Genomic DNA, 144,179 nt, shown 5'->3' on the forward strand with positions numbered 1-144,179 from the left:
TGAGCAGGTTTTTGTCATGATAATTTTTAGTAGATGTTGGATGTTGCTCCTTGTTAGTCTTTACTCTTTTTTAGTCTGCTGAGATAATGAGTTTCTCTGTATGAGGCAGGATTCCTGAAGTTAATGATGTGAAACAGAGATATTCCAATGATAGTTTTTCTTCTTTCTGAAGTTGATGGTACTCACTGGTCTGCTTTCCAGCATAGTTCTGGCCAGGTATAACCGGGCATGCTAATGCACCTTAGATATGTGGAGATGGGCAACGCTGGAAATAATGACTGCTTTCTTGGTTATAACTTTATGGACGGAAGAAGTTATTTTTGTTATTTCAGTATGGGTCAGCCTTTACAAGTTTCCGCACAGTAAGTATTGATATACTTACTCACCAGCCAAACTTTGCAGATAAGTGGTTTGTTATTTTATTTTAATAATCCATGCAAGCAGAATTTTATTTCTTTTTGTAAAATAGAGTCACGCATATTGCAACTTATCTATTAAACTACCAGGAAATTACCACATTTATTATGTATCAAGGTCATTGTTTATTATCAAATATTTTAAGACTGAATTATTCTGCATAGGCAATTTTAAATGGCATGAACCTCATCCTGTCTTGGTTATTTTTCAGTGTTTGCTTTCTGTAGGGTAGAAACCAAGAACATGATCCTTCCTGAGGGCCACCAGTCCTTTAGTTGGTTCTGGGGCTCCAGCCCCACCAGTGCAGTGGTGTCTGCAACAGAGACTGTGACTTTCTCTCAGAAATCCTGGAGAGATTTTGCTTCAGTTTCATCAGGAGTTGTCTGCCAGGTTGTATGGTTTATTTTATGATTCGAAGTTCATCTGAGAAATGAAAAGTAATGCAGATTTGTGTTCACCTAATTTTTCTTTCTTATCCTTTCTTCTCAGCTAAGCATGAACCTCAGCCCCTCTTTGTCTCTCATGAAAGGGTTGGAGATGGTTTCCAGCAATTATCCTGAAACAAAGCAGATCAGCATAGCAAAGTTAAAGCAATAAAAATAACAGTACAGACAGGAAAAAAAATATTGCATGATGGATTCTGATCTCCTGTTCTTCAGCATTAATCACAATATTGATTTTAACAGGAACGGCTTCTCAGCATACTGACCATAGCTGCTTTCTGTTCTTTATATTTTACTGCTGCTGATTAGTATCTGTCCTGTGCCCAGAGCAGAACCGTCCTCTGGAGACTGCGCTTTCACAAATATTTTTTTCCCAGTAAAACAATTACTTGAAGAGATAAGATGACTCAGCTGGAGTTATTAGGACTAGTGTTCTGTTTGGATTATTGGATTATTACGGAAAATAAATTTTAAAAAAACTGATTTTGCAAAGAGGCCTGTTGCATTGCATGCCCATAAACAGCAGATTATTTCCGTTCAAACCATTTTAAACAAAAAGGTGCTGTAAAATACCAGGTTGTGGTACATGTCCTCCAAAACAGTGAGAAAGTTGCTTAAGAAATATCAGATTCCCAATTATTACAAAATTCAATTTAGTTTCTGGGCAGTACCGCAGTTCAAAACCTTTACACTTGATATATTCTTCCATAATCAAGTACTACTATCAAGATGTTTAGTTGGATTTCTACATCCCTGCTATTTCTCCGTTCCCTGCATCTTCCTGCTTTGTGACAATACAGTTATTCACTGAACCAGTTCAGCAGACCTTTTGGGGATGGGTTGGATGCCAGCATCTGGAGATGCAGGACAAATTCAGTGGCAGCATGGACTGAATGCATATGTGTGGTGTTCCAGCCATGAGATGTTTCTGTGAAATCATGACCTACTAATGTACATCAGAGTAAGTTTTTATAGGAAGGTTTTTAAATCTAAAAGAAGAACCTAAAAAAGACTGCTGAGTGCATGCAAAGACTTTCTCTCAGTGCAAATTGGAAGGGCAAGTGCTGCCAGCCTATAGCTACCAGCCCACTTCTCTCACCATTACCTCTTCTTTTAATATTTACATCTTTAGCACTGAAGATGACTGAAAGTGAAATTTTAGCAGATGATATATGAAGAACTTTCATGTTTCTTTGCTATAAGAACGATGGCAATACAATGTATTTTCTCGTTATTAAGGTTGCCTGTCTTTGTTATTTCTTCTACCACCTAATCACCATTTTAAGTATTCCAGCAAATGTATCTTGGCTTCCGTAGACTGGTACTTTAACCTCTGAAAAACTATTTTTCTTGAACTAATGTGCAATTTTTATTCAATCAAGGGTGGCTGGGCTTGACTTTGTAACCTCTTGAATGCAATAAAATCAGTAGAGTAATGCTTAATGACACACAAGGCTGAAAATATATTTTAAGACTTTAAGGGCTGTTACTTTCTCAATACCAAATTTATCAGACAATTAAAAAAAATGTTAAATATTCACTCTCTGTTCAACTTAACAGAGATGTTGGGTCTATTTAACAGAATTTATTAAGCTCATAGGTCAAAATTAATTTGTTAAAACTATTTAATGCAAGAGATACTGCCCTGTATCACATCTATCTAGTTCTAGCTTACAAAGAAGCTCCATACCAGATTTTTAATTCATTGCTCACCAGTTTTCAGAACATTGTTTCAATCCATTTCACAGAGTAAATTTGACTGTGGTAAAATCAAATAACAAAGACAAATTAGTTGCATCTTCTGTTAATCATTGATTATAAATTAGACATGCTAGCTCAAGTGAAATGTCTCAGAGGATGTGAATATTAGAGTTAATCGTTTAATTTAGAAAAGAACTAGAAACTTTGTTTCCATTTGTGCTGGTTGTAATCCTTTGAGATTAACATATTTGGATTCTCTCTTTACTTGGTAAGTGACAGTCTTTCAAACACTGAGTCTTTTAGATGGATCACTGTTTAGAGAGCAAACGATACCTGCACAGCAAAAGTATTTGTTTCATCGTAGTGTTGACTCTCATTTGTTGGTGTTTTTCCATGATCACACTCCTTGCACAGAAAGATTAAACAGTTTATCAAAATTTGTAGAGCTATTTAGTAGGACCTGATGCAAATAATTAAATACAAGCTTAAATCCAATCAAGTCAAATATATTAAAATTAAGCTTTAGTATAAGAAGTTTTCTAGGAAAGCAGAATAATTAACAAATCGTTAGTCAACAAAAAAAATTCTTAAGCTTAATTACTATTTAAAAACATTCCAATCATTTATTTCAGCCATCTTAAAAGCTGTGCACAGGAAAATTACCCTTTAATTTTGTGTCAGCCTAGCACAATGGAAATTAAGTTTTTGGCTCGTATTCCTGGGTGTTACTTGGTTGCAAACAATTTCAGCCATCCCTGATATGGCACTTTATCCTGTAGTTCCTTCTTTGAAGAATTAGTCAGACCTGCTCCAATCTGCTCATTACTAATGGAAAGCAATAAGTATCTTAGAAACATGGCTTGAAAGCATTCTGAGCATCCTAAACATTCTAATGACAGGAGCAATAGCCAACTACGGAAAAAAGTTGCAAAGAGACTTTAGTGCTAAGATACATGATGATGTGCAAAGAGATGTTGTTGCTGACTGAACCTCAGCCAGGGAGAGCAGAGAGAGATGTGCATTCCTTTGTCATTTCATATGAGAAAATTCTCTGAGGGATTTTATCAAGAACAGTTAGTGTGGAGAAAAAAAAAAAAAAGAAAATTACTTAAATGAGACTTACCCTTTGGTAAATAGCAGTTTCCCCCTTCCCTTCTGCTATTTATGGCACCATTTATCTGAGTTTGCATTGTAGGTTGGCTTCTGAGTATACTGGCCTGTCAAGAGGCATCATTTCTAAATTTTGACAAGTTGCATCTCTATAAATGCCATGTACTCTTTAAACAGCTGTATAATTAGAACAAGAAACATTTGGAGCATCATTTATTTCTAATGTATGGCTTATATAACATCCACTAAACCTGGGAGAGGGGCTTGTGCCTTTTTGGAAAATGCAGCAAACCAGTGGATTTCACAAAAGCAACCAATTCTGTTCATTAACTTGACTCACATAACATCTAGAATTTTTCAGATTATTTTTCTGTTTGGCAAAATACAGCTTCTCTTTTAGCGCTGTCTGTTGGACTTGGCCCACAGTGTAAAGACAGTCACTGAAGTTCAGTGAAATATATTGTTTGATCAGTTCTGCATGTCTTCTCCAGGCAAAGGGAAAGGTGGCCTTGGTGAGGGAGAATCGTGACTGGGAACAGGGACCAGGCTACTGTGGGAGCCAGGAGCTATGGGTGGCAGCAAGGCCAGCTGCAATCAATACTTGCTATAAAAAATGCTGATATCGAGATTCCTATGCAAAAGGCAGTTAAGTGCATTATTTAAATGCCTTCATGCTTTCAGAAGATGTTTAAACTTAAAGTACATATTAAACTTTATGCCTAGATGCTTTCCTGAGCTGGTGCTTAAACCTGAGGGGAAAAAAAATTAAACCGTGCTTCTAATGGAAGAAAATACTGTCTTAATGAAATCAATACAAGCATTTATCTTGCCATTTTGAATTAGTATAATGATCAGAACGAACAAGCAAGTTTAGAAAGTGTAACCTACCAGTGCAATGATGAATTGGACAGGTTTCAGAATATCTGGACTGCCTTCCTGGTGATTTATGAATGTCAGGAGCTTAATAATGGAAAAAAATGGGTTGAGTCTTTCTATCTTGCTGTTCGTGATTGCTGTGCTCTCTGTTTTAAAATAACCTGTGTAAGTAATTATATTAATATTATATAACTTTGGATGAAATACAGAGATAAATCTATGATTATGTAATTTACCTCAATTTCTGGCTATTTTCCACATAAGTTACTCCAGTTCAAAAACCTACGGAGCTTTCCTACTAGGCAAATCATAGAATCACAGAATGGCTTGGGCTGGAAGAGGCCTTCAAGATCATCTAATTCCAACCCCCTGCCATGGGCTGGTTGCCATCCACCAGCTCAGGCTGCCCAGGGCCCATCCAACCTGGCCTTGAGCACCTCCAGGGATGGGGCAGCACACGGCTCTGGGCAGCAGTGCCAGAGCCTCACCGCCCTCTGAGTAAAGAATTTCTGCCTTACATCTATCCCAAATCTCCCCTTTTTATGGATATATGTATCTATATTTATCTATCTACATCAGTAAAATATATATTCATAATGTATTTTTACTTAATTTCCCCAGAACACCTGAGACCCTCCCCAGGTTTAATGGATGGTATATGCCTTTAGCTGTATGTTTTAAATTTATATATATTTATTTTTCCAATATTTTTTTTTATATGCATACGTCTTGAAATATTTATTTCATTTTGGTACTTTAAACATCTCTAACAAAAATAGAAGTATAAATGATATAAAAATAAAGAATAAAGGAGAAATGGCACCACATTTAGCTGCATTACCTCCAATATTTTTGCTATCAGCCCCAAAGAAGAAACTTGTTAAACTGGATGTGGGCAGTACAAATAAAAGGAGAGGCATTTCTACATTTCCTTCTGTGAATATCCTCCTTTTCGAACATTATTCAGGATTTAGTCAAGGACCACAAAGGTTTGACACTGCCATTTCTTCACATTTCTTCTCTCTTTTCTTCTGAAAGAATTATTCAGTGGTAGTTGTGTAGTCCATCCTAGGTTTTATTAATGCATATAGATATTAATGTGATGTTAAGCAACATGTAAATTATATTCAACATACAATAGAAAACAATTAGACTATAACATAAAACTGGAATAACTTTTTGCAAACCATGAAAATGTCGGAAACTTTATTTTACCTTTTATTTTTTAACTTTTCATCAGAAAAGAATTTGTGGGGTTCAATTTCACATAATGTAAATCTACTAGCTCATAGTTCTCTGTATAGATTGGAAAGCATCAGTAGAATAATGCTGACCATTAGAATGAGGAACTGTATAATTATAACTGTAAGACATTTTAGCCTTTGCAATGTAGTGTTGCCAAATCAACACCAAAATGGGAATTAAACCTGGTGACAATATATTTCCTTCCCTCCTTTTTTAATTTTGAGAATTTTACATGAAGTTTATATTCCTTTTTGAGTATTCTTAGTAACCTGATACACTCTGCCACACTGGTGCTTATTATGAAGTGAGATGACTTCTGTGGTATCCCAAAGACTGGCTACGTATAATCATGCCACACCCCAACAGGTCTTCATGAAAGATATCGTTTTCATTTTTCTGTAGAAAGTTTAATCTGATCCTCTCCTTTGGTAAATTAGATACTAAAGCCTTCAGGAAATCAAACTGAATAATCAAACATTTAATAAAAAATGCATCGTGGTACGTCAGACTATGTTATCAGCTTGGAAAGAAAGCAGCGTGAAATGCTCAGGCAATAATGATTTTCATGAATATAAACATCAATGATGACTTCAACCTTATTGTACTTCTGAAATGTTTAAACTCTTTTGCTAGATTAACTTTTCTTCAAACCTTTCTGACAAACAGTACTTCATAAAAAAATTCGAGTTGATAAATGATTATGAATGAACTGATTATGAATATGAAGTGAAATTAGGTCATGTCAAAGCTAACTGTAGCATGCACATTTGTAAATATTTATCACAGTCCCGTCATTGTCACTGATAGGTTCTACTGAGCAAGGCAACTCTAAATCTTCCTGCCCCACTTGCAGTCCTTCATTTTAAACCAGAAAAAGAGAATGCCATAATCTTGCAGAAGGCTTTTTAACTCACTTTTGGATAGAAGAATCTTATTTCTTCCAGAAATGAAGAAGAGGAGAAAGTATTTACTTTTAGATAATAGTTTAAAGCAAGCAAACAATGTTTTGACAATGAGAAATGGAACTGAATGGTATAGTTAAAATATCACTTCCCTGTAATTTGATAGAAATTTCATATATATGAGTAATACATTGTTTTATATATATATATATAAGCTTATATATATATATATATATAAAAGCTTTTCCAACTACCCTTCATTAAGATTTTGACTTCTGTTCTTGTTATTTTGGACTACAAAAGAGTTGCAACCTTATTGAAAAAAAGAAGCCGTGATGATGCTTCGGGAGAATGTGCGAAATTGCTGTAGAATTAGCCAGTTTGATATCCTGTATGAGACATTTGCACCCAGCCCATCCCATGGTGACTCATAGCATCTGCTGAGCTGTGGAAAACAACAGTAAACAATTAGCATGGCGTTTTAATTTGACTTTTCGTTTTTGATATATAATGATGATTGTCAGCCTCAAAAAATGAAAAGGTTTATATATGACTCATGAGCTGGAAGATCATTTTCCCCTTTAATGTAAGGTTTAATTTCCCCATGTTTGCTGAAGGCAAATTCCCAAAGGTGTTTCTGGAAGTTTCCTCCTAGTGAGGATCTAGTATTATGGTGAATATACCCATTTGTAATGCTCAATCTTGTGTTAACTTGAAGGCAGTACTTTATAGAAAACTTTTTTTTGAAACAGGACATCATTTGTTTGGTGTGATAAAAGACTAAGTTAATACTGCGCTCTTCAAATTTTATTTTACTGCTTCTTTCTTTAAAAAAAAATGTCACTTTGCAGTGACTTGCAGAAAGTGAGGCACCTGATTTACCAAATACAGTTAAGACGCCCAAATATCAGTTGCTATCAAATGACTGGTGGTAAATGTTCCTCTAAAAAAGCTTATTTTACAAGGAAAGAGAAGAGTACAGGTGTAAATGTTGTGCTGCAATGCACTGTTTGTTGTACCTAACAGAGCTTTCAGACATCTGTGAAGCAACCCATTATAGCAATAGCACCAATGACAATCTCAAGCAAACGGGTACACGATAAAAGTACTAATAAAATTCCCCTATATTCATTAATGTACCTTGTAATAGACCAGTTAGAAGACAATTTGTTCTTTCTTTCATGCAAATAGTTCTATTAATGGAGCAAAGAGAATAATGAAAATGTAAAAGGTACACTAAAACACTCTGATGAATATATGGGCTGAAGTTGGTGTTTCCAGGGCTGAAATATTGAAAGGAAATAGAACACTAATGTTCTCAATATTACCATTGTGATGAATCAGTTCAGGACTTGGTCTGGACCATTTCAGAGATTTAGAAAAAATATATATTCTTTTACCAATTAATGCCACTTTTACCATGGAAAGTGCGACACAAAACTACAAACACTGTTCCACTGATAGCTATGCAAATGATTTGAGAATTAATAAAGGACCGAAGTGTAGTGCAAATGAATCTTAGCTCATTTCAGTTACATACATTTGTACCAACTTGGAGGAGGATAAGGTTTGGGAACGTCTTTTGTAGTTGACTGAGAATACGTTCACCACATATTTCAGATTTTCTGGGAATTTAGCTCAAATATTTTAGCTATCCAAAACTAGGAGCCTGAGTAGGCTACACGAGAAAGACAGGTGCCTGCGTATAGGAATTTAAAATACCTCTATGAGATATCCGAAGTTAAACCATACAAAGAAGAGACTACGGTTACAGGTTTCAGAGGTGCTAAAGTTGACAGGGAATATTCCAGTCTCTAACCCAGCATATCATTGAAGTTTTCACTTATCTTTGAATATAATTTTAAAGTACGAAATCTGAGTCTTTCCATTGTGAATTTATTAGTTGTGCAAAGGAAGCCTGTTGGAGAAGTTACATCTGTGTTTAATATAATTAACATATAACCTGATATGGAAATGGATTTGTATACATAATGTTAAGCTCATCATATTTAGTAGAAACATTCATGTACTTAAAATTCAGCACTGGCTTTATTATCTAGCTAAATCAGGATTAAATAAACAAATCGAAGTCTAGGTTCTTACTGACTCTAGGTAAGTTTTATTGAAAGCTATACTATTATCTGCATTCAAACTACTTGAAACGTTTTGAGAGTTTCACTAACCATGGAAATTAAAAATAAGGCTGTGGAGCTCCTGGTTTTGTTACTGTCGTACATTGTGTAAGTAATCAATTCTCATTGGGATATGCTCTTATGGAAAGGGACCTTGCACAGCTGAAGCTATCAAAATGTGACAGAATTATGCAGTCCAATATCAAACACACACACACACACACACACACACACAAATGTTGTGCAGAAGGATAAATAGAAAAACAGTGGTGGTTCTTTAAAGGAGATGTATCATCTGCTTATTCTCCTAAGGGGCTCGATGCTGCATTGCATCTCAGAGATTATACATTAGAAATCGACCACCCAGTGATCTCAAACCACCTAGAGAAGGCATTCAAGTTTCTCCTTAATAAATAAATAAATAAATACATTCCCCTCCTGCAGCTCTGTGGGAGTGTTCTCTTCTGAGTCCTTCAGGAACTCCCCGTTTTGAGTGCTGATCCTCCCTGCCATGCGCAGTTGGGAGCCTTTGCATCTACATTTTCACTTTGAGGATACATTCAGAAGTTTTCTCCTTGGTCCTTATAGACAATTTGCTAGGAAAAAGGAAACAAGATTTTTACTTCTTTTTTTTTTTTTAATAATTCGTTAACCTAGAAAGAAAAGCCCTATGGAGATATTATCACTTTCTATTATAGCTGATGGTTCCTAGAGTGATTTCTGTAGACAGTTTCCTATTACAGTTTCATAGTGTCCTATTGATTTTGTTTCTCTTAAGGGCTTTCACACCCAAAGATTGTATATAATAAAAGGACAATAAAAGAAATTGCTAAGAACTAAGGATTATTATTCTGTGTTTACTGTTGTTCTAAATATATGATAAAAAAGGGCTGAAGCAGTGTACTTATGACTACTGGGATTTGTAGGTAGCCCAGTGTAAATGTATGCTGACCTCCAACTGACTGAAATGGCAGAATCAATAATAAGAAATCCACCCACCATTTATTATACTGAAATTGTTATGCAGGATATATATTAAGAGGGAACGTTTCATCTACAGAGTTTACTGTATCATGTTACATATCTTTACTTTCTTGAAAGCACCTATCATATCAGTGCAGATATTATATTGCTCCAGCATAATAGCATTGCACTGGCAATCCAAATTCAGTAATTTTTTTCTTATAGGCTATATTTATGACCAAAATAGCCACAATTTTCTTCACATGAAATACTAAGCGTAATCTAATCTTTTTCTTCCTGACAGGAGAATATCGTAATTCTATTCAGTCTTCAGCCATTCTTTAAAAAGACTAATGATGGAATTTTGTTAAAAAAAAAAAAATGTAATCAATTCTTGTAAAAGTAAAACTGATCAATGATTTCCTGTTCATGTAAGCAACTGCACAATTGTAACAAATATTACAGCCACTCCTTCACGCTTTTGTAGTCACATGAGTAATTGTTACTCAAGTAAAAAATCTCATTGAATTTAGATTAGCATCTTCTTTTGATGCAATCAAGATAATTCTGTGTTTCTTTTGCAATAAAATCTGGTTAGATAAAAACACCTTGAAAGTTCTTTGGTTTTGTATTGTATTGATGATTGATGGTATTGAGGAAACTTTAACTTCCCCAATGTCACACAAAGTTGCAGACTTAAAAGTGCATTCTCTCATCTGCAAACGTCAGGTTGACATCGATGACACCAAGAAAAAAGCCTGATACAAGAATGTGGATTCTAAAAATTGGTGAATATCTACAGTTTAAAGACTCATGAATGTCCTCCACATATCCAGCACTTCTAATAATAATGCAGCATCCAACTAATTCAAAATGTGTAGATACTTTTGAAAATATTTTTTGTATGTAGCTAAAGTTTTGGAAAATATTCCTTTGTTTTTTGAGAAATGCGTTAGATTTTACTTGATTCATACAATATTTACATAGCCAAGAAAAGGAATGCGCAATTCACATAAATAATACACTGAAATACTAACAAAAGTATAAAATATTCTTTTAGTTAAAAGGAAGTCCTAAATTTACCTACAAACTACAAAGTTTAAACCCCTGTGGTTATTAAAAGCATGATAATATACACAAAGGATGCCTCCTCAGTTCTTCAGAATATGAAGTGCCGATAATTTGGTTTTAGACTTCAGTATCCAGGGAAAGAAAAACAAAAAGTAGAGTTATAACAAAATGACCTCATTTACTGAGTTAGAAGTGCACTGTTTACTCTTTGATGTAACGAATCTCCTCCTTCCTTCAAATGAGAACACATTTGTATTTACATTTATGGAGACAGAATTATGGGGTGAGCAGAAAATTCTGATGCTATATAATGGACAAAAGTGATGCTTTCATAAAAAGAGCTTCTGATTTTAAAAGTTTGATTTAGATGAGATGTTTTTCACAAAAACATCTTATTGTCCTTGGATTATTAGTTTCTAAGGGCCTATTGTGGCCTGTAAGTAAGGCATAACTCAGTTCAAGAATCAGAGGCACTGAGACGATAGTGCTATGGATTACACTTGCTGTCTTCCTCTTACTCTATTTTTTTAATTGGGTAATTGAATCCATGTTATAACCAAACTGGTATAAAAGGTCAGAGCATGAATTAGTCTTCTCTTGGGACACTTTACCATGTGTCCTTGCAGTTCTTAAGGACATTTCCGCTATGTTTAAAGAAATGGACTGCAAACCTGGGCATCAACCATTTATTTTTGGTTGAATCTGCCTCCTTGGTTTGTCCTCTACAGCACAACAGGAAACACTGGCAGCCATTAGGCTACAAAGGAGCTCTGATAAAGAATGTGTGCTGGATTTGTTTTTTTGTAAGCGAGCAGTGTGTAATGAATAAACTGTACAGAAAGGGAAGCCTTTAGAAATGAAGATTAACATATGGCCTAAGGTTAATGATATACTATCCAAAGTTTCTTTTCTTCCATGAAGGCATATCTTGGCTTACATGCACTGTAGCTATTGAAATTATAATAGAAGAAAACATTTTGGAAGAGGAATTATTGCCAATATTTAAATATAGGGAGAATATGAAGTATAATGTGCAATTTAAAGCTCATTAAAGTTATCTTCCTAGTTATTTCTTTAACAAAAGGATTTGTACTGGATTAATTATATCATGACCAAATTTAGAGAAGCTGATGCAGTGTTTTGCTGAAATTGTGCTTTACAGTTACATTGCATCTCTTGGCTTCTGCTGCTCTGTATTCTTCCTCTCTTCGAGTTTTTACTTTGAATCTTTGCCTTTGTGTGTGTGCGTGTAAAAATGTCTGTAAGAACAGACTCAGAACTACTACTCTACTTTATAGGAAAGTGGTCTGAGAAAAGCAATGCATTTTTATTTATTCATGCAATATTCATGACAAGAATGCTTCTTCATATAGAAAGACCAACATGACCCAAAGGAAATGTCCATGTGTTGTGAGACACAAACTTACTGGATGCCAGATTCTGTCTGTTTGAGTGCTCATGAACTAACTTCCTGCTTTCCAAATGGTCTAATAGAGGCAGAGGAAACTTCAGGAGCCCCAGCTCATAAGAAGGCTCTGCTACAGACAGACGGACAGGAGTAACTTAAAGTTACTTGGTCCTCTCTACAACCAAGTCAATCCATTATTTGTTTTCATGTAGCTGAACTCATCAACACAGCGGTAAGTGAGAAAAAAGAAGAAAAAGAGAGGAGGCTGAGGGAGCTGAGTTTGTCCAGCCTAGAGAAGAGAAGGCTGTGAGGAGACCTCATTGCAGCCTTCCAGTATTTAAATGGGATTATAAACAGGAGGGGAATCAACTTATTATAAGGATAGATAGTGAGAGGACAAGGGGGAATGGTTTTAAGCTCAAGGAGGGAAGCTTTAGATTGGATGTCAGGGGTAAGTTCTTCACAGAGAGACTGGTGGGATGCTGGAAAAGGCCCCACCTGGAGGTGTTCAAGGCCAGGCTGGATGGGTCCCTTGGCAATCTGGTCTAATACCAGATCTGGAGGTTGGTGGCCTGCCTGTGGCAGGGGGGTTGGAACTTGATCCTTGGGCTCCCTTCCCACCCTAGCCATTCTATGATTTTATGATTCTATGATTAAGCCCTTGATCTTCTAGTCTTGCCTTGAATGACTGAAAAAATCCAGTGCCAGATGCAGACAGAGCCCCATCCTCAGTCGCTGCTTTGCTATACTGACAGCATGGGAACTGCCTAGCTTTATGAGCATAATTCAGCTTTTCAGAGACTAAGAAAACAGGGATGGGAGTGTGACACTGAGAAGTTTAAAAGCATTTAAAAAAGCAGCAAAGTGTTTACTGCTGGCTTTAACAGTCAGATACATGTGATTGAACAAAAAAATGTACAGAAGCTCAAAAATATCTTGATTTGTAAATTTGTGTAGGCATTTTGGAAAAGCAATGTGTGTTGTTCTCTACTGTTAAGAACACTGATGATTACAAGGTAACTTATACACGGTGCAAAAATCGGTGTAAAAACTCAGTTCAATTATTATTCAGCACATTGACCAAGCAGTACAAAAAAAAAAAAATTGCTAAGCAAATTGTATTGAACATCTGTCTCAAAAATGTTTAAATCAATAGTAAAAGCAAACTTTATTTGACTTGCAGCCCCAGTCTAATTCCATTCCCAAATTTTCCACAGGCTAAGTAATTACAATTAACCAGTGATTAATGCTTTATCTAATAAGAATTTTGTTGAGGAACTGAATATACAATACTTCCCCAAAATCATGGGGAAAAGCAAGTTAAAGGAGTATGTCACAGACATAGCTATAGACAGATATATAGCAGAAAATGCATTATTACTTGATCACTTCTGAAATTCTTCCTACATTTGATTTATGGTTTTAGGGTGTACATTTTCATGTTAATACTTTTTTAAAGGCTCTCGCTCCAAGACAAAATTATTTTCTTCTTTTTTGGGAGTACAATCAAAGGTAATTCTATCTTGAGCAGACTTTAGAAGAAATTTTCTTCTTTAGAAGTATTTCCTCTATTAACTTATGCCTTCTATTTTTTGATTATGGAACTATATTTCACTTCACACAATACTTGTTCTATGCAGCTATATTTTCTTGGTAATTTTTTTCGTAACCTCCTGCAACATTCTCAACACCCTTAGAGCACAATAATTTCTCTTCAAATAAGGACAAGAGTCTTTCATTTGATTTGATAAAAACAAAACACAGAAATGTTAGAATTTTTTACATCCTAGTCATCCAATTTGTAATTATAGATTAGAAAGAAAAAGTAATTCTAGATAAAATAGAGGTATTCAAGTGCATATGACTTTATGAAAAACATTGGGCTTTAACTCCTTTTTATTTGCACGGTTTCATCAGAATGAAGGAAGTATTAAATTTCAGAAGTCAATATTTTTTCAAAACTATTTACTTCCTTTGCTGCATCTCCAGATAAACAAAGCCTTCTTTGATGTTAAATAAATACTCAATCTTGTATCTTACCTGATCTGCCAATTACCTTTGATTCTTGTGGTACTTGCCAAAAATTTTTATTTGTCCAAGAATGATACACGTAGGACTGAAACTTGTTATAATGACTACTCAGCATCTCTGCCATTTTGAAATGAAAATCAGGGGATTAACCATATATCCATTATCTCTATTTCTGGCTTCGCATTTTAACATCTAATTATTTGAAGAATCAAGGAAATGGCAAAGGTGAATTTCCAGAAGGTGAATGAGGGACTTACTCTGTCATCTGTAACCTGCAGCATTTTATATCTACGCCCATGCACTGCTGGGATATGATTAACCGTAATATATATTACAGCTACCTCCAATTTCCATGTTGGAGGACTCTGTCTACTCCCTGTCTGGTTTCTCTGATCAGGCCTGGGCTCATGGGGGAATGGGGAGCTCTGCACAGACTTGGGAGGCAGGAATACAAAGCAGTGGAGGTGAGATACCTGACACTGCCAACTGAACTTGCAATAAATCCTTCAAAAATGTTCCAAAGAACCTCAAGGACTTAACACGACTTTGCCCAGACCATCATCTCTGGGAGTCCTCAGGGTAACGTGGCTTTTTGTCAGCTGAGCTCCTCAGGCACATGCAAATGTGCTAAAAGAAAGAATACACGGATTAAGCTCTGTGACCTTTGTTACGCAGAAGATTAGACAAAATTAGATCTTATATATATGTGAACTGTGTGTATAGATACAGCATCTAGTAAGAAAATAACAGCAATTTCCAGTAGTGTAGAAGGACTTCATTTTCAAAATATGCTTGGTTTTGTTTGCTTGCTGATTTGTTTTTATATTAGCTGGTTTGTTTGGTTTTATTATTATTTTGAAGCCTGCTGCTACTTCTGAAACAGTTAATAGATTTTTACTTTTTAAGTTCAGCAGTTGCTTAATATTAACAATCCTCTTTTTTTTCTTTTTTTTTTTTTCCTTTTTTTTAAAATTCTGGGCATACTTTGAAAGTTAAATCAGCATTCGAACAAGTTTCCAGTTTGCTGATTCTTCTGTTGCAGAATAACTTGCACTGGAGAACTTAAAAGGCATCTCTAATTTCTGTTACTGTCAAAGACTGGATGGGTCCAACATTTCACTTTGAAATTATGTTCTTCTTATGAACTGCTTATTAGGCAATTATATGTGCTGTTTAAGCTAGAACTAGCTAGAAATTGAAATAAAATTATTTTTAAAAGACTCAGTGGTGGTTCTTGTTGAAAGGCAGTTATGGCTGTGCGGCTGTCAGATAGGGTTTGGAATAATGAGACACACAGGTAATCAGCACGAACTGGCAGGAACATTTTTCCAGTGATTTCATTCCAAGGGGACCCGATTAGAAAAATATTGTGCTTATTACTTTTGAACGAGCATTTTAAGTAGGTCTGGCTAAAAAGAGTTGTGTATGGCATTACTATTGCAGGCAGCTATAAACTGTAAAATCTAAGTAACTAGAGAGAGGAAAATTGCTGTATTGAGGATTATCATTTTAGTAAGTCAGTCCAACAAATGTTTTTGCTACCTACAACTTAAATGTTCTGCTCCCAACTTTTGAAAAATATTCTAGGTGTGATTGGCTCCAATGCTGGTGAAACAGACAGGGAATAGAGATCTGGTTGTGATTCCCATCTTGCTTGTACAGGCTGGTGCTTTCTTGTATATTGTAAAGCGTTCAGTTGGTTCTTTGGTTATCAGTTCTCATTTACAAGGCTCCCTTCTTCCAAGCGGACCTCAAACCCACTCATTTTGAATTCTACTTTTCTTCTTGATTAAGAAGTTCTTGTTAACACTGAGAACACGTAAAACTGATTAACATAAAACTGAACAGAATAGCAACAATAACAAAGGTATCTGAGTTTCCAGTACTGTGAATGTGAATACATACCATGAAGTAGGGAAGTAAGATGGAGTAATATATCTCTGCAACCTCTTGCTACTGGTACCGCTCATATTGGAGTGTAGTTCATAAGTCCAAAAAGAAACCTACAGTATAAGCAGAGAGGGAGAGAGGAATTTTCACAAAAATAGCAATGATTTAAAGAAGAAAAACAGAAAAACATTAGCAGAAATGGAGGAATAGCTGGGATCTCTTAATTCAGCATCCATTGCCTAGAGTATTGCACCAGGCTGTCCTGGCTCACAGATGCTGTTATTCAGATGTGATTCAACTTATGCTGCTGCAGGAAAGAAGAGCCATTGCTCTTTTGATACTAAATGCTTTTCACTGCTTTTTTTGTGTTTGTGAAAATGAAGTAAAAGGTTATATATATATTATGGATAACTCTAAGCCAATGATTAAGATTGTATTAAAAGATGACATTTTTACAACTGCATAAGATCCAGTTTAGTCTCTTTGTCATCCATTTTGCATTACTGAAGCCTGATGAAGTTTTCCCAGGTAGCCACCAGCTACGTCTTTATTGCCACAGCAGATATTGCTTATAGGCAAATATAGCTCACACTGATAAAAGTAAGAATAAAATCTGATCATTCTCTTTTGATGCTGAAAAGAAATAAAAGCACAATGGGTGGCATCACAGAGCTCCCACTGATTCTCTTGAAGGGGCAAAGAATTCAGTAACAACTTTGGAACCACATTAGCTAAGCTACAAAGCAATATCCTTTCTGAAATCTCTGGATGTAACTTAACAATTCTTTTAAAACGGAATTTGCAATTATAAACTAAAACAGCTCACAGAGGAAAAAAAAAAAAAAGCTATTCAATACTAGCTACCTGGAATTGTGCCATTCTAAGACATAATGATAGGCCAAAATGGAAGAATATTTATTTGGTAGTCATCTCTTATATGTTTCCCTATTAGTTTAAGCCGAATAAACCCAACAAACCAGCATTAGTAACAAGCCAACAGAGCGCCGGTTGCCTGGAGCATCATGTGGTTAATTGGTTATAAAATGACTCTCAATAGGTAAATCTGCTGTTATTCTACATTTTATCTGAATAAGTTAGTATAGCCCTTGGTAAGCTTCAGCTGCTCTAAATACAAAAATGCAGTTTAAAATGCTAGACCAGACAGTGTAAACTTGACACAAGCCAGCAGCGTACACTTGCAGCCCAGAAGGCCAACAGTACGCTGGGCTGGATCAACAGATGGGGGCACAGGGCAGGGAGGGGACTGTCCCCCTCTGTTCTGCCTTCATAAGGCTCCACCTGGAGCCCTGTATTCAGGCCTGGTGCTCTGAACACGAGAAAGACGTGGAGCTCTTGAAGCGAGTTTAGAGAAGGGCCACAAAGATGCTCAAAGGGCTGGAGCACCTCTCCTACGATGAAAGGTTGAGGGAGCTGGGGTTGTTCAGTTTGGAGAAGAGAAAGTTCTGGAGAGACCTCATTGCAACCTTCCAGTGTTTGAAGGGAGCTTATAAGCAGGAGGGTGAGCGACCTTTTACATGGGCAGACAGTGATAGGACAAGGGGGAACAATCTTAAACTAAAAGAGGGGAGATTTAGATTGGATATTAGGAGGAATTTTTTCACTCAGAGAATGATAGGGCACTGACACTGCTGTCCAGAGCTGTGGGTGTGCTCCATCCCTGGAGGAGCTGAAGGGCCTGGGCAGCCTAAGCTGCTGGGTGGCAACCAGCCCATGGCAAGGGGTTAGAACTGGATGATCCTCAAGGTCCCTTCCAACCCAAATCATTCTATGAGTCTACGTAGGAAGGTAGGAAGATATAGCTGATCTCACCTCAATTTACCCAGAGGCAATTTACCGAATGGGCTCTATGTAAAAGTATTATCAGATCCCCAGCTTCCCACTGCACCAGCTGCATGCGTTGTCCTCTGCTTGTCCAAATGAGAAAGACTAAAACAAAAAATTTAAAAGAAGAATATATATATAATATAATGTAATATATATATAATTACATATATATACATGATATATATTTTTGAAGGAAACAACCAGATTAAAACACCTTACAGTAGCCAGATGCAGGAAGGACAATGTGAAAATGAAAAACAAAAAAATAAAATTAAAAAAAAAAAAAACACAAAAAAAACCACCAGAAAATGGTAAGTGGATTCCTGCTCTGAATGAACTGGATTCGTTTAAAATGAGTGCTGTGTTCTTGAGCAAGAACACACTTCAAGGCGTGAGGAGGACTGCTGACATCTAGTGAGAAAACAAATCCTTCGCTGATGTACTCTTAAAAAGCAGAAGGGTCTGGATTTGGTTGGAGCACACGCAGAGGGTGGATCCAAGACTTGCATTTAGTAAGGGAGTTGCAGAGAGTGCAGGCTTGAAGTTTCTCCTCTCTATTGCCTGTTTGTATTAATTATATTTTTAAAATGCCTATCCTTTTGCAGACTGAGGTAAAGGGGACTGCAGAGGGAGCTGCGTTTGAACATTTACTTTCTCCTTCCCTGCTTTTTTTATTTTCTTGAACCAAGAAACAGTTTTTAAAATCAAGATCATCAATCAACGCAAGCAAAAGCCTGCAAAAGACCCCAGGAAATTCTTGCCTGTCTGCCTCGCTTCCCTGAAACCAACAACCACATTTGACTCTATTTGCTTTACATGCATAACAAGAAAAAGCTGGAAAGGAGTGCTTTCACCGATATTGCAGATGCAATAAGAGTGCATAAATATTGAATGTCCTCACTGTGATTGTCAGAGTGCTGCCTTTTAACCAAACATAATTCTTCTGTAATAGTTTCATTGGAGAATATGTTTTGCCTCCCCACGCAAGTTCATTCTCTTTGCTCTGTCTATTTACAGTTTGAGCATGCTGTCTGGTTATGTTAGGACTGTCATTCTTATGCTGTCATTATTATGTGGATTGTTTTGTTAGCTCTGTTGCTGTTAGACTCATTATTTTCAGCCTGCTAAATGTCCTGACCTAGATTTGATTGCCTACCAGGTGACTCATTATTTAAATTAACTTGTAGATCTACATCAGGCACTACAATCTAATTCCTTGAATTAGATTGCCTGCTGATTCTTCCTCTCCAAATGACTGGTGGTTTGAATGACTGTCACTTATGAAAAAAAAGCCCTTTATATATGAATCAGTATTTAGATATTAATTTTCTTCTGTAACTTCAGTCTGAAATTTGTTTTTCTAAGCCTGAAATACATGTAGGGAAGTGAACTATAGAAAATACTGAAAACACTCAGTAGAAAGCCGTGAGAATTTAATATTTTGCCTGCAATAACCTTTACTTAAATCTCCTAGAAAGATAATGTTTGGCTAGCGTTGAGGCTGTCTTTACATTGCAGATGCTTTGACACAGCAGCTGCAGGGAAAGCTGTGTGCTAAACGCAGGAGGAGATCGTAACTTCCCTGAGCATCTCATGCAATCTAAAGGTTACAATGAGAATGTCTTCTTGCAGTGACGGATGGCTGCCTGCATGAGCTGCCTCGTTATTTGGTGTGGGACAACGAGGGCTGGTACTGCTCATCAATGAGAATAACTGGTTCGCGATCTGTCTCTCAAAGATAAGACGTGAAAAAGACACAGACCTCAGGGATGACTCCCAATCTGTTCCCTTAACCACAGGACTATTCTGACCAGGATATCAGCTTTCCTCATGTATTTGTCTGCAGGAGGCACTTTGCATAAAGTTTCTTAAACAGTTCATTTCTTCATAATCATTACCCTCTACAAAACGATTTTAAAATGCATCATTCTCGTGCCACTCTAATTAATATTGTTTCCAGCTGATTAGTGGTTTTGACTCCACAAGGTCAGCTGTTAAATTGCCACAGTCACACTCAGCTCTAAGCCTGTTAGTGTTTCATGGGGCTGAAGTTTCTCCCTTGGACATTCTGCTTTTACAGCGGTAGGGATGGTCTCCTTGTATGTCTGCTAATGTTTCCTCTGCCTCCTCTGAACACGGTTGCAAGGCATGGGGAAAACAAAGTAATAGCACTTTAGGTTTTGAAGCTGAACCTGCAGAAAGAGCAGAATTCAACCCTCCAGCACAGCGAGGGAAGGGAAAGCCCTGGGTGCTGCAGGCTGGTGCTTCCTGCTGCACAAGCAGAGGAGCTCACTGCTCAGTGAGCATGCAATCACAGGCCTAATTGTAATCAAATGAGTAATCCAGGACCAATCCATAAAACACATCAGTGTATAATTAACATTAAGCGAGTGCCTGATCCTATTGGACTTAATAGAAGATAAGCACAGCCTAATGCTAAGCGTATAGTTGGTTGGATCGGACCTCTCCAATCTCCAAATATTTCAGAGAAGAAAACTTAGTAATCTCCAAGAGCATAAAGGATTTTTTTCTTGGGAGTGACCTATAGCAGAACCTGGGGTAAATGAAGAATTTGTGAGAAATATATACGTGTATATGAAAAACAAAGAAAAGCAAAGTGTATTTCATCTAAATTAAATCCCCTGGGGAGTTCAAACCAGTGCATAAAGCACCCTGCATTAATTTCTGTTGCACAGGAAGGATGAGGAAACATAGGATATTGCTTGTGCTTGTTAAGACCAGAACATTTATTGTATTTGTATAGCTCTGTAGGAAAGGAACTGCTTGTAACACTGAAGACACAAAGCCCTTGGTGGCCAGAGGATGATCCAGAGCAGAAAATGGTAGCCATATCCACAGGAGCTTACACAGTCTGATTCACAACCACCTCATCGACTCCAAAGCTTCCAAAGAGCGGTCCAGAGAGCCTTTGTACTTCAGCATTTCCATTGCTGGCTTCCAAAATTATTGTTATTGAAAAATTATAAGGGTATTAAACAATTACAGGGAAAAAAATAGGGAAAACAGCTGGAGAAGAATGGGAACTCGCTATGAGCATTGTTGGGAATACAGAAATACGTGCTAGCGACCGATGGCAGAGGCACATAAACTATCAAACTGTTCTGCACAGCTAGGGTAAAGTCTGCAGAATTAAACATTAATGCTAAGCTGCTTAAGATGAACACTGTGACTCCAGACTGTGTACATTAGAAAGGTTGACAGAAGACTAATTTCTAAAGGGGGAAATGTTTTAAAAATTAAGCACAGCCATCAATAAATCAGCCGAGCTTAAAATAAAAATAGAGGTTTGGATTTATTCTGACATTTGAATATAATATAGCTATAAGAATAAAGGTTTTACAGAACTCTGTTCTACAGTAGTCAACTATTTCTAACACTTAATGTCTTTATGCTGGAGATTGTGCTTAAAGAATTGTAACCAATGGTATAGTTCATGGATTTGTATCAAAGTTTGCATGGTACAAACGCTACAATAATCATTTCTCTTAGAATATATATACCAGTGTAGATCTTCAGAGTGCTTTACCAGCATTATTTAATGACATGCACAATAGCCCTTTGAGGTAAGCATTGTGGAGATGGAAAAGCTGAGACGTGCCAAGATGTTTCTTAAAGCTATTTGGTGAATAAGCAGAAGGGTAAGAATTAGAATTTAAGAGGACTTAGCTCCCCAAAATGACTTGAGGATCGTTTCTCTACAAAGGTTTCCAAATGTGATTAAACTATTAAAACGCTTTCATTCAAAATGCAAATAGCACGTGGGCTCCAGCCCACTCCCATGCCTTTGGCCTAAACTGTCTCTTTTCGCTGCTGAGGGCTAGATCCTCAAAGAGGCTTTGTAATCTGCCCCTTTAGCAAAGTGCTTACACCAATAAGACCGCACACACACGGAGTTTAAGCACACGCATTAACGCCTCTGCGGATTAAAGCCATGCGGTTCAGCACCTTAAAAGACTGAGCTTTAAATTTACATTTTAGTGTCACACACCGCTTAAGAGAATTAATTTTTAATAGGCAAGGTATTGTTTCCGATGAGCTTAGCCCAGCAAAAACCTGAAAATCTCCCTGCTCAGATCTTTCCGCTCATCCAGCAGCACCAAGTCTGCTCTGTTAGCCTGCATTTAGGTGATGCTCAGGTGCTCCATCATCCCCTACCTAAACAAGCACGGGGGCTCTAGCAGACAATGAGAGCTGCCTGCAACGCAACTTGCTCTGTGCCTTTGCTTTCAGTTGCAGTGAGCACGTGTTATTTGCGATGTTTTGGTTGAATTGTGTTTTAATCGTAAACTGCTGCGCTTGATTTTGATTTTTGGCGTTCTTCTTCTCTCTAGAGGTGAAATGGTGAAGAAGTGTGCCTTTCCATCTGACCTAAGGAACCGGTTCTCTTATTTCCTCTCTTGGTAAGAATTTTTCGGAGCGTGCAGCTTGCTTTTGAGAAAGTTTTACTTTCAAGTTGTAATACTACCCAGCTCCCAATGCAAGGTATCCCAAATGTGACAAACCTGGCATCCGGGCTGACGGTGGCTGTCTTTGGCTCTCCGTGGAGATAAAACTAAGACAACACGGAGTCGTTCTGCTTTTCGATCAGAAATGAAAAATGCGATTCAACACTGCCCTTCAGGGGAGATTTCATTCACTGGCTTATCTAGAGGATGATCGGCTGTGTCGGAATTTGCAAGTTTCTTGTTTAGTATTCTGCAGCCCTAGCATTCAGTAAACTGTGGTCTAATTTATGGTTATTACTACGGCTGCTTTTGTGAACAGATTCTGAGTTAAATGGGCTCCCTGGGTGCTTGTGTGGTATTTACAATGATGCTTACAGTGATCACTAATATTTGATATTGAGAAAAAATGATGTTTCCCTTTTGATCGGCATTTCATGCTTTTAAAAGGAGCTGTGTTTCCATGTTAAATGGAAAGTGTTTCCTTTGCACTGATGAAGAGGGTTTTTTTTTTCCTGTTTTGTGGTGGAATCTTTTTACATGAAATAAGAAAGTGGGGAAAAATGCAAAAGTTCAAGAGAAACAAAACAAGGATAGTCAGAGAGCATTACAGCTGCATTTGAAAATACATTTATAGTATTATATCGATGTTTTCTATCTCAGGATTGTACTAAATTTTCTTTATACAGAATAATCTGGTTCTTTTCTTGACTTCTCGGTGAGCCTGATGGGGTCCTGTTTATCCTGACTTTCACAATCCGGAGGAGAGTGATTAGCAGTGATATATGGAGGTGGAAACTGTTCTCCTGGGACAATCACCTGGCATGTACGACCTGCCATATGGTTGTGTGTCCAGATGATCACTATGGTGTTCTCGGACACTGACAGGATTTCAGGACATCAGCTTCCCAACAGAAAAAGCCCTTTTGTATCTCTTCCAGTGCAGGAATGTCAGAAGACAAAGTGACCAGCATCTCTTACAGCAAGATTCCCATCTTTCTGCACATTGCACACATTTATAGTAAGTTATGGATCTTGAGTGCTCACAGACCTGAGGCTCCACGAGTGATTCTCTGGGATGTTCCCAGGTGCAGGCCCTCATTATGTTAACCTTTAGTCACACAGAAATCAGTGGAAAAAATCCCAGGTTTCCATACCCCAGATGAGCAAATGGCAGGACAAAGTTTATACTCAACATTTTTAACCCTGACCTAGTTTCCGTGAAGGGAAACTCTCTTGCAGGGAATAAAAGGGTGTCCCACTCTGTAGTTTAAAGATAAGGAAAGCTGTATCTTTGTGTATGATGGAGTACAGCTTGGTAGTGCCCTTTTGCTGTCTCTGGCTTCCCACACAGCAGTACTAAAGCAATTGGTGCCCTATGAAAATAGATGACATTTTCGGGGACCATCCTCTGAAAGCAGCACAGTGGGCTACATACCATATCAGACCCAAAATTTCTACTGACCTGACAGTGTTGAGGTTTATGCTACAACAACATAATCTCAATAGAACAAAACCTAAGGGTTGACCCTTATATTCTTTCAATTATCTAAAAAGTCACAGCCCTAAAGAAGCAGAAGCAGTCTTACAACATATGTAGAATCCATGCGGATTTAGGAAGCAAGCAGGTAGGAATATTTCAAAGAATATACAACATTTTCTTATGTATTTCTTGTGGGTCTAAATCATCTGTTAGATCTGTAGCTGGTAATGTAATTAGCCAAAGTCTGCAGCAATAGCCACTTAAGCTACCTGGTGTCAGGGATGACTGAATATCTCTCAGCCTCTTCAATCCATTTTTACAAATGTGCAAAAAATGGGATTACTGGGAGGCTTTGTATGAGTTTCTTCTGCTGTAATTCCAGAGGAGTTCTTAGAGCTGTTTATCTAAGAGCTTGTCTCTGGGGGCTGATGGCTCTCAAATCTATCTTACAAATTTAAATGCCTCATCCTTAACTATCCAGGGTCGAGGGGTAGAAATGCCACTTACCCTTTCCATCCCCTTTTTGCTCACAGAGAAGGATGATAAAGCTACCGGGAGAGATAGATGAAGATGAGTGGAAGGTTTAGGAAGGAGGAGAAAGGCATTTTTCCTCACTCAGCCCAGCTTGTGCTCTAACAGGTATTTACAGTCTCTGGCTCGTGGTGCTTGTACTCAACTGTGTCAATCTGCTTCTATCCACAGGCTGACTGTAGCTAGGAGCAAGATAATTTATCTTTCTTGCTCTTACCCTTGTCTGTGTCCCCGCACATTAAGGATGTTTCTCAGGCAGCACAAATATGTGTGAAATCTCTTGATTGCCTTTGCCCCGTGTGAAAAGGCATTGTGCGCTCTGTCCTTGACCAGCTATTGTTACGCTTTATAGCTGGCTGATGAATTCTCAGTGCACAAGCACAAATTCTGATGGGTTGAAAGAAAATATTTATATATGTGTGCTCTGTACAGGAAGGGCACAGCTCTTGGTGACATTGCTGCCAGAGAGCTGCATGGCACTCTGCGCTGGGTTTTCATATTCATGGGCTACCTTCTTAGTCAGTATATAGCTAGAATGCTTACAGACTGCATTGTTTCTGTGTTCTCATCTATTAATGCTTTTGGGTGGGGAAGGTGCTGTGTGTTCCTGCTCTTCATAAAGATCACTGCTCCCTAAAGATTGGGTAGCATTGTTGGAGCCAGTACACTTGCACTGGCTTTTTCCAATTGTCCAAAACATAATGGTTGGCAGAAACTTCCTCCTTGTCAGCTGCAAGGAGCAAAATCAGTGATTTTTTTTCTAAAATGTGTCGAATTAGGTGTTGAGAAAAAAAGCTCACAGAAAAGACTTCTTAGGAAAAGACAAAGACTAAGCAGAAGTTAGGGAGACATATAAAACACCTTCAAGTGGTCATGTTCCTCACTGACTATTTAATTGAGTCTTCCATAAATATTTATCGAGCTAAAAAGTGTTTGTAGTGTTGTTAGACTCCTCAAAGAGCAAAATCGTACAGCTTACAGACTTAATGGTCAGCTTCTCTCCAGAGACTTGGTCTCATTTTTGGGTGGCCCTGTGTGGAATTGTACTCAATGATCTGTATGAGTCCCTTCCAACTCGGGATATGATCTGATTCTACGATAAAATATAACACCTTCAATTTCAGAGAACAATGTCAGTAAAAGAATGATATCTAGAGATTTTAGAGGAATCTTCTGTAAACAAAAGTATGATCATATGTATGTCTCACCTTTGGGACGGCAATAAATCACCTCAAAGTATTTAGTTGTAAGATTATAGGGATAGTTGCACAAACAAGCCTAGTTCTAGACTCCCTTCTTTGTTTGTCTGTTTTTTGTTTGTTTCTTTGTCTGGTTTCTGGTGTGTTTGTTTGTTTTAGCTCTGTAAGGCAGTTATTTAAACCAAAATGGCTGAAGCACAACCAAAGATCAGAGGTAGCCTTTTGCTTTTTCATTGTACCTAAGTACTCACTGGATTCACTACATCGATGTCAATAAAACAATCTCATTTTGTGTCAGGGACATATCCACCTATCAGTGATTAAAGATTCAAAATCCAAGGTTTGACTAAATTAATCATTTCTAATTTGGAGAAAATGCTTGTGAAGTATCATGCAGTACAGACATTGGTACATGTGGTGTCTCTGAAGTTCTTGCTTTTAACTCTTTCAGATTATAGATTTAGTCCCAACACTGTCTTTGGGAGAATAGTGAACCAGTTTGTGTTTTACAGCTGTAATCAACAGAGGCCTACAAAGATGGATGGAAACACTAGAGAAATGTTGGGAAATATCAAGAAATACCCTTGTAGATTGACAAAATTAACAGGAAAGCAATATTCTGCAGCTGCATAAATTAACCTTATATTTCAAATGCTTAATACAAATAATAAATATTTAATTAGGAGAAAGTCTTGTAAGTTCTGTACAGCTCCTCTGCAATTTGTGATTTTTCACATGCGTATTAGGAAAATTGAGATGTACATCTTGAAGAAAGTCCAGGAAGCCTTGTTTTTGAATTTATGTGCTGCTCCCATCTTACAGGCACAAATGCATGCCCACCAAATAGAACGTTTTCCTATAAACCAATGAAGAGCTGCTAACAGCTCTGTGTTGATTGTGTTGCTTCACTGTACAGGTTCATTACTGCTTGATGGATAATTATTGCCTCAAGATGCCATTGAGACTTTATCTGGGTTTTGCTTACAAGCAGTAAGAGTTGCTCTCAAGGCAGCAGAAGTCGACCTATAGCACTGATGGGGTTTGAATATCACTGCAAGGAAATATTTACTTCTATCTGCCAGTGTTTGCCTGAGGTCTGTGTTCCAGTAACCACTTGGGTCAGGTTTAGAATAAGTCTTTCTGTGTGAATTCTTTCATTTCCCGACGGGAGAATGTTAAGCTGTCTAAAATCCTTGACATGCTTCACTTGTTGGTCTAGAGGATGTCAAAATTCTTGAACAATTGGGAATGTTGTGATGTAGGAACAGCTTGCTTTCTCCTCATATGGGAGTGAAGTGAGGTGATCCAAAGGAGACTGGATTTGAACCCAGTCTCTTTAATGATGTATATATATTATCCAAGAGAAGTGTTAGATGATGAAGGAAAAATTACATCAGACCCACTTACCTGCCCCAATGAGACATCTGGTGAAAAACGCAGTGATTTGCTTTTTCCCAGCTCAGACCCGAGGGAACAGCTTTTACCTATTTATGAAGCAGCACCAACAGGGTGAGTCACATATTTCCATGCAAACTTTTCGTTACTTTGGGAAAAGTTTGTCCACGTCGAAAATCTTTGAGCCTCGCTTTGTCATTTCAATTTTGATTGTAAGGTAATGTTGCTTCTGTTGCTTGGAATGGTGCTGTACCCCCACCGCTTTATCTGTTGTCTGTCAAAACCATATGTTGGCTTCAGATGTATGCGCATCTCCCATTGAATTCAGTGGCACTTCTTAACCACAAGGATTCAATTATCTGCTGCTAATTGCCCATCCATTCTGCAAATGCCTATTGCTTTCTCCATGTACTCTCTTAGCTCATCCTAGTATTGACTAGGTTTATCTGAGAGAGATCTGCTGAGCATGCTGTCAGGATACCACTTACCTGTGTATTTCCATTTGATGTTCTTCTCTCAGTTCTTATTTTAGTAGAATTCTTATCTTTTCTAGAAGAGCTCACGTACCACTGTGCTTCTGTCTATGCACACACCTTAAAAAAAACTATGCAAAACTTTGACTTCAGTGACTTCTCATAGAAAATATTATCAAAATTTGAAGCAGGATCTCTGGGAGAAGCCAGGAAGACTGTGGTGAACTCCAGGTTGTAACGAAAATGTCATTGGCTCTTTAATGTCCTAATGGAGCAGACAAGGCCCCACGTTTTAACATTTTCCCCAAAAGGACACCAGCAGCTATTGGTTACAGAACTGAAGACATCTCGAGTGCAGAAAGATGAAAAGCTGAGTTAATGCTGTGGGCTTGCTGAGTTTTTAGTTCAGGCAGAGAGATCCTACCAGGATAGGTGCCTGGATCACACAGCATGCCCTGCAGGTGGAGAAGCCATTGAAGTGTGAAACAACAGTGACTGTTCCTTCCACAGAACACACGAAGCCATTACTTTTTCTCACATCTTGTCATAGCAGCAGCCCCTTCCATTGGTACCCCAAGGCTGCATCCTCATGGCAGGCAGAAAAAGTTTATGTATGTTTTATATTCAAATACCAGTGGGTGTTGCTGAGAGCTTACTGAGTCCCCAGTGGCAGCAGCACAGTATGGACAGAATATCATTTTCCTCCTCTAACTGGTCTACAGAAAACTTAAGTCTTTCACATGTTCACCTTGACAGAGCTGGGCTAACAGGATCCCTGACAGCCCAGCTGCCTTGTGTCCTGATGTTTCCATTTGGATGCAGGCAGCATGTTTTAGGACGGACAGAAAGATGAAAAGAGCAGCTAATTCACCCTCATGGAAGAGCTGTGGTTTTGTGAAATCCTGCCAGCCGTGGTGTAACATGTGGTGTCACTGCCTGGTCACGGTCACAGGGGCTCACATCTCAATCCAGAGTGTGACCGACCACCTGAAATGCAGAAACAGGACATATCCCTTTCCCTCTGTTTATGTGTTTCCTGCACTTGCTGATTACTTCAGAGGAAAAGTAAATTTTAGTTTCTGAACCATATTATGCAATGTGTTTTTGTCTGCCTTCCTGGCAAATGTAGTGGGTTGTTCCTTTTGGCACATAACATTGACAGTAGTCTCAGTGCTACCTAGTATGACTTATTTATCAGTTCACTGACTCCACTATGCTAAGGCAAATAAAAGGTACTATCTTCTGCCACAGAGGATAACATCGTATTTGAATGCCTGTATTTACTGATTGATCATGATTAACATAAATTTCTAGGATTTCATCAGGCCATCGCCCCAGTCATTAAAATTGCATGGTACAAACAAAGAATTCCATATGGCACTTCACATCAGAGTCCTTCCACGTAGAGGGCAGGTAGACATTTTCAAGGTGTGTTTGTTTACTGCCCAAGTACTGAGCTGCCTCTGGTCATGGTTCTATACAACCACTTGCAGGTTCCTTCTGAGCGCACGCACGAAGACTATTTCAGTCGTTTATATCAGTTCAAACGAAGAAAGTAGGATATTGTTCGTTCCATTTCAGCGTTATGCACAGGCATGCTCTGTAAGTAATGAGCAACGTTAATAAAATCAAATTTTGGCCTGCACAAAATTTTCATACCCAGATTAGCTAAGGATGTGAATTTCTCCCTCTTTGGCACTGCTGGCACCATCCCAATGTGTTATGCTTACGCAGATAGAAAAGTTCTTTATCACACTGCAGCACTTCCCACACAGGAATAAGCTCTTCCAAAACAAGTCTGTGGCAGACCCTGTTTGTTTGCACTATCTTTGTGGCTGTTTTGCATTCCTTGCAAAAGGCGTGACTGAGCCTAGCAAGCTGCTGGAGGGGGGGGAGCCTTGTGTCTGCAGGGATGGGGAGGCACTGGGGTTCAGCACAGCAGTAGGCCCTCTGGGAAGAGAAAAGCGTTGGGGTTAAGATTTGGGGTTAAAAATTGGATACTAAGGATGGACCCTTAGCCTAGGCCTCCATGGAAATAGTGCAGTCACCCTCCCCCCCCCAAACTGCAGTAATATATGGAACTAAGTCTCCTTTGTTATTCTGGCATGAAGTTATTTTTCACATTAATTATTGTGCCCCTGCAGCCCACCAAAGTCCCTATGCTAATTTGAATTAATCACTCTATTCTGGGCAGATATCTCTTGGTGTAATCTTTCATTATTCCTATAATCTGCTTTGTTTTACTTTTTCATGTTGCTGACATGCATGGGGACGGCTAAGCAAAAGCTGGGGATGAATAGACAGCCATAGATTGGCATGTACTGGTTTGTTAGGTATTTTTTTCAAGCTGCCAAATAATGAGGAAGATGCAGTGGTTGGAACGTGAGAGCAGCAAGCATCGTGCTAGTAGGATGGTGTGCAGCTGTTCAGACTCAAACAAGTGGATAAATTTCTCTCTACTGTTCTAGGGGGATGCTCAGTCTCCGAAGCCATTGGAGCAGGTGGAACAGCAATGGGTGAAATCAAATGTTATTTGTATTCTTGACAGTGCTAATTTGAAGTAACTTACTGGGTGAGGCAAAATGGCTGAGCTCACAGGCTCATTGACTGGTGAGAAGGAATGATGAGTCAGACTGCTCACTGGTGGTTAAAATTAGGTCTAAGAAGGTCTGATTTCTTAAAGACCTTTGCTGAGCTCATCTGCGTATCATAGCGGCAGAACACTAACCTAAGTCTTCACCTCAGAATAAAGAAGTGAGTTGCTCTTGTCATCTGAATATGAGTTCTGGACAGTTGTCAGTCTCTGGAAATGACTGTTCACTTAGATTTTTTGTACTTAAAACTGATAAATTATAGATTTCATGGTTGCATAAGATTTCTCTTTGAATGCCTATGCTTCTAAAAAAAATATTATAAAAGCAAAGTAGAAACTTATGTTGAATTAGCTCCTGCTAATTACTGCATTGGAAGAAACAGTTTGTCAGAGAAGTATCCAGTTCAATGGATTCTAGTGTGTTTGCTCACCTCTCCTCATAGAAGTGGGGCTTAACTGGAACTAGAATCACCTTTCACTTGCACCAGTGAAACTCAGCATGAATTGCTGAAATTATGGCTGAATGAATCTAGATCTGAGGACTTGAAACTTCACTTGTGGAAAATTACTGGTGAAGTCAGCCATGGGATTACTGCATCCAGAGTGACTGCAGAATTCTTCATCCTTTGCATTGACACCACACTGTATAAAACAAGTAAAATGTGTGTGGTGAACTGGATTCAGACTGTATTTTGGCGAAGAACATGTCTATACCAGTATGTTCAAAATCTTGCTCAGAAAGGTCTGGTAACTGTGATTAGACAGAGCAATCTTTGAAGACTTTCAAGTGACTAACTCCATGCTTTCCACCACGATCTTTTAAAAAGGTTTGTTAAATAGGGCATTGAGCTAGCAAAGCCTTGTTTGTTCTGACATTTCTGAGTAATTCAGATTGAGTTTCAGTCTACTGGACTTACTTATTTGCATTTCAAAGACCCTGAGAGTGAGCTGCAGTGCCACACACTTATTGGGTCCCTGATTTAAAAAAAAAAAAAAAAAAAAAAAAGTAACAAAAAAACCTCAAAACTTTGGCAATTGTTAACCGAAGTGCTGACTCATCAGTGATGTCACACTTTTGAAACCTTGATGTCTAATTAAGGATTTCTGAAATGAAGCACGGTGCAAAACCGAGAAGAGCAAGGAGAATCCAGCTGACAGGAGATTAGCAAAGGGACGGGTTGGATCTAAAGGAAGCATTATCCACGGTGCATCCCCAAAATGCCTTACTGCGGATCAGCGAGCTGCAGGAGTGTACCTGCTTGTTGGAAGGTTTATAATACAATGCACAGGATTTATAAGAAACTGCTAAAGTCTAGTATATCCTTCATTAGCTGACTAGATATGTTTTTGGTCTCAAGTGAAGGCAACTCATTGCTAATACCCTGCTAACCCATATCCTGCCTTGCAGCTGGTGATAAACTGCCAACGTTTGATGAAGGTCTGCACACAACAGTTAAACCAATGTTCCAGTAACAACAAAGGAAACTTAGGGCAAAAGACTAGAAAAAATGCTATTTTTTTTCTTTTTTTATCATTTGCAAAGAAAAATAATAACTCATCACTGAGCACAGCTCCCTTTAGATCTCTATAGGAATGTTGAGGTGAAATATGATGTCACCTTTATCTATCATTGGTAATGACCAGTAATAATGGAAAAGTAGACACAGGTCTTATTTGAAATAATGTAAATAATTGCCCTCACTGACAAATGAAATAAACCATATTCTGAACTTCAGTTTTCCAGTTTAAAAATCTACCTCTTTGATCTTGGTGTAGTGTTGAAGAGCACTCAGGAATTTGTTCAGGGTAATGTTTTCTATGGACTGATGGGGCGTTGTATTAGGTAAACCCTTAATTTTGGTGCCATGAGATAAGCAGTTTGATCCTGGAGCCAAAGCCTAAGGAATGTAATTACACAGGTGTTCTTGTACACTCTGTTAACATATTGACAAGATGTTTTGTCCAGATATCTTCTGGTCATTTGGAATATGCCTGGATTATTCTAATAAGATAGTATTAATATAACATATATGAATATAGATACCTCTTATAACAATGAATTAGTCAACATTAACACGTTTCCAAGAAAAGCTTTTTCTTTAATATTTTTTTTTGTACTGCAAAAAAACAATTAAAATATTTTAAAATTCCAATGAGATGTGAAGATCAACTCAGCACATTTTGGGATGGTTGTTTTTTTTTTTCTCCTTTGCCTTGTATGTAGCATCTGCTAATGAGTATGCAGCCTCAGCAGTCTGCAGTATGCTGATCAGGAATTGACAGAACAATTCCAGATGAAGAGACAAGCCCAAAACTGCTGGGACTCTTAACGTCTAATGAAGGAATGAAAGTGAAACCAACATGTTTTTAAGCAGTTTAAAACCACCTTGTAAAGTTAGCTAATATAGTAAACTAAACTTATACTCTTCTGGCTGGATTTGGCAGAAAGCAAAAGAAATCAGTGATTGGTTACAAGATCTCTCTCTTGGAAAACTAAGCTAATCATGTGCATAATTAAACCTTCACTATTCAAGTGTAAAGATACAGAGATGTATAAATCTATTCCCCTATGGTTCTGCACATCATAAGTCAGATTACAATTTGTTGTTATTGAATAGTGTCAAGCCCTAAGCCTGGGAAAGAGAAAACTGAGTAGCAATTAAAGATTGATGCTTATGATAGTTGCTCTGATGCTGTTCAAGTTTATTTCCAGTTCCACTAATGTCTTCTAATGTCAGAATATGTTTGATTTTACAAGGCAACTTCTATCTCGTCATTTCATTTTTAGAATATCTCAGAAAACCTTTTTTCAAGTACAAATGTATTATTAATACTGCAGGAAAAAACCATCATTATTATATTGACATATGAAAGATTAGTATTATGAGTAAAGTATTCATGAATTTGCTCAACAGTCTTGCTGCTTTTGGGTTTGGTTGTTCTCATAGCGGGATTAAGAGATATACATTGAAATAAAGAGCAGGAGTATCTGATGAATATTAACAAAACACAGACAACTCCAAGAAGAAGAAACTCTGCCTGCTTTGCCTGTGTCAGAGCCCTAAAAAGCCAGGCTTACTGTTTCTGCCACACAAGGTGTCAAGGTTTATGCAGTATAAATTACTGCTGAAGTCATAGCTAGACTGCATAAAACACAATAAGATAAGAAACAGAGTATAAGAGCTCCTACAGTGATATGTGCAAGATGACTGAAATGTTTTATTTATGTGTCTCAGTTGCTAATTAGATTAAACTTTTTCATATAGGTTTTTTTTTTTTTTTCTGAAAAAATTCAGCAAATAGAAACATTGGTTAATCTACAGGTCAGGTTCTTTGCTGGGAACTTTCACCATGGTCAAGCTTATCTTCACTCATCCATTTATCTTATGTAACTCATTTGTGAGAAAACAGGTTGGCTTTTATTTCCTAATAAAATGTGTTTCTTTGTGATCCATAAGCATAAGTCTTCTGCATGGGCTGTCTTCTTTGTTCTGTGCACTGGGTTATAAATTCAGCACAAAATTTTTTTCTACACATATGACGGTTCTCTGAGAGAAAATAGTATTTTTACTTATCTTCTTCTCAACAAAGCAAAGACCTGAAGAAGGACTGTTTTATGGAGTTATCTGAAAATACCCCAGTGTCACTTGTAATCTGGCTTTGACCTTTTGAGAGATGAAGAGTGAAGTCATGAACTTCAGGAGTTCAAGATTTGAGCCATTCTCCTCATCCCCAGTGCAAAATGATGTGTACTAATGACAAACCCAAAGCCTAGTCCTCACGGTGACATGGGGAAAGGGTGGGAAGCTGAATGTAAGGAGCCTGCACTGTTTGTCCCTTCCTGGGGTGTGGGACTGAGAAGTGGTAGACCCAATTCAGGTCAGCAACCTCCCCAGCTGTGTCTTGAGCACTACGTGCTTGACCTTTGCTTTGTGTTTGCAGTGACTTCCTCCAGTTTTGTTAATGCACAGCGATCAGAGAGGGCATTTCTATCCTGAGCCTCTCATGAGCCTCCTTGTTTGTAACCATGGGAAAGCAGCCATTGTGCCTGTGCAGAGAGGAAGGTGAAGTTGCAGTTGCACTTTAAATTCAAAACAGCGCTTGTTCTGCGCTGACCTCCCTATGCAGACAAGCCCTTTGTGAGATCATCTGCAGTTTTGATGATAATGGTGGCTTTATTTTCTTATATTAGGCCGTGGGGTGCAAGAGCTATTGTAAATCCTCCTGCACTTGTGCATGTTATTTCTCTTTATTCCTATCCTAATTCACATTTCCTATCCCCTAGACCAAAATACTGATGTAAATAAGCTTTTTATTTTCATTTTTCAAAGTTATAGCTCTGCACAGCATGACACAAAAAATCCACATGCTTTCTCTTTCTTTTTTTTAAGCAAAGTGTGGTGTTCCATTTTGCTTTTTTTTTTTTTCAGGGTGGGGTGGGTGTTATATAAGAAAGGTCAAATGCTCTCTCTCACATTTAATAGCAGAATGATCTTTCTGGCCATCTGCTTATTGTTGAATTAATTGTCAATTAATTGTCTCTTAATTGAAGCATTTGTTTTCAATTTTCAAAGATTAGCAGGGTATTAAATGAGAGAGGTCAATACAATTTGGGAGAATATTTTAAATTTTGCTTATAGAAGCTGGGAATTGTAGCTTTCATTAAACATCACTCCGGCATAATTTGTGTCATTAAAAATGGCAATTTTAGCCAATTACTGCAGCTGTTTTGAGTTTACTTGCTTGAATGATTCCTGATCCCAGGACTTGAAAAGATCTGAAATCTCCCTATTGCTTTCTGCTGCTATATCTAGTCAAAAAAAGAATTAATCATACAAAGAAACGTATTAAAATTATTACTTTTTACTGGAAAATATAACTCTTTAATAGGCAAAACAAACAAGCACTAATATATATTCATTAAGCCAGATGCTAGACTCTAATTAAGTAGCTTTTAGACCAAGGCAGGCTTACAAAGGGAAAAGGCTGATGGAGGTGGAAGCGTGAGCCAAGCCTTGGCTCTGCATGAGGTAGGGCAAAAAGATCCCAAATGCTTACAGGTGAGAATTCAGCACAGGGAGCACACTGATGGAGCTATGGTGGGTGTAATTACACTGGGCAGATTATAAATGCACTTAACTATTTAGGGACTAAGCTCTTAAACCTGTGAGAGTTGTTGTGTGAGCTGGTGTGTATCTCAGCCCAGCACCAGCTATTTATGTTCCCATCAGCTCTTCAGTTGTGGAGCCCTGGGAGCTGTGCCTAGCTGATGAGAATTGGCCATGAAATCCCTGATAAGTCCATGCCTGCCCAGCACTGCTGGTAGCTATCAGTTTAACTTTTTGCTTCTGTTTTATATTCCTTTAAGTAATTTAGATATTTAGATTGAATAAGACCTTGATCCATTGACATATCTGCTTTGTTAAAAGGAAACTAGTTTTGGAAGATACATTTTTGGAAGAAACAAACAAACAAACAAAAAAAACTATTGTTTTATTTCCCAGCGAGCTCCATAGTAGGGGAAAAAGCTACCTGAGTTTAATCCAATTTATAGCCTTATTAATCAGTGATTCAGCAGATTCCAAGGAAAGTATTTAACGTTCAGGGTTTGTTATTGCATGTCTTTTTGTACTGAGTAATTTTACTGAAGATAAAGGTGGTAAAGTCAATCCTGTTCTCTCTATCTTGATGTTACTTCATTTAAGAAACTGCTGTTCTCTCCTCAGATGTTAGGATGCAGACCGGAAGGGATCTGATTTTCCCAGTACCAATGCCTAGACATCAGCAATTGGGTACATAAACAGACACAAGCATTCGTTTGATCACATTACATCTGCTATCTAATCACAGAGAAAAGTCTTCCAAAGACCAAGCTAACAGAGTTTAGGAGATCAGAAATATCAGTGCCCGAGTAATAATACTGATTTCTTGAGGAATACATTATGCTCTGTCTTATTTGATAGAGAAGAAATTAAATTTGATTTTGATGTTTCCATGCACTTTGTCTTTATGAGGATGAATGTATATTCATCCATCACTGTATGAGGAAACTCTATAAATTCTACTCTTACCCAGCCCAGACAGACTTATATGTCTGAGAAGAGACAAATGAACTTGTGTATTTAGAGTAGCCACAAGGTAAATCAGGTCATAATAGAGGGCCTGAGATTATCATATTTTACAAATAGATAAATAAGACATCAAGAAATGGCATGGTGTCCTGTGGTTTTTCTCCTGTCAGTTCACGGCACAGTCTGCAAAGGCAGCTCTGAGACAAGAGGCAGGAAAAATGAGCTGGGTATTTGAAGTTGCTTGGGGTTCTGGAATTTTAGCTTAATCACTGGAGATGTGAATCCAGAAGTATGGTAAGTTGGGGGAATACATTATTTCTCTGTCTAGCTCTGCAGTTTGACAGTAAATTGCCTCAACTGTGTGTGGTAAGTGTTGAGAAGAGGATGATAAGGCTGCCAGTGAATATCAGGGTCTGAATCGGAGAGTCTGGATGGGATCATGACTCCTTCTACTTAGAGCAATTAACGTAGTGTATATATTTGGGGGAGAATAAAATGATAATGTGTGTCACAAAAGCCCACATCCCAAGCATGTTATGTAAACCAGGAGCAAAGATAAATCTGCTCTTTACTTGCTTTTAGTGTTAAACCACAGAATCCAACAAATCTTTCCTGACTAAGCCCATGCTTAGCAGCTGGGAACCTGTTTTCACTGGGTCACACCTGCTGGCTTCACAGGATTTATTTTTGGTTTACATAAGCGTGAGTGGAAAATATGGCCTGATTGCTTTTACTCAACAGACATAAAGATGGATTAGAACACAGTAAAGATCATTTGGAGGTTGTACAGTAAGGTCTTTCCAAATAAAGTCATCATTTTGTTAATGGTATCTGGACAAATTAGTCAGAACAAAGCACCAAAATAGAGCATATTACTTATTTTTAAATAATATGGTTTGCTGAGGTCTCCACCGGATGCTGTGTCGAAACACCTTGCAGAGAAACGGAAAGATTTAAAATTAACTTTGAAGAGTAGGCTCTACATCTGAAAATTAAGGATTATGTATGGTGGAAAAGCATATATTTTCCATTCTGTTGAACATTCATAAAAAGTCTGTCCCCCACGTGATATCTATTTATTTATTTAACATTAAACATTATACTAGGTTGTATGCATCAAAGTTCTGGATAGGGATTCCATTGCTGAAACTGGGGAAAACAATTCTCTGATAACCTAATTGTCGGTGTTGTATATTTGCATTGACTTGTTTCCTCCCATAGACTGGAATGATCTTTAACAAAGGCATCCCAAGTAATGTTTTGGTACATTGAAAATCAGAGTAAAATTAATCTTCAACTGCAAAACCTGACCTTCTCCCAGAAATGTTGTGTTCTCTATCAAGACTGGCTGAGAGAGGCTTAATGCATTTCATTGACTAATCATGGAAATTAGCAGGTGTGTAATGCAAAAACTAAAGAACTGGTCTGCACCTCATTTACCAAAACCCAAGTAGTTGTTTCTGTCAAGTCACTGAACACAGTACGCAAGGTGAACATCAGCTCGTTATGCTTTTTTTTTTTTAATTTTACAACTTTTTAATGTTGTCTGATATGTTGAGATGCTGTTAGGTCAACAGACTATAATTGACTATATATAACTATATATAGTCATATATATATAGTTATATATATATAACTACTCTCAGGTGCTTTCATTAACTATGCCTTCTTGCAAGCACATCTTTGCCCAAATTACCATTTTGTATTTTTTCATACTGATTTCAGCAATTTTCATCTTATTAGTGGAGTTGAAGTATGAACATAGTTCCTAACAAAGGCAATTCCTGCAGGTATTCTAAATGTTCAAAATGTTGCAAAATATCATTGTTTGTCTTTATAACTAGCAGGTAAGGTCATTAATAAAGTTCTTATATAATTTAATTAATGAACCTCCTTCACCACCATTTAATTCCCTTATGTCAAGTAAATTTTGGAAGCCCAAATATTTTTTCCTGCAAAATTTAATCTTTCATGAAATCATTGCAGCTGTTAATTTTATTTATTTATTATTTACTGACATTCCTTTGAATTGGCAAAATGTTACACAAGATACAGTGCATCATGGGGTGTCTTTATTTTAAATGTTAGAATCTTGTTGCATTTCTTTGTAAATCAAACACAACGGTTCATGAGTTCTACCCTGGATGATATTAAATAGGTGTTTTGTTCCTACTGTGAGAGAAACTCTTGCAGATGAGGAAAAATGTGGGATGTGTGATGTGTCATTGCAGTGTAAAAATTGTCTGACTTGTGTTACAAATGGCTTTATCTGCTTCAAAGCCATTGAAGAGAAAAATTGCCTTAAATGATTGTGGATTAATGTTCTGCCATATGAAATAAGAGGAGTGTCAGCTACAGACCACTGACTGTAAGAGGTGACTTGCTCTGGAGACATCTGTCAGTAACATTGGGGGAAAATGCTGTGTTGTCAGAGAGGACCTCAATTTGAGTGACATAATACTATTGGCCTCATGCTGCCAATTCAAAAATGTCCTTGGAATTTATAAATATTATCAGTGGCAAATTCCTGTATTATCTGTTACACATGGAGGTCTTCTATAAGAATTTTCACCTTGAAAGATAAATAGATACTCATCATAGAAATAAAAAGTTGTTCTTGAGTTGCTGGAAGTAATCCTAATTTGATAGCCTTAGATATGTGCTAAAAGCTTCATACCCTTATTTATGTTAATGCTCTCAAAAGCATAGACTCAATACATCATGTCTCAGGCATTTTACATGGAGTGGTTTCACATTCTGAGAACAGCTGTGAGCCTGGTCAAAGCAGGACAAAGCAATAGAAAATAACCAAGTGAAACACTGAAGTGAGATAAATAGACATACACACAGAGATTAGCACTTGCTTGTCCATGCAATTTTATCTCTGTGCTTTTCTTAGAATCATAGAATCACCAAGGTTAGAAAAGACCTCCAGTATCATCCAGTCCAACACTCCACGTACCACCAGTATTTCCCCACTAACCCATGTCCCTTAATACAGCATCTGAATGTTTCTTGAAACATTTCTTTTGCACGTCTGTGCTGCATATGTCAGATCTCACCTGGTTGTGAGGGCAATGGACGTGGACAGACGTGGCTCCTGACAGTCATCTCCCAGTACCAAGCACAGCCACGTGCCACTGCTGATTCTGTTCATCTGTTTGGTCTCCCAACAGTCCTTCTTATTGTCCTTCACAGAAATGAATTTTAAACATACGTGAATATTCTTTGAAGCAAAGCCACATTTTATTTTCTGATTTGAAAAACTGTTAATGTTTCAGAACTTATTATTTTTTTTTAATTCTGACATCTCAAACAATGATGATAATATTTCCTTGGAAGTGCTCTTATTCTTGAATTTTCAGCTGTCTGCTTTTGTTTCCCTTCTGTTCAGCCTTGGGAGGAAGGAAGCTTGCTTTGGCCAGCAGTGATGGCTCAGCTCGGGGAAAAAAATTACAAAGCTTTACTGGGACTTTTTATCACTATTTTTTTAAGAGTTGTACACTCAACAAAACTGTTGTGTGTGAGGGTTTTTTGCCCCAGGCTTGTGACTGCTGCCTTTCCCCCACCCCAACACAAGCCAAGTCCACCATTCTTCTTGCTTGGTTGCTTTGTAATTCCTCACATTGCCTTATCTTGGAAACAGATGATTGTTAATGCTGGTTTATGAAAGAAAGCAGAAGCACATAAGATGTCAGCTTACAGCACTTTAAATTACTGTGACACTGATTGAGCAGTGCTGCTGCTGGGGCTTGTAGATACAAACCTGCTGTAGGATCTGTTGTATGCAGTGGCTAGGTAGAAGAAAGCTGTGATCTACCTAATGTGTTGTATAGAAGTGTCCAAACTACAAATGACAATTTATGAAAAAAAATTGATGAAATTATGACTGGTCTTTCCACAAAAACTTCAGAAAGACATATTTATGATAGTTTATTTAGTTTTTTGGCAATGCTATCATAATTGCCACACCAGTAAGTTATTTTACACTACACTGTAAAATAACTCACCATCAGGAAATGCCAACTACCATTTTAAGGCTGCGTTAACGGTACAGCTACTCCCCTATGTCCAACAGATATGTCAGAGTACATACAAGGCTCTGATTAAATTATGAGTTTCTTCAGTCTCAATCTTAAGAAGAAGATGCCCCAAAGATGATCTCTGGAGTTCTTGGAAGAGCTGAATCTAAGCGTGCATTTAAGTGTGTACAGACCAGGAAAGTTTGTTCTGGGTATGGGTTGGATTTTGATGACAACACACTCATTTCGCCATAAAAGATGAGAGAAAATGACTAAACTTACAAAATAACAGAGCTTGTTGTTGGGAGAACTGGCATTCTCCAGGCTGATGGTAATGTTGTTTCAGCAGGAATCTTGTTAACAAGGGCTGGAGCCAAATAAGGGCAAATCTGAGAAATGGACTACTTCTTTAGCTATTGAGATTGATCTTCAGCATTGCCAAAGGAAGCTCCTGGAGTTCCTTCCATCGGAAGTAAAGACCACACTTCTATCACAGCTTCACACCTGCGCTACAGCATTTACTTTGCTTTTTAAGTCCAGAGAAAGAGAGGGCAACAGGAAAGAGGAGGCGTGAGACATAGATTCTTAGTTGAATCCTTTTCATCTCTATTGGGAGAAAGGCAAAGCAATTTGTCAGAAGGATTCAAAGGCACTGAGAGGAGTGTGGCTATGAGATGTGTTCAATAGATGCTTTGAAACTCGGTGAAAATTTTCCATTAAGGAGAGCAGTCTGGCAGGTTCACCACCCGAATGGGCAAGGAGCGGACGTGGGAGGAGAGGGGCATGAAAGCCATGGTGTAGATGTTAGCACTTCCTTTTCCAGTTTTCCGTGGCTGCATCATAACACATGCATCTCTTTGGGTATGAATTAAAGCACTTTAAGGGAGTGATCCAGCAGTGTCTTTTGAGAATTACTGTGCTGACGACGTTCTGACATTCAGAGGAAAAGCAAGTTTCCACTGTTTTCAGGCTCTGGAGAATCCAATTAACAAACACAAATTCTTTTAAAGTCAAATTAAAATCTCCTTCTGTGGGATGATCATAATATGTCTGTATGAAGATACAAAATACAAAACATACATGTATGCTTCTGAACCTTGAGGCAAAATATACATCGTGTCTGCAAAAGGGGATTGTTTGAATAAAGGATAGTGAAGATTTACAGCCTAGGAGCTTTATTTAATAATTATTTAAGAATGACACTTAAGACACTTGAATATATTTAGGGCCTATTAGAATATTTTTTGCTGTATAAATAAGGAGGTCTTTTTTTCCTGAGATGGCCTGACAGCTGTTACCAGTGGTTCCTTTGCTTAATGCCAAGCCAGTAAGCTCTCTTGTGCCAGTAAGTTAGAGGGCAGGGAAACGTGTCTAGTGACCACATCCAACAAGCTGTCATCCTTTGCCTGGCTGTCTGGCACTTTTGAGCCCTTTCTGCCTGTTTTGAGTGATTACATGCATATTTTTCAGTGCAGATTTTTTTTTAAATATTTTGGATATTTAAACTTTGAGACCTGCCAGTCTGGCACGTTGCTCTTCTCGATGTGGCTTGGGTGAAACTCACCCAGGGGCCTGTTAATTTAGATAGCTTAGGGATTTGTTCTGAGTGAGTGTGAGCCATGTGAATCCCAGCAGGGAGCTGCTGCCATGGGTTTGTGATTGTGGTTTTGCATCTATTCCTTCTGCCCACAGCTGGTGATATTTCTTGGAGGCTGAACTCACCCTGGGCTTTGCATCTCCTTTTTTTCTTTTAATGTCAAGAAGGATATCCTGAGCCTCCTTACTGGGGGCCATTTACCAGCAAATAACTTCTTTGTGTTTCTCTGAGAGCCCTCGGTGTCCTCTGAAGTTGTGCTGTCAGAGCCTTCTCCTCTCAAAGCCTTTGGTAATTTTGCTTTGTGTCTTTGGGCACCCAGCATCACACGGGTGAACCATGGTTAACCATGGTGAATGTATGTTGATGTAGCCAGACTGACCTGGTCCTGGAATTTTGTGGAAAAATGCATTAATAGCATAGTGGCCATGCAAAAGGCAGAAATAGAAGTGATTGGTGTCATCATTTCATAGGGAAAGGATGTGGTTACTGTGATCTCGTATTTCGTTATCATTTGCAAGACTCACTTTTGGAAACACATCTTTTTATTTCACTGAAAGAGCACATCAGATGGTAGCAAATGCCATGATGCATTTTGTAAATCATTTACTGTTTGTATTTTTCCCTGTATTACTTTCTGTCCCTACACACTACAATTTTGTTGATGGTTTTGGGGTCAGGGAAAGCATAACAGCATTTCTGTAGATTCTAAAACTTCTGCACAGGTAGGGATTATGCTATAAAGCAAAATGTGACATAAGTGGCCCATATGCACTCAGTGAAACTCCCAGAGAGCACTGCATGTCACTTTTCTCCTACCTATTTTGATCGTTCCTGTTGTGCACCGGTAATGTCAGAATACACATGTACAGCCACCACTTTATGCCTTTGTAATCAAGGTCTTTTATCTAATAAAAACACTTCAGGAGAATATGTTACTTCTGAGAAAAATTAAATAGTTTTGATGCACCTCTAAGAAATATCAGCGTGTATCCCAGTTAGATGTATTTCATACATCTCTTCCATAGCAAAAGAACCATGTGAGTAAGCCGTGTTGTGGATATATTGCCATTATTCCTGCAGGGCAAGGGATTGTAATCTTTTATAGTAAATTTAAAAAAAATGAACTGCACCGATAAATTTCATGTTTTACAATGAACACACTCAACATGTTAATCTTTTATATGGTCATTGTCCAGAAGAAATATACATGGCGGATAGTTAAGACATCCCTGTAAGGCACCAGGGCAATATGCCTTCTATTTTAAATTAGGATAGCCAAGCAGTTTTATTCTTTAAGGCTGCTGTAAAAGCTTATCTAAATGAAAGATATTAAAAGGTGAAGTTACATACAAGAGTGTTTCATTAAAGTCTTCCTGGAAGGTGATTCTGTTTTTTAACTCTTGGTGTATCTTTAAGGGTATAGAATAAAGCTAAGGAATTTGTACTGGCCAAGCAAGCCTTGCACATTTATTGCTTAATTGAAGGTAATTGGCCTGGCCATAGAAGCGTAGACCTTGCCATTCCAAGATCATGACATATAAAGGTTAAGTATCACTTCCAGTAAAACCTTCTCAGGGAATTTAAAAGTTGCAATACAAAGTTTGGTAAGACATCTAATTTTCTTGCTGACTGTGATTTTGCTATTTTTAATTTAAGGTTATTCTGGCATCTGATTTTATTTATAACAAGCATAACCTGATCAAAAATGATTATTAAAACACCTAATGTTACTTTAATAACAGCCTAAATTTTTTTGTGTTCTCTTTTTCTTCTCTAAATGGCTACTAACTTGTTAAAACTTATCTTGGTATAGCATAATTGTGGTGAAATTGAATAGGAGAATAAAGATATATGAAAAAAAAAGGGGAGGAAATTTAGTATTTCCACCTGCAAATAGGACAAATCTTCTCGGACAAAACGAGCTGTGAAATTGCCACTAATCAACATCCGTACCCTGAAAAGTTAGTAAATATTTTACATTGCTACCTAAGAACTATCTACCATAATTTGGAGGCAATACTTGTGTAACACAATTTATTTTGTGGTTTGCCATAATAAACTGAGTTAGTGACTGAGCTAATCCACAGCTAAGGCTCATTTGAACTTGGGTCCTGCAGAAAAACTGCACTGAAAAAATTAGCATTGCAACTTCCAGCCATAAGCTTGCCATAGTGAGGACACATAGGATTTTCTAGTGCTGCGTGTGCCAGCCATAAGTGCTATATTTTAACTTATATGGCATTTCTATTAGAAAACGAGACTTTTACGTATTTGTGGCTAAGCTGTAAGACTTGTTTGTGAGTTAAATCCAAAGACTCTCATCTTATCTAACTAGTTTGCCTCTCCCATTTTCAGAGAGAACCAATTTGTTTTATTATATTGTGTGATGTTTGCGCTGCAGTTAATAGTTAGAAACACAACATGAAGGATTGCAGAAGTCATAATTGCACTGCACATACGTCCTTGTAATTTGGAGATATATGCTACCTCAGATGCAGATGGATCAGGCTGCAATTTTGCAGCTAGTTTGAACAGGTCTAAGTCTATATTAGCGTAGAATATATCTTCCCTTCATCCCCAGTTCTGTCTGCGTCTAACCTCTACCCTTCTCCCACATTAAAAAAATGAGAGAGAAGGGGAAAAAAAATCATCCATGTGAATATCAGTGCTGGCATAGGAGATGGGCTGGATGCGTGCAGCCAAGATGAGAGAGAATCTTAAACCAGTTACAAAACTGTGTGCTCAATTTAATTTCTCTTTAATAACAAAGCAAAAAATTTTATATCATGGGAAATGGGGAAGGATTTGCATTATTTTCCCAGTGGCATATACTGTTCATCTTCAGTTTTCACCATGCTATGAGCTGCCAGAGGTCATTTATGGCCACGTGAATAATTAGAAAATGTTCTTATGCAGGTGGATATGTTCTCTGCTAATCACATTTGTCCTTCTAAAGACAGAGGAAAAAGTAGATGTGATTTTTCACAACACACTGTTAATTAGTCTACCATTTGAACATCCCTTCTTACTGAGACTTGGTGCTAAAGCACTGATTTGGAAAGAAAGCCCTCAATTTTCTGAACACACATGGCTGTTCTTATCATGATCATTCTCCTTAATTATCAATCACTCCTTAATTAGCACTAGCATTTTTATTCAAGACTCATATGTGGACCCTATGTTGCAATTACCTTGTGCATGGAACCACTGCAGGTTCCTGATGGATGCTTTCATGAGTAGTACTTGCCATGGCACTGAGGATATTTAGCTATGCATCTTTTTTTTTTTTTTTAATTTTTATTGCCATAAAGATAACATTCTGGGGCAGGAAGGTTATAACTCCAGTAGTGAAATGCCTAAGACTTTTCCCCCATAGTGGGAAGACCTTTGAGAGGTTTTATCAGTGGCATTTATTATCCTTTTGCACTACAGGAACTGCAGCCTGCAGTGAAGCTAAGATCTTGGCTGGGAGGGCTGCCCCTTAGCTACAGACACTGCATCTCTGCACTGCCCCGAGAGACCTGAAAATAGTAACATTTTATGTGGGATACAGGGCAAAATTAGCTACTGCCTAATAAAAATTTGCGATGACCGGTGGTGATGTGCTTTTCCAATCTACCTCAGAAACATCAAAATGATGGTGTTGTCTTTTGTAAAGCCATGATCAAGCATTTCTGTGATAAGCCCTGGTTTCAGGCATTTGAAACAGAGTGCAGAAGGAGAACGGGAGACATTTTCATTTAAACTTAATGTAGTGCAGAAATACCTCACCATGTGTCCAACAACTTTTCAAATAGCTAGACTAGGATTTTTTTTTTCAAAACGGGAAAGAGTTGAGAATTTCTTCGGGTGAATATTTTAATTTTAAAGGTGGGTTGATATTATCTAACAGACTGGGGGCAACTGGAAATGCTGGCCAGAGCTCCAGCACCTGTGTTAATGCAATTATTTATGATGATTATTATCATCAGGAAAGTATTGGGATCCTTTTATATCAGATGCTAAACATCCATAACAAAAAAAATGGACCCTACTACAAAAGGTTTACCTCTAATTTCACTGATTGAATTCATGGCCTCATTTTTTTTCCACTTTCTGGGAGAAGGAAGGCGAAGAGCTATCTGCCATGTAAAGCACGTGGAAACGCATATGGGGATGAGCCCTTAAATTAAAAGTTATTGGGAAGTTTTTCCTCCAAAGTGAAGTGAAACTTGCTTTCTGTCAGAAAAGTGCTGCTGGTGCCACTGTCAGGTAGCGTAATTTTTATGGGCTCTGTCATTCATCTCTCAAAGTCCCAGCCTGGTGCAAATTTATTCAGCTTATGGTGGTAGAAAGCACATTATGCCTTCGCTTCATTAAAATAAAATTAGAAAATCACCTTTCTGAGGTAAAAAACAAGATAGGGAAGCAGGTCTGTATAGTCCCTCTTGTGTGTGTGTGTGCAGGGGACCCTCCAAGCCCTGTTCATCTCCCCTTGTGCAAAAGACAATTTAACTGCATGCAGAGCTGTGTCTTTGTCTTAAACTGAGTAGAACCATGGCACCTGAGACAATAATTCTGTTTGACAGTGTTTATTCCTTGGATTCCCTTTTACAGACAAGGTCAATCCCAGGTAATCCTGCCCTTTAGATGTGTAGGTTGAGAAGCCACAAGCACCTGAGCCAGCGGGGAGACACGAGTTGATGTCAGGAGCCCAAACATCTGCAGATTCCTATCTCTGCTCTGTGTTGGACACGTTTTTGGCACTGAGGGATCATGTGTGATAAACCAGGATTAACAAAGGGGAAAGAAGCTCTCTTGGAGGCCTCACGGCGGTCTACAGCTACTCATGGTGGCCTACAGCTCTTCACAGGGAGCGGATGGGCAGCGCTGAGCTCTGCTCTCTGGTAACATTGACAGGGCCCAAGGGAATGGCATGGAGCTGTGTCAGGGAGGGTCAGGTGGGGGTTAGGGGAAGGTTCTGCGTCAGAGGGTGGTGGGCATGGGGCAGCTGCCCAGGGCAGTGGGCATGGCCCTGAGCTGCAGGAGCTCAGGGGGTGTTTGGACAGCACCCTCAGCACCATGGTCTGATTTTTAGTGGTGCTGTGTGGGGTTAGGGATTGGACTCAATGATCATTATTGGATCACTTTCAACTTGGGTTATTCAATGGCCCTATGATTGAAGTGATTGAACAGGCTTGGAGCTACCCCTGATACACAGCAGCACAGACACAGTGCTCCCATTTATACTTGAATTGTTTCTTAGAGTAATTTTGTTTGACACGTTGCATTCCTACAAATGCTTTTGCTTTCTGCAGAAAAAAATCTGCATTTCTATACAGATAATATGAATTTAGAACTAATAAAAAGGAGCTTGAAGAAACAATATATATACATTTGTATTTCCTAAGAAGGAATATATTTATTAAAAAAATTATCTTCTGCATTTAATTTTTGCAAAACATTTTAAAAACCTATTTTATCCTTTTGTATCATAAAAACTCATTTCCTTCCTTTAATGACTCCTCACAAAAGTCTTCAGTGCTATAAACTCTAGTTTTATCACAGTAGATTTATGTAAAATATTGCTAGTATTTTCTTCAAATCAATAAGCAATTTTCATGCCAATAGATGGTAGAGTTGGTGTACTTTTTTGTAATTTAAAAGTAAATCGTATACTTTCTTAAAACCTGAGACAAATCATTTTTCCACACAGGTAAAATAGCAGAAATCTTGCAAGTAAATCTCCCAGTTCCTGCTCATCCTCTGGCTGAAGTCAATGGGCAGCTCTATGGGGTGGCTCTTCTGCCACAAATGATAAGTCTGCATCAGGGAACTGAGTGATACCTACTATCAAACTCTCATTCAGATTTCAGAGAGACCAAAGTGTAATCCAGTTCAAACCAATGTTTGTTTTCATCTGTAAGCATTTAGTTGATACAGTATTATTGAGATCTTCCTACATTATATGTGAGATTTTATTTGTGTTTTGGTTGCTGAAGACCTAAAATCCCCGGTAAGCTCAGAAAGAAACCGCATAGATCTTGCCACTAAAAAACACCAAGGATGGTGGGTGTCTTAAATGTGTCTCATCGCTTGTGGCTCCTTTCACTCATCTGTGACCCATGAAGCATCCTGGGCTTTCGCTTTTCTACTTTACAAACATATGAATTTATTACTTGAAAAAAATGAAGTTGCTGGTTTAACTGCTTTCAAATATGTAGACATCTTACCATGATTAACGTGCTCTTTGCTGGTCCAGTTATTTATGTATGCCTTAGTGGCACGTTATTAAACTGCACCTTCAGGAAATGGAGATGCATAACATGGTAACCACCTCCCCAGGTGGTGTAGTGGTTGATTTAGGCTACAATGCCACTGAGAACCGAAGTCTGGACGACCCTACTTTGGAACAGCTATTTATTCTTACTATTTTCCCCACATGAGTTCTAGCACCTGTGCAGATATATGGCTGAAAATTAATCCAGCTATTCAATATGTATGGCTCCAGCTCATGGTTTGGTTATAGAAGTGCTAGTGTTAGCAAAAAAAGTAGGGAACATTAACGCACTCTTTATATAGCGATCAGACCTCTCAGCAGCAGCCAAGCCTTGCACCAACTTAAAATGAGTGGGGAACGGCAACCTTTTAGCCCCTTTCTTCAACCTGAGAGATGCATCTTACCTATAAAGCACTATGGAACGGCGAGTGAAGTGCAGGGCACCGTGGTGTGTGTGACTTGTGCTGCAAGGAGGCATAAATAATTAACGAACGGAGCAGAGTTTGGCATGGTTGGTTGAGTGACACTGACCTTGAGCATCCAGATATCTGCTTTCACCAAGGCAATTAGTGACTGATTCAAAGGGCAGATGAGGCAGCCAGGAATCAATAAGATGTGAGATATGCCATGGTCACTGTCCTCCTTCCTCAGACCTGGTTATGGTTTTGAATGTTCATGTAGGTTTGCATGATATTGCCCCAGACATCTCTTCTGATTATGGTCTCTGGTAATGTCTGCTCAATTATCTAACATAATAATTATGTCAGATACTATTATTAGTTGAAGATTTGAGTAAATGTAAACAGCACATCACATTGTTATGGTCTTACATCAGTACAAACTAAAACATTTAAAAGTACTGTGAGAAGTGTGAAAATAACTTTTCCCCCAGAACATAAGAAAAAACAGATCAAGTTTTTTTTTTCCAGAACTGACTTTAATTGCAGCAAACAGCACACAACATAACTAGCCATCCATCATCATGCCTTACATTTGGCAGAAAGTCAGAATTCAAAGCAGAAGAAAAACATGACATGATTAAATAAAAGGGTGAAGGTACACATGCTATCCTTCTCATATCATAATTTGGTGCAGAAGGGGTAAAATCTTTTGCTTTGTGCTGATTACGTTGCCAACAGAGTTGTGGGACTCTAAACTCCTGTCTCCATGAAGGTAAGTTCTAGACCACCCAAGACGATCCCCATAGGTTTTTCTATATCTGTGACTCCCTCTTTTCTGACATCCATTTCACCTTCTATTATCAATGAGGATCACCCCAGCATCCCCTATAGAAAATACAGAAAAGCCATTTCCATCCTGCCACCTCCCTTTCTGTGCCTGTTCCTGATGCCTCCTCCTGGTTCTGGGGTATTTTCTGTTCTTTGACTCAGATGCTACAAGTTTAACCTAAAACTTGCATTATACCCTAGCATTCTGCCACAAATCATGACAGCGTGTAGGATATTCACACGTTTTCCTTTCTTACCATTCATACTAAAACATTATTTTCAGTGTAGCCACACACCCAACTAGTTAACAATCCCCACCAGGCTTGGTATAATAAAACCCAGCAGCTGCAGCACCTTCAGTGTCATTTTCTGTGTTACTTTGGCTGTGTTACACGTTCTTTCAAACATTTTGTATTTTAACTTTAAAGCCATGTTCAAATGAAATGATCCAGAAGCTAGCAATTTGCCAAAAGCCTCTGGCTTTCTTTTTTTTTTTTTTTTCTCTTTTTGTGCACAAAAGAATATACAAAGCACCTTGGCAAATAATTAAACATTCTAATTTGAGGTAATCTTTGATTAATGAAGAAGTTGCTTTCGAATGCTCTTCTCTAGCTCTAATAATTGATCTCTAATTGTCCCCTCTAAAGGTTATATATCGCCTTTCCTCATGATTGTGTCCTACTAATGCCGTATAACTCAGATTCAGCTATTAGCCACGTTCATTAATTCCTCTTGAAAATGCTGTGAACTTTCCAAATTGAAATAGTGCTTTATAAAACCAAGTTTAGTTTTGTATGAGTTGTGGGTCTCTTGAGAAAGCTGCACCAAAAGATGTCACAACCACGGTGCATAATTTATTCAATTCTAAATTATTTTAGAATTATATAAAAACCATCGGAGGATGTTGGACAGAGGAAGTGTAGGAGGATAACTTAATTAAAAATAATAACACAGGTGCTTTTTGTTCTCTTCCTGTAAGTAAACAAGTGATAGATTTACAATGAAGTATGTTATGTCTAAGTGGTAAAGGCATTTATGCAGAAATTGGAAAACTGTAGAATTTAGGATCTGGTGAAATAGCTGTGATAATAGAAAAAAACTCTGTGTTGTTTCAGACAGATTTTACTTGGATCTTTAGCAAGCAAAGAGAGCTAAGTGCATTTACTTAATTGTTTTACTAATTGAGAGGTGAGTTTCCTTCTAAGAATAAGTTGTTACCTCATTTCTGGAACAAGGTGTCTTTTGAAAAAACTCTTTCCACTTTAGCAAGAAAAAACCTTTTTAACCTGTTTTTGACAGGTTGCATGTTACATGGCTTAAGAAAATGGGTTAACTTCCTTTTTTTTCTTCTAGATATTAAGTTATGAACCCAAATGCCTGGTGTCTGACCACATCATTACAGCGGTAGGCTTGCAATTACCCAGCCTGTTTTCTGCGTAGCTTGATATTAAAAAATGGATGAGGTTCTTGCATAAGCACAGAGTTTTACAAATATGTCTAATTAATACAATTTGGAAATGCTTTTACTTCCTTTGCTCCTGAATTTTTCAGTCCAGTTTCATCACAGCAAAATACTTATTCATGTGCTGCTTTCCCCAATTTTGGTTTAATTGTTTCCAGTCTGTACAGCCCGGCTGTCTGGAGATGTTTATTACCGAGTAAATGTATTCTGAAAGGAGAAAGTCTGGCTAAATTGCTGGAAAGAAAAATTCTACAATCTGACCTTATCAAGACACGATCCAGAAGGTTCTTATTTTTCATTTTGACTGGGGACTGTTAGCAAGGAAAAAACAATCCAAAGAAGTTAACTAAAGTCTATCACAACAGTCATTGGAGGTGGGGAAGGAGAAAAAAAAAAACAACACAATGCTGTCAAGTTTATAATCCATTCTGCAGAATTGCAGAAAAAGTGTTACACATCCTGTAATGATCCAAAGTTATTTTCTTCTGGCTTTGGAAAGAATAAATTCTATTCCACACAAATGCACTTGGTATTTAGGGAACCTTTTAATATACTTAAAGTATATGATAACACAGAATGAGAGCAAGGCATCAAAGTATTCAATAATATATTTTGAGTGATCTTTAGCAATTCTCCTGAGCATTTATGACTTGCTAGAGGGAAATGCACTTTTCAAAGATCATGAGCGGTCCCTATGGAGACCTGTAACCTTCCTCAGAGCAATTCACCACAGACTGATAGGTCTGATCACTGCACAGGGGAGGCAGAGGGTTTAAAATGCTCTGGATATGCCATGAGAATACTAATATGAGCCCTATGACTGCTGAGTCACTGCCTGCACCCTGAGGTTCAAGCAAGGGGTGAGCTGGGGATTGTAAATATCGGTAGGAAGTCAGCTATTGGCACAGCTTTGTCCAGACCTTGGCCAGTCTGTGGTCTGATTTGCTATATAAGCATTTTATTAGGGAATCAAAGGAGGATTAAATCTGCAGCAGTCAGGGAGGGTTGAGAGGCTCAAAAGTGGGGACAGGGAGGGAAAGAGGGAGCGCGTGGATGTGGAAAGGACACTCAGAGACATGAGAAAGGAGGTTGTAGGGAGGTGAGGGTCAGCCTCTGCTCCCAGGTACCACTGATGGGACAAGAGGTAACAGACTTAAGTTGCACCAGGGGAGGTTCAGGTTGGGTATTAGGGAAAATTTTGTCTCAGAAAGAGTGGTGATGCATTGGAATAGGCTGCCCAGGGAGGTGGTGGAGTCACCATCCCTGGAGGTGTTCCAGAGCTGTGGAGATGTGGCACTGAGGGATGTGGTCAGTGGGCATGGTGGGGGTGGGCTGGGGTTGGGCTTGGGGCTCTTCATGGTCTTTGCCAACCGCAATGATTCTATGATTCTATTCTATGATTCTATAAGAATGTACTTTTACCTTTCTAGCAGAAGTTTAGTTCTTACCTGTGATATCCGTCATACCTGCTGGGCTTATTATTATGTTTGATCAAATTCTTCAGAATGAGTTTCTCACTGCAGAATATGCAGGCATACATCCCCTTCCCAAGCCGCTACCTGCTGTTGTGGCATCCTCTGGTGTCACAGCCAACCTTGCTGCCTGCCATGACCCTTTACCTGCTACTGCATTCCCTGCTGCACCGAGGCCATTCTGAAAAGCAGCCTGTTGATAGAATCAGGCACAGCCAGCTTTTCAGCTCCAGCTGTTGGAGTGCCCAAATCTGCTGGGTGCTTCTGGTTGGTCAGCACCACACTGTGTGGCACTCTATTTTTTAAATGAGACAACACACACACGGGGCAGCTCAGCTTGTTATTTTCCGACCTGTTTTCTCTTCCTCTTCCCCTCCCCAAATCTTATTCCAGATGGTAACTCCTGCAAGAGCTTAAAAATAAAATCGAAAGTGTGAAGTACATTCACTTTTATGGAGCTGCAAACAGGGGGCAGAGGAGGAGGGAACAGCAGCGGTGTCGTTTGTCTAGCTCAGTTAAATTAATGTCCTCAGTGATTAGCCAACCTGCAGCGGTACGAAGAACACCATAAAGACATGGTACACAAACATTTAAAAAAATGAAAGCTCTGCTATTATGGAGTGCCTCACGATCGAGTCTTGTTGTTATTACCCCATAGTATCTGGCCCATAGCTGAACTCTGGTTTCCCTGTTCTCAGAAGCTCTTTGACCACAGGCAGGAAATGTGCTGTGAGTAGATGAAGAAGTTGGCAGTTGTCCTGCTGTGTCCAGACATACAGCTGGTCATTTGGTGGGTGAGGAGCTGCAGAACAACTCATGCCTAGAGGCTCTGTCTGATACAGACACCTCTTCGTGCCTTGGAGAGGACCCTGGAGAAAGGGTGGCTGGGAGCACTGTAAATCCCCCCTCCCCAAAGCACTGATGTTTATTTTTAAGAGGGTTATGCAAAACACACCAAGCAGCTGCCATAAAAAAAGTGGGTGCCAGGTGCCCTGTTTTCTTTTCAATCTCTCAAATGCCCCTTTTTGCCATAGTGATGCCCCCAGGGAGGACCAGTTGGAACCCCCTCCTGCCCCTGCCTTTGGTAGAAATGACTTTGAAAATCCATGCTGCCCAAAGCAAACATTAGCAACAAATATTTGAGCAGAGGAGAGGGGAAACAGAGTGCTTATCTCTTGCAAAACTTTAAGATAGACAGTGATAAATGCTTCCTTATAGCAAAAGGGTTTTAAAACATCTGTGTATGTGTATTCCGCCTGGAAATGTGATGAAGGCATCAGCAGTACAGAAGTCTTTTATTAGCAGCAGCTGACTTGGAGAGATACATGGAAGATTCATCTATTCAAAATATATTTTCTTGCCGTTGCAGCTACCACGGAATTATCTAAGCCAGGGGGAGCTAACGTTTTTGTTTTTCTTTTGTGGAAATCACTTGACCCCAATTCCCTTATTGTCCCCCTCCAACTATTACCATTATTAGTGTCGTGGTGGTATATTGTTCTCTAAATGTTACTGTAGAAAAGTAAGTAGTTTCTTATTTATATTCATTTATTTTTCACTGAGACTCCACCTTAAGAATAGATTTGAAAGGATAAATTCTTAGAAAGAATAAAGACTCAGAAAGAAATGAAAAAGATAATTGATATTCAGCACGAAGGAAAACAATATTGGGAGCAAGTAAGGAAAAAATCTGTATGTATTTTTGGAGACTTGCCTAACAGCCCAAGTGAAAAAAAATAGGTGAAATGAAGATTTCAGAAGCTCACTTTGCCCACCCAAAACGCAGTCAATAATTAAGAATTCCACCACTAACTCTCCTGTAACCAAAAGTAAAAATCACAGTTTTAGAGTCAAACAGGTGAACTAACACAGAGAGGGAGAGCTTTTTTCAGTCCTAGCAAGACCCCACATCAGCATCACTTAAGCAGGCTAAGTGCATGTACTCACTTACAGAAGCAAAACACAGCTGATACAGCCTGGTAGGGAGGACAAGCTAAGTGACAGCAGCTGTAGGGTGTCCTAATCAAGCAGGGTATAAATGTGACCTGAGCTGCAGCAGGAGTTTTTGGGGAGAACAGATGTATAGGTGGAGGGATGGTAACAACGATAAGAAAGCTAGTACATCAAGCTGAGACATACAAGACTAAAGGTGTGTGTATAGAGATATATATATATATATATTTTTTTTTTTTTTCTCTTTTTCTTGTTATTGCTATTAGGTCTGAGGTGAATTGCATCGTGTGATCATAAAGGTAAATTGGGCAGATAGCATGTTTTAAAAAATAGCTGTGGGCCTTGTCTTACGATGACAGTTCTAATTTTCCTAAATAGTTGTGTGTTAAGCAATGCAGTGTGGGCTGTTGTCCTTGCCTTACTGCTTCTTTTCTGACTGTAGAAATTGAGGTGTATTTCTGCTCAAGGGCCTTCCAGGTTGTCTGGTCCTGGTCGAGAAAAGCCTTTTTCTGTTAAAGAGAATCCTTTTCTAGTTTATTTTATTCTCTTGATAGTCAGAGTGCTGTGGGCTCGCTGACCTGATGGGCCAGGTGTCCTAGCAGTCCATCCATCACAGGATGGGCAAGCTTCAGAACACCCTTATTTATTCACTGTTGCATGCCTTAAGAATAAAGCATAAGTTTTCTCAGGGTTACAAATGAATTTTACGTAAATGTTTCTGTGGAAAAGATTATCTAGTTTCTTCAATCCAGGAACAAGGCTTTTATTACGAGGTCTTGGGCATGCTCTAGAGATACGGTGGGCAAATAGAAGGTGGATGCAGCAAAAGATTAGCGTGAAAGATGGGATGAAGCAGTATCAGCATGTTCATGGACTTGTCTGGCATTGTGCATCTTAGTGTGGCTGAGCACCTCAGAACGAGCCTTCTTGTTGATTCTCTCATAGTTCCTTTGAGAGACTGGGGTTGAGGCTGTCCCCATCCTGTCATGGCATTCCTGCCTTCTCTCCTAGCACACTGGAATTCTAGCAGTCTCACTCTGTAGATAAGATTGTTCTCCCTATCCATTTAAGCTCACCTGTTATAGAACAATGACACAGATCTGCACACTGCTCTTACTGCAGCTTGCGGTGGTTTCATATCTTATCCTCTGGTTACTTGACAGCATCGTGCGGGGGGGAGGGGGGGAAGACAGATCATTGGGTTAGTGCTCAAATATTTTTTTTTTTTTGGAAAGTTGACAGATTTGCTGATTTCTTTAGCCTTGAATTTTAGGGCAAAGGTTTTGTCTTTGTTTTTTCATTCATCCCATCTAAAGAGTAGAGGAGAACAGCTAGGAAGTGGGGGGTCAATATTCCTACTATCATGAAAGCCCGCAAAAACATAGTTGGTCTCTGCCAGCATAGCTGTATTTGTGCTGTCACTGACAATCAAGGATAGAACTCAAAATACCTTTTTCAAAGGAAAATGCAGTGGGAGATCTTGCACTCTGTTGTTCTTGTCTTTTTATTTCCAAGGACATGCTGAAAAGTTGCATTATATTTGTTTATTGTGACCTAAATGGCCAACCAAACAAGACATAAATACTGTGCTAGAGTGAATGACATCAGATTCTATTACTTCAACATCAGCAGTGTCTCTACCTCCTGCTTTTCTTTTAGCTCAAATTCCTGGTGGTACTTAATGTCTTGAGCAGCAGTCAGAGGGCCTTGATCAGGGACTAAGCAAGACAAGTAGCAGCAAGTCCAAAAATTCATTTGTCAGTGTAAAGCAAGTACAAGAACTGATGGCTTGAGGTTAGCTTTATTTTGGGTCTATACTGAGTGCCCAATTTTTTTCTGAGGTGAGATGATGAAGTGTTTCAGTTCAGCAGTGTCAAATACAGTGGTGTTTACTGAAAATGGAAATCTAGATAACAAACCAGCATTAGTGCAGGCTTATGTGCACGCAACACCATACTGGAGTTGTGGACTAAATGTAAATTTGAGATACAGCTCTGACTCTGATTCTATGATTCCTCTACCTCTCATCAATGTTGATCTTTTTAAAGATTGCTGAATGAGGCAACAATGAAAGTTCTTTCTTGTTTCGAGGTGACTATGCTCTAGTTATGCGTAGGAATGGGTGTAGATCTAGTGCAAGCAGTGGGGATTGAGCAGAAGTAGGAATAAATAGGTAGCTTGAGGTGATGTTTACAGGAGAGCAAAAAGGGGGTATAAACTCTATTTGTCTCTAATTTCACCTCTGATTCTTCTGCTTCCCACATTGCCCAGTCCACACTTCATGTAAATTCCCATTGCTCGCCCTGCCACGTTCTTGTGCATTTCACTGACTCCTGGCTGTTACACTATCGATCTGCTCCTTCCCTAAAGCGAAAGAGCTTAGTTCAAAGCCCCTTTCGTTATGATTGTTTGTGGCCCTGTTCTTGTGCCTCTGTGGGAGAAAGATCTTAATCAGAGATTTTAATTTTGCAATGGTGATAAAGAAAAGTAATATATACTTACGTACGCACACATACACACAAGCCCTTGCTTTCGGTTGACTCTAGGACGTCACGTGCTCAGCCCCAGCTCAGGTCAGAGTCTGGCAGAGCAGGCACATGACTACAGCTCTTTCCTAACACGACTCGTGCTTTCACACAAGGGTTTCCTCATCCTCTCCCAGGAGCTGCTGCCAATCGCAGGGTAATGTCACTTCTCTGTGGATGGGAAAAGATGAGCTTTATATGTGAAATTACTTGTAGCACCGAGTCGCTTCTCGTTGTTAAGGTCAATGTGTGCCTAAATTGCTCTAAGTAACTGAGTTTATTCTAATTCCTCCGTCACATTCCCTTGCTGCAGCTGTGACACTCTGTTCTGTAACTTATTTAATTATACGTTGTGTTTGCTGCTGTCTGTTGCTGGGTATGCTGTGAACATTTAGATTTTCTTTTCCCCTCTGCATTTCTGTAATGTAAACAGATTCATTGAAGTGTATTTAACCCGAAATAATCTAGAATGCGTTGCTTTGGGCTGGGTATTTCAGGAGTTGCCTTCTGCAATTCTGTATTCACAAAAGCAATTTTCTTTGTGTGGAGATGGGAGGGAGGATCATCCCTTATGCACTGCACATAGCTGTAGGTTTTCTTTGTTTGTTTCAAACAGCTTCAATCCACAGTGCCATTGGTGCTCTCAGTGGGTGTGTTTTGATAGCACGGAGGTGTCTTGTTAACTTGCATACCTACGTGCACAATCCCAATGCTCAGAGTTCACTTGCAGGGTCACCTGAATAACTCAAAGGTCTGTGGGCTGAGCCACGTTGAGCAACCTGTTGGGCAGCCATTGGAGGGCAGAAAGTGCAGGACCTGCTATTTTTCCCGATAAACTCTCCCCTGAGGCTATTGACACAGCTTTTAAGTAGGGATTAGTTGTATGCCCGTGTCAGCACTGTCTTGGGCAGAAAGACTGTGAGTAAAAACTTGGAATGCTTGAAGAGGATGTCTAAAGGGGCTGAGGGACTGTACAGTTATTTTACTGAATGCATTGAAATACAATCATAGGCAGAGCAGAACTATAAATATACTGTAAGTGGATCTGAAAATAGGAGAGATTATTGTTCCTGTAATTAAGCCTAATGGACCTTCATGTGTAAGTTTGATTGGGTAGCTTGTTAATATTCATGCTTATTTCTATTTAGTCAGAAAATTATGCATAAAGGATAAAATGGAAATACATCCATGTCATTTGCCTGACTTCCTCATCTGTTGTCTTTTATGGTCTTTCCACTGTCTTCTATGGGTTAAAAATTGTGGCTGAAATTAGTTGGTACTTGTGCTGATCAAACGTGTAATGACTTTTCTTAATTTTGGTTGCATGTGCTCTTTATGAAAGCTAAACACTGCCAGCACTCACTGGTGAATTCCTTATATTGAATCACCGCATAAGCAGAGAGGTGGGGAGAAGTAAGGGATGAAGTGGAGAGGACCTTGGGGGGCAGGGGGGGAAAAACTAGAGAACATCATGAAGATATGGGGAAGCAAAAGAAAAGCTGCTGAAGAATTAAATCCTATGGTAGGGAAAGTAGTGAAGATGTCAAAAGAACAGAGTCAAAAAAATAAAAAGCTGACTTCATGTCCCCTTTCTATTAAGCCAAGAGTGCCAGGAAATGAGGAAAATGCCTGACATTTTTATTATACTTCAGAGAAGGTGGTAGAGGCAAGGTTTTTCTTAGTATTGTTTATTTGTACTTCAAGTCATGTGTAAAAATCCTGATAAGGAGACATGGGGAAGTGGGAAGAATATTTTGCATTGATTTTAATTTGAAGAGGATGCAGAATATAGTTCTCAGTTAAGTGAAGATGATTGGATAGAATAAAGCTGTACTGTTCTGCATGTAGAAAATAATTCATAAATTACTGTGAAGTAACTACGTGATACTCTATTCTACTGCAATTAGGAAATGCTATAATGTATATTAGAAAAAGGGGATTCTTCTCTGAAGCCTAATTCTCAACTGAAGAACAAAAGTGCTTTCTTATTCTGTTCTCAGAGTTCGATTCTGGGATTTCATTCCTCAATAGGATTTTGATTGATTGATTTTTATTTTAGTAGTTTTATCTTATTTCATAATGTTTGTATTAAATCAGATACCTCAGAGCACTTAATCATTTTTAGCTTCTAGATCTTTGCATTGGATATTATATTTGCTGTCAAAATTTAATATAAGAATCATAATAAACAAAACACATTGATCAGATACAGCAAACTACAGCAATGACAGGGAACCAGAAGCCTAATCCAGAAATTTGTCTGTAATAAAGAGACACCTATTGACTTCATTGGATTTTGGGTCAGGCCTCAAATGGATACAAAACCCATTTAGGCTTTCCACACAGGTCAGTGGGTGACCTGGATTATGATAGCTATTAATCTACTGTAATAACTCTGTGTCCTTACAATGAAATGCGGAAGAGAGACAGATGGAAGGATGCTGTCATGTCTTCATGTGATGGGAAAAACAAAGAATCTACAGCCCAGATGAGAGGGATCTGGTGTGTAAAACCAAACTATCCCTCAAACACCCTTATCCATCTGCTGGTCATAAATTGCAATGGAATAAGCAGGCATTGCCTGCATGTGCTAACTAATGGAAGATACATTTGTTGTAGTCTCTAATCCAGGAGAGACCATGGGGATGGCAATACCAATGCTGTATGTTACCCCTCCTATGGACTTTTTTAGTGATACTCAGCTCCCTGTCAAGTACACTTGCTCTGCTAAGTAAAGAGCCTCAGCTGGGTCATCTATTGTGGTCTTAATTCAGGAGCTATGCTTGTGAGCAACGAACAAATCTAGGCATTAATGAGAGGGAAGGAAATCCTGGGTGTAGGGAAGGCTATGGACTGCTCTGTGGCCCTTTATCTGGAATGAGACAGTAAGGAAGATGGTATTTCCATCTCCAAGGATTTTGCTTCCATAGTGAGCATTAGATCTCTATTAGGAAAGAAGACAATTATCTTTTGTGTGTACTGGGCATTCTTTCCTAATGATTGCAGGATTAGGACATCCATGATAGCGCTGTAAATAAAATAAATAAACCTTTGGAAACTGGCCTTACTTTCCGAGTGCTGATTCCTGTATTGCTTGAAAACAGTGCTGATTAAGCCCATGGCTTGTTAAAATTTATAAGTGGGAGAAGTAAAAACTTTTACCTCAGTGTCTTTACACAGTAACAAGGTGCTGATACAGGTGGAGGCCATATCATGTTTGTGATGCTGGCTTGCTGTTCTAGATATTTTGCATCTATTAGAGGAAACAAAGATCTCTGAACAATCTTCTCTGATTACTGCCAAGTGAGTCCAGAGCGCTCTTCTGACCTATAGAAGACTGCAGATGTTACCAATACCACAGCAGAGGAACTGGGAAATGCACGGTCAAGGGTCTGCTGAAAAGCTGTGGAGGAGCTGGGAAGCAGTTCCCACTTTGTCTTCAGGAGGCGATCAGTTGGTGTGAACTGTTTTCATCCATGTCAGCTGTTCCTTTAGCATCACACCCAGCAACTTGTCGCATTGTAGCTGTTCACCTACTAGAAACCATAGAAAACACTGACAAAAAGGATGTTTGAATACCTATCATTTTTCCATTTTTCCTTTCCTTTTTAGTAGCTAATTAGGATGACTGGGTAAGGATGATAAATTTGGTGATGATGAGGAAGTGTGAACAACCCATGTTTAACAATTGGTTATCTCCAAAGGCTCCTAACTGATAATATTCATTTTCCCTTAAATGAAAGCTGCTTCTTTTCACTCTGAGACAGCGAAAAAAAAAAAAGATACTGTGTAATCTATCAAGTCTGGAGAGGAACATTCTGATCATAAATTAAATGATTAAACCAGATAACTGGCATCATGCTGGCCATTTACCTAGAGTATAAAGAGGTTTGAATTAATTGGCACTAATGGAGTTGTTCTATTTAAGGGGTTATACTGAAATACCCACAATTGCCATTTCTTTACGTGGTGATGAAGCTCTTCTAGATGGTGTTCAGGGGCTGGCATTAAAACTTGATGTAAAGAAAAAAAAGCAACAACAAAAACCCACTAATTTGCACTCTTGAGCTTACTGCTTGACTTGGGCTTTATCCCTTTCTTGGGATAAAGGAGCTAAGTCCACAGGATACCTGATGTAGCTAGACTTAAATATTTTAAGGTCCTGCTTTTGAAAGCATCTTATGCCTTTTTCATCTGTACACTTCCTGCTCTACCCCTGAACATGAGCACAAAAGGCCCCTCCTGTTTGGTGAGGAAGAAAAGCTGAAAGAGTCTGAGCATTGCAGTCTGGAAACAACTTTCAGTCTAGCAATGCACCTGCTATCTTTAGGAGCACAGACTGTAATAACAACAATGCTGCCTCTGGTTTTCAGATCCGGAGACTGTGAATGATGCTTCAGTGTTTGTAGCTGCTGTTGGTCTGGTGGGAGAACTTGGAGGCTGCTGATATAGCTTAAAAAGGGAACAGCAGTGTATCTATGGAGCTGGGGAGAAAAAAGCTTTTAAAACAGAAATACGCTGCTATGTATTTACTTGAATTGATCAATTTTGCCATTATTCATTCACATTTCGCTACTTAAAAGCTTTAAATCAAGAAAATGTGGGGCCTTGAATGATGCATCTTTGGTGGCTGCTTATCAACCACTTGTGAATATACATTCTGTAGAAGTTAAGCTGTGGCACTTCTCATTTTAAGGTGAAATTGAATGACCTGAAAATGGATCCATCTTCTACTGCGCTACCAGCAACCATTATAGAACAAGCTGCCTCGCGGCTAGGATGCAGCCCAGCAGACGAGAAACTTGCTTTTCACTTAGATGAAGAAGATGAGTTAAAGCATCTTCGTGAATGTTTCTATATCCCGAAAGTCAAGGATCTGCCTCCAAGTGAGAATTATAATTACAGTGGAAGAGCGGGGGGAGGGTGGGGAATTCTTATCTTCTGCATATGTTTATCACAAATCACTGGAAATCATTGTCACTTATGAGATAATTGAGCAATTGCAGTTATATCTGAGCACAGTGTGTCCCTGGCGTTGCTAAATCAATCCATCAACTTATTCTAGCACCAAAAGCTTTATGCTCTCATTCCCTTCCTGAATAAAATGTGAGGATACAGTGCTTGCGTGGTGCTTATGCTGTCAGTCAGCTGCTTTGAACAATATAGTGACTGATTGAAAATTATAGGCAGAAGACTTTCTAGCTAATGATTTGAAACAGCAACGTCGCTTGCAACTTGTAGTTCAGCACAGTTACTTCCTCGGTATAATACAGCTTGGTGTTATCTGTCTAGTTACAATTATTTTAGTTAATGAAAGGGACGGTATGTATATTATATTCACATTTCTGCCTTATTGCTGGTAGTGGAGATGATTTTCTTCCTGAGGCTGAATGAAGGCTGTGCCTCAAAGCAAATAATTGATCTCAGCAAATAACTCATAATGAAGGCTTTATTTGAGGATCGCTTTCCTCATGAATTGCCTACAAACAGATAACTGTGCATGTTCCAGTGTAGCCATACAAAAGAGACTCTATCTTTTTCTGACTGGCTCCTGATGTGTAGGTTGTTCTGAGGAGATTGGATGTGGGCACAGAGGGAATTCTGGTCAGGTTGTTAAGAGAGGACCTAGTGTGCAAGCAGCCAGCCAGGAGGGGTAAGCCAAGAAGGAAGCTTTTGCTTCTTATCAACGCTCCTGACAGAAACCACAAAGCATTTCCACGTTTGGATACTCTGGTGCTGTGCTTGGCACTGCTGCCAATGGGTTTTGTAGCTCCTGTTGCTGTTGTCTGACCACATGCGAGCAGGGAACCCTGGCATCAGTATCCACCTTCAAAGGCAACCTCTTGGGCTCTGCTCTGCTTCCCAAGTCCCATCTGGGTTTATTTTCAGTTCACATGTCAAATGCATGGGGAGCAAAACTCTACCAGCTGAAGTGACTCACTACCTTGGACGGCAAGAATAATTATGGCTATGCATGGTCCTCCTTTCGAAACTACCTTGGCAGAAAGGTCTTATTGCACATTAAAGAAAAAAAAATGATACAAGTTTCTTGCAAAATATTTTTGTAATAAAAGCAGGTACAATTTCTGCAGATTTTTCTGAAAAGGATAGTACTGTTGGAACCTGAGAAATTAAAATTCCACTCATGAAATTACTTATGGAAAGGGTCCATAATAGAAAACTGTCAATTTCTCGAATTTCTGGACATCTTTTGAATGTGTCTTTGCCTTCAGTATCTCCTTACCTAGCAATGAGGAATGCTGGGAATGCAGGGTGGTGGATTCACCCTCAGGGGCAATTGAACTCCAGTGTAATGTCTCAGCAGCTTCAAATTTAGAGAACTTTTTTCTAAGATGTGTGTAGATTTTGGTACTTCTGTGGCAGTATTTGTTGCTTCCCTTCTAACATCCACTATAATTTTGTTTTTCAATTACCAAAACATCTGGAGCAAATTTGGATTTTTTTATCTGAGTTACTATAATATGTAGACCTGAGATTGTGGATATGTGTTTTTGTGAATCTAAGCTGACTATTGATAGTGTATCAGTTGAAAGGCAGAGAGAACCCATCATTTTCGCATTCCCAAATTGAAGGCTTTTCCCCCCTCTTTTTCCCCATCTCTGTAAGAAGCAGCTTCCCTGCTGAAAAACAGTAGGGGTGTGGGGAAAAAAATATATATCTACACTGCAGCATAGAGATCTCTCGTGACATTTATCTTGGCACAGGAGCAGATCCTAGATAGTGCGCTTAAGATAAATGTCATTACAGGTATTAGCCATCAAATATTTTTATATATTTACATAAAGCATAACAATGAGGTGTTAAAATGAAGCCTTACAAGAAGCAGATGAGAACATCTGTAAGAGACAACTGTAAGATTGCGTACATTAAAACATTTAGAAAGTCAGTACAATAGCTTAATTTTGTTTTCAGCTTACAAACTGTCTCCGCTGTCTATAATGTTTATTTGTTGTATCGACCAGGTAGAAACAACTAGCAAACTAACTCCCTGGCAAATCTGAGGTTTTATGGGCAAGCCTGAGGGACAAGGCACGGGTGAGCAAATAAGAAGAGATGATAGGAAAAGATTTAGGGAAACATCCACATATCATTCCCCTCTGAGATGACAACATGGTCTCTTTAATACTTTTTCTTGTGTGTAGAGAGAAGTAGGAATGACTGGATTGCATTCAGGCACCCAATCACCAGTCTGGTTAAGGCTATGGCATGTGTTTTGTCATCTCATAAAGGAATTGAGCATCATTTGCTTTTCTTGAGAATAAAAAGTTGTCCCAGAGTGACAAGCGGTAAGCTGTATTTCCCTGAAGAGATGGCTAGAGGTAGTGTTAATCTTATAAATGTGGCTTTTTGTTTGGAGGGCTTGTTGGGGATGTGTGCATGGGGGAATAGGAAGGTGCAGAAGTGGTGATCTTTCATCCTTCAACAAGGGGTAGGATTCAAGTAATTTGTAAGCAGATTTAATCTATCCTTTCTGGGTGATGAAACTATACTTTCTATTTGTTTGGATTGGATATTTCTGAAAACATACTTGCTTTTGAAGTTAGAAAGGTATAGAAATACATTTCTAATGCAGAAAAATGATGTAGGTCTGACCAATCCACATGAATTCGAGTAGTTGTAAGAATCATTTGTAATGTATCTAATAAATCTTAATGTAAATCATTCTTCGTGTATCTTGTGATGCTCTAAGGACACATTTCTGTAATTATCTTTTTTTGTACCAATGTTTAGTTCATCAATAGATCTTGCTTCTTATTCTAATATTTCATATATCTATTATGTCAACCACAGCTCCACCAGAAATAAAATGGGCCAGTACTGTGAGAAAGAAGGGTAATTTGGTGAAAGGTAACTTGTCTTAAACTTGATTGTAAACGATATCACAATGACGGAGGAAATTTTGGAACGTAGTGATATGCTGATCAATAACATACAAACTAAACAACGAAACAAACAAAACCCTAGAGTAGTTTGAGAAGCAGCAGTGGTCCAAAATGAGTATTTTAATGATGCCAGGGAGGAGGAAATAAACAGCCTTTTTTTGAAAAGGAAGAGTATAGCCTCATATAAAGTCGATAGCATGCCGGAAAATGAATATCAAAAGTGACAGGTGTAAAAGTAGAAAAATACATTTTGTCAAAGTAGTGATGCTGCTTCTTTCCAACGGTGACCCAAGAGGTATGTTATCTAGAGAGGACTGTGGTGCAAGAAAAGCTGCCTTGCTTATAATTCCTTACCTGTTTTAATGCTTGATTGGAATATAAAGAGTATCAGTGAGATTTAGAGCTTGAATTCTTGAACAAAGACCCTTCTCTCTGCTCCCAGTGAGACCATATTGTTGTGCTTCTTGATAGGAAGAGAACTGTTAATAGAACCAATTCAGGTCCATGGATAATATTTATACCTCTCTGCTTTCATTCCTATTAAAATATGGATGAAAAACAGACATAGTATCTGTAAAACAGATTAGGCTGAAATTGCTCTCTGACTTATGCTTTTTAAAAGCTTCTAAAGCTTTAAGGAATAAATTACCTAAGTTGCCTATACTTCTGAAATATGTGTTTCTGGTGAAGTTCAATGAAGTTGGTAATTGCTAGTGTGAAAGGTAGTAAGAGACCTCTTCCAGACATCTAATCTATTGTTCTACAACTCTAAAATAATATTTTCAGTCTGAAATGCAGACTTATTTAATTCTAGCATGCATCTTAGCATATTCAATCGTTTACAAAAAAAATCAGGTAATGTTAACTTAGGTTTTGTAAGTACTTGTATAGACGCATGCAGATTACTTACTACTACAAGATCATCATCTGTTCCTCCAAGGATGTGTAATGTGAGAAATAATAGAAAAAGACAATGTTTGGATTGATAGATGATGACATGGGGTAATTAGATTGTTCAGAACATCACTAGAGCTATTATTTATAAATTTCCAGGCCTTGCTTTTCTCCTAATCATTGAAAGAATTTGTCAACATAGATTTCCTCCTCCTCACCAGAGGATGACATGAAGTGCAGCCCACAATATATGCTGACAAGACAAGAACTTTTGAGACTGCCTTAAAATATTCTATGCAATGACTATACTTTTCTAAATAGCAATTTAATCATGCAGAGAGATCTTAACGAAAGACACAAATTTACCTAGCCTTAACTTCTGCAACTGAAGTATTTCACAGCTCAGAGTAGTGATATATTGGTGATGGAAGAAGAGGATGGGCTGGTCAGGGAAATGTTCCCTTTTCACTCACTGCTGATTGTGAACCTGACAAAAATCAGTGCTAGCGGCTGCCTTCCATGCAGCTGAGAGACCTGAGGATTTAATGCTGCCTGAACTCACATTAGTTCCAAAGTGGATATACATGGACTTGGCCCCAGATTGCAGGAGTGCTAGGGAATAACCACTTGCACATTGCTGTGCTGTCCTTCTCCTTAAAAGAGGACACTTGTATGATGAGGTCATGTGTGTGGTGGGAGGAAAGCTGGGATATTGTGCCTGTGTTTACGCATGGGGAGCTCTAAAACACACAGCTCTGTGTGGTGGCATGTGCGGGTATATTCCTTCCTTGTGCCCAATCGTGTTATTTCTGTGGTTTTCCACTGCAGCTGACCTGACTCTGGTGAATGGAGAGGAGAGCTGCGTATACTTTGTTGGGAATTCTCTTGGGCTCCAGCCAAAAAAAGTTAAAACTTACCTGGATGAAGAACTGGACAAGTGGGCTCGAACGTGAGTAGACCATGTGAAACACTGACCTATGCTTCAGATGAGCACTTTGCTTTATTTTGGGATCTGCCTTAGAAATGCTTGAGTAGAAGAATAGTGTGCTAAACCATCCCCAGCATAGGAGTAAAACTTGTTCAGTGTTTCCCCAGCACTATTTAAATCTCCTTTAAAGGTGTGAGAGGCGAAAGAGGCAAAGAGAAAATTCAAGCTGTGATGACCTGTACTGATCTCAATGGCTCTGCTTTGGCCCTTCTGAAGGACTGCACAGTTTAACCATCCCCATTCAATTGCTGCACGAGTTTATACATGAGATGCACAAACTCACTTGGTTAGTGCTGCTCGTTGATGAGCATGATTCAGTTTCAGGTCCTGTGCTTTTTCTAATTCATATTTTAACTGCATGTGATTCACTTCATGGGCGGCTTCAGAGGGGCCGGTTCCCCTTGAAATGGCACAGAGCACAAGTGGTGCTACTGGGAGGAGATCAGCTCTTCTTGACCCAAGTTTACGCTGCAGATGGAGGCTGCATGAAGGAAATGTGAAAAGTTTGTAGCTGCTGTTTGCCTTGTTAATAGATAAATGCTGTGAACTAATAAAAATGGCTTACTGTTTCTTATTTATTACTTATTTCCTTTAGAAGTGAAAAGAAGGTTGAGAATGAATGGGAATGGGATTGAACTTTGGGAAGCCCTCTTTCCTGCTGGTTATTCATTCAGCACAGCACTGCAGTTCCTGCAGTCATTTGAAAAAAATTGCAACCTTGTCCATTTCTGTATGATTATCGTACTTTATCAGAGAAACAGCTGAGTTCTTTCAAAAACTAAAAAGCAGATAGCACTCTTATCTGTTAGTGATGCACTGGGAGTGCAAACGTATTTCAGCTCCCTCAGTGCACCTTTTTATTGGTTCACTTCCATCCCTATGTTTGTCTTTGCTACAGTGCAGCATATTTTCCCCCCACCCTTCCCCCTCACCCCCCAAACGATTATAAAATCTTGAAAGAAAAGTGTAGGCAGCATGTTTCACCAGAAGATCAAAAGCCACTTCAGAGCTGTATCCAAGGGGGAAATATGGCTGGACGTGATTTCTAGACACCAGGAGAGAGGCAGCAAACTTAGAAAGGCTGCTTGCCAAAAATACAACTCAGATTCAAACAGATTACCCAGAGCACATCGAAGATTTAAATAAATAAAATAAATTCACAAAAAAAAGAATTCCAAAATTGTGCTGGCTGCAGATGTACCTGAGGCAACTGAGACAGTCAAGGTGAGGTCAAGCACAATTTGAACAGAGCAATTTATGCAAAAAAAATAGATGATGGAGACAGGGAGGGAGGATGGGGGCTGTGAAGGAATAGGGAGCTGGATCACAAATAGTGCTTCTGTTCTGGTCACCAAGGTCAGCTTAGCAAAATCCAGTATGAGGCAGCAGCTGAAGCTTGCTCAATGGTTTCTGTATTGGCAGTGTGGAATGTAGTGGCTGTGGCTTGGATAAAAATAGGTAGCAAGGCTAAGAAATGGCATATGAATTAGAAACATCCAAGTCAGTAGTGATACAGGTTCTGTCTCTCTTAGAAAATGTGATAAACCAATTTGGTTGCTGTGTCATGGGACTCATCTCAAATAGCTGCTGCACTGCCTATTAAAAATGTTTTCACTGCTTCTAGCTGGTGGCAAGAGCAAAAGGGACAATTACCTGGGAGCTGCCACTGGGGATGGGAAACTCATGGCTCTGGGTGCTGGTGACCGTAATTCATTAGTGCAAGGCCTGGAGAGGAAAAGACTTTCACATGTGTTCTTCTTTCTTGTGTTCCCTCTCACAGTGGCACTGCCTTCCCCACACACACAGTTCAAATGGAGGGTTATTGCTCTCTTTTCCTGCCGACTTTTCTGACTCCAACAGAACATTTCTGGTTTGAGGTTTTTTCTTTCCATGTTCTTCTTTTCTCTCTTTTATATTAATATATAGAGACTATAGATTCAAGCTGCTGTTGTTCTTAGCGTAGATTAAAAAAGAGCATTTGAGACTTCATTTTTTTTTTTTTTGGTCTTCCTGTTTTGATTTCTGCTGAATCTGAAGTTTCCTGAATGGAGGGAAAAAGATGAGGAGTTGCCTCCTCCATGTTTAGCCTAAAATCACTAAAAGTCCATGTATCTACTTCTTAAAATCTAAAAGACCATGGTTTAAGTGCCTTGCCTGGTTGGTTAAAGGCCAGAAGATGCTTTACAGTGTCTTGTTTTCCTCTTCCTCTGCCAAAGCTGTTTATGCAATTAATGCATTTTATAGAATAATTGCATGCAAACATATTCAAATGTAAAAAAACCTTTGCCCTCTGCATTAACTCACTGAAGTGGAGTTGTTAAATCAGGATGGAGTCTGCTGTAGCTCAGTTTTGCAGTGCTCAGTGATTTGCAAGGAGCTGGCAAGGGAGAGAAGAGCCTGTGATATGGAAGTCTGAGGACTGGGCTTGTTTAGTTGAGCAAAATGAAGACTGAAAGGGAAAAGGATTTCTCTCTGAATGTGTCATGGTGTAAGCATGAGGGGGGTTGGAAGGAACAACGTGTGAAATAACATACTGCTACGGTAAATATAAACTGGAAATTAATACACCCAGGGTAGAAACTAATTAACTATATATACTTTGAAGCATTTAAGCAATCTGGTTACAGCCTTCTGGTATGAGTACAATAGAAAAAAATATCAGAGTCTGAGAGTTTTACGATATAGCACCTGCAGCAGCAAAAGGCTGTTTTCAGTGCATCAAAAGGTGTCTTATTTTAAGTGCTGAACTCATCCTGCAAGATATAGCAGCCCTGCCAAAAAGAGGGCAGTTTGGGCAGAGCACTTCTCAGCCATTCTGGAAGAGTCACCTCTGTGTTGTACACATCAGCACACTGTATGTTAGGACTGTAAATGTCTGCTTTAATGCCCTGTTTTTGTTGTTGGCTTTTCTTAGTTCTACCTTCAATCTACTACTCCATACAGTTCTTTTTCCTTGGGTATGTCGCCCTTTCCTTTGGCTATTCCATTGCTTAAAGCCAACATGGAAGTTAAGAGTCTATATTGGCTCCTTAAGCAGCTTGCATCATTTTTTTGGCAAAGGAGCAAGAAGGAAATTTCCATTTGAAGATTTGGATGAGTGCAGAAGATTCCTGAAGCTGGCAGTTAATTTAAATCCCTTTTGTTACCTCCCATGGAACCTTGGGATCATATCAGAAAAAGTGTTTTTAGTTTCCCTAGTGACTTTTAAGTCAGCCAGCCCTCAGCAAATAAAAGGTGGCATTGTGATTTCTTCCCAAATTGAAAAGAAAATGGTAACTGACTAAAAATTAATTTGCAGAATGAGAAGTTCTTTCAGTAGTTTAAGAAATAGATCTATTTGTACGACGCTTTACAATTTGATGGGATGTGTTTTGTATCCATTAATTTGGGTGCCTCAGTTTAAATCTCCCTTGCTATCCAGAGTGTAGTGGAAGCAAAATAAGCTAGGTTACCTGTGTCTGAGGGGAACGCCAGAAGCACTACAGTTGTCCTTAAAGATTATTACCCCCAGCACCTACCAGAGCTCAGAGAGGGGTGGCATAATATACAGAGAGATAAATTCTCTGAGGCAGAGCATAGAATTTTACAACCTAAGTGGAATAGGATGTATTGTGCCATCAGCAAAGGCTACAGAGTTTCATGTGATTAAAATAATAAAAAAAGAGTCCAAGAATATGCCTTTAACTACCATTTTAGCTGCAATAATTTTTGTCTCTTGGCATTTATATTGGCCATCAAGAGGAAGGCAAGCTGTAAGATGTGCCATAATAATATGAATAATAATTAATGCTGGTTCTCCCCTCTTTCACTGTACTCAATTTTTTCGTGTTTTCTTTTCAAAATAAAATAATCTCATGGCTAAAATCTCATCTGTCTTCATGATAACTTGGAAACTTATTCTGAAATTTTGTTAGTCTTGTATGTTGGTAGAGAGAGCTTTCGTCAGTAAATTCCCATTAGAAGGACACTAATGGCTATAAAATCAGAGAAAGCTAATGAAAGAGAATCCCATAGGTAGTTAGGGCTCCTCTTTCCCATCTTATTAGGTTCAGTATCCTTTTTCAGAAATACAGATCCCTTCAGGCTGGGAGCCGCTGAAAATATGTTTGTGACTTTTTTTGTTTTAGACAATCTGTATTATGCCAGATTTTCTTGATCGTTGTATTACACTTAAGGATAAGAAGGGAAATTGGCTTTAAATGTCTTGCTGTTTATGAAATGTATTTCGCTGACTTTAGGGAAAGCAGCTGCATTATGACCTGATTGGAGTAACTAGGAACAGCATTTCTCCACTTACCCAGCTACTGCCCTTATTCTTCATCTATGAAATGTTCTTGTAGATGAGTGCTATTTCACACTGCCCGCTTCCTCAGCTCAAGATCTCATCAGAGAGTAATTCCAAAACTGAGAAAAGCAGTCAGCTGGTGAACTGTGACCTTATCCAAATTAAGACGTGAGGTCCTCTTAATCTCTTTGGGGTTAGACTTGTTGAATGTAGGGAGACTGTATTTTGTCTGCACGAGATGTTCAGGTTTACTTGTGTCCTTCTTCAGCTATAGGTTTAAACAGTAACTAGTCCAAAAACAAATGGTATCTCACAGCAATAGGCAAAAAAGTGTTGGAAACACATTGCATACTTTGAGGTGGTTTGTATTTTCTTTGCTTAGGGCTGTGGTTCTTCTGGAAATATCCCTAAGAGGTGTGAGTTAGATACAAGTTAATCAGAAAATCTGAGTGTAAAAACATCCAGGTTATTTGTGTGGGTGTAGAACAAAACTCTGCTTGAGATGGGAAAGTTGGAGGTGGATGGGTGAAAACAACCCTCTAAATAGGGTGAAGCACTGGGGACTGGCTGGGAATCTCTCATACACACTCCTTCGTCATGTCTTAATCTGCCAGAAGTCTTCTCTTTGTTTTATGTGAATATTGTAGGCTTGTTCCTCTTTAAGAAGTTTATGTACTTCTTTTCCTCTTTCTCATCACAACATCTCAGGCTTATTTTTATTTTTTCCTACTCTGCTTCCTACTGTCTCAGTCCCTACTTGAAGCTGCTTTATACTTGGTTCCCATGCAGCCTGGTATTTCTGACTCCACAGGTACCCTGTGGTGCTCTGCAAATGTGAAAATCATCCAGTGTGAGATGGAATGAGATGGAAGCCCAGAGCAATGTTCCCCTGGATTAGCACCGTTATTGCTTTTCTCAATCTGCCTTCATTTGCATTTAAATCTGAACACTACCACCTGTATGTTTAAGAAACTTTACAATTTTTTATTTTTATATGCATGGTGGCTTCTTTAAAAGTTTAATTCTCTGTCACATTTGAAGCAAAAAAAAAAACTAAAAAAAAAAAATAAAAAAATTAAAGGCACTTAATCCAGAACTGACCAGACAAATCTCTTTGGAGTAGTGATGCATTCAGATCTGTAGTGCTGGCATTATCCACTGTAGGCAGGAAGAGTTCGCAAAACAAAGTTTCAAAATGCCCTCTGTTAAAGCAAAAACATTTAAACACATGTCTAGAATAATTTGACAGGGAGGAAAAAAAGCAATAAAAAAGTAACATGCAGCTGTTTGTGCAGCTTTATGCAGAAGGGTGAGTTCAGAGAGGAGATTTGTGTGACAGAAATTGGTTGACAAGAACAGCTGAACAGGCTGCCCTTGGAGGTGGTGGGTTCACCATTCCTGGAGCTTTTCAAGAAAGTGGGTAGATACAGCACGGAGGGACATGGTTGGTGGGCATGGTGATGATGGGTTGATGGTTGGACTAGATGATCCTAGTGGTCCTTCCAACCATTTATGTTTCTTAGGACAGACCCAAAGGGAGCAGTATGTTTTGATGTCTTGCCTCTCTTTCCTTGCAGAGGTGTCCATGGCCACTTCAACGGGCAGCGCCCATGGGCACTGGCGGACGAATGCCTCGTGGACCAGATGGCTGAGCTGGTTGGTAGGTGTGAACTGCAGGGAAAACTTTCTCTGGAAATGGAAACAGTTTTCTTTTAAGATGGAAAGCCCTGAATCTCTGCAACCAGAACTTCATTCCTTGTATTCTTTCATGTTGAAGTAGTTTTTCTGATTGCCTAGTACACGGAGTAACACTTTATTTTAAGGCTGCAAGTGATTTAAGAGGTGAATGTAGGCAATAATATACGAGCATATGCATATCACGGAACTAATTGCAGCAAAGGGTTTCTTGGAGCCTCGTAAACCACTTGGTCTAACATGCGAAGTCCTTTTAAAGGGCACTTGGCATTACAGATTCTGAGCCTCCCTCCTCGAAGTGAACCAGTGAACTTTCACTTTTGAAAAATGATTTCTACCTAGACATTTTCTGCTTTTCCTCTTTTCCCCATCACTAAATCCAGCCTCATATTTGAGAACTGCTTATGTCAATGAAGCAGGTAATTGGGGCAGGACCTGCTATTTGGAAGTTCCCATTAGCTTACTGTACTCCTTGAGGAGTCCAAGTGCTGCAGGACGTGGGCAGTAAATGCAGCTGGTTATTCTGGAGATTGAAAAGTAGCCCTAGAGACTACTCTTGGTGAGTTTGCCAGCCACAAAAGCAGTCGTCTGAGTCTGAATGCAAATTTCCTCTATTGCCTCTTATTCTGGCCTGTGTGCTGTTGCTGAAATAAGCTTTCACTGGGATTTTGTTAAGATTTGTTGCTATCAGAAGGGGGAGGAGAGATGCTACTGACATAGCCTGTCTCAGACCCATTTTCTCCCCAATCCTTACAGCTACTGTCAAGGTTAGGTTAGGTGATTCTGTTAAGATTTGTCCAGTATTTCAATTTATCTGTTGAGCTTAATTGTCAATACTGATCACTTAAACCAAATTATCATGTGTTCATTTATGCCTTCTGCAAGGATAAAATATTACTATTGTTGACCGTTCGTATGCCTGATATTGTCTTGTGTAATTTCTTCTCCAACTGTAGACAAGTGCTCAATGAGAAAGGTCTGTTTTTCTCCTTCAGGAGAATCTAATGGATGTTGAACAGCAGGAAAGGGAGACGTTAAAGAAGGTTTAATGACAAGCGTATTTATAAATTTATTTTATTCCTAAAGCAAATAAAGAGAACATGTGCCAATTTTGACTTCTCTATGAAGTTTCCAAATCAGTAGAATGTTGGAAACTGTTATTGGAGTGGAACAAGTACAGGAAAATATTTTTATACTTGGCCTATCTGTGATGTAAGTGACAAGATAATGTAAATATCAGTGAGGTTATGCTGGGCATCACTGTGCTGTGTGGAGCAGTCCCATTTGCAGAATGAAGTAAAAACCAAAATGCAGACCTGTTCTTCTGTCTTCCTGCATTCTGATTTTGGAACTCGTTGCTGTAGTACCCAGTATTCCTCAGCAGGTGAAGAAATTGCTTTTTTTGCTTTCACAGCATTCAAGGGCAGCTCAGTACATGTGTCTGGTAACTATCACTGAATATAATGTGAGATTATAAAGGGGAAGTGTGCTGAAATGCTGGACATAGATGAGTTAGGGATTTCTCTAGTTTGACTGGTCTTTCCTGGCAAGTTGATGCTTTTGTTCTTCTGGGGTAGAACTGGGGAGCTGTGGGCAGGTGGAGGAATGTGACCAGTCACATAACTACCTTGATGCATAGGAAGGGCTTTTCAATTGGAAACCTTGAACTTCATTAACTGGAGGGCACTATGAATGCCTCCTTACTCATCAGATCTGTGTATGTCTGCCATGGATCTGTTTCCAAAATAGGGTTCCTGGTGGGGTGCAGGTATGGGCTGGGCACTGACTTCCTGCAGGTGCCAGCTTCAATTTGGCACAGTATTAAGTTAATGTCACCACAGAAAGCGAGGAGTCAGGTGGGGGTCATCTCTCCCCTTTGCCATCTGTTCTGTTGAGGCTGCCTGCTCAGTGTGTTTTATTTAACTAAAAAAATATTTTGGGTGCAAGAATAGGAAAATGAATTTTCCTTAAAATTCCTCTAATTTCCTGTCAGCCTGCCTATTTCTCTTTCCTTTTCCAAACTCTGGATGACACAGATGCTTTTTGTACCAGATAGGTCAAACTACTCTGAACTTATTACAAAAGCTCACTTCATTTTTGAATGTGATATATATATTTCAAAGTTTTCTGCAAAAATTATGATGACTAAGGTCACTCTACCGTTGACCTACTTTAGTTTTAAAACACTTCAGTGGGAAGCTTTTCATAGTCCTGTTGTTTTCCTCAGCAGTGTAGTCAATATTATCATTTTGGAGTTTGTTCTCCAGAATTTTCTCAGATGTGTTTCATTAAAAAACGAAATATGTTTCGGGCTGAAATCTGGTCTGCAGATTCACACATCAGCTCGTTTTTATTTATATAATAGTCTTACAGGGTTTTTCAGAACCTACGGAAGCAATCCTTAGACGGTAAACACATTAATATTTCCCAAATAATAGATGCATTATAATAGTGGCATTAGCGTGTCTATATCAGTACAAAGACAAAGAGAATAAATGCAGGAAATGTGTTATGCTAAAATGTTATTTATTATTATGTACTGTTTTCCAGCAAGATGCAGTGTATGAGTGGAGTGAATTCTGAATTTCTTTTTAGTGATTTTGATGTAAGAACATAAACAGAATTTTACGCTGTTTTTATTCAGTGTTTAATATGTTATGGAAGAAGAGGAATTGTCAGTTCTCACTCTAAGTAGTAGTGAGTGAAAAATATTTATTCAGGAGTGGGCTAAAGACTGTAAAATATCTCTGCCCATCTAATGGTTTATAGTGCTATAACATCTTGCTTATTAAATGTGCTCCCATTTTCTTGTTCAATGAAAGTTACAGTAGTAAATACGTTGTGAAATGCAGAGTCAAGGTCAGCAGAGGCCAAAGCTTTTTTTTTCCACCCTCACGCCAAGGGGTGTAACACGGTGCCGGTAATCTCAGCTGCTCCTACCAGACTTTATTAAAACATTACAACCTTGGCAGGATCACCTTCCGATGGAACAAGATTAACTGTGTGGCTGCTGCTCCACAGTGTGCTCAGGCAGGTCTCTGTTGAGGGAAGACTGAACACTGAGCAGATTTGTAGTGACTTTGAGTGATAAGGAGTATTTGAAATAAGCAAACCGCTTTTAAAATGGGAGCCTTTAGTCTTTGTTTTCAATCATTTCACCGAATGCTTTTTACTTATTCTGCTGTGGATCAATCTCCTGCTGCAGTCAGAGAGGAGAAAGATGGCAGTGTCTGCCTAACACAATCATAATTGTCTCTGAAGTTGTCTTTTGCAAATGCTGCTTCCTTTTATTAAGGAGGAGATTTATCAAGCAGAACATACAGGTTTTAGCCTGTCTTGGAGATACGGCTAAAGTTAGGAAAGAAAGAAAGCAAACATAATTTTGTCTCCTGTGTGCTGGGTCTTTGAATATTGTAATAGGTTAATTGGATCACGGAAAGGTTGTTTTCTGAAACACAGAGCAGGTTATAAGGGATAACGGTTTTCCAATGACACGGATGAGGTTTGTTTTGTGGGCATGAAATTCAATAATGGAAAGCTTTTAATAAATATATAATTTACAGAAGACCAAGACTTACATGACAAATGTAGTGTCATATTTAATTTGGGTTGCTAGCATGCAGCTAAAAGTGATCTCCAGATTAACCATTGGTTTGATATGGGAGTGGTGCAGTGAGCAAAGGATTGCTCATGCAGAATTTGCTGTGAAAGCCACGGATTTCTTGGAAAGAGCAGAGACAGAAATGAAAATACCATTTTTTGATTTTTTTTTCCAGCCTCAAGAGTTCCACAGAAACATTAAGACTGCAAATAACACTATTTTGAGCTGCAATCACTGACTAGCTGTCTTTGTATCTGCAGTAGAACAGGCACAAGGTGACCTCCTCCAGCAGCATGGAGCTTGTGGATGCAATGCTATCAGAGGGAAGAAAAATCAGAGGAGAGCAGTTTAAGTGAGGAAAAATCTTATTTTTTTTCTGCTCAACAGCTAGGTTCACTTATATTTCTTCTCACAAACTTGAAGTTCCTCATGTCTGGAGGAGGGAAATTAGTCAGGACATCTTTTGACCCTCCTGGCTCATCTTCTGAGCAGGTCCTTCAGGGTCACTGACAGCTATCAACATATCTTGCTGTTCAGTAATTACAGATTTCAGCAGCACAAAGATGATCACTGAATCCCTCAGTCAAGGTGGTTCTTGGCTTTTCCTGTGGTGGCAGAAGCTGAGGCCTGCCTGAAAGGTTTTATGAATAAACTCTTCTTATTCACAGATTTCCATGTTCTTTGACTAAGTCTCCTTGTATTGAACTCAGCCCATGGCTATGTCTTCTTCCAAGGCTGGTGAAGCTGTAGCTCAGGGAACTATTTGGGATCTGGTGGGAGCGTCTGTCCTGTGTTGGTTAGGAGCCTTGTGTACAGTCTGAGACCAGGACAGAAGAAACACAGAGTTCACCTCTCCTTTTCTTGCAGCTCACCTTCTTCCATTTGCTCCAAGTTTTCCTTTCCTCTTTCTCCATCAGAAGAGTGGCTGCTGCCCTCCCTGCCTGCTTGCATTTGCCTTCATCTCTCCCTGTCTTCAGCCTCTTTCCACCTTCAGCAAACTCTGCTGATGGGTGATGACTACAGCAACGCACACAAGCCCATCTTCCAGCTGAAGAGAACTCTCAAAGCACTGATTTGTCAAGGGTGAATTACTGCTTTTCAACAACAGACATCAGGCAAAACAGAAAGAAATAGGAATTGATTTTCTCCATATCTCAACGCAGTGCTTTGCCTTAGAGTCCCTCATCCTGCCTGAAACCTTTCACCAGTGGTTGATAAAGGTTTGAGAATTCGTTGCTTAATACTCTGTAATAACAATTAGTCGCTATTCCATTAGCTCTGTCTGTGATTAACTGTGGCCAAAAGGCATCTGTTATTCTCCTCCCTAGAGCTATGTAGCTGTGGCTTCTTCTTGTTAAGTTGCCACATTAATAATGGCCTGTTACATTCATTAGGCCATTTTGGCTTGTTTTTTTTTAATTAGAGATGAGGTTTATGTTGACGCCACAGCTACCAACTACGACAGATGATTGTCTCAATAAGTTTTCTTACTTGTTTTACAGATAAACTTACTACAAAAATAAGTCTGAAATCTTGCTTTACATACAGGCTTATGACCTGATTTTTGTCTGAGGTATTAATGGCAATAAATCTGCTAGTGGTTTGCCAGGAAATGAAAATACTTCATTGTTTTTTGTTTTTCTGTGGCTGACCTGAAAAAAATATTTTCCTGCTAGTGTGGTGTAGTGAGTCAGACAAGAAATCTTTTTCCTTCGCTGTGATGACACCTCAAACATTTGTTTACTTTCCTGTCTTTAGAGAAACATTGACTGAAAACTTTTTTTTTTTTTTTACTTTCTCAATGCTGCACTAGGTTTCTCTGAAATTGTGAATAAAATCCCAAGCAGTATATATATGTTTTTATTTCAGGGGCCCAAGGACATGAAGTAGCCTTAATGAATGGACTAACTGTTAATTTGCACCTTCTGATGGTATGTCTTTATGATATTTATCTGATGCGTTGACAAATATTTTTTCCTTCATTTGCGAATGGCCTTGATGAATATGCTTTTCCTTTATTTGTAAATGTAATTGTTTTACAGGGATCTCACAAAGGCAACAAAAGCTTGACTTTCCTTAAGCCCTTGAACTAATATCTTGAGCAACATTATTTGTCTGTACAAAACCTGACTCCACTTGAACAGAAAACATGGACAGAAGGGTGATATCAAGGAACAGGTAGCCCAGGGAAGCGGTGGAGTCACCATCCTTGGAGGTGTATAAGGAAAGGGTAGATGTAGTACTTCAGGACATGGTTTACCGGGCAGTGTTGGTGATAGATGGAGGTCCTTTCCAACCTTAATGATCTGTTCTGTGATTCTATGACTCCATGAGGTTTGAGCTTTTCTCACATGTGCTGTATGTCAGTCCTCAGAGAGGATATCAGAATATTAATTGATGGTAATTAAATATCCTAAATAGCTGCTCAACTCTGGATTCCATGCCAAATTTGAGAGCTAAAGAAAGACAGGACCAATGAGTAAGGATGGAGCTGTAATTTCTATTAAATTTCAAATCATTATTTGAGTCCTGCTGTTTATATAACTACAAAATGCAAAACATCTGTTTGTTGGTTTTATGACACTGAGGCCTTAAATGTGATTTCCTTTTAAGTAGCTCCCTCAACAGTTACATCCATGAATCTTCAGTGTTTCCAAAGACTTGGATCAAATGAATGAACGCATGAGGTTTCATGCAATTCACATACAGAATAAATGTGTTAGCATTTAGATCTTGTCTGTAACGTGTCTCTGAAATTTCTCAAGTTAAGACACCTGAAGCAGGGGAGGGTGGGGCTATTCACAAGCTAATTGACCTGGTTGCTTTACTGAGAATTAGGTGCAATGCAGCCAGAACTCAGGTAAACAGCCCACACTGAGCCCTGTGGAACTCCCTCTACCGTTGTCATGAACAAGAGGGCTCCTAAGTCTGCTCCCACTCCTCCTCTTGGTGATGATGAGTAGGAAAGGCCATTTACCTGCAGGTGCTGAGATGGGTGAGAATGAGGTCTTTGCAGAAGGCTTGGTCCTTTGATCTGACTTGTTTCAGAGGCAATGATTTGATAACTAATGTTTTAGAGCAGAGATGGAAGTGCAGTTCTTTTGTGCTGCTTACTGTTCTTCAGCCTCCGCTTTTACTTGGGAGATGGCGCTGGGTGAAATTCAGACTTCCCTGCCAGCAGTCAAAGCTTTGCTGTTGATTCTTGTAAGAGCAAGTTTTCACTATTATTCTTTTGTGACCCTTCGTTATGAGTCTATGAAATACGGTATTATAATGCTTTCCTACTTTGATAAATGTTATATGGACAGAGAAATATTTGTGATTTCTGGGGGATTCTCTGCAGTCTGCATGAAAGTAAAACAGTCTTTATTAAGTTACTTGCTGGGAGCATCTCTGCTGAGGTACGTTTCACCATATCTTTTTTTTTGTTTCCAACAGCTATCTTTCTTTAAGCCTACTCCAAGACGTTATAAAATTCTTCTGGAAGCCAAAGCCTTTCCCTCTGACCATGTAAGAAATTAATATTTTACTATATTTGTATTATTAATCATATTTTTCCAAAGAATATCAGTAGCCTGATTTGAATATTTATTAGCTCATCTTGTCCAAGTTACATTACAATAAAAAAAATCTGTCAGAAGCTTTTGAGCTAAGCATATTTTACAGATCGTAGCTTTATTCCTTTTGTTCAAATAAAAAGTGTTACAAGAGGAAAAGATTGAATGGGCACATTGATTTATTAGTCTTTTTAAAGACATCGAGCAAACTACTGGCCTAAATCAACTCAAGCTGTAAATGTTTTATTAATTCTTGTTGCTGTTTTACTTTATGAAACCAAATCAATACAAATTCACAGCATTAACACTTATGTATCCCCAGACACGGATGGAAATGTTTGTTCTTAGCACTTTGGATTACTAGTTCAAACATAATTTGTCTGCTATAAAATAAGACACAATTGTCCATGCATCATAGCTTACAGAAAATTAATCTTTGCATTTGTGACCCACTGCTACTTTATCATCAGCTCCGTAAACTCATGGAAATTGGTAACAAATTTGATTTCTAAGGTGTGATAGACACGACTCAAACTACTTCCGAGTTTATTGGTGTTGAAGATGGTGGCACAAGTGTATAAACTTCAAATTGCCTTTATTCCAAACAAAGGCAATTTCATGCTAATCTTGCATTTCTTCCAGGTGCATTTGTACACTGGGACTCCATCTCTTTAAATTTCTATGGCACTTCAGTAATACTCATTTCAACTTCTGTCACTTTGGTTCTTGTCATGTAATTTTGATCTATTTCACGGTATTACTTGATAATTTTTATGCCATCTCCAAACTATTATTTATTGATAAAAAGTCAGCGTGTAACAATTTCAAAATAACCTGAGAATTTAGAGCTCTCATTTCCTCCTGGCTGTACAGCACTTGAGAGTAACGTGGGCCAGAATATGTGCTGTTTGCATGGACAGCATTGCATATGTGATGGCCTGGGAGTTAGCATGTACCAAGCAATGTGCATACCCGGGGCTCTGGTTTAGCAGAATGAGCTATGGATTGTGCTGCTGTGATTTCACTCTACCATTATCTGTGCAGGTTTGGTTTGCTGGAGTGTGGCAAGATGCATCTTTTGCCTCGTGTCCAACCTCATCCTGTTCCATGATCTCATCCTACAGGATTTAGGCTTTGAATTCATCCTTGCTGTCTGATGTGAATTTAATTCTGATCTTTTCAAACCAAAGGAAATCTAGAATGTTTTCGGAGAAGTTAGATTAGGTTTCAAGCCTTAATTTTAGTGAAAGGCAAGCATCTGAATCGCTTTTCTGAAGTTCTGCTGCACTTGGCTCTTTTTCTTTTGGTTGCTTTATCATGTACTTACACCAATGTGCTCTGCATGAAAATCTCTTGCAGTATGCTGTTGAGTCCCAGCTTCGATTTCATGGGCTCGATGTGGAGAAAAGCATGCTCCTGCTGCGGCCACGGGAGGTTGGTGAGACTTGCTCTCCTTGCTAATGCGAAGGCAGAAGTGGATCTCGTATGAGAGGAGGCATATGTTTGCAAATATTCTAGCAGCTGCCTGCAAAAGTTAGAGTCCATGTTCCTTACAATGCTTACGCTATTTGGACAAATTTACACAAGTTTTATGCAAATTTAGGTAGAATTTTAGTTTTGTGCTCTGTTTCTGTCTATGTGTTTTGATCAGAATCTCTTAAAATTGTCTGATTGAACTGGTGTATTTGCCTTAAAAATGTCATTTCCCCCCACGCCCCAATTTTTTCTATTTGCAAAAAGCTAACAACATCCTGAGAGAACTGCAAAAGTGGAGCAGTTCATTGAGAAACCCTGATGTCCTTTTAGTGTCCTAAGGTAAAAGATTGCCATAACATGAGCAGCATTGTGCCGTGATCAGCACAGGCTAAGGGAAAGGTCTGCTTTGAGTAATATGCAACACAGAGTAATTTGAAGATTGCCTTGCTTCAGTGTTGCAGTATTAAGAACTCTGCCACCTAACTATAAACTGATGGTGACCTTTTGCTTCTGAAATCTGAATCATCTTGTGAGTAAAGAGCCCACTACTGAATGCTGATAGATTTGCAAGAATGGCTGGGATAACAGCAGTTGGCAATACTTGCAATTCAACAATATTGTCCAAGCTCTTTTCAGTAACAAGTTGAATTTAATTCTAGGTTTTCACTGCCTAATTGATCCCTAGGTGCTGGTATGTTTTACACAATCCCTTGCTAGGAAGACAGAAGGAAGACAGGGCAGTAACTTTCCTGTAAAGAATCAAGAATGAGAGATTTTTGTTGAAATTCTTTTATATGTAATGACCCCATGTTTGGGGATTTTTGTGCTTTGATGATGTGAGACTTACTGTATTTGGAATATAAATATAGCAGGTTTATAATAGTTCCCTATGGGATATGAAGTTTATCAGAAAAGTATAGGATGAAACTGTTAGACAACTTTTAAGCCTTGTGAATGTCACAAATTTCAGATGACATATAAAAATCATTATATATGCTGGCTTGTAAATTAAAGCTGTCTGAAATATTAGAGTACGAAGCATGCTAAAATACGAAGTGAATAGACATTTAAAAACTGGCACCTTCGAGATAAGTTTGCTAATTTTCTTTTTTGAAGTAGCTCTACTCATAGGCTACTTCATGGCTCTACCTTTGTATATCATTACTGTGCTAAGGATTTGCTTTTGATCTCCTTATGCGAGCAGCATGGCTCGTGGTGAAATATAGATTATGAAATAAAAAATGACAGTTTCATTACTGCCAAAGTTGATGTAAAATGTGTGCTTTAACTTTGTTTTAGGGGGAGGAGACCTTGAGGATTGAGGATATTCTTGCTGTGATTGAGGAGGAAGGGGACTCTATTGCTGTCGTTCTGTTCAGTGGGGTGCAGTACTACACAGGCCAGCTGTTTGACATCCCTAGAATAACAAAGGCTGGCCAAAAAAAGGTAGGATTTCTCCCAAACCCATTCTAAATATATATATATATAAACACATATATATAATATATATGCATAGTGAAATGTTTTTGATTTCCACGTTTTGTGGAACAAACCAGAGCATATGTGGAAAGCTGTGGGACTCTGATAAAAGGTAAAAGCATGCTGTGCACAGATCCTTCGGGAACTGAGTGCTGCAGGAAGAAAGAGTGCTGAGACAGCCAATTTTATAGGTGGATTTTAAGCTATGTGGAGAGATTATGGAGACTATGCATGACTGTTGACTTCTACCAGGCTTTCCCTTAAGGACAGAATTCCAAGAGGTTCAATGGAGAAGAGGGGGAGGAGGGAATCGAAGCTTCTGTCTCTCTTTAAAGGTTAATTTGTGCTAGATTTCTCCTTGTTTGGCAGACTTCCATAGTTTTCCTCTTTCCCCATGGCCTTGCTGTTGCAGTGTTTGCCCTAAGGCAAGTGTGCTCCCACACAGCCAGCCCTGCTCCGACCCTGCTGCTCACTTTTCCAGAGAGGAGCACATCAGCATCATGAGATGACTGTGTTTTAGTGATGACTCAGCCTTAGGAACTTGCAGACAATGTTCTCCATGGGCATAGCTGTAAAACTTCTTTAACCATCTCAATTGCCTCAGGAATCCAAGAGAAAACAGTTTTTAATTAAGTCTTCTAATCTCCAGGAAGCTGCCAGACTTTCCATAGGGGCACTCTTGTACTGGATGTACCTTATCTCATCGAAGATTAAACCACTCACGGATGAACTTATTTAGTTTCACCGGGTTTTTGCAAACCAGCTAACTACTTATTATTGGATGTTTCAACTCTGGAGAGGTTCCTGACTCATATCAGGGTATGTCTTCTATAGCTGTAGGTTTGGCAGTGGGTGTTTCTCTGGAGATGAAGGGAGTAAGCTGTGCTCTGGAAAATGATGGTAAAGAGCAGGTATGAGAGCAAGTGCAGGGGCTGTGGGATATAAAAAGAGGGAGGCTCTGAATGAGCAGCACCTGATGACGATATTGGTCCTGAACATAATATAAAACAAGACCAACTCCTGGCACAGATGTAGAAAGCCAAGGAAGAATGAAGTGAGGGGAATCAGCTGCAGGGGCAAACAGGTTTGTACAGTAGCTCCAGGTAGCTCTGAAAACATCACTTTTGTGGTGCCTTCCTCTTCCAATGTTTTTTCTAAAGGTAAGTAGTCAGAAGGCTGGGCTGCAACCTGCTTCCCTTCTGAAGGGAAGACAGGTGATTCATGGGGTGATGCCAGCCAGTGCGCTGCTAGCTCATGCTGCCTGGCACAGAACTTTTTGCTCAGCTACCAACACCCACATACATACCACTCCTCCAAACCCCCTCTGTGAAGGGTCAGAAAAACCTGAGATCTCTCTTCACTGTAAACGTGAACAATCTGGGAAAAATCTCATTGCGTTCTCTCTTAGAGACGCCCACTGGACTATGGGGCATATATTTCAAGGAGCAGACGCTCTGTAGCTTCAGGGAAAGCTATAAACTAACTCAGAGACACGCTGAGACGTGTTCCGGGGGAAAAATAGTCACTGATAGTTTGTTCAGACAGAGCAAAAATGGGTTTGGTTATGTTACTTGAGAGGATAACCAGGATGTGCTATGGAGGGCTTAACATTTCCATAAGGCAGTGCAAGTAAGAATATTAATTCAAGCAGGAGGGAGCATGGGCTGCTGTGTCCCCATGAATGCTTCTGAATGAATGTAGACATAAACTGTGCACGCCTATACACAGATGTTATTGCGTTACTAAAGAGGAGAGTGATTTCCACCTGCAGACCTGCTCGAAGCACCATGGGGTGCAAGTCAGTCTCCTCTTCCAGAGGTTTCTCAAAAAAAGGAGGGGAAAAAAAAAAAGAAGGAAAAAAACGTATTTTAATTAACCTGTTCGTGGGTAGTATGTGTAGGATTGGGAATTGGGTAAATTCATGACCTGGAATGTCATCAATGTGTTTAAAAAAAAAAAAAAGTAATGAAGTCTGAAGAAGTGCTTGAGTGCCTAGATGGTCCTAAAACCACAAGGCAGCCCTTGTTGTTCCCCCACTGTCAGATTCTCTCAGCTCCATATCCTTATGGATTCTGCCTCTGGGCTAAGTGATGTTTGTGTGTTTATACAAAACTACTTTTTAACATACAGTTACACCACACTTAAACAATCAGCATATTGCAAATATTTACTTCAACAGCTATTAAATCAACAATTCATGGAGAGTTTGCTGTGTTAATAGTGGTAAGTGGTTTTCCTGTAAGCTGCTGCTGCTTGATTCTTGGAGATTCTGGTTACTAAAAGCAAAATGCTGGGTCCTAGAACACAATTGGCTCCCCTTTTCAGTTCCCTGGTCAGAATTGATGTTAGGAGCTGATGTTGGGCTAGAGAAGAGCAGGGAACAACTGCTGAACCAGCTGTACAAGGGAGGAGGAAATATGATGAAAAGGAAACAGCCTTCTCTGCTTAAGAAATTTCAGTTTAGATGATTAACCTGGATTGGATTTAATCCAGAGCTTTTGGTCCTTAATTTTGAAACAAGTTGAACTTGAAATACAATGTCAACCAGCACAAATCTTGACTATATTGTGCAATAAGGATACTGGGATTTCAACCATCTAGGGCAGATTCCAGGTAGTTATGATGAGCAGCTATATTTTTCATAAGGGCTTTTCCATGTGCTGTTTGAAGCAGTACTTTGCCTTTATTTTATTGGTTTTTCCTCTTTTATGGACTAGTTAGGGAATTTAGGATCCAGTGTTCTCCCTGAGTGGAAGAGGTGTTGTTTGTCATGCAGATGTTTCAGCAGCTCAAAAAAGGTAACTTGACGACTGAAAGGGAAATCCCAATGCCATGCCGCAGATCAAGCAGAACTAGATACATGTGACCCTGCTGCCTGATGGGATTAGTCATAAGCATCCATGTAATATCTGTGAGTTTATTTTCTGTACAGTTCCTATCTCTGGGCTGACAGGCTTTCAGGACTTGAAGACCACTTCTTCTTCAAGAGTTTCTGGACCTGATGAAACCAGCAGTGGTTAGAATGGTTGTCTCATACATGACATGTTAATATAGAGCAGCCGAAGTCCTTTAAAATGCAGGTTAAAAAAGGATGTGCCTGAGAAGTCACATTGACAGCAAAAATACAAGGCTCTCCTTACTGGTATTGAGGAGTAGTGAATGGCCCCATGCTCCTGAGCACAAGCCATGAAGCTGGGGAGAGCTGACAGCAAGAAACTGAGGAGGCAATATGAGATGGAAGTGTCCTTTGAGAAGAGGGGGAAGAATATCACTAGTCAACCAGTGTGGCTGAGAGAAAAGCCCTACAGATGGTCTTAATTATTGTAATGGACAATTGAAATAAAGTCCTGCAGTGTTTTACCCCATCAGGGCTTAGCTAGAGGTCTGAGCTGTGAGCTCTGGAGGTCTGGAAAATGTCCTAGGATCCTTGAGGTCAATCATTTCTGAATTAAGTTACCGATTTCCTTTTACATTTTTTAAGCCAATTTCCTAAGTTCTCTACGTACGTTAAGATTCTTCCCAGAGTGAAAGCTCTGCACATAGACAGCTTCATTAAGTCATTAAATATTAAATGAACTAAATTAAGCTTGAAAAATTACCTCGGGCTATTTTTCCATCTTAGGTCTCTCAGATAAATCAAAATTACAGCATATTGTGCGAGAGACCCATCAGCAGGCTGAAGGAGGATGTAACAGTTTTTCTTGTTCCACATTTCTGTGCTTGCTATAGAGGTTGCAGGAGATTTGGTTGTTTTATTCCTCTGCAAGCAAAGAAATGGCTGACTTCTAGGAGACTGCCTTTCAAATATGATTTTCATTTTATAAGTTACATTGTACTTTCCACTGTCTCTGTACAGTATGTAAAGTATTTTAATCTCTTGAGTCCCAGTAGGAAGAGATTTAAGATCCTTCATCTTCATTTCTTTCCCCATCTCTCTCTAAATGTCCCAGCTTTGCTTGTGTGAGGCTGTCGTTTCTCTCCGTCTCTCCAAATGTCATTGTCCATGCTGAGTTGTTACCTGCTGGTTATCAGCAGCTACCCAGACACGTTGCAGAAATGACTTTTAGATGTTAAAATAAAACGGAAGAGGCAGGGGAGAGCTCACGTCCTCCGCTTCGCCCATAACAGATGGAGAGCTCTGCTTTCCCCACGCCTGGGGAAGTGACGTTCCCACGCAGTCCCTGCTCTGCGTGGTGTGTGCAGGGAGAGCTGTTTCAGTTTGTTTTACTTTTTCCATGAAATCTGTGTGGCAAAACATTTGCTGTTCATGCGACTCGTGCCAGACGCCTTCCTAGGAAAGCAAAGCAGCAACATCGTTTTTGGAGATGACAACTTGAGCAAAACATGAGTGGGATTTTTCCGAGGTGATGCAGGAAACCTGTCAGCACAGATCCCAGGTTCTCAGGCTCATTAAGTGTAACAGTGCACTGGGGGATTTGCCAAGTGATTTCAGAAGAGTGAGGGTCAGTTAAAATGGCTGAGGGATAAGTCCCATGTGTGGCGTGCTGGCGGCTGTCTGCTTGGAGGGCTACAGGTGCATGGCATTGGTGCAAACCAACACCTACCAGCCAGTGTCAGTGCTCAGGAACATTCGTGCACACTGAGTTTACAGGTGTAGCTCTGGCTGTGGAGCCTCTATGTAGTCCCACGACTGCAAAGGCATCCAACTTCCTGGTGTCACAGAATCATAGAATGGCTTGGGTAGGAAGAGACCTCAAAGCCCCTCCAGTTCCTACCCCTGCCGTAGGCTGGTTGCCCCCCACCAGATGAGGCTGCTCAGGGCCTCATCCAACCTGGCCTTGGGCATCTCCAGGGATGGGGCATCGACAGCTTCTCCAGGCAGCTGTGCCAGTGCCTCACCATCTTATCCTATTTTCACTCTACAATCTTTTCTCAATTACTCATCTTGTACTTGAATATATTGTAGAAATTATCTCTTATGTGTAAGGAAGGGACAAATGAATTTAACACAGAATTTACCATAGAGTTGCAGTTCTTATGGACTTTTTCGTGAGCAACAAGTTCTCTTGTATTAATTTTGTTAATGTGCTGCCACACTAATTCTCCAAGACTCCTAACATATTGCAGTATTCCTGTTTTCCACTAAAATCAATGAATTTCTTATAGCAGTTCTAAAAAATCGGTGTCGTTCATACGCATGTAAATGTTTAAATCCAGACAACGGATGTTTTGAAGCTGGGTTAATGTCTTAAGCTTTCTCATTCAGTAGCAGATTGGCTTTAGTATCTTATTTTCTGAACCAAAGCCATTTTATCTCTGGATGAGAGCATTCCCATGGGCATCCAGTGTGCTTCAGCCTCTCCACATTAACCTCGCCATTTGTGTTGATTTGTCCTAACTTACTCCTGAGCGTCTCTACGAAGGCGAGTTGCAGTGTGTGTGAAGGCTGGAATATTTATTGGAACTCTGGTTCTGTTTAATAGCAGATGTTTATATTATGCAAATGCTATGGCAGTGGGTTTTCTTCCCATCGTTTTGGGCTGGCTTTTCCAGCTGATAACTTCACTCGTCCCTTCACTAGAATTACTGTTGGATCTTCTTAAAATGCTGCTTCATTCAAATTGTTATCTATCTCATACAGAGGATTAAATATACCAAAGTATTGTTTAAATAATTTAGTTCAGACTCCCTTCGTGCAAGAAACAGCAAGAGATTCTTAAAAAAAAATAAAAATCCTTTGTCTTATTATTGGATGCTGATTTTTTTCTGAAGCCTGGGCTCTCACTCTTATGCCTACCATGCTGTTTTCAAGCTGGCTGTTTGTGGTTTTTAAAGCAAAATGCAAAATAGCATTTTATTTGTAGTCTAGGCACAAAAGGCAGTTTTATTTCTCTGCGCTTAAATAACTAGGAAAGTTAAGAAGACTTTCTTAGTTTAAAAAATGCTGCCATCCAGTGGCTGTTTTGTGTGTAAAACTGCTATTGGTGATCTATACAACTGTAATATAGATCTTTTTTGTCTCCTTCCTTGCATAGTGCCCTACACAAATTTTGATCGTTAGAAATACATCACTTTTAATGGAGAAATGACAATGTTTTTACAAATACAAAAGTCCTTAAAAATCAATGTGTTGCTTAGGATGCTGTCTTACTAATTTGGATTCCCAAAGAGCAGCATTGGGGTTTGAAAATTGAGGAGACCTTAAGCATAAGAACACGGTAAATTGTAACTGTTCATCTCTGAATAACATCATTATGTGCATTACTATTTTTCCTCTGCCTAAGCTTCTCTGAGTGCTTATTTCAAGTGATTCCACTTTACTGCATGAGAAAAAAATAGAAAACTAAACTATCTCCAAGTGTCCTTGAAGACAAGCCCATGAAACAATGCATGAATTTGATAGATACCTACAGCATAGAAATCTTGTTCCTAGTAAAAATACATAGATGATGGAAGTTGATATCAAGCCTGAATAGAGAGAAATAAGTACAACTCTAAAGATACTTTTTCAAAGTAATTTTAGAGAGATGGTTATCTTGATAAGCAATATATTAAATATCTTTTCTGCAGGGTTGCTTTGTTGGATTTGACCTGGCTCATGCTGTTGGGAATATAGAGCTCCATTTGCATGACTGGGGAGTGGATTTTGCATGCTGGTGCTCCTACAAGGTAAAAGAGATTCATTGTTTGAGATCCTCTATAATCACATTTGTAGAGGTAAGACTACTATGAGCTATACCTGAGATGTTATTGAGGAAGGCTTGGGCTGAATCTTTGAACCAGCTGCAACACCTCTGGATGGATATTGGCTTTCAAGCTGGTTTTGTAAAGAGAAGTTCCAAAAAGTAAGTGGCAATTTTTGTTGGACCTTGTGGATGTTAATAGATGAATGCTAGTGGTGGTTAAATATCTGCCCTGATTCACACTCAGATCTGCGGCCATGGAATCAAAGGCTCTCCTCTTATTTCCCACATGGAGAAGGTCTTGCCATTATGGGATTTTTGTAAATTGTCCCTAACTGAGAGCAACTTTGCCCAAACTCAAAGAATTTCAGATCATACAACAAGATATCTTTTAGCTTCCTTCACTTTCTCTTGAGACTGAGAATTAACAGGCACAGTTAAGTGAATTATTTCTCTATATTATAATGTGGGTCTGCTTCAGCCTTTTGTCTGTTAGATTTCAGTTATCATATGTAAGCCAAGAGTATTTTTAGAACTAATTTGAAAAAATACATCTACTTTTACCTACGTTAGCACTTTGAGACAAGTGCTAAGATCTCCATTTTAAAAACCATGAGAAATATTGAAATTGGTCTGTTTTATAGAGGAGGGTGAGGTAAGAAAAGCTATACATTACAGATAACGAGCACAAAAAATGCTTACATGTTGATTTATTCTTTCCAGTATTTAAATTCTGGAGCAGGAGGCCTCGCTGCTGCCTACATTCACGAGAAGCATTCCCAGAGTATTCAACCAGCGTAAGTGTATTTCTGTGCGTAAATAAGAGGTGCTGTAAAGGTGTACAGGAATCCTAGTGATAGGCTAGTAATATCTTTGTGTGGACGGATGCAGAAAAAATTCCCTGCTTCAGAGACAGCTTATTAGACTAATACATTTGTTGCTGACTTACTGCCTTAATGAAAAGGGTAGTGTAAGTTTAGATAATCTGGTTATCTGACTTGTTAGCTTGGAAGGGTTACTTTATGCTAATTTGGGTATATTTTGAAATTGTTAATGTATGAGAGCTCACATCTTTAATAATTTCCTCCTTGAAGTCTGCTATCAATTCTAAACTAAGTGTAATCATAAAAGAGAATGCTTATTTTTAATATTGTAAGAAAACCAAATCATGCCTGTGAGACTGCTTAACGTAAAGAGAATGCTTAATATCTTCCTTTAAAAATGGATTTTTTTAATCATTGAAGTCTCTGATTGGTGAACAAAATCAAAGGCAATTTCAACTCTGCGTCTAATAGCTCTTTAATACTGGCATGTTTTCATTAAAATTATATCCACTGGTAAAGCTAGGAAGCATTACATAGAGATCTGTGTTCTCAAAGACTTTATAATCCAGGAAAAGCTGTGCTATCAGAGCTGAGGTTAGCTGCATTAAAAAAAAATACCTGTTATTTAAAACATTGTCTGTCCTTTATGTATATTAAGAACAGAAGGATTGCATTGAATGCACTGACAAATGTAAACACATTCTGGCTTTAATGCTTGGAGAAATTGCTGGCACTTGCTTTTATTTTAGCTTGAGGAAGGCAAACTAAATCAGGTTTCAGAGAAATAATATTATAATAAACAGCTTTGCTGCGCTATGTGTTGGTTTCAGACTGTCTAGACTCCCAGAAGATAACAAAATAACGCTGATAAGTTCTTCTCAGTCACCCATAACAGAAAACTCATTAGGATGACATATGACCTGCCGTGAGCTGATTTGATCTTCACGTGTGAATGCTGGCAAAGTATTCCAAATATCGGGATGCTGCTGCTGGAAAAGTGTCTGTTATTCCACCATTAGTCAGCAGGTGCAGGTTTGCTCTCCTGCCCTCCAGCCATGTCTGTAGGAAGACATGGAAGCAGGGAAGATGCTGGGCAGCAGAGGAAAAAGTGGACCAGCTGGAAATCACAGAATAGCAACGGGAAGAATGAAAGTCTCAGGAACTTTGAGTCTTTCTTCCTCCTTGATGAAACATGGGAACTTCAGCTAGGGCACTGGCTTGGTAGCATAGGGAAGGGCTTAAATTAGTTTTTCTTGAACCTGTTTCTTCATACATAATCATTAACTTGTATATTAGATCTGGATGCTGAATGCCTTAAATACAAATGCTTGTATGAAACAGTTTTTTTTCAACCTGGGACTCAATTAACAGTATTATTCCAAGCTTCCTGTATAGACCTTCTGCATTATTTAATCATAGTTATTTCATATTTCCTGAGATTTGATAATCACTCTTCAAACTGTTTGTAGCTAATACACCCTGGTTGCATTGCTTTTTTTTCTTTTTCCCACCAACCAGCTATTTCAGGATTCCAAATAAGACAGTGAGACAAAGGAGAATTTGTCTTTGTCAAAGTATTCAATTTTATAGCTGATTTAAATGCAGAGCAATTTGCTGTATGTTGTACAATCAAATAGAGTGGAATTTAACTGCTCTGGAAGTTGCAGTTTTTATGTTGAATCTAAAAAAAGTCTTTGGCTGTCGTCTGAATCAAGGATGACACCCAGTGGCCAGACAACTTCATCAAAACCAAAGCACTAAACAGTTTCTTTACTTCTATCACATCCACACATAAGGGCTAATCAAATTCCATTCCGGCTGATAGTCCATTGTCATTTAAACTACCTGAAATATTTTTTTTTTTACTCATGATCAGTATTATACAAGTCGCTTTACCCACTTTTATGGATTTAATTTGTTTCATCCTTCATATTTTCTGGAAGTTATTGACTAGGTAGTTATCTATTGGAATTATGTATCGTGTTTTAATATAAAAAAATATATGTTCTGACCATAATTCAGAGAAGCAAACCCAGAATGTTTGCCAAGTGCCTTTTTTTATTACTTTGGGGCAAAAAAGACTTAGGTACTTAGTGGAAATTAAACAACTTAATCCAGTTTTTTTTGTTGTTGTTGTTTTTTTTTTTTACTTTAACCCACCTAAGCCCAGCTACTGCCTTTCATCAAAGGCATTTAGAGGTGTATTTTTTTTTTTTAATTTCCTTGATTTCCATAAGTGTATGTGTGCTTGTCTCCTCATGCCCAGAGTTTGGCTAATATGAACGTTGCAAGTAAATGGATGTTGGTGTTGTAGCTATGCCCAGTTTTAGAAACTGAGTTCCCCTCCAGCTGTTCCTCACAGGTTTTGCTCCTTCCAGAGTCTGCTCCCTGGACTAGATAACAATGGAAACTTTGCTGCTGCTTTTTTAATCCTTTCTTCTTTATTCATGTGTATATACAGAGAGAGATGTATTAATTTAGTAGCCTTCCCACAGCAGATAGGGCTATTCCAGAACTGTTCTCTGCTTTGAGTCTGCAAACTGAGGTTGTGGCAGTCTAACTGCAAACCAAACAACCCAAGACCTTCTTGAAAGTCAGTAATTCACCAGTGAGGAAAAGCATTTGTGCCCAAGAGCTGGGTTTGATCCCTGGGCCATGGTGGTCAGAATGTGGAGGCTGTGGGCAGCACAGGTTTGTTTGTCCCTCTCTTCTGTGTTGCTGCAAACACCATCCTGCACTTGGGCTTAGCTAGGTATAGGCCTCTAACTCATAGCAAGGCCGTGGGTTTAAAAGTTACATGTTGTAACCATCCTAATTAATATCTGTACCTGAATATTTTGGGTAGTCCTTCACTAGTCCGCTATCTTTCTTCCCAGAGCAGTAAAATTTAATCAATCTGACATATATGGGCCCCATATATCCCTATTCTCTCATGATCTCAGCTCCTTTGAAGTCTATTTTAATACTTGAATGGCTTTTTTTAATACCTGTTCTATCTATATCACATATATCACAGAGCAATATACTCTTGGCTAATTGCGCTAGAGCCATTTCTCCGTGGCAGTAGACCTGTGCAGAACTATGAAACACTGCTGACACATTGACCATTGGCTGCATGCTGATCCCATGCCACCAAACGTCCATGTGAATGCAGTTGTGTTGCAAAGGGGAGATTTCCAAGACACTGACAGCATTAAGATGAAAGACTAATACTGAAAATCAGCTTGACTCACATTTTGAGCTCAGAGAAGCCTTTTTTTCTCACTTCTCAATTTCTTCTTTTATAAAAGGAAGGATAATGACAATCTGCCATGCAGGTTAGCTGCATAAGGGACGTGGCTTAGAGGGCATGGTGGGTTGGCGGTTGGACTAGATGATCTTGGAGGTCTATTCCAACCTTAATGATTCTTTACAGAAATGTGAAAGTTTGTGAACACCTAGGATAGATGGCACAGCAGCATTCAGGTATTCGTAGCAGCTGTGAGTGCATGGTGAGCTTAACCCTGCTGTCAGCTGACATAAGGGATGGGAGGGGACAAACTCGCGGAGTCTTGAGATAGGAGAATAAAAAAGTTCTTGTAAGAAAAAGTAAGGCACAATTTAAAAAGATGAAAGGGAAATAAATGTATGTAAAGCAGTCGGGAGAATAATAGATAAGACTTGGCAGAGGATTAAATGAAAATTGTACACAGCCTAGTGTTTCAAGCAAAAGGATTTATCAAGGCTTCACTTCAGCACAGACTAGCAGCAGGTAGAGTTTAAAAATAAAAGGTTTAAGTGATGTGAAGAAGTGTTGCGTGTGCAGGAAGCAGCTGATGTCCAAATCATATGTTGGCTTTTGCTATAGGGTAAGAAAAAAAGTCAAAGAAGAAACAAAGGTAACCATTTCATTGTACCTTTGAGAAGGGCATGGTATCTTCAGACAAATTCTTAATATGCAGTGGTGAAAAATCATCTGTTTCTCTTACACCTCTTTTCTTTTGGGCTTTGTGAAAATTGAAAATACCAGAGCACAAATGGTTTCTCTCTATCTCTATAAAGAGACCTGCATGTCCTTTTGGTAGGTGAACTATTACGGTGATATGTGATAAATGTAAGCTGAGTCAGCTCCTGATGTCTCCCCTTCCCTCCTCTCCCTGGTGCTGTGTTCCCACTCTGCTCCCATGCCAGATCCTCTCTTCCTATTTCCTCTATTTTTGAAAGCAGTTGCTCAGTTCCTTCCAGGGTTGGTAGATCTAGTTGTTTTCCTTCCTTTCTATTCTATCGATTTCTTGAGAGATACCATATTATCCTTTTTAGAATTAGAGCTGCTTAATCCCCAAATGAAGTAGCTGAAGCTCCTTTGGCATTGAGAGCTTTATAGCTTTGGAGTGACGTGATTACTGTCAGGAGTGAGGGATAATAGCAGAACTGTTGGGAAGGTTGCTTTACATCTACAGTAGCAGAAAGAAGTGAAGTTGGTTAAAATGTTTCTGGGAACAGTGGACTGATGTTCCAGTTGTTGCTGGCCCTTGGAGTCTATCAGATCTGAGTATCTTGACATAACTGAAAATTTTAATTGAGTAGAGCACCCTGGCCAAGTTGATCTGCAGAAGCAGTGCTGAGACTTCCAGGACACTGCACTGAACACAGTTTGATGGAAAGTCAAGGGTCACAGATAATAGTGTGCGTGCTGCTGTGTGCAGAAGAGCCTGTCATGGTCCCAGTGCACTCAAATTGTGGAGTGATGTATAGGCAATGTCTTCGTGGAGAGCAACACGTGTCCCCGGAGTACATGAAGTGTTCTGTATTGAGGTAGAAACGAACTGTTTCTTTGCCAAGGAGATGAGAGCAATTTAGATCCTTGAGCTAATTTAGAAACCAAAAGTTAATACCTCCCTTGGGAAAAGACTGTTTAGGAAGAAAGGCATCGGCTAATTAGGCTTAATTGCATTGTCTTGGGACAAGTGATTTATTAGGCCAATCTAGACCCATGATGGGCCTGCAGGGGTGTGTTCTCATATTCACCCACTGAATGGCAAATATCCAGTAGTACTTTTTAACTTTGGAATAAGTCTTTGGGACAGAAAAGAGAGGTTAATGTGCATTCACATCAACTATTCCCACTTTCATCTTTTCAGCTCCACACATCCTTTTATGTCACCGCCATGATTTTCTCCTTGTTCTTTGTCAAGCATTTTCTGTCTTCCTTCAAATCCTCCCTTGTAATTAAGCTTCATCTTCGAGCAGTCCTGCTTCTTTTCTCATTATAAATAATCTTCCCATTCTCTCCTCCCTGAAGGCGTTTCCTTATGTGTTGTCATCACAGCCTTGGTTAAGTTTTAAGGTCTGTGAGAGAGGGCCTATGTGTCTCCTTGTAAATTCAAGGGATTATATACAAGTAAAGTTGCTGTATATCAAGTCTGCATCCCCTATAGTGCAGCTAGAGTGTGTATGAAAGTAACTGTTATCATTCCCTTTGTGTCCTCCCACGATGCACAGACTTATACTAAAAGTTTTGAATTCTTAATCTTTGGAAAATCAGAGACGTGGTTCCATTTTTATTTCTCAAATACAGGAGCTTTAAAAAGCATGGTGCTGAACTGATATCTGCTTTTGACTATAGGCATCAAAACACTGAAATAAGCAGAGATAAACAGGCAAACAAAAGCACTTAGCCTCTCTGACTCATGTCTTCTTGCAAGCGGTATTTATAGCATTGGTGGCTTTGGCTGCAGACATCTACAGATATCTTACAGGCAGATTTGGAGATTTTATGTGTATTTAAAACTTGGCCTGATCACTTGCTTTTCCATTTGTCCAAAATTCCAGCAATGTGAAGAAATGTCTTTTCAAGCATTCTTCTCACAGCATTCTTTTTCCTGATATTGGTCAAACTCTTCTAGTTCGTTGTTATTCATTCCCCAACACCAGTGTACATGATAGATCAAAGCCAATTCCAATTTATTTTCAATCTCTCCTTCTGGTCCATGCTGGCAGGACGCAAACCACTTGTTCTGCTCTGCCACAGCCCCATCCCACCTCTACCCTTGGAAGTGAGAGGGGAGGTGCCTACGTTTCTCTCAGGGGCAATTTCCCATCTGAAGCCTGAAGCTTTTTTCATCAGCTGGTGTAAGACACAACTGCTTGAACACATGAAAGGAACCCAACAGGCTTAGGCTGGTGGAAAGGTGAATGTAGCCTAAGGGCATCTCTTGCATCCCCATTAACTAGCAAGGAAGAGATCCTGGGGCTCTCCTCGGAGTCTATGGCTGCTGTGATTTCTTTTTCCTTCTTCAAAAGATGTGTTGTTAGCTGCTTGCTCTTTGTGCCTCCATTCTCCTCTTTGAGACGGGTAGTTCCGAATGCTCTTCTCAGCTGTGCCTTGATTCTACCAGTAAGGAAAGGCAATCAGCTGGTTTCCTTCCTGCTGAATGAGCTTCTAGAGAGACAGCACTCATGTTGGTGCTATACAACAAAATGGAAGGAAACCTCCTTTGCATGCCTTAAGTCACAGAGATATTACCTCCTCTCTTATGCTTCTTTTACTCTTTACGTTTCTGTATCCACCTTTCTTAGGGAGGAAAAAGCTTATTTTCAATAAAAACATCAGGAATATCTGTCATTTACACTAAGAGCTCTTTTACCTCTGTGCAGAAATATGCTGGAACTAGTGCAATCTTGCATTTGGGACTGTTCACTAGATGTTGACTTAGTTTCATTATTTGATCTTTTTTCGCTTTTTCTACCACAGATTACTGCTTTGTGTACTTGCTTGGAAGCTTTAATCCAGTGATTCTAGTTTAAAGCTATACTCTACATGTGCCCTTTGAGATTTGCTACGAATGTATTAGCTTATTACCTCACAGTGAGGAATTGTTTCTATTTCTACCCCACTGTTCATACTTCAAGACCACGTATGCCTCACAAAATTACTCTAAACTGAACATACCAGCAGTAGCCCTTACATCTTTGATATTATTATTGTTACGTTTTTATTCATTTATGCCTCTTGAAGAATGTGTTTCTTTGACCTCCCTTGCGTAAGTTATTTCTATCCTCACTGATTCCATAGGAAAGCTAGATCAATTCTTTTGCCTGCCCCCTGTCCACAGACTGCTTTCCTTTCCTCTTTGCTAATCTCCTTACGTTTCTATTGAGCAAGGAGATTAGTTTTGCCCACTTGCGTTCAACCATCATACCTCTTACACATACTATTTATTTTCACAGCTCTTCGGTGATGGTAAATTCTGGCATCACAATCTCTATCTCTTGTTTGCTGTTGGGGGTGTTTTTAGTGCTTGCTGGCAAGCTTACTGCCTACCGCACAGCACATATGGAAATAACTCAGCAGGTTCAGGATGGGCTGTGACTCCATGCAGATACCTGTGCTTGCTCCAATGCCTGAAGAGAAATGAGATGCTGGGAGGGACACCATATATTCTTCTCTTGTTCCCTTCCTTCTTCCAAGTTTGAATCCAATCTGGGAGCTTCTTAATTTCTTGCCTTAGACTCCAGCTCAAGAACATCAATTTGAGTCCTTCAGTGCCATTTAGTGACAGTAAATGTTTTGTAATGCAACTACTAGATTCAGTTGCAACTCTTCTAATGCTTAAAACTTTGAATTCAATTAATTCCAATCTCTGACATACATTTAAAACAAAAACTCTCATCAAATGTGGATTGCTTTTTGATTCAGGCAAAGAGCAGAGGTGATAACTCTTGCATTTTAGCTAATAAGGATTCCAGTATGATAAAGGTCTTGCATTAATATTGTGATTACTATATTCAAAAACAACAAAGACTCAAGGAAGAATATCTTCCCAGATCTTTAAATTTTCATATAATAGTTCAGTCAGGTACATTTATTATTTAGAGATCTATCTAGATATTATCCCCTCAAAGATTCATTCAAGGGATTGAGGAGACTGTATAGTAAATGCATCATAATAATCAAAACCATCCAAGTCTCCTTTAAGTCAGATTTGCAGTTAGAAGTATGTCTTGGAGGGAATGTTGCTTCTGCTTCTTGTTTAATTTAATTTATTTGAAACAGCCTAGAAAAATTTACTGAAATCTGAAAGAATGTAATATGCTTTTTCTACCACCATAATATAATTGGGAACTATTCAATACTTTATAAAAATCACTGAGAACTTTATTAATGTATCTGTGAGTTAGTTGGCTCTCTGCTTGATTTTTAATTTCTGGTGCTAGGGAGAATATTTGATTTTTTTTTCCCCTCTACTAAGTGTGTTAACGTACTGTTGGCTGTATTTCCCCTTTTCACAGATCTGATATTTCTCTAGTGCGAGTGATATATGAGCACTTTGTGTTAATAGTTATTCATAAGCTGATTTAACAGTTTTTAATTTGACTTCATTAGCCTTAGAGGAGTTGTTTTTGGGGTTGGTTTTTTTGTAAGAACTTCTCCCAAGATTTAGTTTAGCTCACAATTTTGTCTGCTGCTTGATCATGCTTTCCTTTTGCCTGATGATGGCAAATGAAGTTATCAGCACTCATCACAAGGCTTGGTGCAGAGCTGCCAGTCCTCCGGGCCCTGATTGCGCTCAGGGCAGGGCAGCCATTCCCCTTTCTCTGCACTTTGTCTGCAGAAGTGAGCTCAATCTCCTTTCCTTCTAACCTGGAGGGGTAATATGGAGGGACGTGTTGAAATTGGTGTATTCCCACTTGTGTCGAGCCTAAAAGACTAACAAGGAAAAAATCAATGCAAGAGGAGTGTGTGCACCCTCTGTCTTCAAATACCTACTGGCTGTAAATCACCTTGTGCTTGATTGACTGAACAGCCTCGGTTTTTCACCCAAGAGTCCCTCTAATTGTGGCAACAGCTGCATTGAATTCTCCACCCTTGAGAGCACTGGGGCTGAGAGCTGCCCGGTTACTTTTGGGGAAAGAAGGATGGAGGGAAAGCTTGGAGGATTTTGTCATTTCAGCTATTGCAGCTATATTCTTAATAATGTCATTATGTACATTATGAAACTGGTTTTTCATGATAATGGTCTAAAAAATTTGATGCGAGGCAGAAAGTGAATTTGTCCTTTTTTCTTTTTTTTAAAAAACCAAGACAAAGTAGTCTTTTTTCGCTGGTACTAAAAATGCACGCTGCTTAATAGAAGAGAAATAACACACTATTGGCCTCTAATACAATCATGTTACTTTGGTTCTTTGCCAAAGTAAAGCCTCACTGATATTAAATATGAAAAGTTACTACTTCCACAGTAACAACTTTTCATAAGGAGTTGGTTTTTTTTCTACTGAGCTCTAAGAAACTGGTCTGTTAATAACATATGGCATTGCTCACAAGTTGCATGTGCTTAATAATTAGGTAATGAATTGAAAAGGATAAGAAAAGCATCACAGTGTCTGGGAGTCTGAAAATACAGAAGTCTGAGGCTAATAATTACCTGTGCTTCAAAAGCTTCATGAATTCTAACAACAGATCCTGCTTAAAATTAACTATAGCCACTGCATGGAAGAGAATAATGAAAAAAGTCCCTTCTTATGATTTGGGACAAGAGATAACTAAACAGATATAAGGTGGGTTTGGGGAGGAGGGTCCTTTAATATAGCTTTGGCAATCCTGCCAAAGTTTTCTGATAGAGACAGTGAGAGTTAAGTTTTCCAAATACTACCGGAGACCAACTACTTGCTAACTCCCCATGGAAATCCTCACCTCAGTATGTTCATTATGGATGTCAGGGGGAAGTTCTTCACAGAGAGAGCGGTGAGGTGCTGGAACAGGCTGCCCAGAGAGGCTGTGGATGCCTCATCCTTGGAGGTGTTCAAGGTTGGATGGGGCCCTGGGCAGCCTGGTCTGGTACCAGATCTGGAGGTTGATGGCCCTGCCTGTGGCAGGAGGTTGGAACTTGATGTCTTTGGGGTCCCTTCCAACCCAAGCCATTCTATGCTTCTGTGACTCTAAGATTATGAAAAACACTCCATAACTGACAGCTTCACAGCATATGAAGATTTGCACGTGAACAGGAGGGTTAAAATCTTTGAATTCTGCATCTTTATGATGGAACTGGGTGTTACTTCACAATTATTCTTCAATTTGATTAAACAGACCCCTCAACTCCACAAGAAATGCAAGTATTTTACTCCCTTCCAGCAAGCTGTCAGCAGGGGAGATTTGGGACAAAGCAAGAGCTTGCTGTGGATTGCAGTTTTCAGGGCATGCAATTGGGAAGATTGGGGCAGGCTTAGTAAATGGGAGTTCATTTAGCAAGCCCTCATTTCAGGTGGCACAAGTGTTGAAAGACATTGTCCTGCCATGTGAGTTTCAGTTTTGTTTCAGAACAGCTGTAAAATCCCATGTAGAAAGAAGCAATGGAAATACACATTTTTTTTTTCTTTCTTAGTATAAATGCTAGTTAAATGGCATGGATCAAGAAAACATTAAATTCTGAACTCAACAGAAACCTGAGACTGGAAACAACTCTAGAGCCTGAGAGGATAATTTGGGAAAAGGCTGAGAGGAGGACAAAAAGAGTGGAATCGGCCATTGCCTCCAACTCCCCTCATCCCATCTGTATTTAAAAAAAATCCGGTATAAAATACTCCAAGGAAATCTATTTCTCCATCCTTACACGATCCTCATTACTAAGCAAGTGAAAACATGTTAACGAATATATTCTCACCACTCACCAGAGAGTTAGGGCAGTACTGAGCAGTATTTCTAGAGCTGAGGGCTTGAGGCATGGAATGAAAAAGTGACTCATTCGTGATCAGGCAAGTCTGTGATAGTAAAGAAAATTGGAACTCCTCAAATTCAGTCAGTGAGCCAAAAATATGCTATGTAAAGCAATGAGTGCCTTTTCTGCTTGCTTTCTTTGGGGGAGCTGATTCCCGATGCTATTTACTCTAAATTTTGGCATTGAATCCAAAGAAGTGCAATCATGCTCCTCCCCTTGCAATAAAATTAATACAATATGAAATTGAAATTTAAAAAGAATTCCCATTAAAAACTGCAGTAAAACTAACGCAGAGTAGAATGCAAAGACTGTGCCCCAGCTATTGAGCTCAGAGGTGGTGGGAAGCAAGCTTACGTCCAGGCTGGCTAAATTTATGTTTTCATGTCATCCATTTCCATGTGCCTCAACATCACCCCTGTGGCAGGCAGCAGGGTCAGTGTCGTACCCTGTTGGTGTGTGGTTTGGGAGGGTGGGAGCATGGATGGTGCCTTACTCCTTTTGTTTTCCTACCTGCTCCCAGTTTTCCAACAGTGGTTGCATAGTAGTATGGCTTTGTGAGGTGGTACAAGTTCGTTTATGCAAGCTCAAATTCTGGGATTTACATTAGTCTGAAAGCTGCAGGAGATGCTCCTGCTCAGGACCTGACTCCTGGCTGCTCCTTCTGTCCTTACTGCACTCTGTAGTGGAATATACCTCACAATCTGGAACTAAATAGTCAAGTTAGAGATTTGTTTATAGATAAATGGCACGTTAAGGAATACTTTAGGTCTTTGGGATTTGGCTGTCATTTTCTTCAATTTTTTTTAATGCACTTTCTGAAGCACGAGTGCTGGACAGAGCTGACATTAGTGGTGTGTCAATTCATGACCTTTTCCTACGTAGTAGGAGATGATGATCAAACATGGTCATGTCACTGTGGCTGAGGCCACATGCAATTTGTTCCCAGCTTCAGACTGGTCCCAGCCTCTATGCTTTTTATTTTCTTTTTCAATCTAGCTCCTGAGGCTTTATGAGTTATTTACTTAACACATTCCCTGCTAATGGAAAAATATAGGAGACATGATTGACCTCCATTCTTTGTGTATCACACCATAGTGTGCTTCTATGTTCTTTCAAACCACGAGCACATGGAGTGGATGTGGTAGGGATGTGTTCTTCAGCCTGCCCATGGTTATGGGTGTGTGGGACTGCAGTTGGCTGAGCTTGGTGGTTATTGTTGGCCTTTGCACTCCTTTTCCTTAGGGAAGTTGTCTTTGCAGACATAGCATGTCTGCTTCAGTTCTGTGTTCTTTGTGAACTTTGCATCTGAAGATGAGAGCAGGAGAAGGTATCATATGAACTCATTGATGCTGATTTGTACTGATAGGTAGAACACTGGCACAAAAATTCAAATCCCTGTCAACACCCAGAAGACTTTATAAAATAAAAAGAGCAGTAAATGAAAAGCTCAGTAGCAGCCCAGTAGCTAGATCCACTCCTTTGCATGCACAGTCTGTCCCAAAACTGCCTGTTTATGATTTAGCTTAATCCACAGTTCCATAAACAGAGCGTGGTTTGCTGGTATATGCTCCTAACGTAGACACTGTGGAAGTAATGTGTGTAAAATTTCTAGATAGCATTATGACCTGATTACGGAGTGAAGAAATCCATGCATGGTGAAGCCAGCAAATGTGATGTAACGTACTACTAATTTCACACCACATTCCCATTGCAGCTCTTTAATGTGCTTTCTCATGGACTTAAAATGATTTCTCACACGATGTAATGAAAGGATGCTTCCAGTGCACTGCCCTGGATTGCGCAAGTCAAAATGCATTAATAGTATTTCCCTGTTTTTCTCTATCACTACTCAAGAGTTTATTTTTCTTCTTGCTGAGAAGGGAAATGAGAGCTGTGCTGCTTCAGGCTGTAAATTATAAATGGGTAGCATGATCATCTGTAACTTCGACACAAAGGTCAAAGGAATATTTTTGTATATTTCCTGTGTTTTTTGACTGGATGATCTTTGATGTCTACGCTGCACATACATCATGGTCATTATATCCCACGCTCCTACATCATTAATGTAACTACAAATGAGGTGGCTCAAGTTATGAACAACTAGTGCTTCAGTCTAATGCATACAGATATGAAGGAAGGAAATGAGCTAAATAAAAATGCTTATTGAGGAGATTGTTCCTTGGTGTAAATGCGCTTAAAGGGAGTAGAAGTAAATGAGAGGGTACTGTTCCTTTCTGGAGTCATTTCCTAACCCAGCAAGTCTGTGTTCGTTGATTTGAAAAATAAGAGAATGTTCTGGGGTAAAGTGAATAATTTGGAAAATCTGTCAGCAGCATTCACGATATGCCGACTTCTTGCATGAAGTGGCACTAAGTAACTGTTTGCTTTAAATTGCATGTTGCTTGTTTAAAAATGACTTCTGTGCACAGGGTGGAGAACTGCAGAATTTTCTGGGGGAAGTCTCAGTGCTTTCATTCTACAAAGACATGGGTTTTGTTTGCGGGATAAAAGAGAACAACATGTTATTTTAAATGTTGTTTTCTTATGGAAGTGGGTTTATATAAACATACACACCCCATGGAAAATGCACAGCTCATCCAGTCCACCCAAAACTGGACACAGCTTTAACTCTCAAGTTCAATTACATAAAAGTCTAAGGTGTTTTTAAGTACAAGAGCATCTTAGAAGGGTTCAAGAACCTTCTACATTACATGTTTTGTAAAGAGTGTGATTTGGAATTCAAAATCAATTTGGATCTTGGTGTCTGTTTTTGAAGCTAGAACAATCAAAATGGTGACTGCATTTCAAAATACTCGTTTTGCATGCAGAGTAACAACTCTTTAACAAGAGATTTTACTGCAGCATCTTAATGTGCTGTTTTATTGCCTATTATTTTTAGCGAGCATTTACAAAGCCTTATGTGTGGGGTTTAACACCTTAGCTATTTCCCATCATAACAGGTTGAAATTTGGCATAGCCGTGGCAACCCTTATTTCAAATTTTTTCACAGGAAATTGTAAACAGCAAATTGCTAATCTATAAAGATTTTGTTAGAGTCCTCACTTTGAAGCCTGTCAACTTAAATGTCAAATAATATGACATCCATATGGACTACTAGATTAATGATAGTATAAGACCAGAGCTGCTTCAAAGTGCACATCCTGTAGTGACACCTTTGAAGATCTAGAACAGCCAATTTTTTTTTTTTTTCAAGAAAATAAAAATCATCAAAGCTATGGTAGGAAAGGGCAAGACAACTAAAACTGTCTTCAAAAAAATCCTTCATTCTGTCATTTTGGAAAAGTTCTGAAATTTTAGTTTCCAAGCTGCAAACATGGTGCTGCAGCAGAGGTGTGATTTTAAGCCAGCTTCAGAGTTAGCAAGTTCTGAGCTTTCCGAATACAACCGGAGTGCTTTCCATTGAGTTTTATTGGGGCAGAAGTCTGGTTGATGTTTTTCTTTAACTGTAGGATGTGGTCCACATGAAACATTGTACTTTATTTTTCCTCGCTTGAAAGTAATAGTCCAAATGTATCTTCCATTTTCTTCTGCTATTTAAAACTTTTGGAATTCATGTAGTGTGTGTTATTGACGTTACTAGTATGTTGTAGTAACATCCAGTATTCAGGGTCTACAGTGAAATGTCCTATAGATATACAGTGCATATTAAGTAGTTGGAGTATCTTTTATGATTCAAAGCATCACTAAATGAGGCACTTGGGCAGAAGCAGCAGTATATTTTATATTGAGTATATTCATTTTGGCAATATAATATCTCGTCTGAAATGAATGTATATTGCACTATTGATTTTCATGGGCCTTAGAATAGTAAAAACATCACACAACAATAAAAAAAAAATAATCCATGCTTTTTCTGTATACATCATGTTTGGATGCAGCTCAGAGCCTTTCATAGAAGTAAACATAAAACCTATGTTGTTATACAGAAATACGAAGTACTTTATTTTACACTATGTAGTATTCATATAACAAGTCTTACTCAAATGTGGTCTTCATTCTGTAGAAATAAACGCTTAGCATGCTGCAAAGAAGTGTTCCTGCTTCAGAGAGGCTGGTTCTTTGTTATTGTTTGCTTCTAGAAAGGCTGACCTCCCATGTGGTTTTACTTATAGTTTTTTTTTTTTTTCTATTAGAATTTTTGAACAGTTGCCAGGCTTCATTTCTAACAGCTCTTCCACCTTGCATGGAAGAAATCAACCAAAGCTAAAACCTCAGAAGAAATGGTGTCTGTCTCTCTCTGAAGGCATCTGTAGTAGGGAATTTCTAATACTGTAATAGCACTGATGCTTGGGATATTTCAATTAACATTGACATTGTTAGTCACCGATGTTTCCAGTCAAGAAGCATGCAACCTAGAAGACATGGGGGCAGCAGTCCTTTGTTTTGCCCACAGTATAGACTGAAGTGCCCTGGACACCAGGTGGTCCAGTGCCTTTAGCTGCTTCAGCAAGTTGTTTATAGCAATGTCCTTGAGCATATTTCTCAACAAATTTAAAAATATTAATAATCTAATGTCAACTTAATTTAAAAGCTTGGCTAAATTTTATTCAAACTAATCATTCTTCTTTTTATTTTCTCCTGGAGATGGTCTAAATAACTGATTTTTGGATTAAATTGATTTGGTTTTTTTAAAGCATCTTTTCTCAGTAATAAGAAGGATTCAGAAGAGAAGCTTACTACAGAACTCATGTAGTTACCTCTTAATAAGGAAAAGCCAATGCCAGCACAGTCTTTCTAGCAAGGCCCTGTTGGCTGTATGCTGCCCATCACTAATTCCTTTGCTTGGTGAAACCAAGTCAGATTTTATGCCACCTTTTAGCTTTCAGTGTTCAATAAAGTTTAGGGGCGTTAAGTTAAATGCTTTGGAACAAAACAGAGGAAATATTTCTGTTCTATTTCTCATTTTGAATTCCAACAAAATGGTTATTCTTGGAAATCAATAGTTAATTTGAAAGATGTGGCACATTTTATCATTAGTTGTCAAAGAGAAATTTCTAAACAGTAAAATTAAGTATTTAGTGCTACCTATTTATAGAATTTATTGCTTTTTAATGCCATTTCTAAAACTACAGTCCATTAGAAATGTATATGTTTCTTAAGCTTGAAACATAAGTTAAAAGATATTATAGCAAGATTGCTACTCATCTACTTTATAAAATTTTAGGTTAATCGGCTGGTGGGGTCATGACTTCAAAACACGATTCCTCATGGAAAACAGTATGTACTTTTACACTTTCAATTTTACCTGATCTGATGTATTTATCACAAACAGCATCGTTTTTACGTAAGTTTGAGTAGGAAGGATAGACCTTTGTGTTTTCTTGCTTACATTAAAGGTATTCAGCTAGACTTATCCCAAATATATAATACTGTGGAGTCAATAACATAAATTGAATAAATTTGGACATGTGGGTCTGACTACCCATTTTCAGAGATTTTGGTGATGAGATACAGGCGTATATTATGGATGAAAGTCTTGAATCATCTCAGTGCATTAAACTTATAAGGCTCTGAGTGAGAATTTGTTACCATTCACATGGATAATATCTTTAGGATTAATTCCACTGGAATTAATGGGAAATAGTAAAGCAGCCTGACATAGGTTTTGAAATTGCTTTAATTTTTCAACATCTTTTAATCTTTTCCACTAACGATGGAGGGAATATAAGACAAAACAAAACCTGCTCTGAAATAAGTTCAATATTAATTGTCCCAAAGCACGATGAAATTAGGAGGTTTTTTTCTAAATCTGACAGCTAGACTCTTTGGCTCCATTTAAAATCATGGCAGAGAGGGTATCCTGAGAGATCAGGAGGAGAAAGGAGCTCTTTTGGTTTGATAATGTGTTGTGTTTTTAATATACTTTTAATTTTCTGTGGCAGCCCCTATTGATGTGACTTTGGCTGGTGAGCACCTCACTAATAGCCTCAGTCTGGTCTTTATTTTTTGACCAAATGTAAGAGTGGCACTATGGAAAGCCAGCAGGAGACCCAAATTACCTTGAAATATTGTTAGAAGAAGAATGTTGCTTATCCGTTTCCATGGACAGTTGAGAGGCAGAAGTTGGGCAATAATCATTATAAAATTAGCCAGTCTACTGTGCGTGAAGAGCATTTCCTCTGCAGCATCCTCTGGTGCTGGAGCATGAAATATAAATGATGACACAGAACTTACAGCGAAGCTTTATGGCTTTATTAAATAGATTTTGTGAAATTTCACAGCCTAAAGTCTATGCAACTTCTGTACGTGGCCTGAAGCTACACTTAGCTGCAAATGCAGTCTCCCACGTGTCTCGTCAGTTTAATAAAGTCAAGGGAGGTGATTCCCTGACCGTGCACCGCAGCTTTGCACGAGCGTGCCTCTGCTGACTTGGAATTTCTCTGGTTTATGCCAGTGGTAAAAGAGATTCAAGTGTAAAGGTGGTTTTAACACACACCATTTAAACGAATTAATTGCAGTTCTTTAGCTCCCATGAAGCTACTAATGAGGTCTTCTGCTGGATAAAATTGGGCTTCTCTCAAAGTTAAAAGTATTAGCTATGAATAGATTACTATTTCCTTTTAATGAGCGATTCCTACAGGCCACGTTAGTGAAATATGCTATTGCATGAGGATGGACTTCAAGATAAGGTCCGATCCATTAAAAGGAAGAAATCAAAAACACTAATATAAATTATTCGTTTTCCAGAATTACAACTATGTAAAGGAATTAATGGATTTCGGTTATCAAATCCTCCAATTTTACTGGTCTGTTCTCTCCAAGCTAGTTTAGAGGTAAGTAACTGCTTTATTTTGAGCCTGAATTTAAGAATGTAAAATGTTAAATAACGTTATGGATTTTATTGCTGTCTCTCTCTTAAAAAAGAAAGCAGAAAAGCTAAAAAGCCGAGCGGGGAGAAAACAACCAACCAAAAATTACCCAACCCTGAAAGACTGAGGCCTTTACAAATCATACTTGTCCCTTCGCTATTCCCACAGACTTTGCTGTCAGATTTGGGATGCATATGGCTTGCTTGTTCAGCTTCTGCACAGGTCTGACCACTGGGCTTTCAGGGAGTCAATACAAAGGGCAGCTTTTCCAATGCAGACATTTAGAATTTGCCTCTATGCAATTCATGTGAAGGACACCAATAGAAATTTTCTTAGGAGAGAATCGCGTGAACCCAAAAGACTATATCAAGTGTTGTTTCTATATATATTTCCCTGTGCAAAACAGGCTTAGCTTTTTAGGAAAAAATAGATGGGGCAGCTGGATGTTCCATTGAACCAATGGCTCTATGATTTTGTCATCCACTGTAATCCTTTCTATCACAAACAGAAAAGACAGAAACTGTCTGTTAATGCTTCCTAAAAGGACAATTCATCAATGTGCTCTGGATCTAGACTTTTACTTTCATCTCTTCATTAGTTTTCTGGTGGCAAAAGGAGCAGAGCTCCATGCATAGCATGGTTCCATTTATGGGTGGTTCACTCCTGACATGCGGGACTTTAGATATTTGGAGATGAAGAGGATGGTTTTATACTGATTTCCCTGTATTAAATTTTTCCCAAGCTGCTTTTCAAGCCAGCCTTGGTTAACAAGGTTTTGCCACAAGCCTAACAACAGAAACTTATTTCTGCCAGCCTTCCATTAACATTAGTGTAACGGCAAAGCTGATGCTGATAGAAAGAGCAATGTCTGTATACTGTACATCCTTCTTCCTTATTGACTGAAAAAACAGTAATTTAAACAAACAAAGTCAGAAAATTGCCAGTTGTGCTCTTTCCTGCTTACATGTAATGCTGAAGGACTGCAAAGGGCACAGCAATGCTTCTTGTTCTCCACGACAATTTATTTTGTTAGTCCTTAAACATCCAATATATTTTAAGCTTTATGTGACCTTCGAGATAAGCTGAAAGCTATTCTGCTATGACCCAGATTGTCAGTGCTCCAGTTTGTGCGGGTTGATGTCATTTAGCCCACTGCGGGGAGCCTCAAACAATGAGGGCTGAGCAGTTTCCATCGCCTCCCCTTTCTGTGCCTGTATTACCTTTTGGCACAGCCAGGATTTCCCAGTGCTAATTGCTCTAATACAGTGGGAAACAAAATAGTTTTCATGTCTGGCAAGAGATGGCTAGTGAAATTGCATGCCACCTTCACTGGGACACATTAAGCAGAAGGCAGAGTTTCCAATGGAAACAATGAAAATGCAAGTGTGAACGCCTGTTATTCCTCAATAATGCTTAAAGTGACTGTTATGGCAGTTGCTGCTCCCTTTTATGGAAAAAAGGAGAGCACTCTACAGCCCCATTTAAAAGATCTTTTTTTGAAAATGTCACCCAGGAGACCAGACATTCCGTGCACAAAGCCTGAGCGGACAGATTTTTGCATCCATCCCTCATCCTGCCGCAAAGCACAGAGGAATAGGAGACAGGTCTTCGTTTTTACCTCCAGTGATGTGCTAAATGGCTGTGGGTATGCTCTGCCCGCCTGTGTGGTGAAGAAAGCACCTCTGGATTTCTGTTGACCTGTGTGTATAGTGGCTGCTGGTGACTCTGGTCCCTGCCACATTGATTTCCGTGCCTGCAAAGCCTGTCTTACAGCAGCCATATTTTAATAGTTGGGAACACAGAAGGAAAATGTAGTTTTGTGCAGCCTTTAGTGGTTGCAGGGTGGAGTAGTACCTGGGATATTCTACAAAATTTCCAGATGCTGCTGGAAACCAGGCTTTGTTGTATCTGTGGTGGGACTTCTCAGCTACCTCTTTATATGCTCTTTGGGGTGTATGTAAGGTAATGTATATACCAATCTTCAAAGTGTGACTCCTTCAGTCTGGAGCAATGATTTTCTGAGAGTGAAGATGGTGGACTTTTTGTGCAAGACCTCACCTTGCCTCTGTTTTTGCAGCTGCAGCCCATGGAGACATGATTGTCCAAGCAGCTATATAGCAGCCAAGAGCCTCAATGTGACCTAGATAGACAACTGTCTACTTTGATGCCTATATTTTGCCACTTTCCCCCAGCAGCTACTTGTATGGGAAGAAGGGAAGATCTGTGCAAGGCAGGAGTTGCATTTTCTACTGTTCCCTGTAGCTGAGCTTTTCCCTGTGCACCAGCAGGAGAGGAGCAGGAGCTGCATGGCCTTCCAAGCTGTTGTGCCAAGTCGTTTGTGCTTGTATGCGTGACAAAGCAGGACTGCCATTTTTAAGCAATCATTTTTCCATGTTTCATGATGTTCTGATACAGATTTTTGTTTGTTGGAGCCCATGAGTTCTTACAGCTGTATAAGAGCACAGTGCTATTAAACCAGTCAAACAAATACTGTTTCTTTATGTGGATTACAAGAGGCAGAACCTTGGAAGGCTTTCTACTCAGGACAGAATATAATTAAGCAAATTTTGTGTTTTTGAAAATAAGAGTTTGTAGATTAGTTATAATGTTTGCCTTGGCCTTTTTATTACTTGAGGCATAGTACCATTTTCTGTATGATTTTGCTTTATGCAGCCTTGTTGTGTATCTTCAGATTTACGAATGGATGCTGTCTTAGAAAACTGGTTTTGTGTACATGTGTAAATTCATTTACGTGTGAATTCATTCATGTGTGGAGAAATCTTTAATAAGAGGCAGAAATTTTTAATTATCTAAAAGTAGCAATGCTATGCTGTGTTTCCAAGAGCCTAATCTTACCACGTGTACCTATAATATCTACCTGATATTAACACCTCAGTTCAAAGATAGTATGTGTGGAGAAATCTGAAACCTGGCAAAGTGAAAATAGCAGACTTCAGTAATCAAGTTAAAAGAAAAAAAAATAATAATTATATAAGTCATTATTAAGTTTAGAAATGGCTTTAATCATCTTTAGTTTCTTTCTATTTTCTGTAGCAATGCATTACCTTTCTAATGATTTAAAATCATTATAGGTTTTTGGTCAAACTACAATGAAAGCATTGAGAAGAAAATCTATTCTGCTTACTGGTTACTTGGAATACCTGATAAAACATCACTACAGTGAGGATAAAACAAATCCAGAGAAGCCCTTTGTAAAAATCATCACACCACCTCAGATTGAAGAGAGGGGATGCCAACTCACATTAACTTTTTCTCTTCCAATTAAGTCTGTGTTTGAGGAGCTGGAGAAGAGAGGAGTAGCTGTGAGTAAATCAAATTTCAACTTCTCGTTCATTGCTTTTTGTGCGTATCAAAATAATCATTTGTCTTTTACTCCTGAGTAATCTTCTGTAAGGCCAAAAATGTCTTGGAATAATGAGAAGTGCTTACACAACAACTTCAGTCTTTAGTTGTGCAAATGATCAGACAAGCAGTGTTATTTTGTAAATCATCTAATAGTCTGTAGGCTGTCCTTTCTCTGTTGGTTAATTCCCAGCTCTTTGGTGAGTGGCTTTAGTGGTGCACGATGGTGTAGGCACTACAGAATTAAAGCTGGTGGTCCAGATAGGAATCTATTGGCCAGTGGTGCCATGTAACAGCATTGTTACTAGTCAGCACTGCTCACAAAGAAACAAAGCTAAATGTAAGGCTGCACATTTCGTGACTTAGACGTACTGTGAGGCGAGGCTGATAGCGTAATGCCATATAAATGATATATGGGTTTTATTTCTGCTGGTAACTCGTGTTCCCAAAGGGCAACTCTATAGGCAAAATATGCTGCTGTTTTGGTGCTGCCAGGGAATTCCAGGAACTGCAGCTTTTAAGAGGGCACAGGGCCTTATGCTGTTGGCTTGTCTTCGCGATGCAGTTATATGCCTCAAATATGAGAGATTATTCTATTCAGCCAAGTGTTTAAATTCACAGAGAGGGAAAGAAAATTACTGTAAGCCCTGTGACATTACTTGTATCTTTAGTTCAAGACAGTCCATCTTACTGGCAGGGATGTTTCTCCTTCGTGGAGGCTTTTTTGTCACCGATACGCTTCCTCAACCATGGGTTACTGTAGGTGCAGGGCAGACCTCAGCATAAATTACAGGGCTGCATAGCAAATTAAAGCCCCTAACGGCACTGCTGTCCCAAGCCTTGAATCCTTTCTTACTGGCCACACACCACTCTTCTTGCTCTGCTCCTCACGGTAACGCTCCTCAGAATAGTTTCTTTGATGTTCCTAAATTTTTACTTACATCTGCACAGATACCCTTCTTCCTTGGTGCAACTCTTAAAAATAGGGTCTGATAAAATAAATACGAAGTGGCCTGAATTTACTAAGCGTTCCCTTTCTATTTTGCAGTGTGACATGCGAGAACCAAATGCTCTTCGCGTTGCCCCAGTTCCTCTCTACAATTCTTTCCAGGATGTGCACAGATTTATTGAAATCTTGGGATCTGCAATTACTTCTTCAAAACAAACAGAAAGCAGTACTGCGTTATCTGGTTCTTATTGATGGCTCCGCTGTATCTTTTAATCTACTTCTGGCTAAGATTCATTTATCCCGCTAAGCGATTCCTTGCTTTGAGTAAGAGCAGCTATATCCCATGCAATTTGCAAAAAAATGACTGTGGTTGAATAGTTATTTACAACAGACCTAATTTTATTAAAGCTCATATTTCCACTTTGCTTTGACTTTGACTTCATGAATTAGTACGCTTTGTGTATTTTAATGGGGCTTTTCATAAACATTTTATGTATTTTTATTACATTGACTTTGAGAAGCAGGAAAGAATTGTTATCAACTAGAATAGAAATGAAAAAAACCCTTTATTATAAAAACAATGCATAACAAAAAGTGGAAAGTAATAGACGAATCACTAACAGTTAAAAGATACAGTCCAATTTACATTTTTAATTTATCAATCCTATTTAAAATACGTGGTTTACTAGAAAAGTTAAACAATCAGTTGTTTAAAATTTGTTAGCTGCTACATACTGACTTTTTCAAATGACCCAAACCAGAAATCATTAATTAATGATTTAATTGAATAATTAAATTGCATTATGGATACCTTCTTTTCCATGATATAGTTCCCTAAAACAATGCATCTTTATCTTTCCAGGTAGTCATTTTGGAGTTGATAGGCTTGAAAAAGCTGAGAAGGATTTTACGTACATATAACCTACTGCGAAGGGCTGCAGGAGCACTTACTGAGGTTTTAACAAGGCTTGTTTTGGATCAGGCCAAATTAAATCTGGATTGTTTCAGCAGCAGTGAAATACCTCATTGTTTACTCCCAGTGTGGCCCAAATATTTACAGAGATTTGCACTAGGCAGCTAAGAGCAGTGAAGAAAACCTTTTTATATTTCACTAATACTTTACTCAGAGATGTTTTAAGAAATAAATAACACCTTGACCCGAATGGCAACTGAGTTCCTAAGTCTGTAGCTATTCTGTATGCACCTTTTCCTTCAAGAATCAGTTAACCTAGAAGCTGTTCTCTCTGATGGTTATTGCTTGGAAACACTTGGGAATTACTGTTGGTAGTACTTCTTGTTCCACTTTAAGAGTGAGAAAAGATTTGGGGGAAGAAGTGAGGACTGCTCCAAACCACTTTGGCTCAAGGGTATTTTTGCTGTTTGAACTTCTTGCATTTTTGAGTTTCCCAGTGCATGCTGGGGCTCCTGCAAAGGGGAAACCTTTACAGTGGATGCCTACATGTAAACGTATCTGAAGAAGGGTAGTTTTAAAATATCTGCCCAATAATACCTTTTTCATCATCTGCTATGTGAAAAGGAAAGCTGAAAGAACAGCAAATAATGAATTTTCTGGTATTGTTAGCACCTGTGAGAAGTAAGAAGAGCTTCTTTTGCATGAATGTTGTTCTAAAGAGTAGCACTTGGGAAGCTCTGGCTCACTCAAGAGGTTTTGATTGCATTGACGTCATCTTTTCCGAAGTCAGCCAAGGCTGTGCCATTGTATTGCAGACCAAGTATCTGAGTTTCAGTGCCTGGGGTTTTATTTTTATATGTACATCTGCAGCGCAGCTACTTGCAACTGTTGATGAAATGATCTTAGAAAAGGACAATTTTCCATAAAGTTAATGAGAAAAGCACCAAGTATAAAACTGTGATGGTCCGTAGCAGTGAAAGGTGGTTTATTTCACTGCCAGTACCTTCAAAGCACGTGTGCTGCTGGCTCATGCTCACTTAAGTCTTCACTGTAAAGTTAAGCAAGTTTAATAGAAATCCAGATATCACACTGAGTCATGCTATAATGTACCTTATTTTGATTTCAGCTGGACTTAGGCTGTGCAGAAGAAAAAGCACTTCCAAATAGCATCTAGGCATCAAATTAGTAAAAGCTTTATTGGAATTTACAGAGAGAAAAATGGTGAATTTTGAGGTTTTGGCCTTGCAGAGCAGTTTGGTATCTGCATTAAATTCGCTATCTATAAAAGCAATTTCTTGTACCACTGATTGTGGAAAGTGAATCTTGTAAGTTAGGTAGAGTACTTCCTGAATGTGTACAGCTCAGTTCTTGAAATGTAATTGGTTATTAATAAGTGGCTGCTATTATTTTGCCTTTTAGCAACACTTCAGCCTACAGCTACAGGTATTGACTTTATTTATAAGCACTTGTGTTTCGTTTGAAGGATGACTTAAGAAGTCAGTTTTCTGAGTTACTTTCTCTTTTACCGATGGACAGTGAAGAGAAACAGAAAGCAGTGAAGATAAACATCAGATTCCTTGCTTTTTACACATCATCTATAAATTTTTAAAATTATTTGCGTGAGTTGAGGGGACTGAAACAAAATTACAACATGAGCATTACGTTTACACGTTCTTTCCTGAGTGCTTGTAAAAGTTTTGCAAAATGAATAATACTGAAAGTTAACATTAGGTGTCAGTATTTTACATATTATTTAGTGTGAGAATATCAAGTGAAAGAGCTTCTGTACAAAAAAAAAAAAAAAAAAGAATATTACAGTCTGCTTTTTCAAATGCTTTAAGTTATCACAGTTACAGTAATATCGGGAATAATTATGTGTGAAATAATTAATTGTATATGCCCCAAATGCTTCCTGGTAGTTACTTCTCTAATTTAAAATTCAGTATTAAGTACTACTGTTTTCTAATTGTGGTAATATTGAGTTCTTGGGTTGTTTGAAGGAATTACATTTACATTTCTCAGATTAAACTACAACATGAGTGTCTGTAGATACAGAAAATTGACGCTCAGGTAAGATGAGTAAATGCCTATAAAATTAAGATAAATGTAAATATGTGATCCCTGGTTGTATGTGATCTTTCTCAATATACCGCAATTTAATACTGTCCAAATCTCTTAAATTAATTAAATTTTAAAAAATAGGGGAAAATTCTATAGGGTCCATTGGTGCCTTTCCCTCCTCTCCACCCCCTTTTTTGCCAATGTAAAACCAGGGAGAAGACAAAGCAGAAAAGGATGGATTTGTTTCCCAAAAGAACAATACACTCCAAGTGAAGAAAAAGGTATGCTGTGCATTTATTTCATCTGAGGTTTGTTGTGCGGTTGAGAATGAGAAGGGACCATATGAAGAGATGAAGATGTAAGATATTGGGAATCCTTGTTTGACTACTGCTAAGTCCACCTTGTTTTCACTTTATCCACAGAGTATTAAGCAAGAAGGTGGATTAGACAAAGACACAAGGAGAAAGAAAGGGAGAAAAAGAAACCAAACCCCTAACTTGGCTCTGTTATCTGTTAAGTCCTAGAAAAAAAAGAAGGATGGAAGATAGTGAAACAAAATAAAATTTTTAAGCTAAGTTACTGTTGTGTTCCCAGTTGCTTTCGAAAGTAAGAGGGAATCCCAGTTGTGTGCATAAAAGTTAAATGAGCCCTCTTGTACTAAATGGCAAGAGGGGTTTACGAAATGTGCAGATACCGAAGAGTTGGCAGCGATAAGATGAAGAGATGGCCAAGGTAGGGATGTTATTTTATATATTCACTTGTGAAACCCACTTTTATTTCCAGATCCAATCAACATGTCACAGTCTGACTTATTTCAGACTGAGCTGACCTGCGCAGAGACCTTTAAATTCTCAGTAGATTCCAATCTGAACCTCTGGGCATGTGAACTGATGAAAATACGTTTCTGAAAATCTAGTCAGTCTTTATGACCATCTGAGAGACAGTTTTGCATCATAAGCTTAAACTTTTGACCATATTTGTGAAATATGTTTAGAAAGCTTATTCAGAAATGAGTAAGTTATAGATCAGCAATTTATACTTCTTTATATCCCAAGTTTTTATTACCTAAACTTACTCTGCTAAGCATCATTTTATGCTTCTAGTTAAATATAAGTGAGAATTGATTGGGGCATTTCTCAATGGAGTTCTATCTTTATTTCATCATAATTGCTTCATATTTGAATAATGACAGATGAACTACTTCATTCAATTGCAGTTTTAAGGCTTTGAAGTCACAATAGCAGCAAAGGATTTAAATCCTGAAGCCGTTATTATGGCAGAGAAGACATCAGGGAAAAAAGAAAACTTATGGCAGTATAATTTTCTAGACAGAAAAATACTTTTGCAGTTGCACCAATTTTTTTTTTCTTTCACTTTTTTTTTTCCCCTGGACACTTTGTTAATGTAAAGAACATCCACAAAACTTCAATAACGTGAAGTGGCTGCAACTTCTAGCAAAACAAATGGCATCTATCCACCCTAGAAGAAGACTTTAGAAATGCTGAATGAGAGCTCACACTGTAAGTAAACTTCTGTAGTTATTTTGCTTTGGAGCTGGATACAAATCATTTGAAATTCCAGACAGCTGCAATACTGTATTTCACCAATAAAGAGTTCATTAGATCTTTTTTCTCTCTGACATTTACATCTAGTCCTGAGTACATGTTAATACTCTAAGGTATGAATTTCAAAGTTCCCTTTATCTTCGTGTACAGTTTTAAGCAATTAATCAAATGATTAAAAAAAAAAAAAAGCTTTATGAAACGAAATGCGGATTTTAAATAAATGTTCAAAAAGTCGCTATGTTATAATTTGTGAGGGGGTGTGGGGCCTCTTTTCAACTGCAGAAGTTTTTTCTTTAAAAAAAATAAAAAACACAAAAAACTTACATTTTATTGAAAGATTTTAAAGAGATTGTCAAATTGTTAAAACATGACCAAAGTTTTATATCCATGATAGTTCTTTCTCCTAGGAGGCTCAATCAAAGTGGAATTGGAACAGATTTTTTTTTGCTTTTATTTAATACACTTGAAATAACTCCCACGTGGGGCAAGACTTATACAGGCTTCTGAAATAATCATGGGGCCACACAGCTCTGAAAACCTGCTATCTGAAATAGAAACAAGTGGCAGTCTTATCATCACCATGCCAGGTATAAATACGAAGATCTGTATGAAAAATTTTCCTGCTCCTTCTTCATAACTGAGAGCATTCTGAATGAAAGAAAGCATCTGAGCACCAGAGATGCTGCACATGGAAAAGGGTTATGTCTTCTGGGATGCCACCTGCCTGGAGGAGCATAGCTTGTGTAGATACCCATGCAGGCTGTAGCCTGGCTCATGAACTCCCCTGTTGTAACATAAAGCAAGTTCGCAAGTTCACTGGCACTAGAGAGACTGTCCTGAGTGGTGTAGGCGTTTGTGGTTGTAGAGCATGAATCAAACTTCCTGGGTACAGCTTGCAACTTTGCCACCAAGGAAGGAGCACAAAGCTCCTTCACAAAGTGAGGTTCTTGCAAGGTGGGCTGATGTCTGCAAAGCTTGCAGCGATGTTGAGCGCAGGATGGCAAGAATAGGCATCTGCAAAAATGTCATTAATGAATCTCAGCAGGAACATGCTGCCATATTCTTCTTTTAGCAGTGAGTTAGGTCCAGCATACTGACACTGTGTTTCTTTTTAATGAGTGCTTTATTTGAAGCTGCACTTGGGAGGTGAAAGGAAGTTGGCAGAAATACCAATCTTTTAGGTAGGGCATAGAAGCATTTTTTAGTGTCTTAGCTGAAAGTTTATGTAAAATGTTCAGATGCTCTTGTGTGCAGTATCTAATTTAAGCCAATGTGGTGAAGAGCAGTCATTAATTCTGCTTATTTTTACCTTTTTAGAGCAATCCTTTGCAACTAGGAAGATTTAAAGGAAATGAGTGCACATTTGCAAGGATGCTTTTATCCTTTCCTGAACTGATGCCCCCTATAGGAAAAAAAATGGAGTGAAGATTTCCTTAGAGAAAAGGAATGCATGGATGAATATGCGTGGAACTGCATATTCAACTGCTCCCAAGCTAATTGCCTCTGAAAGGGTTATATCCACAGCTGAGTTTCCGTATCTCTGAGGCTGGAAAAATGGTTTTGATGCAGCAGCAATAAAAAATACAAGCCATAAGAGCAGGGCTCTTTGTTTCTGTGTAGAGAGAAAGGAAATCTTCAGCCTAGAAAGGCCTCTGTAAGATGACTTGTCAGGTACGACGACAGCACCAGCAGTGGTATTCCAGCCTCTGCCCACAGGAGATGCCATTCACATTAGTTTGCCTAATTTTAAAAACACAGTCTTAAAACCTTTCATGATCCTTTTGTTCTTCTGCAAAGTCCAAATATGCCAGTAAGCTTTTCTCTGTTTCTTGACTTAGGGTTTGAGTTTCAAATGGATGAAAGTTCTTGTAAATACAACCATTAATAACATATGCTTCTTTATAAGAAGCTGCCCTAAAAGCTTGTTGGTACCTCAACTTGGAAAGAGGCTTCACCCATTAGAACTGGGGGGAAATTGAAGGAATAGCTCGCTGTGATCCAGGACCAAAGCACTGCTTAGATCTCTAGAGCAGCCCAATCAAAGCAAGTATTGAGAGAACATCCCTAGCACACCCTGACAGGAAAAAAACCCAGAGGCTACCAAAGCAAGAAGAGGTATTGTAGTAGAGAATGAGTGGTGGAGCCATCTGTTGATGAGAAGAGCTCGTAGGTGGGAGCACGACTGCAGGAAGGGAGCCCAGTATGTTCCACTTACCTTTGCCTAAAGGAAGTAAGTTCATATTTTTTTCCAATTTTAAAAATAGATGTTAACAAATGACTGTAATTGTGTAGAGTGATGGTGGGTGAGGACAGGCAGGTAAGACATGAGCTGAAGCCTGGAGAGGTGCCCAACTGCAAGAGAGACATTGAAACCAGGCAGAACTGACAAAAAGGAACACAGCTGTCCTTGTTGAGCTGTGAGGCACCACCAGCATGAGCCATTTGTTATCAAAAATATGTCCTGTTTGCATAGTTAAACATGACACAAGTCTACTATGATCAGGGTGATCAGAGGTACCTATGGGAGTTTCTGGATCAACTGTATTCATCAGAGCAGGGTTAGAATGTCGACATAATTTCCACTGCTAAATTTCAGGTAACTGCTAGTGTAGGGTTGTGGCTAACCCTACTGTAACTCAGTTTCCTCTGCTGGAGATGCAGCCCTTCAGGGTGCTGCACTTCTTTTCCACCTGGAAGGGAACCTCAGGACACAGCCTGGTTTCTGCAGTTCACCATCCTGCTATCACGAGATGTGTTAAGGAGCATTTTGAGATCTCAGACTCCGTTGTCTGGGCTTCCTGCTTTCCTACGTCATGTCTTGCTTAATATACAGTTGTGCAGAAATGGTTCATTATGGTATAGGTATTCGTTGTGCATAGTGACATGCTCAAAATACTGGTATTTGACTCAGATTGATCTGAAAATCCCATTCATTATCATCATTTATGACTTTCCGCTTGAATGTAATACACTGGTAAATTAATGAACCTATTTGTCATCTAAGCTCCATCTGTTGTTGAATGAACTTGAGTTTGACAAGGTAAATTCCTTCTGGATCAATGCAGGAGTGTCAAGTGCACTAAATTTTGGAAGAAATAACTCAAATTCTCAAATTTAACTCACAAACTGAAGACTATTTTTCTATTTCAGGTATGGATAAAGAATAAAACTAAGGGTCAGTTTTTAGAAGAACTGAAATACTATAGAAGTATGGAAGAAGCATATGACTACTTCATTTTCATTAGTATTTTTATTTTATTCAAACTTTCTTTAAATGGATATTAAAACTGAAGTGATAAAATAAGAGGAAAAAGTGTGAATCACAAAAATTACATGCTGAAGTCTGTTATCTTGACGTTTTTCTGAATGAATATTGAAATGCCTTGCAAAACGGATCTTTAAGCTCCTCCATCAGTAATCAGACCCAGACTTACTTGAAAAAAATATTCTTTTTATATTTAGTTATGAAAGGCATGCTCTTAATTATAATGATGTTCATTAAGCCTAACGCTTTGCAAGACTACTATTTTCAATTCAAAGGCTCTTCAAAAACATCTGAAAAAAACCCCTCATAATCTACAATAAATCTATCCTGGAAAAAATACTAGAAAATGACTGAAAAATGTAACAATTGAATGTATTTAATATATATACAGTTCTATATGTGTGTATGTATGTGTGTTCTTTCTCAGAGAATAACAAGATTCAGTTTTGTCTTCTAGTTTTTTAACATTTATAAAATGTATAAGAAGAATTTTAATTTGATGAAATCAAACTTTCAATGAAAGCAGAGTTGTTAGCTCTGAAATAAGATATCAGTTTTTCAGGGCTATATGTTCTTTGAAAATAGATGACATTGTCTCTGAGGAGAAGATGTTTGATGAGTTTTAGGCTTTAAAGTTTCTGGCTGTAAAAGTTAGTCCAGGATCTCTTCCTGTAGGATGGGGGAAAAAATCATTCACTCTTCAAAAGATGAGGAAAAAAAATGATGTCATATTCCATTTCTCTTATGTACCTTTCTTTCAGATGCTTACATTGAAAGAGGCTCAGCAGCCATGAATTTAGAGGCTTATGCTTCTAGTCCTCTGGACATTTCTGTTTATTTTCCAGAAAACTGAGGAGAAAAAGAACACCTTAGAATATAAGGATAAGGGGATGTTTATGTAAGATGATCTTAAGAAACATTGCTGAGTAATTCTAATCTATTTAATTTAATATATTGAACATAGTGATTTGTGTAAAATTACATTACCCCTGTTACATGTCAAATCTGTTCAGAACAGCTGCTTTGCATTTCATGTATTAAAATAGTATAGACTGTATAGTTTTAATGTTCAAATTTTTTTTGCATTATGGCCATACTTCAGCTATGCAAGCTTGTGCATGATCGAAGTAGGGCTGGTGCCTCTATCACCCAGTTGCTGCTGAAGGTCTTCTTAAGGGTTCTGAGCTGAGGACACATGAGTAATGAGTGCAAACTGGTTTTGTAGACCTCGTTACAAAGGAAGTATAAAGCAGGATTAAGAAGTCTTGCAGGGAATATTTTTCCTAACAGGCCTAACATTCAGTGCTGTTTTTGCTCAGAAGAACTGGAAAGCTCAAGATAATTGAAGCTTGAAATAAAGGTGAACTGGAATCGTGGTGGTGGGCTAAAGGGATTGTAATTAACTGAATCTTCACAAACACAGATACAGGTTACAGCAGAGATGTGGTCCAGAAACACAGAGATGTGTCCATGTTGGCTGGCCAAAGACTGGCGACTGCTGACTGCAGCGTCACATCTGATGTGTTTAACTCCCACTTTCCTGAATTCAAAATGCTACTGAATCCTGAAAAAATGCTCCCTAGCCGTAAAGACCCCTTGTCTTCTGGACAATTATTGGCATGGAGAGTTGGCCGTACTGGGCACCAGTGCTAGCATCAGTTTGTGCCTCTGACTTGATCACAGGTCCATGGGTTAAGATACTGCCATACAAAGTACATGACTCATTTGTCTTTTTAAGGTCTGCGATGGTGTAATGTAAAAGTACCATTTTGGCAGTTCGGTCTTGTAGCACTTTTAGCGTTTGGAAGCCAAACGCTCCAGAAAATGCATTTACACTGCATTTAAAACTTGCATGTAACTATATCTTGTCAGAGAAAGTCTTTACATAATGCATCAGCATATGCTTGTGTTTCTTTTTTAGTACAGTCTAGCTATATAATGGGTTGGAGTGGCTTTTCTAAGTTATTTAAAATACTCATAGGCTATGCTGGCCTTTAAAATAGTGTCCAGATTCCCAAAACACCTGGGAAAGAGAGAGAAAAGGACCAGCTTGGATTTCTGTAGAACTTTCTTAACTGGTAGTTTTCTTCTTTTTCATCACTTTTCTTCCCTTTTCTTTCAACAGTGAAAAGCTAGGTTTAATAGACTTTAAAAATGTGTTACGAAAATACAGAAAAATGTTCTTAATTTTGAATATTTCAAGTCCAAGGCTTGCTATAAGGCAAAATGATCTTTATCTGCAAGTAAAGGTTTAGAGAATTCTATCCTAAACTTCTCTGCTTCTTTGTAAAGTATACATGTTTTCATTGCTTTAGCAGCACAGCTATTAAGAGATGACTTAATGTAAGGTCGTTTGTCTCCCAAAGTTTGAATGCTTTGGGTTTTAGACCTTGAGTCACAGTGCATATGTTCTATTGATACAGCCAGCATTAAGCATGTGGGGAAGCTTTTAGGATCTATTTTCTACTACCTGTGATAATTTTAAAAAAATATCTTTTGCACTTTTAAGACTGCAGTAAGTAAAATGGATTGTTTAGGGGGAAAATCAGCCCAGAGTAAAAAGCTTAGGAAAATGATAACAGAAAGATTGTAATGCGTATTATGGTTGGGAAGGTTCTCTGAATTTAGCCATTACTGTATGTTTACATTGACATTTACACACAAGCTTCTGCCCTATAAACAGTTATTGCTCAGTTACTATCAAAAACTGCTGTGATCTTGTCTGGTGGGGTTAGACATTAGAGTGTATTCCTAGAGATGCTTTTTCCTGGGTTTTTGTGTTCAGAGCTCCCACAGAAAAAAAGTTATGGCTACTGAATGAACATCAGCTCTTATCTCTGAGTGCTATGAACGTGAGTATGAATTAGGGTCCATGCATGTATAATGTGAAGGTGGAAAATATGGAAATATTACATTATTTCTACATTATCATGTAGCCTACTAGTTTCCTAGTGGGTTTTGTTCATTTATTTGTTTTTGCAGTGAACTGTACAGTTCTGGAACTTGATCTGTTTTCATTAACAACAATTATTTTCATCGGGAAGATGTGATTGCGTGCAGTGCAAAGTTCTTCCAGGGTTGTCCTTGATTGCTGCCCACATGCATAGTGTCTCTTATAGCTTGACTTACCCTCTGAATTAGATTCACTGCTAGAGAAGGTTGTCTGCTCTACAAGCCATACTATTGACTGCCTGTCAGTCACCCCAACAGAGTAAAGCCTGAACAAAGCAAGAAGAAAAATAAGTTTTCTCTCTCAGGAGGCTGCTGGTCCAGAGCTAGTCTTGGGTGTTCATTCAAGAACCTGATGAAACTTCTAATACTCCTTGAATTTATGAGACCCGAGTTGGTTACTGCTGCTGGGCATTCAGCATCCTCAGTCAGCAGTGAGTTTTAAAATGTTGTTTTAGCCTTACTGTCTGTGCTCTCAGTTATGAGATGTGGAAATCTGGATGTTCACCAGCTTGATGACATATCTCATAAGCAATGATGCCATGAGTTGCTGAAATAGGGACAAGAAATCAGAGCTCCAGAAGTGATGCTCTGTCTGTATCTTGCACAGTTAACACACAAAGACCAACCTACGGACCAGAAATCTGCTCCAGGTAATACCTCTGTAATTTCCATTTCCTGATTAATTTTACTTAGATTTAATGAGCTCTTAGATTTCTTTAAATGGGCTTTTGCACATCTAAAGTATTTTCAGTCTTCCAGAGATCACACAGGAAGCTTGTGCTGCATAAGTTTCAGCAGTATGCAAAGCTGCCATCTTTTTATAGAATATTGTCACTGCTGACATACTGTCAAATGGATGTGAAGGAAATCAGAGTATGCAACTTGACTTAAAATGTTAGGTGTACAGTGAAAGACATTTTCATGAAAAATGTCATGTCCTTAGTAATCTAGGTTTTCGACAAGGTAACTTAGCCAAGTTCTGCTGTGGTATTTTACACATTTACTGATGGTCGCTTCACATCTTAGTGATGAAGTTCTGTTGTCCATGCTGTCCACGAATATTTACTAACGGTAAAAATGCCTTTGGTTTCATCTGAGGAAAATGTTTAGGTGTGTACAACTAAAACAGATTTTTCAATTAGTGATTCCCTCAAATTTGTTGAACCATATAGCTTTTATAAAAATGTATGCAATAAATTAATGCCAACACAAGTTCCTTAAGCGTTAGCTTTTGTTAGTTCATGGAGAAAACAGCGTATTGCTTTCTCTCCTCACGTCTGAAAGGAACAACTCATCACCACTCACACAAATTGTCTAATTTGATGTTCCACAAGTCCATCTTCAAAACACATCCTTAAAATGCAGTGCTTACCAAAAACTGGTGGTTTAGAATTGTGAAGACCAGCTGCCATGCTGCTCATCTCCCTCTCCTGCCCACATATGTGCGTTGCCTCCTGGAGTAAGAAGCAAGCAGCTGGGAACAAGGATGGTCTTGAGTTTGGTTTCATACAGTATTTAGCATAACTGGATCTTTAGCTGTAAAATGGAGGTTTTGGAAGTTAGCACAAAATCAGCAGTAATAACGTAAGGGTCACTCTAGAGCCTGATAGCTCTGTTATTCCTTCAGCAGTGCTATGCTCCCCCGATTCCTTCTGATTCTTCGGAGATCCTTGAAGCTTTTGTTTACCATGCGCTTCAGAAAATGCATATTGCGCTAAAGCAGTTCTCTGCTCTCCTTCTTCTTCTCGTGCTGCAGTGGGAAATTGTCTGCCTGTGAATCGTTTTTTTTCTTTGCAGCCTTGTAATATCAGTCATTTTCCCTTTCTAGGTTGTTCTTAGCTCCACTCCAGGCTCAGTCCTAGCCCATTTCCCATCTCTGCCAGTGTGCTGATAGGAGATGGACAGCTGGGGAACTGAGGATAACTTGCAATTGTCCCTGATTACCTGGGCACTTAATGTTTGTCTCTTTTGATTTTCATGTAAGAGTAATATTGTCCCAATTTTCCTAGGGAAAGAAGGTGACAAAAGCAACCGTAGGTATCAGGGGAGAAAGTAGGGACAGTGGGGTGACAAAGGGTGCTGAATGAGACCTGTAAGAGGAGGAGGTGATAAGAAAGTTAAAACTCCAAGGAAAATAACTGTTGGCTACATCCTGAAGCCTTCCCTACTGATCCATCCCAAAGCCTTCTCACTCTTCCCACTGATGTCAGCCTGGCAAGATAATATTCTGCCCAAATCCCAATGGGATTTGGAACGTGTCCTCTTGAGGAGCTCCACTGGCACTACCTGTCAATGCTACAAAGCTGTAAACTTCAGGATGGACTTGATTTTCTCAAGTTGTATGGCAGATCTTTGTTTTACTGTGGGAAATAACCAAAAAAAACCCAACAACCTCTAATTCTGGCAAAGCATCAACAGAGGGCTCTGCAGCCTGACTAGTCCTCATGTGCACACCACAGCTTCCGTGCCCTAACTGGGAACCCCCACTCCTGCAAGGAGGTGGGTGCTGGCTTTATAAGTTGAACTAGAAATACCAGAATGATACTATTGTTCCTTTCTGAACAAAACGAAAGAAAAAGGGCTGTGTGATGTCCCTCTCTCAGGTACCCTCCTGCCTGATAGGGACAACGATGGTGTGAGCACTGCAGGAAGTGGAGCAGGGCAGCAGCTGTGTGTGCCTGAGCTTCTTTATGAAGAAGTGCTAAAATAAAAATCGAAGAAACAGAAGTGCTTATCGGAAAGAACTTCAGTGGGCAATAGTTCCAGTTTTTTGTTGTTGTTTGTTTGGCTTTTTCCTAGCAGACTCCCTGATTGCCCAGAATTTGCTATTTTATAAATAATAAGTATCTACGTGGTGAGCGTCACACTTTGCAAAGCCACACATCAAAGCAGCAAAGCAGATTTGTTGCCAGCTATTTGTTTCAGTACTCAAAGGGTTTCATTGAAAGTCTGAAAAGGGAAGTTGTTTTGAGGCTTAGAACTGTAATTCCTTTCAGCATTTCCTTTTAAACTTCATGTTTGCCTTCTGCAAAATCTAATATCACCTGTTTGGTGCAAATTTCACAGATAGTTTTGTACTTTAAAATTTGGCTTTTTCTCCAATCCGGAAGAGTTTTGCCCTAGACGTGGGTGAGATGGTTCGCTTTTGCTGTTGCAGGAAGTGGTTTGACTTTACTGTTTTTTTCTAGCTTTCTTTCTATCTTTATGAGCTGAGAGAGGTTAACCCAGATGCTGGCTATAGACACGTGACTGAGAAGTTTTCCGTTTTTTGAAATAGTTAAACTGTTGCCTGTTGATCAGTTTGAGATGAAACAACGACGTCTGTGAGCTGGAGGTAAGGAGTCTTAAATTCATCTTCATCTAATTCAGGAAATCTGATAACGGTTTTAAAAATGTAACTGTTTGTGTTTTGTATGCATTCAATACAAGTTGTATTAGCACAATTATTTCTATTGTCACTTTTTAAATTTGAAAATTTAATGTGGAGAGCACTAATGTGAAATGGTGTTTTAAATGTAAAACTGATATTCAGAATCTAAAAAAAAACCTGTCATATCCTCTGCAAGAGGCAATAATATCTAATCACCTGTAACATCCCAAACTACTGTTCGCTTCTCCCATCTGTATCACTCGTAAGTAGTTGTCCCCAGAAGTATAAAAGATCAGCAGTGCTGCTTGGGAAAGCCCCTTGCGTCGTGTTTCCCTCCCCTTACCTTGGCTGGCTGCAGCTAACACTGTCTGTTTAACTGGCTTCCTTGCTGGTGACCACGAGGGAGGTGATCAGTAATGGTGGGCTCTGCAAGAGTCAATGAGTGGTGGAGGTTGGTCTTGAGTTGATAGTTGGTATTTCTGGAGACTGAGGAGATTGATGCGATATGTTGTCCTGCTTCATGAGCTTGGTACTAGTTCATTACTCATCAGTCATGGCCGTAAGAATAGGGCATGGGGAGGTGTAAAGGTCGTTGTACAAAAAATACTCCTGGTTTACCCATGGGGATTCTCAGTGCTTCTCCTTGTGGAGCTGCTCAGTGGAAATGACATGATAGCATGTTTCTGCATAAAGCTGTTTAGATCCAGCCTAATTTGTCCTCTGTTTTGAAGCCAGCCATAAGCAAAATGAAAAATGCAAAATTAACTTTACATTTCTCTCCATAAGCAAGCACTACTTTCTGGCTTTTAGAGATGCACAAAGAAATCACAATGTCAGAAGATGTTCAAGGAACACAATAGAGTGTTCTGATTACGGACCACACAAAGAAGAGACAAGATATGTTTTCCTGCTAATATGTAGTTTGTTGCAAACTTGGTGACATGCTCATATTTGTAACTGATAACCTTATTGTAAGAAGCAACCAGTTTTTCGTTTGGAAATATGGGTCAGAGTTGAAAGAAATCACACGTGGATTAAAGCTCATTTTGAAATTGTGTGTACTAATTGGAGACAGGTTTTGGAGCAGTGTTGTAAGATGACTTTTCAGATTTTTTATACTATTTTTGGAGGAAAAAAAAAGCTGTCCTGCCTGCATACACAAAACAGCACAGACAGGGAAATTGTATGAAAACCACGCATTGTCTTCCTGGGCTGTAGTGGTTTTCATGCGACTGCTGCAATGTTTTAGAGTGATTTGAAATGCATTTTTTCATAGAGCTGTGAGATTTAGTAAACTAGTTTGAATTCTCAGAGTTATTTTGTTTTTACTCTCTCCCTTCCTTGCCGCTTACCTCTTTGTGTCCAAAGGAAATTCATTTAAAAGCAGCATTTCTTGTTCACTTTACCTCTCAATCCAATTGCATCAGTAACACATATTTGTTCATTTTCTTTCTAAAATGGAACAAATAGCCCCAAAACTCTGTGCTTTAAAGTTTCTATTGTATGCTACAATTAAATTACTGAAGATGGCTTTTGCTGTGATGTCCAGAGACTTCAGCTTGGCTCTGTGCTATGGAGTCCCACAGACTTCTAGCAGTAGGAGAAGGTGTCTCCTCATGGCCTGTTTCTACTGGGTCATGTGGTGCTTAGTGGGTTATTTGCAACATCTTCCAAATTCTCTGAGGCCCACAGTGTGTAATTCTGATACTTTTTGGAGATACATCTCTGCTGCATCAGCTCAATCGCTTGTCTAAGTGCAGCTTGGGTTGATTTCTTAAAAACAAAAGAAAGCATCACTGGAGCTCCAGCCAGCTGCTGTGCTTCCTCTCTCTCACTTAAGACTTCTACATGGATTTACGGAATCCATTTCGCAGGTAGAAGCTGGTACTGGTGGATGCCATGTATAAGAAGATGTCTGGATAACTTTCATGTTTTTCTTTGTTGATAGCGTTAGTCCTGAAGCAGTGAGATGGGTTGAAATGTTGGCCTTTGACTGTGTATCTACTATGATAATTTAAGTGCCATTCAGAGCACAATAACAGTTTTCTTCGCCTGATTGCACACCCTGCATGAAACCAACCCCTTTTTCCTTCCTGTGGAGACTTCCAGCCTCTTTTGTCACCTTGAAACTGTTTGCTGCAATGCTGTCTTTGTCTCAGAGAAGGCTGAAGGCCTATGCTTGCTTCAGCTCATTCACAACAGCACAGTCTCCTGCTGGGTTTGTGTTTGGAAATCTGTGAACATGGTCTGGGTCTGTGTGCTTTGACATTAACTGTTGCTGAAACGTTCTCACAAAACCGATCTGCTTCTGTCAGTGGTCTCAAGGAATCTTAATTGCACTGATAGCTCTTTTATCAGCATCTGAAAGACAAAGGTGGTCGTTCACTCACATAAGAGTGAAACCTTGTATTGTGGAGTCTGTGGACTCCCATCGTCTTTATTACAACCTGAAGGACAGTGAGGTGACAATTTCCAGCATGGCTGAAATAGGAGGAAATGTTTTGGATTATTATTTTTTTTTAAAGATGTTTATATAAATGGGAAGAGCACATGTGAGTTTTCTGAGCTTGCTTTTGCAACCTGAGTGGGGCACATGGAACCCCTACTAGCACTCAGCCTATAGAAGTGGTCAGCTCTTGCTGGAGCAGATTTTCAGCGCATTACCTGGCACATGCTGGAAACACCAGCAAGTGTTAATGAGTCCTGTTTGCCATGACTAAGATTCAAGATCCATGCATGCTGGACAATTTTGACCTTTTTCTGTTCATTTCTCTCTATTTATTTTATTGCTCATCATGAGAAAGAACTATTTTGTGAATTAAGTAAGTAAGGTATCAAAGGATTTTTTTTTTTTTTTAGCAAATAGTGGTATTCTTCAAATTAGCTTCTAAACTTCTGGAGTATGTGTAAGTTATACAGTAAAATACTAATTCAGACAGTGCTTGGATTTCCACTGAAGCACTTATTCAATAAATTAACTAAGCAAGCTTGACATCACCATGGTTAGTGGCTGATAATTGTTTAAGATGCATACTTCATGACATTTCAAATATTGAATGATTCGCTTGCATTTGAGCTGGGTATTGTGGGTTTGTAGTGTGGTTTTTCCAAAGCCTGTTCCTGATAAACTAAGCAGGCACAATCCTCAAACAAATGAACTTAAAGTGACTTCTGACTCTTCCAAGACACGCACCAGTTTTTCAGCACAAGTGCAGCATGAAAAGGGGAGGTGGGTGAGAAAAGGAGGAAGAAAAACCCAGAAGTGAACATGACTGAAAGCTGAAAATACGTGCTTTAAGGATATGCTTGCCTTTTGTTTCTTACTTCTTTCTTTTCCTGCCCCACCCTGAGCAAAACCACCACTGTATTTGGTGCTGATTCAGATACCAAATTGCCTATCTGAGCCAGATGCTGAAGCTCCTCCTAGACCAGGCATAGTGCTCCTGAACTTATTTGCTGCTCAGGATGTTACTAAACGTTCTTCCTTTGTGGGCAAGGAGCATATGACATAGATGATTGGCAAAGATATTGCAGCACTGGAGTTCAGGCTCTGAGAGAGTAACCTTCATGATTGGTGGGTGCAGGTCCAGCCCGTTGGGTGTCAGGATGCTCTCAGTATTCATGGAATCATGGAATGGTTTCAGTTGGAAGGGACCTTTAAGCACACCCAATTCCAACCCCTCTGCCGTGAGCTTCCCCGGGCTCTCTGAGTCAAAATGCATTTCTAGTGAATAATTTCACTACAAATAAATCAACTTTTTTCCAGAAAGAAGACGTTACATCAGACTTTCCAAATGGCCAAGTGCTCTCACATGTGCTGCTTTTTGTTTGCTCTGGGTTGAGTGATTCTAAGGCTTGAACTGGAAAGGTTAACGTTTCTCGTATCACCAGTATGTTGCACAATGTTTACGTTATCAGGGGGAACAAAAGAACAACAAAAAAAACAGACAAGATTTCGTGAAGATTAATCATCAGTAATCCAATTCCCACGATGATTTTTGTCTGAAGGTGGCACTTTGAGTGGCAAAGGAAGTGGAACCAGACCGAGTAAAAGCATCTTAATTCCTCCTCAATTCTTGCCCTGAGTGCAGGAAGGCAAGGATTGCCCTCAGTCTTAGCAGGGGCTTTGATAAACTGATTCCTTCTATTCGTGTTTGAATTTTGTTCGAATTTCCCTTGGAGAATTTTAGCAGTGGCTCCGGATTGAGTAGTGCATAGTTTTATAGACCTGAGATATTCAGAGATGTCTAGAGACTTTGTTTGGGAAACTTCTTTTCTAGTTTTGTTTTTCATCTAAAGTTTGGAACTTTCCGTTGTATCTTTCCAAGAGTGAAAAAGATTGAAGAAAGGGAACCTCTTAAGATGTAGAACAAAAAAATTTATAACAGAATTAAAAAGTTAAGTGCAGAGATTTATTACCAGAGATTCATCTTGCATCAAATACTGATATTTAGGGAATTCAGTTATTGCACTGCATGGATGTTTTAACTTGGGTAGGTAGGATTCCCAGAGGTCGCTTTGCACCCAGAATGAACTAGTGAGGAATCTGAGCTCCATCAGCTCTGTGAGTTACCACACTACTTTATATGCGCACAGCGACAGCAAATGTAAGACACAGTAAGCACAGCTGCGACGTGCCTCAGAGGATGGTGAGGAGAGACTCATATTACGTTGACCCCTTACTGTGTCCGTTCCTCAGGGCTTGGGAGAGAGGAATAATCAGCCTTCAGACATCACTTTATGCATTTATGAAGGAGTCTAGAGGGAGAACAGTTTTATTAGGGAGTGCAGTGGGAGGACAAGAGGGAATGGGTTTCAGCTAAAAGAGGGGAGATTTAGATTAGACATCATGAAGAAATTCTTCACCATGATGGTGGTGAGGCAGCCCAGTGAAGCTGTGGATGCCCCCATCCTTGGGAGTGTTCAAGGCCAGGCTGGATGGAGCTTTGGACAAGCTGATCTGGTGGGATGGAAAATTGCATAGAAATTACTAGTGGTTCAAAAAGGGCTCGAAAAGGCATCATTTTAAAAAGAGTGTTTTGAAAGCCATCAGTTAGAACATGCAAATTGAATGGAGGGACATTAACTCCACTTACACCACAGCTCAATTTTGCTATTTAAATACACGGCTCTTTCATTTTTGCTCTTAGCAACACGGGGGGGCAGGTGAATGCCACTCTTCTCACTCATGGCTGTTGGGGTTTACTCGCCAGATCTGGAACCGCTGGACTCCTGCTGTCATTGCTGCAGACTCTGACTGCTGCTACCAAGTGCAGCACACCTGTGTGGGACTGGAGGTGCAGGTGGCTCTGCTCCCCTCACATGAACAGAGCACGCATACAAGGTTTCTGGCATCTTCTTGAGTCACCTTTGTGAAATGACATTTTGATGCTTGATCCTACACAAAACAAAGCGAGTCTGCAGTCATAAATTTAGGTGCATATACTGAAGCTGGTACACAAACTTCTCGAATAATCAAAGACATTCTATTTTTAGCACCACTGTACCCTTGGTATTTACCTTCTGCTGCAAGCAGACGCCTTAGCTGCTGATATGAGATAGCATCACATCAAACCAACGTCTTTGTCTTACCCCTGTGTGTGCAGGGGAACAGTGCAGCAGGGCAGGCACCACTGGCATTTTCTGCTCCACTCGGGGCACATCAGAGGTGGCTGGCAAAGAGAGCAACCCAGGGGCCCACCAAAGGAAGAAGAGGGGCTAACCCGAGGCAAACCACAAAGAATTTCCCCTTCTAGTTCCTACTGTAGCTTCAAAGTTTTCTTCTAAACTGTAAATGCGTTTCACAGCACTTCTCTTGCAAGAGCAGCAAGGGAGCTCTGCAAAAGAAAAATGGAGTGTGGGAACAGATTAAATGTATCTGGAGCTGTATTTTCCCCCCTCAGATGGGAAGTGGGAGCAGTGAGAAGAAGTAAGGGAGCAGCTGTAGGATCGCAGCTGAGAACTGCTGCAGATATGTATGGAGAAGGAGGGAGGGAGGGTGGGTGGCACTTCCATGTGCACAGCACGGGGATCGGATGCTATAAGCAGGCAGTGGGCAGGAGGGGATCTGTCTGTCTGAATAAGAAGCAGGCCTCTTGTTGCAGACACTACTGAGACAAATTGTGCTAGGGAGAATTTATTTTATCGTGTTTCCTTTTAATATTGTTTTTAAAGTCTGAGAAGTTTAAAGCCTTTCCTGTTCAGTAAACTGAGTTTGACAGACTGATCTACAGCTGACATGTTTATGGAACTACAAAATGGATAAAGATATGGCAAATGTGCATTGAAGTTACTAAGACGAAGGATTCTTTAAGGTGTCCCCAGCAAGAGAAGTAGAGGTGGAGACATCTGTACTGCTTCACTGAGGGATGAACAGAGCTCACGGAGGCATTTTTTCTAGTGAAGGTGAAGCTGCAGTTGTAGGAAGGCACAACTTACAACTCCTCTAAGTGATCTGTTCACCCAAGTTTAGAGGTCAAAATCTGTGTGTACTCTTACCCCCTGGGGAGCATGAGGTGCTTCCTCCACCGTAAGTCAACCTGCTATCTGACATGGGGCATGTGTATGGACATGAAAGTGGTGCAAGTCATCAGCGTGCTGTAAGGTCCTACCCAAGCTGTCCTTGCGATGGAATACTTACGTAGCAGCAGTCAAACTGAAACTGAAATTTCTGTTTCTTCAGCTCATAGGAAATGTGTTTCTTGGGCTATTCATGGCAAGGTCGCTTGCATTTTAAAAATATTTTTCTAATACCTCAGTTTGTCTTGTGGCGCTAACTCTTCCGCTTCTCCAGAGGGTTTGGGCTGTTCCAAATTTACCATCACCACATGTCTGCTCCAGGTAAGCATGGAAAGTTTGGATGAATATCTGAATCTCTGTGGGGAGAAGTTCTGCAAAATTGAGCTGGAAGTATTTCAAGCAGTCTTACTTTGAGATTTCTGTCACTTCTGCTTCTGCTTGTATCTGTAAATACTGCAAGAATAACCTTTCCTATAGTATCTCATCACTTCAGATCTGGCAACATTAAAAGTAACAACACTTTTCTGAACATTTAGGCTATAGGAACAGATTTCTTTCAAGCACCGGAGAAAATTTGTGATTCTTATGTGATCTTCCTAGAGAAAACATTGGATTTTTTTTTTTTTTATTCAGAATTAGACTGCTTTAAACTAAAAAGTTTCTTTGCGACAAGCATCATATGCAGATGTAAGAGGTGGTCAGTCTTATTCACTGTGATTCTATGGCTCTACTCAGCACTAATTTATAGCACACAAATGTTTGGCAGGACAGATGGAAGTGGGAGGAAATTATCTTTTCCTCACCTGATAGGATGGTGAAGGATGGCCATGAGTAACCAAGCCGTACTCCTCTGATCCTCTCAAGTGCTTCTGAGGTCTTATTTGGTGTTAAATCAGTTCAATTGCCATGAATTTCTGTGATGCTCAGAATAACTTGCTGTCATTGGCCCAGTGCTTGAACCACTCTCATTCTGCTGTTCAGTATTTTAGAGTGCACTAGAAGTGATACGTATCAGACAAAGTTTTTCATTTTTTTAATTTATTGGAATACTGTGTATACACAACGAGTTTTTGCCATTTGGAGCATTGTCACTCAGCTTGCACAGCACTGGAAATGGAGGCAGGTGTCGTGGATCAGATGCTCTCCAGAAAGAGATGCAGTGTGCTGCCAGCAGGAAGACCTAGAAGGAGCTTTTTTTTCCCAGGCATGTTCTTTTACATATTCAACTGAGTTTCTACTATGGATGACTGTTCTCAAAACATATGTAGGCCAAACCATACACAAAGGATACTTTTAGCTTCAAGATCTACTTGAAAATGAGATATTAAACTGACATAGGAATGATGAAAATAGACTTCATTATGCTATCTCATATGATATATTGTGACAGACACACTTTCAAAACAACTGCTACCTTTCCTAGGACCTTCACATGCAATATGATTAAGAAACTAAGTGACGCAAGAGGAGACATCGCCATATGCAGTCACTTGCTGCCTTGAAGAAGCTTGTGTTTTTGTTGTTTCCAGTATTATTATAATGATATTTCCTAGCAGGCTTTTATTTGTGCAGGGAAGCCCAGATCATGGAGGACAGCAGATGGATCTGTGGTCATTTAATATGGACGTGAAGAGTTGGTCCTTGTATCTGCAAAACTTTAGAAGACCGTCTCCCATTCTCTTTCTTTTCTAATTCTCAAGCCATTTTCTATGTAGATAGAAAAAAATATATCCAGAGGTAACATATCTCTTCCCTATAGGGTACAAGTAGTTTATTCAGATCTCTATTTTTCTTTGTCGACTGATCCTGCTGTTTTTAAGGGCCTATGTATAACAGGGAAGAGACTTAGGGGCTTTAAGCCAGTGTAAGATTTCAGAATGACACAGAGGAAGACTTTAGGTCTGTGCTTAATTCTAGTTTGATTGGCAGTCTAGCACATCTGTTCATATTCTCTGTCTTCACGTCTCTCTTCATCCCATCCTTGATAGAAATTGAGCAACACTTTATAAAAATTAATATTTTCACCAGACCTGTGTATTTGGTTAAGATAGTTTGCTGCCACCTGCTAGAAAGTGGGACTCCGTATGAGCCTCCCATTTTTTGTATTTTATCCTTCTTTTTTATGGTGAAAGGTGTTATTACTAGCGGGGAAAAAAATAGAACAAACTATAGTCAAACTTAGCACTAAGGTAGTCCTTGTATTTTAGTGCTGCTGTGAATAGGCAGGAAATCACCAGAGCATCCAACTGTAACTGTCTGCAGGTTACTGTGTAGTATAGACTGTGCACTCCTGTGGGTCTGTGGCACACTGTAAGTGATACCTCAGATGTGTGGTAGTCCATGATAAAGCCTATCTCCACACCTGGCTCTGTAATGCAATAAATATTTTTACTTTTCTCCTTGGGTGTATTTGATGCTACTTATGCATTGCCCTAAGCCTGAGATCTGAATCAGGCCTTTAAGACCTGCCTGGAGCTACATGTACTCATGCTCAAGTTAGGGTGACATTATTTTAGGTGATAACAGAGTTTGTTCCTATTAGATATTAAGTTGGTACATGAGATTTCAGTTACTAGAATTATGTAGTTATTAACTAAGTTTTATTTGTTAGTAAGAGACTAAATAAGGTTGACGTGGTCATCGTATCAAGGATCAAGTTAAAATCTTACTGGATGAGAGATTCTTTATTCGAAGAGTTGTTTAACAATAATGCTTGGAAATACCATCTAGGAAGGCTGCTATGATTTTGGCCCAGCTAGGCTGAGAATTTTGTCTTTAGGTGCATCCTTCATAGCGATTGGATTATATCTATCAGCCCTCAAATAAAAATGGGAATAATATGCTGAATTCCTTATTCCACACGTGGTAGCAGAGGAATGCTGGGCAGTGAAATATTGCTACAAACAAAACAGAAAAGATTTTCTACTCTTCCCTTTGACATGAGAGATGTGTGGACAACTGTACATGTAAATTAGAGTTGTCTGTAGAATTCTGTGGGACATTTCTGCTTTTATTTATAGAAATCCCTCAAATGCAGATCTAGAAAAGAGTGACTTCAAAGGCAGCTGTTAGAAACAGGAGGTGAGATGACCTTGGTGGTCCTTGATCAGTAGTCTGTTCTGAGAGGCATCCCTAAAAGTCTAACATGGCTTTAACAGGTAAAAAAAGTAAAACAAAGTATAATAATTAGCCCTATAAAAGGGGGAATTATCATTTTTGTTAATAAGCATGGCTTTATAGGAAGTAGGAACTCTCTGCTATTTACTGATGAAATTGCAAGTTTAATTGATAAGTGAAACTATGCTGTTAAGTTTTGGACATTTAACATCTTACAGTAGACCAAACTCTGCATAAAATTCTGCTTTATCTGATGCGAAGGGCTAAAACAGGAGTACAGACCTAGGCAGTACTGAAACATTGTCATTCCTGATCTGCCCCTCTGACCAGAGATGTGACTGATGGCTGAAATCCAAGCTACTTCCTAAGTACAAATTATTCCAGGCTGAATGACATCTTTCTACAGTGGAAAAGGCACAGGAATGTTGCAACTGCTTTCCATTTTCACTAGGATGGATTTTCTACTTTTCTAAGCCAGCGTCAGGACTCTCTCTGCTGTTTGTGCCCTGGGTGCAGATATGTGACACGTTAGCTGTGAGAGTAGCGTGCTGCAGATGACTGGGGGAAAAAAAAAACCAACAACAAATGCAGAACACAGCGGGCATCAGAATAATAATAAAAAAAGGTGTGGTAGTTTACTTGTTGTCTTCTCTCTTTACCTATAGGTGTTTCATCCGTCCCCCTTCATTTCCATCAGCTGTGCGTTAAGCACTTCCTGCCCCTGAGCTGTACTTTAGCAGAGATAACGTACAGTGTGGAGAAGGCTGAGAGCAAAGTCCAATGGCAGAAATATTTTTGTAGGTGTGTTGATTTTAAACGCTTCTCTCAGAGACACAGCAATATGTTTTCTGCTTTGCAAGAATGCTCTGACTCACTGCGTGTGGCGTGAGCTTGTTTTTGCATTTGTTAACTCCTACTTCCTCTTCTGCTTTCATAGGCTTTCAGGCTCGTAGGTTTAGTGTAATGGTGACCCTAGTGCTGAATTTTATTTTCCCTTGATATTATTGTGGTTGGCTTTGATGGATGCTCTTCATGTACAGTGTTGCTTTTCAGCAGAAAGAATGGAATTAGTGACTGTAACTAGATGCACTTTGATTTGAAATGTTTTCGTATTGCATTGAACCCGTTCATATTCATTATGCTTCTGACTTGATGGTGCTGTAAATGTCGGTGCTGTAAATGTCCCCAGGGACAAAGTTGGAAGAAATTAAAATCTGGCTTTGATAAACACTGAAAATTTTATGCAAAGGTTTTAATCTCTTAATGTTGAAAAAGAAATGCAACAAATTATATTGATCATGATACACTGATATGTTTTTCCTTTCTCAGATAATAGTACTTGTTACAAATATTTGGTCCGAGATGAATTAACATTGAAATGTAGGGATTATTCAAGTCAAAACGTAGAAATACTGCTCTCTTCTTGTTTCTTGGCAAATTGTCTTTGCATTGCTTTCTGATTCCTCACATTGTGTTGCTTCACAGAAAATATAACTATACGAATTTTACTGATATTGTACCAAAACTCATGAAATAAAGTTATTGGTTAATACCAATCACCCTGCTCAATATATACTCTCCATTTCTGAACATAGCAATGTGCCAAAATGAATTAACAACCTGATAACTGCACTATGAAACTTCCTCTAGCTCCATGAGCTGCTGCAGGAGAGGAATACTTGCTAGCTGTCACTGTGAGATAGGAGCCATAACCAAGCTACCAAAGACGTACAAATAACAGTGAGATGAATCGTTCACTTCTGTAATTTTTGCAGAAAGCTATAAGCTGGAAACATTAAGGATTTTTTCTTTCGTTGGGAACTTAACAACGTTACTTTGCTTCCTTTTTCTTTTCAGAAACAGTGATTATCAAGGTAATAGAGACAGAAATTCTTTTCTCCATCAAAAGAATATTTGAAATAATTGACGTATTTTGACTGCCATCAAAGAGTATTTTGTGAAAACAATGCTTTTAAAAGAAATACTATGGAAAACGTTTTTTCCAATTGCTTTATCAAGACTTAGCATTAAGTGAGGAAGCCACAGATCTGTTCTCTGCAAGTCTTCAGTATTTCTCTTTCAGCCTGAGCCTGATTCTCAGAAATGGGATGGCTTTACAGTGTGTGCGGATTTGCATGCACTGTAACCTTTCCATTGCTCACCTCTGCAGTGCTTTCACACCATGTGAACAGGAGTCAAATCAGGGTTATAGTATATCATCCATAGACCTGCAGGTATGTAAAATGTCCCTCACCCCTTTGGCAGCCACGTGACAACTTTAGTTGGTGTCTTGAGCTCTGGCTTCAGTTCAGCCCAATTCAGCATGGAGATGCTGCGCTATGTGCTTCCAAGCATCCCAAACAAGAGGACCAATTCCCAGGATAAGCAACTCCAAGCACTGACCCACTGAGGCTGCTGATCTCATGGTCAGTACAGCCCCTTGCTTCCTCCACTGAAAGATTTGAACTCCCGAGGCAATCTCCAGAAGTGGTGCTTTGCTTACAACTGAATTGCTTTAGCTCTCCCAGACAGAAACATGATTTGTCCCTTCATCTATGTGGTTCTCCTTGCTACATAAGTAATCTGATCTCTCTGCTCTTCAGAAATTAAAGCTGTCCTTTCTCACATTGGACTCAATCTTTCTTCCCCCCTCTCAGATTCATTTGTCCCCTCCTGTATCATCCATCCAACCTCATGCTAGGGCCTTTTTCTGCACCTGTACTTCCTCCTGACTTTTTCCCACCCTTATCTGTGCTGCTACTTCTGTTCGACACTGTCTCTGAAGATGCACTTCTAACAGGGTTTTCAGTGTGTTCCCCTGTTCCTTTTCTCTGAGGGGAATCCCATAAAATTCTGCTGCCCCTCTGCTCCAGAAACCCACATAAACAAAACGAGGAAAAAAAAAGTCTGCCTTGGTTCAATGCCTTTATCCAACAAATCAACCGTAGGAGGTTTCAAAACTAAAATTTATATCCAGATGCTAACTGTTTGCCAAAAGGCAAATTAGCTAATTATATAATGAACATGAAGTGCCTCATAAGCAGTTGTGCAGGGCTTGGCAGCTCTGTCTTCCAAAGTAAGGGAAACAAATTCCCCTGCAAATTCAGCCTGAGCTTGGCCCCAGCCATGCTAATAACCGTTTGGAAGTATCAGATCATAAAAGCATCAGATAGGATCCTTTCTCTGCTTTCTGTTAACGTTATATCTGTTTCCTGACTGTCTCCCCCTCTGTTATTTTCTGGAAATTAAAGAAAAAAAAAAAAAAAGAGGACAGATTGTAATTGCTACCAAATTCTTCCTGCAAGAGTGTTTGCAGAGCTCATATTGAGGGTGCCATCTACTGGCTCACGGAGCCAGTAACGCTGGGCAGCAAAGGGTTTCTACCTGGAAATCCCAAAGCAGCAGCTTGTGTACCTCATGCCATTCAGGTTCTGCACAAGCTCACCATGCTCTACAAGAAGACAAACAAAATCTGAGAGAGGAAATGCTGAGAGTTTGTTTTTTTTGTGTGTGCGTGTTTGTTCCTTGTAATTTCAGTGTCTCCCATTATAATACAATGTGTATGAATTTAGTTTCAGTTTCAGAAAAAAATGAGCTGGGGTTCAATGAGATTAAAATCAAAGTTTTCAGACCTCCTTGCAGACTTGCAGTTTACTGGTGGTGCTCCTACTTACGATCCGGGGCACGAGTTTCTCATAGTACTAATTTATTTTTTTTTGATAGAATATCACGTCCTGAAAACATCAAGCAGAGAATACCTAATTACAACCCATAACGCTCCCAAGAGGAGATATGTCAGAGTTTTACAGGTGGAGGATTTCAGAAGCAAGTCTGAGGGATGTGTTCAAGCCAAGCATTGGAGCGGGGACACAGCCAGCTCTGCTCTAGTCTCTCGAGTCTGATCAGCTCTCCAGCCTGGAGCCTTCTGAAAATCTGTTGGGAAGTGATTTTGCTTTGACACCAACATGAAATACAAATTGGTTTGACTCTCCAAGTTTCAAAGGAAGGAAAAATGTTTTCCTGCTTATAACTGCTGCAGATCTGACTGCCAGAATGGCAGAGCATCTCTGCTCCATGGCTTTGAGTGGTGGGTGCTCTGAAGGGTGGGGAGAAGCATATCATGGTGGAAGAACAGCCACTGCCATTTCCAAAAAGCCTGCATAAATAGGTTGCCCCAACATCAGTACTGCAACAGAAATAGAACTGAATACAATTGAGAAGCAGATAAAAGCTTTAGCCATATTTACTCTTCTCCTTCCATGGTTCAAATTCTGTAGGGATTCTTGTGTAACTAATTCAATGCAGGAAACAGCCAAAGAGCATGAGCTTTACTGCTGTTTGCCTGGAATTTACTGCTTCTATCATGGCACAAAACATCATGTGAGTGATGCCTACTGTTGAAGCACTATCTTCTCATTTCTCTATTCAAGAGTGCTGTTTCTTCGTGCTTCCATATCCATCTGGACATGGTTCTGGGCATTCTGATGATCCAGCTTGAGCAGGAGGTTGAACTAGATGACCTCCATAGGTCTCTGTCAGTCTCAGCCAGTCTGCCATACTTTAACCTCATTATTTTCTTCCACATCTGTGGCTGAAGGACATTTTCTGGAAGAAATTGATTTAATGGGACCAGGAGAGGATAAAGGTTTGAGATCTGTGTCCTCCCACCACCACAGTGCCCCATAATCTTATCCATACTGTAGTAGGACATGCAGTAGCACTCCTCGTGTACACTAGTACCTTATCACCTTATCTTCCTTTGCTCTGAAGCCTTCTTAGAAACAGACTTTTGTGAAGTCAGGGAGTTTCATTTTCAGAGGTTGGGAAGACCTTTCTTCCCAACTGTTGCTCTTGAAGCATGAAATCTAATGTGCCCAACCATTTCCTCACTTCAAAATTTTAAAACAGAGAGAAGAAACAAAAATCTCATCCATGCTGCTGCTAAAATAGTCAAAAATGAAGTGTCTGGGTTTTTTTGTTTGGTTTTTTTGGTTGCAATGCGATCTTTTAGTGTACTTGTAACGGGTACGTATCAGACTGTGGAGGTAAGATATGTTAATTGGCTTCAAAACGTGTCGTTTTCCCTTGAAAGATTTAAAATGTGTGGTGTGAGCAGGGCCAAAGACAACGCATAGTGGCTGCCAGCTGGACATGTGAGAGGCTTGCAGGGAGATTACACCACGGAGGAGAATGGCTTTTGAGATAAGGATAATCTTTTACATAAACTAAGTCTTCCAAGGCAGTTGAATGGGGGAGTGATAAGGACAATAATAGAACTACAGACTGACACAGCTGATAGTCATCCCGGTGTTCAAAGATGATCAAGAAGCTGCCAGCAAAATAACTCAACTTCTCTTGATTACAGCACAAGCAGCACAGATACTTTTTTTGCATAAAGGATCCCTTGATTAATATTCTGATTTTGTGTTCTTCAGGTCAACCCAGTAGCCATGGAAAGGTCTACAACTTCTGACGTGGCCTCTGAAAAGCCAAATCCTTCCCACAGTACAGGAGCTGTTCAAATGAGGATCAAAAATGCCAACAGTCACCATGACAGACTAAGCCAAAGCAAATCTATGATTCTGTCTGAGAATGTGAAAGTCATTGAGCCTGTAAGTAAAATACTCCTCACATTTCATGTCTTCCCGTTTTTTAAAAGTCACAGAATTATCTTAGGTGCGGTTAAGACACCAGCTTCATGATAATCCTTTGCACAAAGGGATTTAATGGCACTATTACATTTTTAAGAGTATGGCTAGGCATTGGAATAACAGTTTTCCTCTGCTGAAACACAGAATTTGGCTTTGGTGGCCAGGATAATCACATTTGAACTCTCAAGTGTTACAGTACTTAAATACAGCTGCTGTAGGGAATAATACTTACAGTATCAGAGATATGGCACAACTTCTAAACAGGTGAAAACCAGACAAAAGAAAGGAAAAAAAAGAAATTTACAACATTGTAAATAAAGGATAACTTTTCCAGTAAGAAGAATGAGTCTTGCTGTAAGAATGAATAAGCTGCAAAATCAAACACTGAAGAAGCCTTAATATTTTAATAGTTGACAGAGTTGAAAGAGTTGACTCATTTTTTATCTATTACTTTTTTTTTTTTTTTCCCCTGAAATTAAGTAGTTAGCAATGAACTGTTCTGCCAGTTGTGTCCCTGCCCCTGTACTCCTCCTGAGCTACTAAACAAACTGATTGGTATGAGTCTCCCCTGGTTAATTTTCTTCTGTAATAGTGGCAACTTGCAGCTGAGGCCATATAATGTTACAAAATTATTTATGCAGTGTTAGCCACTTTTTGGACTCCAGATCCATTTTGTTTTCAGAGAATGCAAATGAGGGAGAAAACTCTACTGGCTGGGGACGAAGTCCCAAGTCTCAGTCACTTTTCACAACCATGCACACTATTAATTTTTGTTTTGTTCATATATTGCATTCCAAAGAAATATTCAGCTTTCTAAAAAAGTTACTAAGGAGAAAGTCAACTATAGCAGCTGTACTTTCTGCCTAAATTCAAACTCAAAATTCAAACTTTGTTAGAAATTCATCTTTTATTCCTGAGTTTCTCTTCTATACCTGAACTTATTTCAGGGACATTACATATTTCTGGAAAGAAAAAAAAAATCACTTTATGTGTTTGTATCTGATCAGATATTCATTTCTGATCAATTTGAACAATTCCTACAATTTCCCACAACACAATGCACGCATTTCTTCCTTTTTATCCAAAGCGAAATGTACAGACCTGAGACGATGCTTATAGTAATTTACTGGGAATACCGTAATGTATTATCAGGAAGAACTGTACCTTTGAAAAAGTTTAAAAGTTAAGTATATTTAATGATGCCTAACATATTTTATTGGCTGTGTTTAACAAAAGGCACTAGGCTGCAGTTGTTTTTGACAAGCATGAAAACATCACAGCATGAGACTGCAAAAGGAATTATGTAGAGAAATTACAAGTGATCCATCTCTCAATGAATTATCCACCTCAATAGCCTGCAGAACTCAGCTACCAATTAACACCTACTTTATTACATGTTGGGATGTACTTAATAACTTTCATGTGTTTATGCACTATTACCTTGACTGATGCCTCTTGTACAATTAGGCATAATTGGCATATCAATATGCAAAAGTTAAAAGGATTAACCCTCTTAAAACTAATGAGCATTTCTGTATCCAGCTGCTAAATGAGACAAAATTAGCATTTTTCACTTTTGGGCAGGATTTTATCATGCAGTTTCTCATTGTTGATATTACCTTGTTACATAACTTTAGTTTTGGGGATAGTATGCCGGACTGTTACAGAGCGAGGGCTCTAAAAAGTTAAATGAGACATAAATATTTCCTGCCGTGTCCCAAAAACCATTGCAGGTACGATATCTGTTCATTGGCCGAGAGCTGAAAAGTTGCTTTGTGCCACGTTTGTTTAGTAGCTAATTATATAAAAGCAGAGTTTTACTATGTATATGTCATTTTATCCAGCGATCTTGGCTCCGGTATAATAGACTGAAAGCTTGCCATGCTACTAATTCCCTTTCTATTCCGATTCTTTTCATCTCTTTTTGCCATGCTGAATTTTCTGACTAGATATTGACAGACCAAAAGAGTTTGGGCGTATTTGTTTCAATAAGCCTCTTAAAGTTGTTTGCTGACACCCCAACCCAAAGCAAAATTCCTAAGGATTCACAGGTTTTCCAGTACTCGCTTAATACGCGGTGCAATTTGAGTTAAAAGGCTGCTGAAATATCAATCATATCAATAGTCAACCTCATGCAGATCTGGATCTGTGCACATGACTTGGGAAGGATTTAGGGGGAAGCAATGGGGGGAGCAGCCTCTGGCATCCAGGAGTCTGGAAAGAGCAGGGCTCGGCTTATACACGCACACGTACGCACACAGGTACATTCAAATTCAGTAATCCTCTTTAAAAATTCATGACATACTTTCCTGGTACACTCACAAACCTCACTTATGCATTTGGAGGCACACAGACCCCCGCTGAAAGCTGTGTATTACCCGTGTGCCAGGCTAAGCCAATTATTTTGCGCTAGAAGGGGGAAAAAAAGGATCTATCCCAATTTTCTGTTTGGAAATTTTCAATTTTGAAGAGCCTGCCTCTGTTCAGATCACTGTAAAGTATCCACTGATCGTTGCTAATATTTGGTTTTATGTCAACTGCGTATTTTTGTCCTATCATCGGAGAGATTTTTATTTTTGCACCTAGAAATGGCTGAATAAGGGCCTCCATGTTACTCTGTCTCTGCCCATGTTAGGCACGTGCCTACTATAATTCTATTAATAAATGGGTCAAATCCTCTTTACCTAACTTATGCAAAACCCCCTGACTCCGGTGGATTAAGGCAATCAGCATTTGGCACATTTTGAACAATCAGCAGAACTCTATATTTACAAAACCCACTTGAAAAAAGTAAAATTAACACTCTGGGCGTAAAGGGCAGA

General features: G+C 39.1%; 2 protein-coding genes and 1 long non-coding RNA gene across 9 annotated transcripts in view; all 3 read left to right on the forward strand.

The window, feature by feature from the left end:
- LOC110400378 lies at positions 22,210-28,181 on the forward strand. The gene is made up of 4 exons (XR_002439777.1): positions 22,210-22,290; positions 22,387-22,455; positions 24,514-24,619; positions 27,767-28,181. It is a non-coding gene; the product is annotated as an uncharacterized LOC110400378 (long non-coding RNA).
- Positions 54,350-112,665, forward strand: KYNU (kynureninase). 5 transcript variants are annotated; one of them, XM_021400434.1, is made up of 14 exons: positions 54,350-54,432; positions 61,458-61,647; positions 66,388-66,508; positions 72,410-72,492; positions 77,998-78,059; positions 79,567-79,638; positions 81,045-81,119; positions 82,461-82,607; positions 89,172-89,270; positions 90,008-90,081; positions 105,988-106,040; positions 107,511-107,596; positions 110,725-110,955; positions 112,044-112,664. In XM_021400434.1, exons 2-14 carry the CDS (start codon positions 61,479-61,481, stop codon positions 112,194-112,196), a joined length of 1,425 nt encoding a protein of 474 aa, XP_021256109.1. In that variant the 5' UTR covers positions 54,350-54,432; positions 61,458-61,478; the 3' UTR covers positions 112,197-112,664. The 5 variants fall into 5 exon arrangements, with proteins under 5 accessions (XP_021256109.1, XP_021256113.1, XP_021256112.1 ...); XM_021400436.1 differs by lacking the exon at positions 54,350-54,432 and adding an exon at positions 54,509-54,535 and having other exon boundaries at positions 112,044-112,665; XM_021400435.1 differs by lacking the exon at positions 54,350-54,432 and adding an exon at positions 56,303-56,918 and having other exon boundaries at positions 112,044-112,665.
- The window catches only part of ARHGAP15 (Rho GTPase activating protein 15), a 317,669-nt gene continuing 299,220 nt past the window's right edge, over positions 125,731-144,179 (forward strand). Inside the window, exons 1-2 of one of the 3 annotated variants that reach the window (XM_021399416.1) lie at positions 125,731-126,034; positions 141,142-141,318. In XM_021399416.1, coding sequence (XP_021255091.1) covers positions 141,157-141,318 — 162 coding nt within the window. In that variant the 5' untranslated portion in view covers positions 125,731-126,034; positions 141,142-141,156. Of the gene's footprint in view, positions 126,035-132,783; positions 132,911-140,061; positions 140,087-141,141; positions 141,319-144,179 lie in introns of those variants that run through there. The other 2 variants (XM_021399417.1, XM_021399415.1) reach the window with 2 other exon arrangements.

This window comes from Numida meleagris, chromosome 5, assembly GCF_002078875.1.
Source record: "Numida meleagris isolate 19003 breed g44 Domestic line chromosome 5, NumMel1.0, whole genome shotgun sequence".
Classification (NCBI taxonomy): domain Eukaryota; kingdom Metazoa; phylum Chordata; class Aves; order Galliformes; family Numididae; genus Numida; species Numida meleagris.

What these genes read in the sequence shown, in the direction of transcription:
- KYNU (XM_021400434.1), top strand. Translation starts at nt 61,479, where the DNA reads ATGGATCCATCTTCTACTGCGCTACCAGCAACCATTATAGAACAAGCT. An exon ending in CATGCTGGTGCTCCTACAAG is followed by an intron (nt 89,271 to 90,007) that starts GTAAAAGAGATT and finishes TATTCTTTCCAG; the next exon opens with TATTTAAATTCTGGAGCAGG. An exon ending in CTCTCCAAGCTAGTTTAGAG is followed by an intron (nt 107,597 to 110,724) that starts GTAAGTAACTGC and finishes AAATCATTATAG; the next exon opens with GTTTTTGGTCAAACTACAAT.